The sequence below is a fragment of the Pteropus medius genome, unplaced genomic scaffold, assembly GCF_902729225.1.
Source record: "Pteropus medius unplaced genomic scaffold, Ma_sr-lr_union100, whole genome shotgun sequence".
Classification (NCBI taxonomy): domain Eukaryota; kingdom Metazoa; phylum Chordata; class Mammalia; order Chiroptera; family Pteropodidae; genus Pteropus; species Pteropus medius.
Window position 1 is genome coordinate 1 of NW_024341895.1, and position 121,701 is coordinate 121,701.

General features: G+C 41.9%; 3 protein-coding genes and 1 pseudogene across 6 annotated transcripts in view; 1 reads left to right on the forward strand and 3 right to left on the reverse strand.

Moving 5' to 3' along the window:
• Positions 1-11,959: 11,959 nt before the first annotated feature.
• On the reverse strand, positions 11,960-49,108 carry MUC16 (mucin 16, cell surface associated; the record flags this gene model as incomplete). Its single annotated transcript, XM_039857365.1, has 23 exons — positions 46,296-49,108; positions 44,898-45,022; positions 44,736-44,803; positions 41,524-41,696; positions 39,651-39,686; positions 39,352-39,414; positions 38,514-38,638; positions 38,359-38,426; positions 36,416-36,588; positions 33,620-33,655; positions 33,309-33,374; positions 29,206-29,330; positions 29,044-29,111; positions 26,704-26,876; positions 26,061-26,096; positions 25,780-25,842; positions 16,549-16,670; positions 16,137-16,204; positions 14,583-14,755; positions 14,169-14,204; positions 13,882-13,947; positions 12,205-12,329; positions 11,960-12,027 (listed from the first exon to the last, which is right to left on the reverse strand). Coding segments are annotated over exons 1-23 (4,850 nt in total), but the record flags the coding sequence as incomplete, so codon positions are not given.
• On the forward strand, positions 34,304-34,422 carry LOC120599442 (uncharacterized; annotated as a pseudogene).
• Positions 49,109-49,147: 39 nt separating the features above from the next.
• On the reverse strand, positions 49,148-77,451 carry LOC120598532 (mucin-16-like). Of its 4 annotated transcripts, XM_039857404.1 has the most exons (6): positions 76,945-77,336; positions 72,263-72,376; positions 66,804-68,411; positions 62,895-65,507; positions 61,199-61,303; positions 49,148-50,278 (listed from the first exon to the last, which is right to left on the reverse strand). In XM_039857404.1, the coding sequence occupies exons 1-6, from the start codon at positions 77,033-77,035 to the stop codon at positions 49,179-49,181; spliced, it is 5,631 nt and encodes a 1,876-aa protein (XP_039713338.1). In that variant the 5' UTR covers positions 77,036-77,336; the 3' UTR covers positions 49,148-49,178. The 4 variants fall into 4 exon arrangements, with proteins under 4 accessions (XP_039713338.1, XP_039713323.1, XP_039713333.1 ...); XM_039857389.1 differs by lacking the exon at positions 76,945-77,336 and adding an exon at positions 77,345-77,451 and having other exon boundaries at positions 62,895-68,411; XM_039857399.1 differs by having other exon boundaries at positions 62,895-68,237.
• Positions 77,452-119,421: 41,970 nt separating this feature from the next.
• Positions 119,422-121,701, reverse strand: part of LOC120598553 (endogenous retrovirus group K member 5 Gag polyprotein-like) — an 18,805-nt gene continuing 16,525 nt past the window's right edge. The window contains exon 2 of the mRNA XM_039857414.1: positions 119,422-120,008. Within this exon, the coding sequence (XP_039713348.1) occupies positions 119,965-120,008 (44 nt within the window). The 3' untranslated portion in view covers positions 119,422-119,964. The remainder of the gene's footprint in view (positions 120,009-121,701) is intronic.

The following is a 121,701-nucleotide window of genomic DNA, read 5'->3' on the forward strand; positions in this document are numbered from 1 at the left end:
CAGGCCCAATGCTGCTTAGCTTCTGAGATCAGACAAGATCGGGCTTGTTCAGGGTGGCATGGCCATAGACTCCTTTTGTTTATTTTTGCTTTTATTTCCCTTATCTCTGAGGTCAAATTCACAAAATCCTCTTTAAGTCCAAGGTCCTTGAGTTTAGTTCCTATGTTTCTTCTATGCATTTTATTGTTTCAGGTCGTATATTCAAATTCTTAATCCATTTTGATTTAATTTTGATGTGTGGTGATAAAAATGTAGTTTTATTCTTTTGCAAGTGGCTTTCCACTTTACTCAGCACTATTTATTGAAGAGAATTTCCTTTCTCCACTGCATATTTTTGGCTACTTTCTCGAAAATTATTTCCCATATAAATATGGGTTTACTTCTGGATTCTTGATTCTGTTCCACTGGTCCACTTGTCTGTTTTTCTGTCAATACCATGTTGTTTTGATTATTGTCACTTTGTAGTATAATTTGAAGTCAGACAGAGTGATGCCTCCAGCCTCATTCTTTTTTCTCAGGATGGCTTTGGAGATTCGGGTCTTTTGTGCTTCCATACAAATCTGATGATTTTTTGGTTCTATTTCTTTAAAAAATGCCGATGTGATTTTCATGGGGATTGCATTAAATCTGTATAACGCTTTAGGTAATAAGGTCATTTTAACTATATTGATTCTTCTAATACAAGAACACAAAATATCTTTCCATTTCTTTGTACCTTTTTTATTTCTTTTGATAGAGTCTTGTAGTTTTCATTATATAGGTCCTTTATATGTTTCGTTAGATTTATTCCTAGGTATTTTATTCTTTTTGTTGCAATTAAAAAAGGAATTATTTTTTCCACTTCTTTTTCTGACACTTTATTATTAGAGTATAGGAACGCTATGGATTTTTGAACATTAATTTTGTATCCAGAGACTTTACTGTATTTGCTTATTGTTTCTAGTAGTGTTCTTGTGGAGTCTTTAGGGTTTTCTATGTAGAGAATCATGTCACTCGCAAATAATGACAGTCTGACTTCTTCATTTACTATTTGGATGCCTTTTACACCATTCTCTTGCCTGATTGCACTCTCCAGGACCTCCAAGGTTATATTGAATAACAGTGGCGACAGTGGAAAGCCTTGCCTTGTTCCTGACCTTAGAGGGAAGGTTTTAGTTTTTCACCATTAAAATAATGTTGGTTGAAGGTTTGTTATATATGGCCTTGATTATGTTAAGATACTTTTCTTCTATACCGACTTTAAGTATTTTGATTATAAATGGATGCTGTGTCTTGTTGAAGGCTTTTTCTGCATCTATTGATATGATTATATGATTCTTATTTGTTTATTTGTTTCTGTGGTGTATTACAATAATCGATTTGCATATGCTGAACCATCCCTGTGCCCCTGGGATGAAGCCCACTTGATCATGGTGTATAATCTTTTCAATATGTTGCTGTACTTGGTCCGCTAGTATCTTATTTAGGATTTTTGTATCTGTGTTCATGAGAGATATTAGTCTGTAGTTTTCTTTTTTGTGTGTTACCTTTACCAGGTTTTGGTTTCAGGGTCATATTGGCCTCATTAAATGAGTTAGGAAGTATTGCCTCCTCTTCGATTTTTTGGAAGAGTTTGAGAAGAATAGGTGTTAAATCTTCTCTGAATGTTTGGTAGAATTCACTGGTGAAGCCTTCTGGTCTTGGACTTTTACTTTTTGGTAGGTTTTTGATGATTGTTTCAATTTCCATACTGTTGATTGGTCTATTTAGATTTTCCAGTTCTTCTTGATTCAGTCTAGGAAGGTTGTAGCTTTCTAAGTATTGTTCCATTTCTTCTAGGTTATTAAATTTGGGGTTATATACTTTTTCATAGTATTCTTGTGATCCTCCTTATTTCTGCAGTGTCTATTATAATTTCCCCTCTTTTGTCCCTGATTTTGTTTATGTCTTTTCTCTTTTTTCTTTAGTAGCTAGAGCAATTTTAATAACCTTCTTAAAGTACCAGCTCTTCGTTGCATTTATTTTTTCTATTTTTTTTGTTTGTTTTCAATTTCATTTATTTCTGCTCTAATTTTGATGATTTCTTTCCTTCTGCTGACTTTAGGCTTCATTTGTTCTTCCTTTTCTAGTTTTTGAAGATGGAGCATTAGGTTGTTTATTTGGGCTCATTCTTGTTTTTGGAGATAGGCCTGTAACGATATGAACGTTCCTCTTATGACCACTTTTGCCATGTCCCAAAGTTTTGATATGTAGTGCTATCATTATTGTTCATTTCTATGTATCTCTTGATCTCTCTTTTTATTTCTTTTCTGACCCAGTTATTCTTCAGTAGCATGTTGTTTAATCTCCATGTATTTGTGGTTCTTCCTGATTTCTTTCTGCAGTTGATCTCTAGTTTCAAAGCATTATGATCAGAGAATATGGTGGGTATGATTTCAACCCTCTTATATTTATTGAGGCTATCTCTGTGCCCCAGTATGTTGTCGATTCTTGAGAATGTTCCATGTGCACTAGAGAAGAATGTATAAGCAGCTGTTTGGGGATGGAAGGCTCTGTAAATGTCAATTATGTACAGTTGGTCTAAAGCGTCATTTAAGGATGTTATTTCCTTATTGATTTTCTATTTGGATGATCTGTCCATATTCGACAGTGGGGTATTTAGGTCCCCTGCTACCATAGTGTTTTGGTCTGTTTCTCCCTTGAGTTCTGCAAGAAATTGCCTTACATATTTCAAGGCTCCCTGATTGGGAACATAAATATTAATAAGTGTTATGTCTTCTTGGTTCATGATTCCCTTTATCATTATGAAGTGTCCCTCAGTATCTTTCTTTACCTTTTTTATTTTGAAGTCTATTTCGTCTGATATTAGTACTGCTACTCCCACTTTTTTCTGAATTCCATTTGCTCGAAATACCATTTTCCACCCTTTCACTGAGTCTATATTTGTCTTTGGAGCTGACATGTGTCTCCTAGAGGCAGCATATGGTTGGGTTTTGTTTTTTGATCCATTCTGCAACTCTGTGCCCTTTTATTGGTGAGTTCAGTCCATTAACATTTAGGGTGATTATTGAAATATGAGGTCTTCTCATAGCCATTTTATCTGTTGCCTTCTGGTAGCTTGGTGTTTCCACTGCTTCCTCGTCCTTGTGTTTCTGTTTCTTTATTTTAGTTGGCTTTTGTGGGTTTTCCCTCTGGTCCTTCTTGTTTTATGTTACATATTTTAGTTCTGAATTTTGGCATGTGGTTATCATTACGAATATGTAAAGGATAGTTATTTATACACGGTAGTCCATTTTCTTCTATGTGTGCCTTACATCCGTTCCCTTTTTGAGAATTTAGATCTTTGAATCCTCTCCTTTTCAGTCATTGTTGCCTCAATTTTTCCCTATGTATGCTGAACATTCATTACTATCTTGCTATAGCAAATCTTTTCTTACTGTTTAAGCTTATAATGCCCTGTTCTTAGTAAGGGTTGTACTCCTCTGCTTCTATTTGCCTGCTAGTCACCTTACTCCTAACTTTGTTTTTTTGGTTTTTTTTTTTTGTCTATTTTGTTTTAGTGTTTGATCCCTTTCTCAAGAGTTTCCAGTGTGTAGGGTCTCTTGTAGTGGAGAATTCCGTCAATTTTTGTATGTCTGGAAAAATCTTAATTTCTCCTTGATATCTAAAGGAGAGCTCAGCTGGATATATTATTCTTCACTTAGTAGTTTGAAATTTTGATTCCATTCCTTTCTGGCTTGTAAGGTTTGTGTTGAGAAGTCTGATGATAACTTAATGGGTTTTCTTTTATAGCTTACCATCTTCTTTTCCCTGGCTACCCTGAGAATTCTGTCTTTGTCATTGATTTTTTATCATTTTAATACAATGTGTCTTAATGAAGGTCTTTTGGGATTGAGATAATTGGGTGTTCTGTTGGCTTCTTGAATTCCAAGCTCCAGCTCATTCCCTAGGTTTGGGAAATTCTTGTCTACATTTGTCTGAAAATGCTTTCTAATCCCTGCTCCTTTTCCTCACCTTCGATAATGCCCATTATTCTTATGTTTCCTCGCCTGATGGTATCTGCTAATTCTTGTATTTCTCTTTCATTATTTTTCATTCTTCAGTTTCTCTCTTCTTCCTTCTGATTTATTTCTAGATTTCTGTCTTTGATATCACTGGCCCTTTACTCCATTTGGTCGACTCTATTTCCCAAGCTTGCTATTTCATTTTTCAACTCTTGCAGTGTTTTGTTTTGTTTTGTTTTTTTATCTCCAGAAGATCTATTCTGTTCTCTTTGAGGGTTTCAATATCATTGCTAAAGAACTCATTCTGCTCATCTAGTTGTTATTTCAATTCCTGAAATTGCTGATATGACTCATTTCAGATCTCATTTTTCAAAAGTACCATCCTAAATTCTCTGTCACTTAAGTTGCATATTTCTATGTCTGTAAGCTTATTTTCTAGTGATTACTATCTTTCTTTCTGAAATGTCTTGACACTTGGCTGTTCATGGTGTATAATGGACTATTTCTCCACCTGGGCATTAATGGAAATGTATTCTGCTTTTTTTTCCAGAAAGATTTATTATAGAAATGTCTCTCTTTAGATCATTTCTTTTGGTTTCCAGTAGGTGGCCTCTAAGCCTCTTGGATCCCTACTTTATATAATGCCTTAGAAATCCCTTTATTTTTCTTATAGGTGTTCAATCACGCTCACTACCTTCAGTTTCAGTACCTGTCAGTGTTAGCAACAGTTTCAGTAGCGTTTGCTCAGATTCCCCTGGGGCGCCGCAGTGTTCAGTCTCAGAGGATATGGGGAGAGCAGCCCTCCGCATTGGTGGATGGGGGCTGCTGCTCAGCCTCGAGTTTTGTCTCCATACCTGATAAAAATCAACTGTTCTTTCTTTGCTGTCCCCACTTCTCTGCTTTCTGCCCTGACGACTAGGCCCTGCAGCCAACTGCGGGGAGCTCATAGCTCTCCTAGTCAGGGCTGTTCAGGGAACTCACCACAATATCTCCCCTCCCCGCTACTCCTACAGGGAGCTTTTGCTCGAGAAGCAGCTTCTTTACATCTTCCCAGTCCGCCACCCAACACGCAGGGTTCTGATCTGTGGTAGCTCTTATGCGTAGATCCCATGCTCAGGCGTGCTGGTGTGCAGTTTGGGTGCTTTTCGTTGAGTTTTAGATGTTTAGCTTATTGTTGTTTTAAGGTGAGAGATCTGGGGATGACTCTCACTCCGCCATAATGTCACTCCACTAAACACTTTTTTAAAAGGCAAATTTCATTCCCATAATGTACCAGTCCAAGGAATAATCCATCAAATATTATAAACATTCAAGATGACAAGACATTTCAAAAAGAAAATTTTAAATTTCTACAATATAAACTTAAAGACATGGAAATATGTGATTTAAATGACAAAGAATTCAGGATTGCAGTTCTAAAAATTTCATGGTGATACTAGAAAACTCAGGTAGCATTTTAATGAACTCAGAAATAAAATTAACAAATTAATGACGTACTTTACCAAAGGGATTGAACTCATTAAAAATAACCAAACAGAAATTCTGGAGCTGAAGAACTCAGTCCAAGAGATGAACAATAAATTAGCAAGCTTAGGAAATAGAGCTGACAAGATGGAAGAAATAATGAGTGATATCTAAGATCGAATCTAGAATTGACACAGATGAAGAAAGAGAGACTTGAGAGTAAAAAAAAAAAGAAAAGAACTTCACAAAAACCATCTGACTTCATTAGAAAGAGCAAGATAAGGGAGAGAAAACAATGGAGTAGATAATAGAGGCTCTGTTCATCCCTCTGGTGACCAAATCAAAGTTGTAACAGAAACAAGGAGCAAATAGTAAGGAAAATTGCCTGGGATCTAGGTGAAAAAGCCATATAACTAGGAAGAGAATTAAGAAATCACCCTGCAATGGTAGAAGGTAGGATAGGGCAAGGATGCGAAGCTGCCCATTCTCAAGTGACTGAGTGAGACAGAGGCCTTGGCGGCAGCAGCCAGCAGCTTCAGATGCCTCTTAAAAAGGCCGTGTCCAAGAGTGGACTTTTGCGGTGACAGACCTGCTCGCTCTGAGCACCACTGCCAGTTCGGCTGTGAAAGGGGTACCAGTGTCTTACAGGGGAACACTGAGTAGTCGGGGTGAGGGCTAAGGCAAGACTTGTTCTATACAGAAGTGCTGGCGACATCTGTTGTTCCTCTATTGAGCCCTTCCCCCTCCAAGTGCGTGGTCTCAGCATCATCATCTCTGATGACAGAGATGTCATCAAACTGGATAACAGAGGTTGCTCCACCCAGAGGATTCCCTGAAACTCTGCCTCTCCCAACTGTAGCCCCACCCAAGCCACATCCAGGTGTGTCCTCATTTAGTCAGGTGCCCCTCGGTTAGCAGCACCTAGATTCACACTGGTAGCAGCTGGCCTCAGTTTCTGGTGTGGCCTTTTGAGGCAACTATAAGCACAGCATCTGTGGACTGCTTTCTGAATCTTAAGAGGTGGCCCCAGAGGGGCACAGGCTGGTGCTACATTTGGCCTGTAGCTGAACCTCTCTCAGGACTGTGTCACTGGACACCTATCACACAAAGCCACACTAATAAGACCGGAAGGCTTAAGAGCTTTTCTTAGTACATAGAAACAGACACAGAAAGGTAGCCAAAATGGGAAGACAAAGAAGCAGAAATAATATGAGAGAACAAAACAGAGATCCAGAAATAATGGAGTCAAACAATCTAACAGATGCAGAGTATAAAAATGCTCAATGAATTTATGGGAAGCGTAGATAAATTAAGTGGGAACTTTAACAAAGAGATAAAGAAAAACATAAAAATGGAAACGGAAATTATAAAAGGGAACCAGTCGGAAATGAAGGACATATTATATGAGAGGAAGAGTATATTAGATGAAATAAACAGAGTGGATAAAGAAGAGGATCGAACCACTGATATAGAGGTTGGGAAAGCCCAGGACACTCAGTCAGAATGGAAGGAAAAAACAAGCCAAGACTATAATAATAATTTAAGAAGCCTATGGGACACTGTTAAATGTAAAAACATCCGGTCATAGGGGTACTGGAGAAAAAAAAACAAGACATTGAAGAGCTATTTGAACAAATAATGATGGAAAACTTTCCTAACTTGGCGAAGGAAATAGACATAAAACCCCAGGAAGCTCAGAGAGTCCCAAACCAGGAACCCAAAGAGGCCTACACCAAGACACATCATAATTAAAATGCCAGAGGTTAAATACAAAGAGAGAATCTTAAAAGCAGCAAGAGAAGAGCAGTTAGTTACCTACAAGGGAGCACCCATACAAGTGGCGATAGTGGACATCCTTGCCTTGTTCCTGATCTTAGAGGTAGGTTTTTAGTTTTTCACCATTAAGTATAATGTCAGCTGAGGGTTTGGCATAGATGGCCTTGATTATATTAAGGTACTTCCCTTCTATACTAATTTTGTGAAGTGTTTTGATCATAAATGGATGCTGTATCTTGTCGAAGGCTTTTTCTACATCTTCAATAAAACAGTATGGAGGTTCCTCAAAGGACTAAGAATTGATCTACCATATGATCCAGCAATCCCTCTACTGGGTATTGACCCAAAAGACTTGAAAACTCTTATCTATAAAGATATTTGCATACCAACGTTCATAGCATTATTTACAGTGGCCAGGACATGGAAACAACCGAAGTGCCCTATGATAGATGATTGGCTAAAGAAGCTGTGGTACATATATACAGTGGAATATTACTCAGCCATAAGAAGAGATGAAATACTGCCATTTGTGACAACATGAATGGACCTCAAGATAATCATGCTAAGCAAAATAAGCCAGACAGAAAAAGTTGAACATCACATGATATTACTTATATGTGGGATACAAACCTAAAAGCAACAAACGAGCAGGACAAACAAACAGAGACTCACAGACATGGACTATAGACTAGTGGTTACCAGAGGACTATCGAATAGTGGTTACTGGGGCAGGGAGGAGGGAGGAGGTAGAAGGGGCAAAGGAGGTCAAATAGGGGAATAGCGGGAGGGTGAAGTGGGTAAAGGGGATCAAATATATGGCAGCTAAAGGAAACTGGACTTTGGTTGGTGAACATACAATAGAATATACAGATGTTAAATGATAATGTACACCTGAAAATTATATGATTGTATTAACTAATGTTACCCCAATAAACTTAATTTTTAAAAAAACTATTGAATTGTACAATATAAATACAAGCAACTAATTGTCTATTATATTTCAATAAAGAGAGAAAAAAAGACAAAGAAATACAAAACTATGAGTGAGTAGGATGACTAACAGACAGACAGAAGCAGAAAATGGCAACCCTTACTCAGAATAGGGTATTATATACTTAAATATAACATAAAGATTAAAAAAGGTAAAACACTGTTTAAAAGAAGACGATAGTTACTGTGATTTGGAAAAGAAATTACAGCATAAAAAGCAATGATTTGTGACAATAAAACCAAACAAGGGAGAGGTAAAGATCTGAATTTGCAGAGGAATGGAGATAAGATGCTATGAAGAAAAATGACTACTGCATATGTAAAATTTTGTTTTTCATAAACCTAATGATCACCACAAAACAAAATCTAGACCTTAGACACAGAACATTTAAAAAAGGAAAGAAGGGTAAAAATTATTGAATACCACCAAATTAAAATAACAGACTGAAACACAAGGGGATAGAACCAACAGAGACACAAAGCTACCAGAAAACACACACACACACACACACACTTTAAATGGCTATAGGAAATTCTCATATATCAATAATCACCTTAATTGTAAATGAACCAAACTCATCAATTAAAAGTTACAGAGTAATGGGATGAATTAAGAAACAAAACCCAACCATACGTTACCTTTAGGAGACATATCTTGGCTGCAAGGACAAAGATAGACTCAAAGTGAAAGGATAAAAAATTATACTTTAAGAAAATGGCCTCCACAGAAAAGCAGTATAGCCATACTTATATCTGACAAGAGATTTCAAGATTTAAAAAAAGGTAACAAGAAACAAAGATGAAGATTTTATAATGATAAAGGGACTTACAATAAGAGGACATAACAACCCCACCCCATCCAATTTCTAGGCTCAACCAAGCTGCTTCCAGTAGCTTCTACATACAAGTACCTTGTCTTAATTCATGTTGTGAACTTTCCTAAAATCTCTTAAAGGTTCACAAACCCCAAACAAGCAACATCAGGCCTCAGCATGCCCCATAACTCTTGCTGAGCAGCCCCAAGCCTGGCATTAGCAGCAGATAGCCTGAGTTCACAGCTTAGACTCTCCCAGGCACCTCCAATGCCCAGCACAAGTAGAAACCATCTGCAGATCACTTTGTAGCTTACATCAAATGGCCCTGGGATGGGTACAGGCAGTGGCTGAACTTGGCCTGCACCAGAGCCCCTCTCGAGAGGCCCCAGAACCAAAACACCTGGTGGCAGCTTCAGACCACACAAAAGCGCTACCCAATCATGTCCACAAATGACATATCCAAAGGGCAAACTAGGAAGACACCAGAGTCCTGCTAAAGTAAAACTTGCTCCATAGGGCCAGCCCCTGCACAACAGCTCCTCCACTGTAGTCATGGCCAGTCCTCACAGTCAATCAGCCTCATGGTCAGTCTCTCCCACTGATGTGCAAACAGCAACCAAGTCTCAGCTACAACAGGAGGGCACACACAACTCACATAAGGAACAGATCTGGAGCACCTGATTCAGTGACCAGGGAAGATGTCCCCACAGGACATCTACTATATAAGGCCACTCTACTGAAACTGTAAAGTGCTCTACCTATTACATAGAAATAAAAACAGAATGACAGCCAAAGGGGGAAAACAAAGAAACATGTCCTAAATGAAAGAAAAAAAGTAAACTTCAGAAAAAGAACTAAACAAAATGGAGATAACAATCTACCAGATGCAAAGTTTAAAACACTGATTATAAAGATGCTCAATGATTTCACTGAGAACTTCAACAACGAGATAGACAACATAAAAGTGGAGATAGAAAACATAAAAAGAACCAGTCAGAAATGAACAATACAATAACTGAAATAAAGAATACATTAGAGGGAATCAACAGTAAATTAGATGAAGCAGAAGATCAAATTTATGATTTAAAAAATAAAACAGGAGAGAATACCCAATCAGAATTGTAAAATAAAAAAGAAATTTTAAAAAATGAGGATAATTTAAGGGCCCTCTGGAACAACATCAAGCATACCAATATTCACATCATAGGGATACCAGAAGGCAAAGTGAGAGATCAATGAATTGAAAATCTATTTCAAGAAATAATAACTGAAAATTTACTAAGCTGGTGAAAGAAATAGATATAAAAGCCCAGGAAGATCAGAGAGTCCCAGACAAAATGAACCCAAAGAGGCCACAGCAAGACACATCTTAATTAAAATGCTGAAGGTTAAAAACAAAGAGAGAATCTTAAAAACCACAAGAAAAAAAGTTAATTACTTACAAGGGAGATCCCATAAGACTGTCAGCAGATTTCTCAACAGGAACTTTGTAGGCCAGAAGGGGTTGGCAAGAAACATATTCAAAGTGACGAAAAGCAAGGACTACAACCAAGGTTACTCTACCCAGCAAAGCTACCATTTAGAATCAAAGGACAGATAAAGAGCTCCCAAGATAAGAAAAAGCTAAAGGAATTTATCACCACGAAACCAGTATTACAAGAAATGTTAAAGGAACTTCTTTAAGAAGAAAAAAATGACCAAAAATATAACTAATAAAATGGAGATAACTACATATTACTTTAAGTGTAAATGGATTAAGTGCTCAATGAAAAGACACAGGGTGGCTGAATGGATAAGAAAAGGAGGCCTTTTTATATGTTGCCTAGAAGAGACTCACTTAAGATTGAAAGACACAGACTGAGAGTAAAGGGATGGAAAAAGATATTTCATGAAAATGGAAACAAATAAACAAAAAGTAATAACAAGTGTTGGAGAGGATGCGGAGAAAAAGGAACCTGCATACACTGCTGGTGGGAATGTAAATTGGTGCAACCACTGTACCAGGTGTAAAACAGTATAGAGATCCATCAAAATTTTGAGAAAAGAGCTACTATATAACTCAGAAATCTCTTTTTTTGGTATCTACCCCCCAAAATTGAACACATTTATTTGTAAATATACATGTACTCCTATGTTCATTGCAGCATTATTTATGGTAGCCATGACATGAAAACAACTAAAGTTCACTTCAATGGGTGATTGGATAAAGAAGATATGGTACATATATACAATAGAATATGACTCAACAATAAAATGAAATACTGCCATTTGCGACAACATGAGTGGATCGTGAGAGTATCATGCCAAGCAAAATAAGTCAGATTGAAAAGGAGAACCACATGATTTCACTTATATGTGGGATATGAAACAGAAAGCAACAAACAACAAACTCATAGACAAAGACAACAGTATAGTGGTTACCAAAGAAGAAGGGGGAAGGAGAGGTTGAAGAGGGTAAAGAGGGTCAAATATATGGTGACAGAAGGAGACTAGACTTTGGGTGGTGAGCACACAATGCAACATACAAATGATGTACTACAGAATTGTACACTTGAAACATATAATGTTATTAACCGATGTCACCCCAATAAATAAAAAATATTATATGAAGTTTGGGCTTGGGGGCATGGCAGGCCGTGGGTGTATTCTTTGTGAAGGATTAGGGATGCATCATTTATAAAGGAATTTGGTACATACTTTCAGGTTGTTATGTTTTATTATTTTGTTTCTATTAAATATTGCATGTGAAACTTGAGCCTCAGGAGCATGGGAAGGTCAGGAGCAGAGGCTAGGGACCAGAAACCTCAGGGGCAGTAGCTGTTTCATGTGGGGATCTGGAAAGGGCTGAGGCCAAAGGAAGGACCCAGCCCTAGAGGAATGTGGGTAAAACATCTCCACTGTGCCTCACTGGAGCATGTCTGGTAGTCTTACCTGAGTGAAGTCAGTCTGCAGCTGGAGTAGAGGGAGCTGACACTGGTGTTCTTAAACAAGGGTCTAAGCTGTAGAAGGAGAGAAAGATAGTAAATGGACTTATAGAGAAGGACAGGGACTGGGCTGAGATAAGATGGATAGAGCTGGCATTGGTTGGAGGCTAGAAGAGATGAATGGGGCTTGAAAGAGGTAGGCAAGGCTGCCATCAGTGAGCAATGCTGGAATGAGGTGGGCAGGAGTCTCACCAGGCGCTGAAGAATCTTCTCTATTTTGTTGAACTTTACTGAGCCCAGAGGTTGCATGTCCTTCGTGTAGTTCAGGTTCGTGATGATGAAGTTAAGGGTGAATGTCAGCAGGGCAGGGCCAGTGACTTCAGTGAAATAGAGAGAGAAGATGTCATGTCCCAAGTTACTTCCTGAGCTAGATTTAGGGGTCAGAGGTGGTAGAGTGGGGTGAGAGTCTGATATTCACATGGTGCAAAGCTAAGAATGTCTCATCTCAGAATAGAAAACTTTATTTTGAAAGATATTAATAATAATAATAATAATACCGCAGTAACAACAGCTGATGTTTGGTAAGAGCTTACTCTATGCTACACTCCGTGCTAAGCACTTTCCATCCATTATCTCGTGTAATCCTCACACAACCCTTGAAGCTACATCTTGTTACTTACTTTCAACTGACAGAAGATTAAAATGATTTCAGAGATGTTAAGGCAATTCCCCAAGGCCATACAAATATTTTAGGGCAGAAGCTCAAGCCCTAGGGTTTGAATAATTTAGGGTTGGGTCCTACACATCTGATAGCTGTGTGACCTCAGACACTCAATTCCCAAGAACCAGTCTATGCCTCTCTTAAATGAAGAAATACCAGTGTCTACCTGCAGAGTTTGAAGACCATGCACGTAAAGTAGGGTTCCTGTTATGTGGCAAACAATCAGTGGATGCTGCTGTCATGGCTTTGTTGCCATTGTTATTACTCATGTCTGTTCTCTCTGATCCCTTTAGTTTCTGCCCTTTGGTAATTAGTCCTGGATTTGCACTTGACTATTTCAATTTCATTCTAGCAGAAAGTGAAACTTTGAGAATTGTTCCAGAACGTACCATTAAATGTGATCTCACAAAATGACTCCCACACATCAGGTCCCCTAAAGCCGACACAGTTGCAGGTTGGTTCCTAGCTTGTCACTGGAGTAGATTATAAAAATGGCCAACAGTTCTTCGCCTCCCTGCATTGACACCCTTGCAATGTGGTGCTCCAGCCACTTCCACCAAGAGATAAAAGCCTGTTTTTCCAGCTCTTTACTCTGGCTTGGCCATGACTTGCTTTGGTCAATGGGACAAGAGAAACATGATGCTAGCAGAAGCTTGAAAATCATTTTTACATTGAGTCTTGCCTTCGCTGGCTGCTAAGAACTCTAGGACAACTGTAGAAATGAGTGGAGCTAGTCTCTTGGATGTTCAGAGGCCAGATGAAGGAGAACTATCCCACCTATCAGCATCCTCCAGAAGCAGAGTCACTGAGCTAACCCGCAAGCAGCTGCAGACACATAAGGAAGTCTCATGCAGACCAGAAAAACTGCGCTGTTGACCTATATACTCATGAGCAATAGTAAATGATTATTTTAATATAGTAAATTTGGGAGTCATTTGTTATATATCAAAGTTAACTGATGTAAAACTTTAAAAGAAGTAGGTAGATTAAAAGGAGTCACTCTATCAGTCTGGGATTTAAAACAGTCACAGAGTTCTTCAAACCCAGGGATGGAGCTGAACTTCTCTGTGACAAGGACGTGGCCCCCAAAATTTATCCTCCCAATATTGTCCTCTTGTCTTGACCTACCTGTGCATACTCTTGCCTTCTCATTGTGAAGCAGAAGTGTGTAGGTCAGAAGGAAGGGGACATGAAGAAAAGGCTCTTACCTGCAGAGCTGGAGAAGGAGATTGGAGCCAATGTGGTCCCCAAGGAGAGTGTGGAAGTCACAGAAACTGGGGAGGAAGCATCAGAAATGAGAATGATGCAGCTTCACCTCGGAGATGCCAGAGACAGGAAGTCTCAATGCCCAACTTGAGTCACAGATGTTGGGGGAATATAACTAAAGCCGTATGGCTTCCTTCCCACCCAAGAGACCCTGGACATAGGGAGGAGGGACCAGCTGCACCCAGAATATATGGTGGGACCATGGAGCCACTAGGGTTTGGACACTTACCACTGGGGATGGAGGTCAAGGCTGGTCTGGTGTAACCTGCAGAGAATGGGTAAAAGTGAGGTGGGATCATTCAAACATTAAGAAAGGAATGAAGGGGTTAGACCACTGACGAAAGAGCAGGTGCTATCAAGAAGTCGTTCCCCTTCCAGACAGTGGGTTGTGCCTCTTAGAACCTTTCTCTTTCTGTGCGTGCGCGCGCGCGTGTGTGTGTGTGAGAGAGAGACAGACAGACAGAGAGAGAGAGAGATACGCACATTACACACATCGTGGGAGAGGGGGACCTCACAAAGAAAGGAAAAGGCAAGAGAAATATGGAAGCAGATATGGAGGTATTATTGGGCTAAAGCTCAGAGAATCAACAGAAGAATTCACCTGGAGTGCAGAAGAAGATGACTGTCACCACCAGATGCTCACCATTGACGTAGAGATGATCCCTGTCCAGGATGTAGGGACCAAGCTGGGTGACACTGTGATTCTGTTGGCTCAGCTCCCAGTAGAGCCGCTCCCTGCTCAACCCAAAGCCAGCAGCGTCAGGACGGTGGGTGCAGGAGACATCAACTCCAGTGGCTGCTCCGCCCTTTTCAGGCCTAGGGAGAGAAGGAATGGACACGGGGACAGGACAGAGACATTCCCGTAGGACGTCCTTTCTCATCTCACTTGTATGTGGATGCCCGCTTTTCTGCTCTCCTGGTTTAAGCATGAGCCGCTCACAAGAGAAGGGGCATCTTTGAGCCACAAAAGACCAGAGTAGATGATTTAGAGTCAGAAGGCCAAGGTTCAACCTCAGCTCAGTCACTTGTAGAAGAATCCACATAAGCTTCTCTGACTTGGTTCTCCCATCTTTGCACCCTGGAGAATGCTGTAACCACGTTGCTGGAATGTCATGGCATTCAGTGTCTGATATAAAATACACAGTCCTTCTGCCAAGTACCTAATTAAGTGTCTAGTAATTGTGAAATAAATGTTTACACAACACTCACAGAGTCCCCAGTGAGACTGGATGGCAGCTCTGAACAGAGACTCATCAGCCCTCGGGAAGCAGATCCAATCCAAGTTTCGGACCTGAGCATCTGAACACAAGACACTGCAGAGCAGAGATGTCCACCCTCTGCCCACTTGCCTCTTTCATTACCGCCTCCCTAGGACAACTAGGCCTGAAGGGATAACCTGGGAGACCCAGCAGGCAGCACTGTCAGAGAGCATCACTGGGGAGAAACAGTGTCCCTGGCACCTCAGCATCATGGAAGTGGCCTGGAGCTAAGCTGCTAGCTCTGGTCTCTAGAAACTTGATCAAGGTACAATGTCAGTTGCGTTGCCTGGCAATGCTGCTTGTGATGAAAATTACCCCTAGTTAATGATCTGCATCTTCTCTGGGAGGACCTTAAATCAATATCCAGCAGGAAGCTAGAGCTTTGGTGTGGGGTGACCCTGTTAACGGGGCAGGACTGTTATAAGAGATTGGTTCCCCTTTGGGACATGGGACATATAAGTCAGGGTGGCTCTGGCACCTATCCATTGCAGTTTCATTTCTTGGCACATGGACTGTCACCTGGAACACCAAAAGAATAGCTCTTGGACTGCCAAGAGGGTTCTTGCAAAAATTGAATGCCCCCTGCTGCCCTGCTGTCATATTGTGTCCTGTCTACATCCTTCCAAGTGAAACTGAAGTCATGTGTGGCCCATTTAGAGCTTGCAATACTGACTCTGCTTGGATTCAGGATGATCTGGAGAGGGCAGTGCACAGCACTAGCACCAGGCTTGGGGACAGGGCAAGACACCCAGATACAACATTTGAGCACAAGCTCACTCTCAAGTTGTACAAACATTGGTTAGCACCCAAGGGTTAGTATCTCCTTTAATTTTGTGTCCTAGGCACCTCACTGCCCTCACCCAAGTCCAGGCCCTAGCCAGCTCAACCAGTCCACACCTTACTACAACTCTGAAGGCAAGACAAAGAGGGGGTCTCACCTTAGTGCGGTCAGTCTGCAGCCAGTGTAGAGAGAACCAATGCTGCTGTTGGTGATTAAGGGCCTGAGCTGAGGAGGAAGGAGCAGGTGGATGGAAATTAATGTAAAGGTAATCATCATTTAAAACACAGTATTTAAAACAACAGCTCCCTAATCATGTCATATCACATTTCATTCTCAAAAGGATCCTTCAGGATAAGTGCTTTTACTGTCTCAGTATTACGGATGATGAAATTGTACCAAAAGGCAAGATCATTACTCCAAATTCACATCACTTGTCAATGGCAATTCCAAGTTTTGAACCTGGAACTGTCTACCTCCTCGGCCCTCTATATCCTCCAAAAAATTGTACAAGGAGACTCAAAGAGGGTGGGGAGGAAGCTGGAAAAGAGAAGTAGCAGGGGGGATCTCACCAGGTGTTGTATAACTGACTCTGTAGAGTTGAACTTTGCAGAGCCAGGATGCATGTCCTCCGTGAAGCGCAGGTTGATGATGGTGAAGTTGAGGGTAAAGGGCACCAGGGCAAAGCCAGCAACTGTAGTGGGGAGAGGGAGGAAAGGCCATGCCTCAAGTCAGTGTTAGACCAGACGTGGGGCCAAGGGTGACTGGGACACAACCCCAGCCTGCTTAGAGATACCTTATCATCTTAGAGATACAAGGGAGGAGGTCCTCATGCCTGAGGCTTCTTATGAGTATCATTTCCTGTTCATCTGAGGCTGGAGATGGAGTTGGGGGTTTGGGGGGCGGAACAGTGGTATGTTCTATTTTACATGGTTTCCAATTTGGGCCACATACAGAAACTAAAGACGATGGTACCAGGGCATTACATTAATGATCCAAAGATGATCTCTATAAATTAGTCCTTAGGTTATTCATTTCTTCACAGCAGACTCAAAAGTTTCCAAGGACTAAACAAATTTTTACACAACCAATTATTTTAAGCACAGCACAAACACCATAGTTAAGCCATTACAAGCCTGCCTGCTTTGCATACCCTGTAAAACTGCACCTGACATCTGATAGCCATAAAAAAATAAGCTTTGTGGCTACAAACATTCTACCCATTACTGCCCTTCAGAGCATCTAACCCAGAGACCCCCACCCTTCAATGGGCTTCTTAGTGACATAAGTCCTCTCTCTGATCCCCTCCTCCCCGGAGAGGTCCCTGGATTTTCTCTCCTGAGTAGTGATCCCCATGCTATCACCACCTTTTTTTTTATAAGAAAGCAACTTTATTTTTTATTTTATTAAATTTATTGGGAGAACATTATTAATTAAAACATAAATTATTAAATTATTAAATAACAAACAAAATAATGCAGGTTTTGAGTGTCCAGTTCAATAATACATCATATGTATATTGCATTGCATGTACAGCACCCAAAGTTAAATTTCCTTCTGTCACTATATATTTGACCCCCTTTACCCTTATCTACCTCCCCGCTCTCCCCTTTCACCTAGTCACCACTAAACTGTTGTCTGTGTCTATGAGTTTTTGTTTATTTGTTCTTTTCATTTGTTGCTTTCAGTTTTATAACCCACATTTGAGTGAAATCATATGGTTCTCAATTTTTTCTGTCTGGCTTATTTTGCTTAGCATGATAATCTCAAGATCCATTTATGTTGTCACAAATGACAATATTTCATCTTTTCTTATGGCTAAGTCATTCCATTGTATATACGTAGCACATCTTTTTTATCCAATCATCTATCAAAGGGCACTTTGGTTGTTTCCAAATCTTGGCCACAATGAATAATGCTGCAATGAACATCAAGGCACATATATCTTTACAAATAAATGTTTTCAAATTTTTTGGATAGATACCCAGCAGAGGTATTGCTGGATCATATGATAATTCTATTCTTAAGTTTTTGAAGAAACTTCATACTGTTTTCCATAGCGGCTGTACAATTTACATTCCCACCAGCAATACATGAGGGTTCTTTTTCCCCCAAAACCTCTCCAACACTTGTAATTACTTGTCCTGTTGATGATAGCCATTCCGACAGATGCGAGGTGGTATCTCATTGTACTTTTGATTTGCATTTCCCTAATAGCTAGTGAAGTTGAGCATCTTCTTATATGTCTGTTATCCACTTGCATGCCTTCTTGGAGGGAATGTCTCTTCAGGTTCTCTGTTCATTTTTTAATTGGATTCTTTGTTTTGATTTTGTTGAGTTGTATAAGTTCTTTGTATATTTTGGATATTAGCCCCTTATTTAGAGTGTTGTTCCTAAGAATATTCTTCCATTCAGTTGGGTACCTCTTTGTCTTCTTATTTTTTCTTATTTTTAAAATTTTTTTATTAGGGTAACATTAGTTAACGAAATCCAGTAAGTTTCAGGTGTAGAATTTAGCAATAAGGCATACATATATTGCGTTGTGTGTTCACCACCCATAGTTACATATCTTTCTGTCACCACATATTTGACCCCTTTTACTTCATCTACTTCTCCCCTCCCCACCTACCCTCTGGTAAACTCTAGTCTGTTTTCCATATCCATTAGTCTCTGTTTGTTTGTCCAGTTCATTTGTTGCTTTTAGGTTGATATGCCACATATAAGTGACATCATGTGGTTTTAAATATTTTCTGTCTGGTTTATTTTCCTTAGCACAATTACCTCAAGGTCCATCCACGTTGTCGCAAATAGCAGTATTTCATCTCTTCCTATGGCTGAGTAATATTCATTGCATATATGTACCACACCGTCTTTATCCAATCATCTATCGTAGGACACTTCAGTTGCTTCCATGTTCTGGCCATTGTGAAAAATGCTGCTATGAACATCAGTGTGCAAATATCTTTTGGAATATATGTTTTCAAGTCTTTGAGGTAAATATCCTGTAGAGAGATTGCTAAATCATATGGTAGATCAATTCTTAGTCTTTTGAGGAACCTCCATACTGTTTTCTATAGTGGCTGTACTAATTTGCAGTTCCACCAACAGTGTATGAGGGTTCCTTTTTTTCCGCATCCTCTTCAACACTTGTTATTACTTAATTGCCCTGTTGATAACAGCTATTCTAACAGGTGTGAGATGGTATCTCATTGTGGTTTTAATTTGCATTTCTCTAATAGCTGGCAATGTGGAGCATCTTTTCATAGGTTTGTTGGCCATTCGTATGTCTTCCCGGGAGAAGTGTCTGTTTGATCTTCTGCCCATTTTTAATTGGATTTTTTGTTTTTGTTTTTGTTGCTGTTATTGAGTCATATGAGTTCTTTTCATATTTTGGATATTAGGCCCTTATTGGAGGCATTGCTTGCAAATATATTTTCCACTTCAGATGGTTGTCTCTTTACTTTGTTGATGGATTCTTTTGCTGAGAAGAAGCTTTATAGTTTGATTTAGTCTCTTTCATTTAGTTTTGCTTTTACTTCTCTTGTGTTTGAGGTCAAATTCATAAAATCCTCTTTAAGTCCAAATCCATGAGTTTAGCACCTATGTTTTCCTCTATGCAATTTATTGTTTCATGTCTTATATGCAGGTCCTTAATCCATTTTGAGTTACTTTTGGAGTGTAGTGATAGACAGCAATCTAGTTTCATTCTTTTGTAGGTGGCTTTCCAGTTTTACCAGCATCTTTTTTTGAAGAGGCTTTTCTTCTTCACTGAATGTTTTTAGCTCTTTTGTAGAAAATTATTTGCACACATGAACATAGGTTTACTTCTGGACGCTCAATTCTGTTCCACTGGTCTGTGTATCTGTTTTTCTGCCAATACCATGACATTTTGATTATTGTCACTTTGTAATGTAACATGAAGTTGAGCAGAGTGTGGCCTCCAGTCACATTCTCTTTTCTCGGGATGGCTTTGGCAATTCGGAGTCTTTTGTGCTTCCATACAAATTTGATGAATTTTTGTTCTATTTCTTTAAAAAATGCTAATGGGATTTGATGAAGATTGCATTAAACCTGTGTAATGCTTTAGGTAATACAGTCATTTTAACTATACTGATTTTTCCAATACAAGAATGTGAAGTATCTTTCCATTTCTTTGTATCTTCTTCAATTTCCTTTAATAGGGTCTTATAGTTTTCATTATAAAGGAACTTCACATGTTCCATTAAATTTATTCCTAGGTATTTTATTCTTTTTGTTGCAATTGCAAAAGGAATTACTTTTTTCCACTACCTTTTCTGACAATTCATTACTATAGTATAAAAACACTATGGATTTTTTAACGTTGATTTTCTATCCAGAAATTTTCTGTATTTGTGTTCATAAGAGATATCAGTCTGTAGTTTTCTCTTTGTGTGTTGTCTTTACCAGGTTTTGGTATCAGGGTCCTATTGGCCTCATAAAATGAGTTAGGAAGTATTGCCTCCTTTTCAATCTTTTGGAAAATCTGAGGACAATAGGTATTAAATCTTCTTTGAATGTTTGGTAGAATTCACCTGGTCCTGGACTTTTACTTTTTGATAAATTTTTCATGATTGTTTCAATTTTCATCCTGCTGATCACTTTATTTAGATTTTCTAGTTCTTCCTGATCTAGTCTAGGATGGTTGTATCTTTCTACATACTTGTCTATTTCTTCTATATTATTAAATTTGGTGTTATACGCTTTCTCATAGTATTCTTGTATGATCCTTTGTATTTCTGTAGTGTCTGTCATAATTTCTCCTTTTTCACCCTTGATTTTGTTTATTTGTTTCCTTTCTCTTTTTTCTTTAGTGATCCTAGCCAGGGGGTTGTTAATATTATTAAACTTCTCAAAGACCCCAAATCACCAAAGCCATCCTGAGAAAAAAGAATGATGCTGGAGGCATTACTCTGTCCAACTGCAAATTATACTACAAAGTGAGAATGTATGATATTGTCAAAATGGCATGGTATTGGCAGCAAAACAGACATACAAACCAATGGAACAGAATTGACAGTCCAGAAGTAAACCCATGTTCATATGGGCAAATAATTTTCAACAAAAAATCCAAAAACATACAGTGGAGAAAGGAAAGCCTCTTCAATATATGGTGCTGGGAAAACTGGAAAGCCACCTGCAAAAAAATGAAACTAGACTGTTGTCTATCACCATGCACCAAAATTAACAACATGGATTAAGGACCTGAATATAAGACTTGAAACAATAAATCGCGTTGAAGAAAACATAGGAACTAAACTCAGGGACATTGGACTTAAAGAGGATTTTATGAATTTGACCTCAAAAGCAAGGCAAGTAAAAGCAAAAATAAATGAAAGGAACTACATCAAACTAAAAAGCTTCTGCACATCAAAAGAAACCATCAACAAGGTAAAGAGACAACCATCTGAAGTGGAAAATATATTTGCAAGCAATGCCTCCAATAAGGGCCTAATATCCAAAATATAAAAAGAATTAATAGAACACAATAACAACAACAACAACAAAATCCAATTAAAAATGGGCAGAAGATCAAACAGACACTTCTCCCGGGAAGACATACAAATGGCCAACAAACCTATGAAAAGATGCTCCACATTGCCAGCTATTAGAGAAATACAAATCAAAACCACAATGAGATACCATCTCACACCTGTTAGAATATCTATAATCAACAGGACAAGTAATAACAAGTGTTAGAGAAGATGTGGAAAAAAAGGAACCCTCATACACTGTTGGTGGAACTGCAAATTGGCACAGCCACTATGGAAAACAGTTTCCTCAAACAACTAAGAATTGACCGACCTACCATGTGATCTAGCAATCCCTCTATCGGGTATTTACCACAAAGACTTGAAAACCCATATCCGAAAAGATATCTGCATACCGATGTTCATAGCAGAATTACTCACGGTGGCCAGGACATGAAAGCCACTGAAGAGTCTTACAATAGAGTATTAGATAAAGAAGGTGTGGTACATATATATAATGGAATATTACTCAGCCATAAGAAGAGATGAAATACTGCCACGTGGCAATGTGGATGGACCTTAACATATAACTATGCTAAGTGAAATAAGCCAGATAGGAAATATTGAAGACCACATGACATCACTTATATGTGAGATTTAAATTAAAAGCAACAAGCAAACAGGACAAACAAATACTCATGGACATGGTCAATAGACTAGTGGTTATCATTGGGGAGAAGGGACGGGGAAGGAAGTTGGGGTCAAATAGGTGGTGACAGAAAGAAATCGAACTATGGGCAGTGAACACACTGCCCATATATACGCCTTACTGTTGAATTGTACACCTGAAACTTACTGGATTTCATTAACCAAAGTCACCATAATAATTTTTTTTTAAAAGCCTATAACAAAAGACAAGGAAGGACCCAGTAATTCCACTTCTAGGTATTTATCCAAAGAAACCCAAAATATTACTTCAAAGGGACATATGCACCCCTATGTTTTGTAGCATTATTTGCAATAGCAAAAATATGGAGATAACTTGGGTGTATATCAATGGATGAATGGATAAAGAAGAGGTGGTACTTATATACTATGAGATGTTATTCAGACATAAAAGAATGAAATCTTCACATCTACAACAACATGGATTGACTAGAAGGTATTGTGCCAAGTGGAGTAAGTCAGACAGAGACAAACCAATGTCATAGGTGGAATCTAGAGAATAGATTCCACAAACAAACAACAGAAAAAAGCTTATAGATACAGAGAGCATTTTGATGGTTGTTAGATTGGGGTTTTGGGGATGGGTGGAGGGGATTAAGAGGTACAAATTCCTAGTTACAGAATAGTCATGGGTATGTAGAGTATAGCATGGGGAAAATAGTAGTATTGTAATAACTATGTATGGTGTCAAATGAGTACTGGATTTTTTGAGATGATCCCTTCATAAGTTATGTAAATGTCTAATCACTGTGTTGTATACCTGAAATTAATATATTATATGTCAACTATAATTGAACAAAATATAATATAAAAAAGAGTAGTATGAAGATCTTTGTGGTGATAGAACAATAGAACAGTTCTTTATCTTGATTGTGATGATGGTTACAAAAATCTGTGTGATAAAATGGCAGAGAACTACACACACACACACACACACACACACACACACACACACACACACAGGAGTACATGTAAAATAGTGAGATCTGAATAGTGAAATTCATCACTTTGAATATTTCCTCCCAAGCCCTTCTGGCCTGCAAAGTTTCTGTTGAGAAATTCTTTTGAGGAATTCACTTGTAGGTAACTAACTGCTTTTCTTTTGCTGTTTTTAAGATTCTCTCTTTGTTTTTAACCTTTGGCATTTTAATTATGATGTGTCTTGCTGTGGGCCTCTTTGGGTTCATCTTGTTCAGGACTGTCTGCCTTTCTTGAGCTTGTATGTCTATTTCCTTTGCCACATTTGGGAAGTTTTCCATCATTATTTCTTGAAATAGGTTTTCAATTCCTTATTCTCTCTCCTCTCCTTCTGGAATCCTTCTGTTGGTACACTTGATGCTGTCCCAGAGGCCCCTTAAACTATCCTAATTTTATAATTCTTTTTTCTTGTTGCTATTTTGAATGGATGTTTTCTGCTACCTTATCTTCTAAATCACTGATTAGATCCTCTACTTCATCTAATCTACTGTTAATTCCTCCTAAGATATTCTTCATTTCACTTATTATATTCTTCATTTCTGACTGGTTCTTTTTTATGTTTTCTATCTCTGTTAAAGTTCTCACTGAGTTTCTCCACTCTTCTCCTAAGTTCATTGAGCATCCTTATAACCTGTGTTTGAACTCTGCATCAAGTAGATTGCTTGTCTCCATTTTGTTTAGTTCCTTTTCAGGGTTTTGTTCTATTTTTTTGTTTGGGACATGTTTCTTTGTTTTCCCATTTTTGCTGCCTACTTGTGTTTGTTTCTATATATTAGGTAGGGTGCTATGTCTCTCAGTCTTAGTAGAATGATCTCGTGTAGTAGGTGTGCTGTGGGGCCCAGTGTCACAGTCTTTCCAGGTGACCTGAATTGGGTGCCTCAGGTGTGTCCCTTGTATGTGGCATGTATGCCATCCTGTTGTAGTTGAGCCTTGGTTGCTGCTTGCACATCAATGGAAGGTATTGACTCTTGAGTTGATTGGTTGTGAAGACTGGCTGGTAACTACAGTGGAGGAGGAATTGTGCAGGGGCTGACTATATGCATTTGCTTTAGCAGGGCTCTAATGCCTGCCTAGTCTGCCCTTTGGGTGTGTCATCTTCAGATGCAGCCCCAGGTGGTGCTCTTGCTCAGACTGAAGCTGACCAACAGGTGTGCTGGCCCCTGGGCCTCCTCGGAGAGGCCCTGCTGCAGAACAAATTCAGCCACAGCCTGTGCCTTGCCCAGAACCACCTGGCATGGGCCCCCAAGCAATATGCAGATGGCCTCCACCCATGCTGGGCTTGGATATACCTCAAGAGGCCAAGCCATGAACTGAGGCTGGCTGCCACTAGTTCCAGGCCTGAGGCTGCTCAACAAGAGGTATGAGGTTTGCTGAGGCCAGATGCTACTCGTTTGGGTTTTGTGAACCTTTGAAAGATTTTAGGAAAGTTCACAGCATGAGACAATACAGGTTGTTTGTATGGAAAATCCCTGGAAGTGGATTGAGTAGGCCCGCAAGTTGGGAGGAGCAGTGTCTCAGAATCATCCAGGGGGATGACCAGAATTATCCAGGTTGATAGAGACTCAGATATGGCAGCCAACTATATCTGCATGATGGGAAGGGGGAGGGTTCAACATAGGAACAGTGGCCTTCACCTGCATTTCTGTTTGGGAGAAAGCTGCCCATCTAGCTTTTGCCCTGAAGCCAAATAATTCATTTCCTCCCTGTATGTCCCTGGTGCCTTTTGAGCTGCTGTAGGTAAGTCCGTGCACTGGCACTTTAAGAGGAATGCCCTGGATCTCCACAGCTCCACTCAGTCACAATTTCTTTTATTTTCACATCTAGATTTTGTGGGGCCTTCTCTTCTCACCACTGGAACCTGGGCTGGGGAGCCCAGTGTGGGATGGGGACCTTTCACTCCTCTGGGGGCACCTCCACAGCCAAGACATCTTTCTCAATTTTGAAGTGGGTGTGGGACCAGCCCAATCTGCATCTCCACCCTTCCTACCAGTCTCAAGGTGGCTTCTTCTATATGTCTTTAGTTGTAGGACTTCTGTTCAGCTAGACTTCAGTGAGGATTGTTTTGTAGTTTAGTTGCCATTTTGATGTGGTCATAAGAGGTGGCAAGCACAGCATCTACCTAGTCCTCCATCTTGACTGGAATCTCCTCTTTTATAACTATTATCAATTATAACTGCACATTCGATTTTGGTCTTTCTCAATACACTGAAAACTGGGTGAGGGAAGGGACCACACCTGACTTAACATCTTGTTCTTTCTGCCTAGCACAGAATATGTGCCTAATAAATATTTGTTGAACTCAATTCCTTGGTAGTCCCAGTGCTAAGTTTATTTACATACGTTTTTATTTAACCTTCTCGACAACCTTATGATGTATCATTATTCCCATTTGGAAGGTGAAGAAACTGAGGCACCAAGAGGGTAAGTAAATTGTCCAAGGTAAACACAGCTGGGAAATGAGTAGGTCAAATTCTCTGCTCTTGAGGAGTACAGAACAAGCCGAGGGTGCCCATGGCAGCTTTAGGTTCCTGAAACAGCAGCTTTTCTTTACAATTCTCAGGTTCTAGCTTTGAGGCTTCCTAGAAACAACTAGAAAGAGAAATCACCTACCTGAACTGGAGAAATGGGCTGGTACCACCGAGGTCCCTGGGAAGAGCATGGAGGTCACAGTAGCTGAAGAGAAATGGTCTGGAGTAAGAATGGGAACTCTGAGTGTAGCATGAATAACTCTGTGTGCATCTTTCCTGTCCGGCCCAAACCATTAATGTGGAAGAGGTGAGTGAGACTACCAGGTGTTCTGGCTTCCTCCACTGCCAAGGCCCTGGGTAGGGAATCAGTTGCTATCCACAAGGAGATCAGAGCATGTGGTCATCAGAGCCCTAAGTACTCACCACTGGGGTTGGTAACTGGGGTCTGATGTGTATAACCTGCAATGAGAAAAGTAGACAGTACTAGGATGCAAGCAGGGAAAGGATGTCCAAGATACAAGGTGAGGAACACAAGCCCCCTACCACAAACTGAGACTTCATATCTATACAGTTCAACAGTTATGATTCAGGAGCAACTATATGTTGTTCCTAAAGGGCTGAGAAATCTATGACTCAGTCCCTGTCTTCATGGGCTTACAATTTATTTGGAAAGTTAACTCTGTCAACATTTCTAGAACATGGGTTTGATAACTGTGCCTCTTAAGGTCTAGAGGGGATTTTGAGATATTGGTAGGGAAATAGATGAATAGCTAGACTCTTGAATCTTCATTACCTTTATTTTAGCCAGAGGGCTATTGTCATTCATCTGTCTGGAGGAAGGCTTTTGTGCCTCAGACAAGTGAAAAATCACTTCCCTGGAATGCTGAGATGTGAAAGAGAATGATTTGCAAACTGGAGAGTCTATGGGCATCTTTGAGTAACAAAGGGAGATTGTTCAGGCAGAATACCACATATAGGATGGGTCCCGTGACAAAGTAGAAAGCATACATTCCCTCTGGAAGGCAGAATCTCAGCTTCAACTTGTGGTTACAAAAAGGATGCTCACCATTAACATAGAGGCTGTCCTTATCCAGGGTGAAGAAGCCCAGCTGAGTGACACCATGGGTATGATGGCTCAACTCCCAGTACAGCTGCTCTCTGTCTAGCCTAGGACCCATGTGGTCAGGACGGTATCTGCACACAGTATCAATTCCAGTGGTTGTTCCATTTTTCTCAGGCCTGGGCAGAAGGGAGACAGGGATGAAGAGGTGAGGACTCCAGGTTGGGGGCCAGAGAAGCAGGAGGACTTATGGGCAGGCTGCAAGGGCCTTGACGCTCAGGAAAGGTTAGAAATGAATAGAATAGCCAAGGTCCCTGAACGCAGAGGATATAGCATCTCAAAATGTTGATATTTGTGCTAAACTTTAAAATGACAATCATATCAAGGCAACACACATCCTAACAAGAAAGCATTATAGAGGGGATGGAAGAAAAGCATCTGGGAATTGGACAAGGTTAAAAAAAAAAAATCAATGTTAGACTGCTTAAATCCCAGCTCTGCTATTTAATTGCCAGGTGACTCTGGGTAAGTCTCTCAAACTCTCTGTGGCTCATTGTTTTTAGCACTTAGTACTAGTAAGTGCTCAATAAAAGGAAGCCATTTTTGTTAGGTATTAAGAGGGCTAACATTCTTGATATGAATAGACTTTTCAATGACTGAGCTTTTTAAAGGCAACACTGAGGGCAAGCAGCCAGCCTAGGCTGGGGGTAGGAATGGGGCTGTGTGGTATCCCAGAGCCAGAAAAATCTCAGGGCCAGTGGAAAGGGTAAGACAATAGCATCATAATGGAAAGAAAATTATGAGAGTATCTTTGGAGATGTGGGCATTCCATCCTTAGACAAAAGGTCAGTAATTGGGAAATATCACACAAGAGGTAAGGTAACCCAAGTGCACATATGGGGGTTCCCACATGCTGGAGTTATTCTCAGTACCTGGGTCTAGGAAAGATAGTGAACAATTTACTGCATGTTCTGCAGGTGTTAAGTTCTTTCATTTTAATCCTTACTGTGCTCACACAAGTAGGCACAAAATATTCCCTTTAATCAGAAGTGGAGTCCATTTCCCCATCTCTTGAATATGGGCATGGCCACATGACTGGCTAATGGACATTAGCAAGTGAGATGCAAGCAGAGGCTTAGAAAACATGTGTGCATTCGAGTATGTCATTTCTTGCTACTCTTAGAACTCTGAGCATGTGAATTAGTCCAAGCTAGCCTGCTGGAGAATGAAAGGATGTGAAGGAGAACTTAGATGTTCCAGCCAGCAGCTGACTGCAGACATGAATGAGCCTAATTTGAAATCAGCTGAACCAACCCAGGCAGGAGAATCTCCCAGCAGAATTCAGCCTAAATCATCATCCAGCAGAATTATGGGCTAAATTTGTTAGAAAAGCAAATTTAGACACTCTAATTGATAGATAAGACAGCTGAAGCACAGAGATGTTAAGTGACTTATCAGAGTCACACAGGCTTGAAATAAGGAAACTAGGATTTGAACATAGGCATGTCAGACTTCAAATAAATCTGTATAACAACTGTGCTTTATTGCTCAATAATTTTTCTGGGGATGGGCAGACAGCTCAAGTCCACCTCTGATTGGTCAGGATTTGGTTATTGCTGGGAGATAGTAGGAAAAGTGAGAGCTTGCTAGGTATTGTAATAGCAATTATTAGCCAAAATATGACAAAAGCAAAAGAGAGAATTAGGTATCCTCTAGAGCAAAGTTTCTCAACCTTGGAACAATGGACATTGTGGGTCAAATAATTCTTGGCCCTGGGAAACTGTCTCGTGCCTTGTAGGACATTTGACAGCATCTCTGACCTCATTGACTATAGGCCAGTAGCAACCTCCACCCTTGAGTCGTGGCAGCACCGGGATGGGGAGCATGGCATAGGGAATGCAGTCAACATTAATGTAATGGCTAAGCGGAGAGCCAGAGGAGAGAAAGAGCAATTGGGGGGTCATTTTATGAACTATATAAATGTCTAGCCAATGTACTATATACCTGAAACTAATAATAAAATTTTTTAAAATGTCTCCAGACATTGTGAAATATCCCCTGGGAGTGGAATCACTCCTAATTGAAAACTACTGCTTTATCGTAATAAAGCCGACATGATTGACAAATTGGCTTCTTGATGAGTTCTAAAGAAAGATCTTTCGGAAAAGTTTGACCTTATCTCCTGGGAAGGAAAGACTAAGAGAATTCTCTATTTTTGATCAGGGAAACAATGAGAGACAGAATGGAAGCTAGTTGTCAGTTGTGTTTGGGATAGTGGGCTCAGCATGTTAGGGTCCAGCTCATTGTCAGCCCCCATCCCCACATTACCTACTCTGATGTTCTCACCTGAGCAAGGTCAATCTGCAGCCAAAATAGAGGGGCCCAATACTGCTGTTCTGGAACAAAGGTGTGAGCTGGGAATGAAAGAGAGGAAGGTAAGCAGATGGGCCAAGGAACTAGGCAGAACAAAAGTAGGCATTGGAGGGTGAACATTGGAGGGGTTCTCACCAATCGATTCAAGATTTTCTCTGTGGTATTGAATATCTCAGAACCCAGATTCCCCATGCCCTCTGTGTAGCGCAGGCTGGTGATGGTAAAGTTGAGGGTAAAGGGCACCAGAGAAGGGCTCATTCCTGTAATGGGAAAGGAAAAGAGGGGGTCAATTATGATCTACAGCTGGGATGACTGTAGGTGGCAGGTCCACTTAAGGTTGTCACTTTAGCCTTATTGTCTGACAAAGCAGGCCGAATATGCCCCCACTTGTGTCGCTTTTGCATCCAGCCAGACTTAGAAAGGCAGGGGACCTCCATACTAGCTGGATGATTTTAGCTTGAAAAAAAACCCTCAATTCTTTTCAGGCTAATATATCTAAAGATAAGCAATTTGTAGACATTTTGGTGGAAGAGAAGCAAAGTCACTCTGCTGCCCGCCAGGGCAGAGATTTCCCATAATCTTCTGACTTTACCACGAGAGATTGGGTAACTGCTGAGTGGTCAAGGCTGTCCTCCTATGAAAATGACCCCTGCCTCAGCTTTATTAACCATTTTGCAGAGTGGACTTTAGATGGAGGGACCACATCTCCTGGTTTTCCCTGGACAGTCATATGGCCGTCATATAAATAACAATTTAATGGCCCCTTTCTTTCTCAAAAGTGCTCCACTACAGGAAAGAAAAAAAAAACTGTATGGTAACCTAGGGCCTAGAGTATGAAGAATCAAAAGGCCAGAGGCTTGAGCTGGGCAATTTACCCTTTACAAATCTCATCTGTGGAGCGGCAGCAGTGTGCTCACTTTTGTACTGAGTACTTTACCTGCAACATCTCATCTCACCCTCACCACAATCCTGAGAGATAACTATTACCAGTTCTATTTTACATATGAGGAAACTGAGGCTTAGAAAAAGTAAATTTTACCCAAATCCCACAGAGAAATAGCACAGCTATGATGCCTTTCGGCTCAAAAATAGATATATTTTTATTTGTATGTCCATGTTCACAGCAGCATTGTTTACAATAGCCAAAAGGTGGAAGCAAACCAAGTGTCCATTGACAGATGAGTGGAAAAACAAAGAACATATTCATACAATGGAACATTATTTATCCCTAAAAAGGAAGGAAATTCTGACACATGCTAAAACATGGATGAAATTTGAGACACACAAAAAAACAAATACTGTATGATTCCACATACAGTATTATATGAGGTCCCTAGAAGCATCGAATTTATAGAGACAGGAAGTAGACTGGTGGTTGTCAGGGGCTGGAGGGAGGAGAAATGGAGATTATTTTTTAATGGGCATAGAGTTTTAGTTTAACAAGATTAAAAGATTCTGGGGATTGGTTGCACAATATGGATATACTTAATACTATTGAACTGTACACTTAAAAATGGTAAACTTTATGTTATATATATTTTACCACTATTTTTAAATTTTTTTTAATTTATATTTTAAACTAATGATATACATAAAAAATAGAGTTTTACTCTTTTTTTCATTCTTTTTAAAATAAATTTATTGAAGGCAAGTCCTAGTTATAGAGTTGTGTGTGAGGGAATGAGGATATATAGATAGATAAATTTATAATAGAAATCTCATACTTCTGAAAAAATAAAACTAAAAAATGGGCTCCTGTGGGTCATAAAGGAGAGAGCTTACTATCTGCTAAAACAAACAAAAGTAAAAAGAGCATTCCCAAGAGGATAACAGGACCCAGGATATATAATAATATAACTCACAATGTCAGGATACTATCCAAAATTATTCAACTTACAAAGAACTGGGGTGGAGGAGACATAAACCCAACTGTCAAGGGAAATACAATTAACAGATGCAAACTCCAAGACAAACCAGATGTTAGAATTAGCAGGCACAGATTTTAAAGCAGCTATTATAACTATGTTCCATGAGGTAAAAGAAAATACACTTGAAATCAATGTGAAGATAGATGTTCACAACAGAAACAGTAAAATCATTTTTAAAAAATCAAAGGAAAGTTGTAAAACTGAAACATACACTATATCAGATAAAAATTCACTTGATAGGCAGAACAGAGACAACAGAGAAAATGTTTGGTGATTTTAAAGATACATTAATAGGAATTATTAAATCTGAAGAATAAAGAGAAAAAAAGATTGATTTAAAAAATAAACAGATGGAGAGGATGCGGAGAAAAAAGAACCCTCATACACTGCTGGTGGGACTGCAAATTGGTACAGCCACTGTGGAAAACAGTATGGAGTTTCCTCAAAAAACTAAGAGTTGATCTACCATATGATCCAGCAATCCCTCTACTGATTATTTACCCCAACGACTTGAAAACCCATATCCGAAAAGATATTTGCACACTGATGTTCATAGCAGCATTATTCACAGTGGCCAGAACATGGAAGCAACCGAAGTGCCCTATGATAGATGATTGGCTAAAGAAGCTGTGGTACATACATACAATGGAATATTACTCAGCCATAAGAAGAGATGAAATACTGCCATTTGTGACAACATGGATGGACCTCGAGATAATCATGCTAAGCAGAATAAGCCAGACAGAAAAAGTTGAAAATCACATGATATCACTTATATGGGAGATATAAACCTAAAAACAACAAATGAGGAGGACAATCAAACAGAGGCTCATGGACATGGACCATAGACTAGTGGGAGCTACCAGAGGGTAGGGTGGGTGAGGAGGGGAAGGTGGGGTAAAGGGAATCAAATATAGGGAAGGGGAGGGTGAAATGGGTAAAGGGGATCAAATATATGGTAGCCAAAGGAAACTGGACTTTGGGTGGTAAATACACAATAGAATATGCAGATGTCAAACTATAATGTACACTTGAAAATTATATAATTGTATTAACCAATGTTACCCCAATAAACTTAATTTTAAAAAATGAACAGAGCTCAGGGACTCATAGGACACTATCATTTCATTGGAAGACAAGAATGAGAGAGACTAATGCAGAAAAGAAGTTGAAGAAATAGTGGCTGAAACTTCCTTAAATTTCTTAAAAACCTACATCTTTCAGATTCAGAAGCTTAGAAAATCCCTAACAGAAAACTCAAAGAAAACTGTGCTTTGACACATCATAATCAAACTTCTGAAAAACAAAGTTTAAGAACAAATCTTGAATGCATCCAGAGAAAAAATGATATCAATCATTGAATGGCTTGGTCTATAGCACATATCACATACTTAAAAGCCTACAAGGGCTAGGCATGTTGCATAAATGGTTGAGCTGATCAAAAGGGTAGAGCAATGAGGATATGGAGAATGCGTATGCTGTTTAAAGCATGCCATGATGTATAAAATATAGAAGGCCCGAAGGCAGAATTCACATTATAGGACACCAGTTTGTATTCCATAACTTCAGACACACAGTAGGATTAAGGGTCAGGGATGCCCAGTCTAGGTTCTGACATAAGCATGAAAAATACCCATCCATACACTCAATTTTTAAAATAAATCTTAGGGGCTGAGGTAAGACAGTTTTCATGGCATAAATCAAGGCCCTGTACCAGGTTCCTGGAAACTCAGATACCCTCAGACCCACCTATGGGCAAGACAAGAAGACAGGGCAAGAATCAAATTCATGACTAAGATCCTGAATGATTTTCTCAATGTTCAAAGAGAATCCACAAACGTGGATGTATAGATAGATCGCTACATTCATCCATTCATTCAATCTATAAATATAAATTGCTGACTAGATGCTCAGCTTCAAGCTGACAAATACATAAAAGACTAAATAACCAGATGGTAGAAAATTCTATAAAAGAAATAAATGGTCATGGTATTATGATAGAGAAATGAGGTATGTATTCAGAAGTGCCACTTTATATAAGGTGGTCTGGGAAAGCCTTTCAGAGAAGGTGATGATTGAGCTGAGATTCAAAAGGCAATAAGGTGCCAGGAGTAGCTAGTCTTCAGGAAAGGCTATTATAAAAGCCAGAAAGAGGTCAGGACACTGCAAGAACAGCCAAATGTCTGATGTGGCCAAAGTTTACCAAGTGATAGACAGAGTGAGGGGACAGGCTGAGGCTGGGTGATTAATAAGGACCAGACCATAAAGAGGTAAAGTATTGTAGGTCCCAGAGAGCAGGTTACTTCCTACCTGTAGAGCTGATGTTGGGGGACAGAGACATAGAAGATTCTGGAGAGAATGTAGAAGTCACTGGAGCTGAGAAAAAAATAAAAACATTGGAAAAATAATTGAGTCCCATCTTGAAGGAACATGGTGCAGAAACCATCCATTGGAATTTGGGCTTCTGTCTTGACTCAGAGTAAGACCTTGGGAGGATTGGAAGTTGCAGTGAGGCTGAAGCTGGACATTTTGGAGGGGACATTAACAGCTTCTCTCCTGAAGAATGCACTCTGGGGAATAAGGGTCCACTGGGCATTGAAGTTTCAGTTGTGAATACTCACCGCTGGTGGTGGGGGTCCAGTACTGATGGTTATAACCTGCAAGTAGGGAGAAAATAGTAAAGAAGTACTGTTAGGATGGGTAAGATTTAAGGATCGGAAGATCTAGAAAGGAAATTCATTAACAAACTTTCTGAGATTCATAAGCGAACAATAATGGCTACATTTTATTCAGCGCCCTTTATGCCTTATCTGAAAATAATGAACATCATCACCATTATTATAGCCGAAATAAAAATACAATAATAGCTGCCCTTATTTATTGGGAATGTACCGTGTACCAGAAATAATGTTGAACACATTACGAGTAAATGTAAGAAAATTATGAACGAGTATGTGTTCCAAGTTTTACCCATGTTCTCTCAATCCATAGAGATAATTTTATCTTTGTTCTCTCAGCTTTCCTCTCTTCGCAAAATTTTATGATAGTATGATTTTATTTTTCTAGCTTAGTTTCCATTTCCTGTGATGTATAATATACAAAATCGTGGCAGGTTAAGAGTGGTATGTGGAGGTAAAAGTGTAATGAGATGGAGAAAAAGTAATGTACATGTGTAAGTTGGAATATTAGGAAGAAACTTAGAGATGGGGTGTGGGATGAGAGAGAGAGAGAGAGGAGAGAGAAGAGAGGGGGAGTAATGCGTGTGTGTGTGTGTGTGCCTTGTGTGTGTGTGTGTGTGTGTGTGTGTCTGCGGCCATGCCACCCTGAACAAGCCCCATACCATCTGATCTTGGAAGCTAAGCAGGGTCAGGCCTGGTTAGTGCTTGGATGGGAGACCACCTAAGAAGATCAGGTGTGGTAGGCGTAAAAAATAAAATATAAGGGATTGTAAGCTGACAAGGTCCTTGCAATCTGTGAGGTCAACCAAGGGTTGCCTCGCCTAAAAAACAATAAATAAAAAGTAAATAAATAATAAAAATAAATAAATAAGAGAGACTTGGAGGTCAGGTGGATGGTATAAAACTTGGAGCCTAAAAGAAATTGGGGAAAAGAGAATTTTTCATGAGTGTTTCTCTGGATCATGGATTGCATCTCCTTCAATGCCCTGTGAGAAATGCAAGTAAAGACTGGACCCAGAAGAGCCCTGAGATTTACTTGGGTCAGTGCTGAATGGTCTAATTTGATTTTCAGGACAATCTTTCCTGATACGTATGTTTATTCCATTCTATAAAGGACACAGAGAGGTTGCATGTCTTGTCTATCATTACACAAAACAGATATCTGTCACTCACCAATTCACATACTATTAATCACTGCTGTAAGTTAGCCCCAATCCTGGAGTTAAATCCCCTATGGACACAGAGTATGATGTGCTATTGTTAATGCAAATACATATTTCGAACCATATATAAAGGGGATATTCAAGCTAACATAGAGGGTAAATAATCAAGCACTAGTTTAGATTGTCAGGCTAGAGGTCATTAATGCCTCTTCCTGTCCTAAGATTTGAGGCTTTCTCTGGGTGGTGTGCAGTGTTGCCTTGCAGTTAGGAACTTGGAGTTTAGATTCGATCTTGGGTTTGAGTCATGATTGCGATAATGCATTATGGCTGGATTATCTCAGGCAAATGACTTCCTGTCTGAATGTGTGTGACGGCTCTCTAAAAATGAGTGTTATAACTCACAAGATTTGGAGTAAGATTAATAGGAGATAATATAAATAAAGACGTCATCACAATTCCTGGCACATAATAACCTTTTTTAAAAATTTTATTTTATTATTAGTTTCAAGTACACAGTACATTGGTTAGACATTTATGTAGTTTATAAAACAATCCCCCTAATTGTTCTTTTTTTCCTCTGGCTCTCCACCTAGCCATTACATTAATGTTAACTGTATTCCCTATGCCGTACTCCCCATCCCCATGACCATCTATCAACTACTAATTCAGATAAAGAAAGATAAATACCATATGATTTCACTTATATGTGGAATCCAAGAAACAAAGAGAACAAACTAATCAAAAACAGACTCACAAACATAGAGGACAATCTGGTAATGGCCAGAGGTGAGGGGGGTTGGGGGACTGAAAGAATGGGGTAAAGGGTTAAAGAAGTACATAACCTTTTGATAAGAATTAGCCACTACATTGTTATTATTCTCAGTGTGAGCACTGCTGTTAGAGACATTGCTGCCAGAGGCATTGCTGCCGACAGTGTTGTGTAAACAGTTATTATTCATGGTGTATTTGCTAAATGTGGTGTTGTTTCATGAACAATTTCATGAGCGTCATTCTGGCTAGCCCATGGAAACAGAAAAATGCCTTAAGTTGTCATGATGGAGAGAATGAAGTAGAGTGAAGGCTGAACTGGGCACCTGCTGCCCACTGGTGAAGATTTAACCGTAGGGCTCTGCTTCACTCACTTCTTTCTCTAGAGTCTGCATTCTCCAGTTGGGCTCCAATAGGAGTAGGAAACATTTCATTAAGGGGGTGAAAAAGAAAGAAAATTGGCCTCCTATGATGTGTTAAGCATTAAAAAATGAGCCTCCAAGGAAATGCTAGGTTTGTACCAGAACTACGAATCTATGTACAGAAACTTCTCAACCTCAACATCATTGACATTTTGGTCTAGATCATTCTTCATGGTGAGGAGCTGCCTTGTGCATTGTGGGACCTTTAGCAGCATTCCTGGCCTCTATCCATTAGATGTCATTGTCACCCCATCCAGTCATGACATGAAAATGTCTCTGGACATTGCCAAATGTCCCCTTGGGAGCAGAATCACCCCCAATTGAGAACTACTGGTACAGAGATATAGGGGGCTGTAGGGGATGCCAGCTGCAGCACAGGCACTTACCATTGACATAGAGACTACCTCTCTCCAAGGTGTAGGTGCCCAGCAGGGTGACACCATGAGTCAGATGACTCAGCTCCTGGTACAACTTTTCTCTGTCCATCCTAGAGCCCATGGTGTCAGGATGGTAGGTGCAGATGATGTCCACTCCAGTGGTTGCCCCATCCTTCTCAGTCCTAGAGTGGTAGGGCCAGGGAAATAGAGACGCTCAGAGATACCAGGGAGTTATATACTTTCTTCAGTGCTTCCTTCGAATTGACCCATTCTCCCACATTTTATAACATGCCTCTTCATTGGGTCTTAACTGGTCTCTCAAGCACATTCTTTTCTAGATCCTCTTCTAGGCCTTCTTACTCCATGAAGTGGCTGATCTCCAGGGCTTTATCCTCAGTCAACTTCTATTCTTTTGCCTCTCATTCTTCTGGGATCAGTTAGGTCATACTCGTTTCCGCTACCAGTTTTATTATCATGAGGTCTAATCTCCATCTATCTGACCAAGATCTCTCCTGAGCTCAGTGACATGTAACCAACAGCCTCAGGGATGTCCTACAGACATCTTAATTTCCAAATATCCCAAATTAAGCCTATCATCTTCCTTCCTGAAAACACAGAAACTGTTCCTCCTCCAATGTTTTCATATCTGTGCCAGAGCTAGAAATGTAAGAGAGTTTCTGAACCTTCTCTCACTCTTTCTCCCCCCATCCAAGTAATACCCAGGTCCAGTCCAACATCTCACAGGCCTCCCTACCTCCTGTCCCATCATTACTCCAGATTTTCCATCCCTGTATATATGAGTGTCTTACTTAAAATAAATGACATCGTGTCAGGGCTCTGCTTACAAGTCTATGGTTTCCCATGGCTTGGAATAAGTATAACTAATATTTATGAAACACCTATTGTTCTACATTTGCTGTTTATTTTTATCTTTTCAGCTACTTTGTGAAATTGATGATAATATAATTCCCACTCTACAGTTGAGCAAACAAAGTCATATAGATGTTAAAGAACTTCTGAAACATCACATGGCTAATGGCAAAAACAGATTGTGACTTCATGCCTTTGGACATGAAAACCATTAATGCTCAGCCTTTTGCTGTGCAAAATACTCTGAAAACTTCTTAGTATGCCTTGGACTACTTAGCCAGTCCCCCAGTTAATGAACTTTCCTATCTCCCTTTCTTCCTTTCTCCCTCTCTCTCCCTCATCCCTCCTTTTCTTTCTTTTTTCTTTTCTTTCTTTTTTCTCTTCTTTCTTTTTCTTTCTTTTATTCAATTGCTATTTTCTCCCACACTCTACTCTCCAATTTCATAGAACCTCTCTTATGCACCAGGATATTTCTCATATCTGCTTCATTACTTAAGCTGTGTCATCCATTGAAATAGCTTTGCCAATGTTTCCTCTAGCTAATGCACACTTGACTGTCAAAACTTAGCTCAGGCATTACCTTTCCAGACAGGTTCCACTCAACTCCCCCAGGCTGAGTTAAAAGTTTATTTTCTGGGACCCTATGGCCCCCATGTAGTGCTTTATCATTGTACTAACCCCATTTATATGATAATTTTAAGTCTGTGTGGCTGCTGTCCCCTCTATACTGTGGGCACTCTGAGGAAAGGACTTATGACTGACTTTCTCAGTGCCCTTAGCACCTGTCACAGGGTGTGACTGTAGGTATCTCATTTCATGTTTGCTTAATGAGTTAATGCTGCAATTTCTGACAAATGAGCCTCCGTGGATCTGCTTATCCAGATCTTTGAAGATGACAGCCACCTCTTTCACGGAGCCCTCTTTGATCCACTCAGCCAAAGAGGATGACTGCCAAGTCTGAAGCCCTGGAGGGTCCCAATTATTTATGATTCTTGCTTTCTAGTTGTCATGTTCAGGTCCTCACCTCCGGGTGAGCTTGCCTGTGACAATGCCTTTCATATTGTTAGAAAGGAAAATTTTACCTAAGCAGGGTCAGTCTGCAGCCAGAGTACAGTGGGCCAATGCTGGTGTTCTTGAACAAGAGACCAAGCTGAGGAGGAAGGAGAGACAGTTAAGCTGGGTGGACTGGATGGAACAAGGACAAGACAGGCCAGGGTAGGCATTGATGGGCTCTTACCAAGTGATTCAGGGCCTTCTCAGTGGAGTTGAACTTTGCAGAGCCTGGATGCCTCATGTCTGGTGTATAGAGCATGTTTGTGATGGTGAAATTGAGGGTAAAGGGCACTGGGCCTGGACCCACATCTGCAGTTGGAGGGAGGGAAAGAGAGGAGATCCATCATAATCTTAGGCCTGAGATATATGTTGGGGGAAGGGACTAATGTTATCTCTCTGTTCAGAGTGTCCAGTTGTTGAGGCCTGAGATATCCCATCTGGGACACCGTGCCTCTTCAGCCAGACAAAGGAGGAGAAGGAACCTCCATGCTAGATGTGTGACATCAGCTCAAAAGGGAGACTAACCTTTTCATCCCAGACTGTCTAAAGGCTGAGAAGTTGTGGACATTATTACGGTGGAAAGAAGAGAGACTGAAATGTTTTTGCACTCAGACTTGCGCCATAAATACTTGATCAATCAAGAAATTCAGATCATATAATTGCCACAAAGGAAATGCCCATGGAAATAGAAAAAAGACTAGCTATATATAGGAGATGAAAAAATGCGACTTCATAAGTGGAGGTCTGAGCAAGAGCATGTTTAGCTGAGATATGGAGGACAAGGAGGAACCAGACACAGCTGAGTTCCAAGAACAGTAAGAACATGCAAAAGCCCTGAGGATGAGAGAATGTTTAGACCCTGGAAGAAAAGAAGTGAGGCCGGTGTGGCCAGAGATTAGAGAGCAAAGGAGAGAGTGGAAAAGGCTGTGGCTAGGTAGGCACCATGGCCCAGGCCATGCAGAAATTCATCAGTCACTGAACAGGAGTCGAAGTGTAATGGGACTCAGACATTAGATTTCTACCTGTAGAGCTGTGGGTGGGGGCCAGAGATGCTGGGGATCCTGGAGAGAATGTGGTTACCAGAGCTGAAAGAAAATACAATATAAATAAAAATTACTGAGCCCAATCATGAAGCAATGAGAGGATAGAACTGTTCGTGAGAACTTGCATCTCTAGCTTGGCTTAATCTGGGGCTTCTGGTGGACTGTAACTCTTCTGGAGCTGACAACCTGGGAGATGGGGGATACTTTTCTTCTGCTGGAATAGGCTTAGGGAAGAAGGGTCCCAGGGACATAAGGGCATCCAGGCACTCATTACTCACTGCTAGTGGTGGGAATCCAGTACTGATGGTTGTAACCTGCAGAGAGAGGCAGAGAGGAAGAGTGGGATGGTGGGAGAAGGCTAAGAACAGGATGAGGGGCAGAACTAAAGACTAGTGCACTAACCTCCCTGAGTGCTTTCTCTGAAACTCATCAATAAATAACAGTTGCTCTTTGTGAGTTAACTGCCTGATATTCTGATGTTCATAATTTCATCCTCATGGCCCAAGTTTAGGCCTGCTTGGGCCATTCTCATTAACCAGAAAGACAATAATGATAAAAGTGCTCTCAATCTTGTGGGAGCAATAATAGGTGCAATAATTTTATATGTGTGTTTCTAGCTTTATTTGTGTTTTCTTTATCTACTAACTATAATTTTGTCCTTACTCTCTGAGTTTCTCCCACTACCCAACTCTCCAAACACAGGTTGATGTGCGACAGTGTAGTCCTTAGACTCCTGTAATGTCGAATTGAAATAATGAAGAAAAGAGATGGAGAGGGCGAGAGAGGTGAGATTGTGAGTAGAAGAGAGACTTGAGTGTCAACCAGAGAGTATAAAGTTGAAAAATAGAGAAAATAGAAAAGAGAATTTGAATAAGTTGGTTCTGGATCATGGATTGGATCCTCTTTGATGTTCTGTAAGTAATGCAAGTAAAACTTGAACTTATTTTATATTTGATGCTCAAGTGGGTTTTTTAAATGAAATTCCTCTCTGAGACTGGGTCAAGTGGAGCCCTGTGATTAACTTGAGTTATTCAGGCTTTATCTCATTTGACCCTCACAATACTCTTAGTTGACTTTTCTTTTTGAAATTTCATTCTGAAAATGGACACTGAAGCCTAGAGAGTTTTCATGGCTTGTCCAGGGCCACATAGTAAGCAAAAAAGCAGGGTCAGGGCTTAATTAAAGCAAGATCTATAACTCACCAAAACTCACACTGATAACTACTGCTTTTAAATAATCTCCAGGTTCTAAGGACTATTGAAATCTAATACAGGTTTTAATCCAGGTAAAAAGAAAATGTTCATAGTGATATAACTGTGACACAATTAATCAAGCTTTAGTTTAAATTGTTATTTATTAGAGACCCCTTTATATTCCTTCCCATGCTGAGATTTGAAGCTTGTTCTTGGATAAGTCTGCAGTATAGCCTGGTAGTTAGGGAGCCTATATTTTAGAGTCAATTTAGGGTTTGATCCCTGATATTATCATTTATGTTAATTATCTGACATTGGGAAAATGGATTTCTCTCCTTGAGCCTTGTTTTCTCTTCTGTAAGATATACATAATACTTTAGAGAGTGTTGGGTAGGATTAGTAATACATAATATATATAATGCTCTGGCTCTTGGGAATTCCTCAATAAATATTAGCCTTTAGTGTAGGTGTTACTGTGGTTGCTGTTGCTAAGAGCATTGTTGCAAAGGAATTTATGGCTAAAACATTACTAACAGTTTTGTTGTTTGTTTCTCAGGTGGGGTATAGTTCCAGCTGGCCTTTGGAGGATGAGAAAAGAGCCACAGGCTGCCATAAGGAAGCGAAAAAAGTATATTTGTCACTGCATTGGGAACCTGTTGCCTCTTGGGGAAGAGCCGACCCCAATGGCTGCCATAGGCTTGCTCTACCCTCCTCCTTCCCTGATGTCTGTGTGCTCCATTTGGGTTTCTGTGAAGAGTCATTGGAAAGAAGAAGACTGAAAGAAACCTTTATTTTCAGAGCTTGAAAGGTGCTTTTTAGATGATATGAAGGGAGAGAACTGAGACTCCATAGAAATTCTAGGTTGGCCCATTACTATGAACATGAATACGGAGAAATCACACTGCAAGGGAACCCTAGCTGGGGAGCAGGAGATTCCAACTGTCACAAAGATACTCACCATTGATGGAGAGACTGTTCCTGTCCAGAATGTAGGGGCCTAGCTGAGTGACACCATGAGTCTGCTGGCTTAGCTCCCAGAACAGCCGTTCTGTGTCCAGCTTGAAGCCTGTGGGATCTGGGTGATGGGTGCAGATTATATTCACTGTGGTACTTGTTTCCTCCTTTTCAGCCCTGGAGAAGGGGGACATGGGAATCAGGACATATAAAAGGTGAATACTCTTGACCACTCCTTCCTTCAGTTGCACCCCTTAGTTTTCATATCAGCACTCTTCCCTAGATTTCATCTGCTTTCTCAAACACATCTTTTTTGTCTCATGTTGGGATCCAGATCCTCCACATCCTTAAATGCAGTGTTCTACAGGTTACTATAGCCATTCCTTAGGTAATGTTCTTCTTGACCCCATTATCTTTTTATTAATTGGTTGAAGCCCCCCAGGATACTCCCTGTTCATTCATGACAGCAGGTACAGATGGTGTCACTCCAGTAATAGTTTAGGCCTGCTTGGGCCATAGGTTGGGGGTGTGGGGCTCTCAGGGAAAAAATACTGAGGATCCTAGGGCCAGGTAGCACACGGAAGGAAAAAGCAAGAGGATTGGAGCCCCTGGGAAATGTGAGTGACTCACCCAAGCGGCTGGTTGTGACACTGAGCAACAATCATCACAGTGCCTGAAAGAGGGGATTTTATTCCAAGATGGTAAATCCCAAGGCTGAGGTCAACACTTTGGGAACACGTTTTGGTCAGACAACCAAGTTTGAGGAAAACCAGAGAAAATAAGTTAAAAAGTAATCAGGGAAAATTGGTTTAAAAGTATTTTTGTTCTGAATTTAAGCTGAGCCTACACTCAAAGCAGAAGCTTTACAGGTAGAAAGATCTCCTTCCTCCCTTGCCTGTGAATTATGCTTGCTCTGATCCATACTATTCAAAGCATTCCCATTTTATACCCACATAGTGTCAGGTAGTGGTTCTCAAAGTCTGGCCCATGGACCCCTGGTGTTCCTAAAACTATTACAGGGAGTCCACCAAGTAAAGAATATTTTCTGGTACAGCCACTATGGAAAACAGTCTGGAGATTTCTCAAAAAATTTTTTAAAAAAATTATTTTTATACCTTTTATTTATATACCTTTTGGCCCAGCAATTGCACTTCTGGATATTTATCCAAAGAAAACCAAAATTTATAAAGATCTATGCACCCCTATGTTCATGGCAGCACAATTTACAATAGCCAAGATATGGAAGTAACCTAAATGCCCATCAACAGATGATTAGATAAAGAATTTATGGTTAATATATACAATGGAATATTACTCGGCCATTTAAAAAAGTGAAATCCTACCATTTGCAGTACATGGTTGGACCTAGAGGTTATTACATTGAATGAAATAAGTCAGAGAGAGAAAGATAAATACCATATGATTTCACTTATATGAGGAATCTAAGAAATAAAAAGAACAAAGTATCAAAAACACACTCACAAACATAGAGGACAATCTGGTGACAGCCAGAAAGGAGGGGATTTGGGGAATTGGGAGAATGGGGTGAAGGGTTAAAGAAGTACAAATTGTAATTGATAGAGGTCACGGGGATGGGAAGCGCGGCATAGGGAATGCAGTTAGCATTATTGTAATGGCTCGGTGGAGAGCCAGAGGAGAGAAAGAGCAGTTAGGGGGATCATTTTATAAACTACATAAATGTCTAACCAATGTACTATATACTTGAAACTAATAATAAAATTAAAAAATACATATAATTTTAAAAAGAATATTTTTATATCATCCTAAGACATTATTCTCATGTTCATTATGTGAGAATTATACAGTGACATTCTTTCCGGAGGAAATAGTGTAAAAAAAATTGAATGCAGAAGCAAATACCTTGGTATTATCTACTAAGCCAGATATAGAAAGGACTTGCAAAAATGTAAACAATGACCCTCTTCTCATTGTGCTTTTTTTGGAGGGAGAAGAGAAATATGGCTATTGTTTATAAAAATATGTCATTTATGTTAACATGTAATAGATTTATTATTTTAATGAATGAATGAATATAAAATTTGTTTTAATTCCTAGTATAGTAAATATGGGCAGATTTTACCCCAAGTCCAAAGGCTTTTTGAAGTTCTGAGTACTTTTTAAGAATGAAAATGTTGACCCCAGCAAGTTTGAATACTGCTGACATCGTGGTTAAAAGGAGGGACTCTAGAACTAGAACACCAGTTCAAACCCTACTTCCTCTCCAGCAAGCAAATTTCCTGCTCTGAGCTTCTGTGTTCTCATATGCAAGGTGGGATAATAATTATGTTGTTGCAAGGATGAAGTTAATGAAAATATGTAAATCACTTAGATTATTGGATGGCATGTACTATGAGCAATATTATCATTATATTATTGATATCCCCATATTATGAAAAGATGGGGGTGGGTGTGGTGAGCTAAGCTCATTGGAAGACACATAATGTATGATACTCCAGGAATCTCTCCTCATGGAGCGACATGAGTCAAGGACCCACCTCTCAGGCAGGATAACTTGAGCTGGCTGTATGCAGAAACCCACAGAGAAGCCATAGAGTCATCAAGTATAAGGAAAAGGTCCTGAGCCCAATGACCTCAGAGGATACTTTGTGAATGTAGGCAAAGAAAAGAAGACGGGCTATTTCTGCAGAGTTCAGGTCCATCTGAGAGTATTAAAATTGCAACATATCCTGCTGGTACTCAACGTTTAGTTTGTTTTTCCTTTCAGTTTAGTAAGACTTCTTTGGGAAAGTCCCTACCTCTTTTCAGGGAATAAACTGCAGAACTTTAATGCTCAGAGTTTGTCTCCAATAGGGTAGATATGAACTGGTACAGGGAGAGTATTAAGGGCTGCGGGAAGATAGTTGGTAAAGATGCTATGCTAGCTGGAACTATGAGATCCCATTAATTGAACATTCATAATGGAGCAGGCATTGCAAGGAGGATTAACAATCCCAAGAGTAAGGTACTGTTATTATCGCCTTTTTATAGATAGTGTGATTGAAGAACAGGAAGGTTGTTACTTGCCCAAAGTCACACAGCTAGCAGATGGAAGAACAGAGGTTCAAACTCAGGCACCTTAAATCCACTGTTATACTGTCTCTCAGTAAAGGTACAAATAGCTGTGGTTGACCAGGGTGGGAGAGGCAAGAAAGGAGAGAAGTAGGGTTCCTGTAGGTGCTTTGGAGGAGGTCTCACCTGAGCAAGGCCAGTCTGCAGCCAGCATAGAGGGAACCAATGCTGCTGTTCTTGAACAAGGGCCCCAGCTGGGAAGGAATGAAAGGGACATGAGCAGGAGGGGCCGAGACAGCAGCCTGTGGCATGATGGGGGAAAAGTGAGAAGTGGTAGGGGGCTCTCACCAGCTGCTGCAGGTGTCTCTCAGTGGCATTGAATATCTCAGAACCCAAATTTCCCATGTCCTCCATGTAGTGCAGATTGGTAATGGTGAAGTTGACAATAAAATGCACCAAGAAAGGAATTACAGCTGCAATGAGAGAGAGTAAAATGAAGCCAAGTCTTCAGTTGGGCCTGGGGCTGAGGATGGAGGGTAGGGTTCTGATGTACACCTTAACTCCAGTGCTAAATCAGGGCCTTGCCCAGGCTGTTCTCCTTAAGACACTTCATGTAGAAGTCGCTGTCCAAGACCTTCACACACAGGGTGATGAACCATCCCAGTTTCCCTGAAACCATGTGGAGTCCTGGAATGCAGACTTTCAGTTTTAGAAATGTGACTGTCCCAGGCAAACTAAGAAGAGGTGGTCAACCTACTCCCACTTCCCCTTGACTCTTACCATTTCAGCACCTGCCAGCACTTGCATCTCTTTGTCTTAGGGAAATTAACAGGCCCAGGGAGTATCCCTCTAGTAAAATTGTTGAGAGTTTGTGGATAAATACCCCAGCTTCCTCACCCTATATCGGATGACTCTAAGGTGCATATTGTATGCATTCGCTCCTCCAGGATCCATAACTGTGAGACAAGTTTCTGTTGTTGAAGCCTGCCAGTTTTCGGTACTTTGTTATGGCTGTTCTGGCAAACTAATACACGAAATGACCCAACAATTCCTTTTCTGGTGAAGTAAGTCCTCACTTAATATTGTCAATAGGTTCTGTGACTTTAAGTGAAACAATGTATAAAGAAATCAATTTTACCATAGGCTACCTGATATACACAAGAGTGAAGTTCCTATGGCATCTCACCAATGTTATAACAAAACGATATTGAACAAATTGATGTTGTTTGAGGATCTGCTGGTACTTGTACATCCATGTTCATAGCAGCATGATTGACAAGTCAAAAGGTAGAAACACCCTGAGTATCCATTCAATAGGTGAATGGACAGATAAAATGTGGTCTACTTGCAGAATGGAAAATTGTTCACCCATAAACAGGAATAAAGTCTTGACACATACTACAACATGGAAGAAACTTGAAAACATTATGCTAAAATAACTGAAATAAGCCAGTCACAGAACAAAAAGCATATTGTATAATTCCTCTTACATGGGATATCTATAATAGGCAAATTCATGGAGACAGTTAGTAAATTAGCAGTTACCAGGGACTAAGTGGAGTAAGGAAAGGGGAGTTATTGTCTAATGGGTACACAGATCCTGTTTGAGGTGATAAAAAAAAAGTTTTAGAAATAGATACAGGTGATAGATACACAACAGTTTGGATGTAATTAATACCACTGAATTGTATATTTAAAATGGTAAAAATCTATATTAAAGAGAGAAAATTAAAAAGTTATTCTTACTTTTTCCTGAAGTCACACTCACAGAGGCCAAGGTAGATATCTCAGGTGTGGTCACAGAGACAAAAGAACTTCCAGATAGTATACTCGAAGTGGTTGTAATCTCAGCCATGGTAGAGCCTGAATGTGTGGCAGCTGAGTTAGTGGTCTCAGGAGTTGTAGTTTTCAGGATAGTAGTTGGACTTGATCCATCTCCATAACTGGTTTTAGGTGCAATCAAGGTCACAGTGCCCCCAGTTACAGTCTTGGAAAATTCTGGGAGTCCAACTGAGGCTGCAGGTGATGAGGCTTGTGTGCTCCAGGAAGTTATGGTATAAGATTCATCTGTGGTTGCAGGGGTACTGGCAGGCCCAAGAACACCAGAGAAATCAGTCAGAGTTGTAGTATCTGTACTGGTTTCTGATGCTGGGCTGGTGGCCAGTAAGCCTGTGGTCTCTGATAAACCATGGAAAAGAGTTGAAGTTGAAATAGTTGTGCTGAGGTCTGTCCCAGGGGTAAAAAGTGAGGCTGTTTCTACAGGAACATGTAGTGAGACAGTTGGACTCAGATCAGATCTGCTGGTCTCATTCACAAGTGCGGTGAAGACAGAGGATGATGCTTTTGGTGGACCAAGAGAAACAGTCCGAGTTGGAAGAGCTGCACTAATCTCCGAACCAGGTTGGATGGATAGTGAGGTTGTGATATCTGGTAAATGAGGGAAAACAGCTGAAGCAGAAAAATTTACACTTGTCTCTGAACTGGGGTGGGTAACCAATAAGGCTACAGTTGCTGGTTCGCCAGAAGAAAGAGTCAGAGTTGGAATAGCCATGCTGGCATCCATCTCAGAAATTGTGACTTGTGAGGTCACCTTATCTGGTACACCGGGAGAAATGATTAGAGTTGGAACAGTTGAACTGGCTTCTGCCTTAAGCTTAGTGTCCATTGAAGATGTAGATTCTGATTCACTATGGGAAACATCGGGGGTTGTTTGGGGAATAATTAGGCTGGTCTCTGCAGAATGGGTGTTCAAGGAAACTGTTGTATCTGCCTCACCAGCAGAAACGGTCAGGGTTAAAACAGCTGAATTTGCTTCTATCTCAGAATGTGTGGCCCATGAGGCTGTGGTCTCTTGTTCATGTGGGAAATCAGTCAGAGTTGGAAAAGTTGTACTTGTCTCTGCTCTAGAACTAGTAAGCAGTGAGGTCACCACTCCTGATACATCAGGGGAAACAGCTGTAGTTGGAACATCTAAGCTAGCTTCTGCCCCAGGACTGGTGGCTGTTGAGAATGAGTTATCTGATTCATCGTGGGAAAAATTTGTAGTTGTTCTTGAAACAGGTGTGCTGGTCCCTGCAGAATGTACCCTTAAGGCTGTTGAATCTGTCTCACCAGGGGAGATAGTCAAAGTTGGAACAATGGAACTGGCTTCTGTCCCAAGGAAGGTGATCCATGAGTCTGTAGCCTCTGGTTTGTGTGGGGAATCAGTCAGAGTTGGAAAAGATGTATTGATCTCTGCCCCAGAACTGGTGCCCAGTGAGGCCACCAGCCCTGGCACAATAGAAGAGACAGTTGGAGGTGAAATGGCTGAGCTGATCTGCACCCCAGGATGAGTGGCCAATGAAGCTGTGATTGCTGGTTCACCAGGAGAAAGAGTCAGATGTAGAATAGCTGTACTGGCATCTGTCTCAGAGCTAATGACCTGTGAGGTATCTGGTACACCAAGAGAGACAGTCAGAGTTGGAACAACTGAACTAGCTTCTGTCCCAGCGTTGGTGGCTGATGAAGGTGTGCTGTTTAATACACTATGGGGAAAACTAGGCATTGTCTTGGAAACAATGCCCTCTGCAGGATGGTTGACCAATGAAACTGTTGTATCTGGTTCACCAGAGAAATCAGTCAGAGTTGGAATAGCTGCACTGGCTTCTGTTTCAAATTGGATGACCCAGGAGGCAGTGGTCTTCAGATGACCTTGAGAATCAGTCAGAGTTGAAAAAGTTGCATTGGTCTCTGCCCCAGAACTAGTGGCCTGTGAGGTCACCACCTCTGACACCAAAGGTGGGATAGTCCTAGCTGGAACAGTTGAACTGGCTTCTGTTCCAGGACTGGTGGCCCTTGAGGATGTGCTGTCTGATTCACTATGGGAAGCATAGGGAGTTGTCTGGGGGGGAAATGGGCTGGTATTTGGAGGATGGGTGACCAAAGGGACTCCTGTATCTCGTTCACCAGGGGAAAGAGTCACAGTTGGAAGAGCTAAACTGGCTCCTGTCTCAAAACGGGTGACCCATGAGGCTGTGTTCTCTGGTTTGTGTGGGAAATCAGTAAGAGTTGGAAAAGTTGTACTTATCTCTGCCCCAGAACTGGTGACCAGTGAGGTCACAACCCCAGAGGAACCAGTCATAGTTGGTATAACTGAACTAGTCTGTGCTCCAGAATGAATGACCCATGAGGCTGCGGTTGCTGGTTCACGAGGAGAAAGAGTCAGAGGTGGAATAACTGTACTGGATTCTGTCTCAGAACTAGCGGCCTGTGAGGTCACCATATCTGCTACACCAGGGGAGATGGGTATATTTGGAATAGCTGAACTGGTATCTGTCTCAATACTGGTGGCCACTGAGGGAGTGTTGTCTGAATCATCATGGGAAACAGGGGTTATCCTGAGAACGGTTGAGCTGGACTCTGCAGGATGGGTTACCAAGGAGACCTTTGTACTTGATTCATGCAGGGACTCGGTCAGATTTGAAAAATTTGTACTGGTGCCTGTTCCAGAATTAGTGATGAGGGAAGTCACCATAGCAAGCACACCAAGTGAGACAGTCATTGTTGGAATGGCTGTACTGGATCCTGCCCCAAGACTGGTGGTTGTTGAAGATGTGATATCTAATTCGCTATGAGAAAAAGATGTGATATCTAATTCACTATAGGAGTTTTTCTGGAAACAGGGGTGCTTGTCTCTGCTGAATGGACCAAAGAGGTTGTTGTATCTGGCTCATAAGGAGAAACAGTTATAGTTGGAACAATGGAATTGGCTTCTACCTCAGGATGAGTGACCCATATGTCTGCTGTCTCTGGTTCATTCAGGGAATCAGTCAGAGTTGGAAAAGTTGTACTAGTCTCTGCCCGAGAACTGGTGACCTGTGATATTTCCACCTCTGATACACAAGAGGAAAGAGTCAGAGTTGAAATGGCTGAATTGGTCTTTGCCCCAGGATGGGAAACCAATGAGACTGTTGTATCCGGCTTATCAGGGGAATCAGTCAGGATCTGAACAACTGGGCTAGTCTCTGCTCCAGAACTAGTATCCGGCGATGTCACTAGCCCTGGCAAACTAGGGGAGACAGTTGAAGTTGCGGTAGATGAACTGCTCTGTACCCCAGGATGGGTGATCCATGAATCTGTGGTCTCTGATTCATCTGTAGAACTAGTCAGAGTTGGAATAAACATACTTGTCTCTGCCCCAGGACTAATAACCAGTGAGGTCACCATCCCCGGTATACTAGGGGAGACAATCAGAGTTGGAAGAGTTAAACTGACTTTCTCCCCAGAACTGGTAGCTGTTGGAAGTGTGCTGTCTGATTTGCTATGGGAAACATTCAGGGTTGCCCTGGAAACAGTTGGTCTGACCTGCACAGGATGGGTAACCCTTGAGGTTGTGGCCTCTGGCTCACCAAAGGAAACAGCCAGAGTTGGAACAGCTGAACTGGTTTCTGCCCAAGAACTAAGGACCAGTGTGGGTGTGGTCTCTGATTCTCTATTGAACATAGATGGGGTTGTCCTGGAAAATGCTGTGCTGGTCTCTGCTCCAGGTCTGGTGGCCAAGGCAGCTGTCATCTCCAGAACATCAGGGGAAACATCTGGGGTTGTAACGATCATTCCTGTTGTGCTTGTGCTGGATGTTTTACTTGATGTCCTGAGGAGAGTCGGCATTCCCAAAGTAGGAGTAGAGACTCTGGTGGTCAAAATCGCTGTGGTGGTGGTCTCTGCTCTCTCTATTCCTCCTGTTGGTAGTCCTGTGAATTGCAGGTTGGACACACAGTTTGGACACAACAATTACCATTTACTAGACTAGCAAGAGCTTATTTTTTCTCCATATGAGAAAACGGAGAAAAATGTCTCCGTCTGAAATGTATCTGAAATGCTTCTGCAATAGGAAAATGAATTTGATTGACATTCCCCTAACTTCCCTGTCTCATCTCGGGCTATAACTCTTCCATGAATTCTTGACCACACCCTGTTTCCAAATGTTTCTGTACTCTGCAACCTGTGAGTCTTTGTTCAAGCTATTTTCTCTGCTTGCCATGCCCACTTCTCATAAGATTCCTTACTTTCTGTCCTACTTCAAATCCCAGCTCAAATCTACCTTTACAAATCCATATCAGAATTCACCTCTCCCTGCTCATTATCACTTTATCATACTGTCTAAACCTGTACTACCATGCCTCAGTGTCCTTGGTAATAGCTATTAAGTCTGCTTGCTTGGCATATAGTAGGTACTCAATAAATATTTGTTAAATTAATGAATTAATTAATAAATGAATACATAGATGGATAGATACACATAGGCATGTCTCCTCTTACTTGAGAGAGATCATGTATCATTGTGCTTAACAGCTTGGGCTCTGGAATTAGGTAGTCCTTCACTAAGATTCTGGCTCCTCCACTAAACAGATGTATTACCAAATCTTGCTAAATCTCCATTTTCTTATCTGTAAAGTAAGGATAAGTATAGTGGCCATCTCAGAGTATTGATAAAAATGCATCAAGAACAGTGCCTCCTAGCTCACAATAAGACATTATTACTACTACCACTATTGTTATCTACCATTACTACTGTTATTACTACTGTTATTATCGCTGTTACCTATTGTTACTGCTGTTAGTATTACTGTTACTACTACTGTTGCTAGTACTATTACTCTCACTGCTGCTAACTACCATTACTGCTGTTACTATTACTGTTGCTAATATTGTCATTATTATCAACAGTAATGTTACTACCTACCATTATGTTGTTATTACTACTGTTACTACTGCTATTAATACTACCACTTCTACTATCTGCCATTACTACTGTCACTCTTACTATTGCTATTACTACCGTTACTATGACTACTAGAGTTGTTACTACTGTTGCTACTACTATTACTACAGTTATTACTATTGTTACTGCTATTATTGCTATTATTACTACTACTTCTACTTTTTGTACTTCTACCACAAAATGAATGTTTACTAAATTGAATTTACCAGAAAACACACTGGCTTGCCAAGGTGCCTGAAATTTAGCCTCTGAGGAAGAGTAAAGTGGCATTGGCTGAGACAGCAACTACTGACAAGGGCTTCAAAAAAATGATTCTCAGGAAGGAAGAAGAACCACCTGGAGGCTCCTCTATAGAAATCACAAAGCCTACTGGAGATTGGTGCAGGAAAGGAAACAAAATTAAGGGGATTTTGACTCCGATAGTGAAGTCATGCCCTTCTGTTGCTGAGAGTACCCTGAAAAATATAGTTCTGAGAGGAGACATTATAAAGTCCTTAATATATATTTGATGATGATGATGATGATGATGATGATGATGATAGCAATGATGAGCAATTACAAAGCACCTGGCATGATTTCTCTTCTCTCTTTGATCATCAACAAAACATTGAATGTACACTCTATTATTGTCATTTTACAGAAAAGAAAAACAGAAACAAAGATCATAATTTGCCAAGGCCACACAGCTACTAACTGATAGTGTGGAAATTTGAACATAGTTTTATCTGCATCCTAAACCTATGTTCATAACCACTGTATGTATTAGTTCTCTAATTGAATTTAAGGATCTTGTGGAGTCCAGGATGGAAAGACAAGGATGTGAGGGGAAAATGTACATTTGGGGAGAGTAACAAGAATTGTCTAGTTCATTGATTCTCAGCTTGGGGCAGTTTTGCTCCCAAGGGACACTGACTATGTCGGGAGACATCTTTGGTTATCGCAACTGTGTGTATATGGAGGTTACTACAGGCATCCAGTGAGTATAGACCAGGGATACTGCTAAATATACTATAATGCATGAACAACCCCCTACAATAAATAATTATCTGCCCAAAATATCAATGGTGCTGAGGATAAGAAACCTTACTTTATATTGAAAGGAGTCAATGGATATTATTGGCTATAACTCATAAAATTTGCTATATAAATGTTAGTTTTCACCTGAAGCCTGATGAGCCATTCATTAGTGACCTGATGTAGCCAGCTCTGTCAATACCCACTCACATTTCATAAGCACTCACTGTTGCATTGTTGCACTTAGTGACCCCAATGGGATCCTATGGCAGCCCCTTAGACTTCACTCGGTCTGTAAGTGGGGCAGGCCAGAAATGCTGAGGGATATCACCTCAAAAAGCAAACAGCCTACAGTCAATGATAAAAGGAAGTCGGATGATAAATACCTCAGCCATTTCGCTCCTTGTATAGGACAATGCTGAGGTGTTCTATGCTATCTCTCTGAGGTCCTCAGTGGTATTGACACTCTGAAGCCCACGCCTGTGACCTGCTCATGATTGCACCTTGAATCAACTTTCTTCTTGCATCAACTTGTTTTCTCCAGTACTTCCTAGGATCATACTCCACTTGAAATAAACTACTCACCCCTCATCCTTAATTCAATTCTGCTTCTTGAGACCCAACCGAAAATACCTGGGTTACAGGATAAAACTAATAACCTGAATGGGGGTGATTCTGTCCAAAGCCTGGATCTTGCAAAAAGTCTCCATAATGTACTATTAAAATAGTCTGGTCTCTTAAAAACTTGGGAGTAGCTTAACAGGTATGGGGAACTTTAACTTTTAGCCATGTAGTGAGGAGAACCTCTTGCTATATAAACCTGTACCTCTTAAACTCTCAAGCAGAACAATAATACTGTGAAATGTTAGTAGGTGCCTTTCATACAAAAAGATTATGCAGTCAAATAATTGCATAAACCCTGTATTGAATAAAGCTAAACAAGTTTCTTTACAGTAGGATTTCTCAGAGCCTTTACTATTCTTATGCATGTTATAACTTTCCAGGAAAGAAGAACATATATACCAAAATTTTTGGCCAAACTTCTTTGTCTTTTTGTTAAAGGCTATCCAAGCATTACCAAGGTTTAGAGGCTTTTTGAATACTGTTTTTTGCCCATGCCTTTGGTCTTATCTCCCACCATTTCATCCTCATATTTCATACTTTAGCAAAAGTGAATTTTTTGTAACAACCAGATATTTCCAGGTTTTATTCCTCTCTGTGCATTTGCATATGGATTTTTCCGCTATTCAGAATTACTTCATAAACTTCCTTTGTCTTCCTGATAAACCCCTATTTATCCTTTCAAATGCAATTCAAATATTATCTGCTCCATGAAGCCTTCCCTCTACAGATGTGTATACACACACACACACACACACACACACACACACATATTCACATCACACTTTTAAAGCTGTATCATAATTACTTTGTTCTTTTGCTGTCTTTTGTCCCCTTCTGAACTAGAGCAACATGGGTGCAATGCCAAAGTATTTTCATCTGCGCATCTTTAGTTTATAGCATAGTCTCTAACACACAATAAGCTATTAATAAACATTTTCAGAATTAAACTGAGTTGAATTTGGGAAGTTGACATATTCAACCTTGAACTGAACTCACTTGGCATGTTATGAGGGAAGGGAAAATGGTAACATCCTGTCATCATTAGACAAAGATCCAGCTAAGACAAAACCATGGAAATCCACATAATTTTTTTTCTAAGAAAACATTTAGGATTTTCCAGTCAAGATGGTAGAGTAGGTAAGTGCTATGCTTAATCTTTCTCATAACCACATCAGAATTACAACTAAACTATTTAACAGCCATTATTGGGAGTCACCTGAAATCTAGCTAATCAGAAGTCTTACAACTGAGGACATAACCTCAAGACTGGGTGGAGACCCGAATGGGCTGGGCCCACTTCTCCATGTGTTGGTTGAGAATCAGGAGTAATATTTCAGCTGTGGAGGTCCCCCGCAGAGAGGTTCTGGCCCCGCACCAGGCTCACCAGCCCAGGGTTCCAGTGCTCAGAAGAGAAGTCCCCACAATTCTGGCTGTGAAAACCAGTGGAGATTGTGTCTGAGTGAGACGGAGGATGGCTGGAGTTGCAGACTTTCTTCTTCAGGGGTCCACACATGGACTTACTCACTGATTGACTCACCCACTCTGAGCTTCAGCACTGGGACAGCATTTCAAAAATCACCAGGGACATACAGGGAGGAACTGAATTGTCTAGTTTCAGGGCAAGGTCTAGGTGGGCAGCTTTCTTCCAGACAGAAGTACTGGCAGAATACATTGTTTCTTTGTTGAGCTCTGCCCCCTTTCAGCAGGTAGATGCAAGTGACAAGATATGTGAGTCTCCATCAGTATGACTAACACTGGTTGTCCTTCCCTAGTGATTCCCTGAGACACTGCCCGCCCAATTCGTAGGCCCACCCAAGCCAATCCCAGTAGACTTTCCATACAAATGGCCTATCTTGGCTCATGCTGCAGACTTTCCTAAAATCTCTCCAAGCTTCACAAAACTCAAACAAGCATCATTTGGCCTCTGCATGCCCTGTACCTCTTCTAAGCACCCTCAAGCCTGGTACTAGCAGCAACTGGCCTTGGATAACAGCTTGGCCTCTCAATGCACCTCCAAGCCCAGCGTGGGTGACATCTATTGACAGATTGCTGGGTGACTCTTGCCAGGGCACAGGCTGCAGCTGAACTTGACCTGCAGTGGGGCCCCTCCTAGGAAGTTCCAGATCTAGCACACCTGGTGGCCAGCTTCAGTCTGAAGCCGAGCACCACGTGGAGCTGCATCCAAGGATGCCACATCCAAAGGGTAGACTTGGCAGGCATCAGAGCCCTGCTAAAGTGAATGCTCTTCCATAGAGTTAGTCCTTGCACAATAGCTCCTCCCCTGTAGTCACCGACCAGTATTCACAACCAATCAGCCCGAGGGTCAATCCTTCCCATTGACATGCAAACAGCAACCAAGATTCAACTATAACAGAAGGCATACATGACACATACAAGGGATACACCTGGGGCACTAAGCTCAGAGGACAAGAGAGGACTATGCCACTGGGTCCCACAGGACACCTACTACATAAGGCCACTCTACTAAGACTGGGAGATATAGCAGCTCTACCTAATATATAGAAAGAAACAATAGGAGGCAGCGAAAATGGTAAGGCAAAGAAATATGTCCAAACAAAAGAACAGAATAAAGCTCCAGAAAAAAACTCCACAAGATGGAGACGAACAATCTACCAGATGTAGAGCTACAAACACTGGTTATATGGATGCTCAATGAACTTAGGGGAAGAATAGATTAACTCAGTAAAAATTTTAACAAAAAGATAAAAAACAAAAATGGATTCTGGGGGAAAAATGGCATAGATTATAGAGGCTTTGTTCATCCCTCTTGTGACCAAATCAAAGTTGTGACAGAAACACGAAGCAAACAGCAAGCAAAGTTGCTGGAGATCTAGACAAACAGAAGCACTACAACTACGGGGAGAAAAAATTAATCAACCTGCAATGGCAGAAGGTAGAAGGGAGCAAGGATGCGAGACTGCCCATTCCCCAGCAGCTGAGTGGGACAGAGGCTAAAGCAGCTGCAACTGGCAGCTACAGATACCTCTTAAAGGGGCCGTGTCCACGAACAGAATTTTGCAGTGACAGATGTGCTCATTCTAAGTACCAACACTGGGTCAGCTCCACGCAGGACACCAGGGAATTACAGGGGGACACTGAGTTGTCAGAGTGAGGGCCAGAGGCAAGGATCTCTCCTGGGCAGAAGTGCAGGCGCTATCCATTGTTCTTCTGTTGAGCCCTCCCCCACTCCCAGTGTGCGGACATAGCACCGCCATAGCTGAGACATCATCAAACTGGATAACAGAGATCACTCTACCCAGAGGACTCCCTGAAACTTCACCTCCCCCAACTCACAGCCCCACCAAAGCCACATCCAGTTGTGTCCTTAGCGAGTCAGGTGCCCTTTGCAGAGCAGCATCTAGACTCACACTGGAGACAGTTGGCCTCAGTTTCTGGCATGGCCTTTTGAGGCAACTATAAGCACAGCATCTGTGATTTGCTTGCTGAATCTTAACAAGTGGCCCTGGTGGGTGAAGTTTGGCCTGCAAATCCCTCTCAGGACTGTGCCACTGGACACCTACTTCACAAATCCACATTAATAAGCCTGGGAGACTTAGGAGCTTTGCTTAGTACATAGAAACAGACATGGAAAGGCAGCCAAAATGGGAAGACGAAGAAGCAGAAACCATATGAGAGAACAGAACAGAGATCCGGCTATAATAGAGTCAAGTAATCTAACTGATGTAGAGTTCAAAACATGGATTATAAAGATGCTCAATGAACTTTTGGGAAGTGTAGCTAAATTCAGTGAGAACTTTAACAAAGAGATAAAAAACATAACAATGGAAATGGAAATTATAAAAAGGAACCAGTCAGAAGTGAAGAACACATTATCTGAGATGAAGAGTATATTAGAGAGAATCAACAGAGTGGATAAAGAAGAGGATCAAACCACCAATATAGAGGAAGAGGAAGCCAAGGACACTCAATCAAAATGGCAAGAAAAAAGAAGCCAAGGCTATAATAATAATGTAAAGAGCCTATGGGACACAATTAAATGTAAAAACATCTGGGTCATAGGGGTATCTGAAGAGGAACAAGAAATTGAAGAGTTTTTTGAAGTTATAATGATGGAAAAGTTCAATAACCTGGTGAAGGAAATGAACATACAACCCCAGGAAGCTCAGAGAGTCCCTAAAAAGATGAACCCAAAAGAGGCTCACACCAAGACACATCATAATTAAAATGCCAATGGTTAAATACAAAGAGAGACTCTTAAAAGCAGCAAGAGAAAAGCAGTTACTTATCTACAAAGGAGCACCCATAAGACTGGCAGCTGATTTCTCAAAAGAAACTATGCAGGACAAAAGGGCTTAGCACAAAATATTCAACGTAATGAAAACCCAGGATCTACAACCAAGAATACTTTATCCAGCAAAGCTATCATTGAGAGTCAAAGAACAGATAAAGAGATTCTCAGACAAAAATAAGCTAAAAGAATTTATCAACACCAGCCAGTATTACAGGAAATGTTGGAGGGACTTCTTTAAGAAGAAAAAATGTGTATCAAAAACATGAATAAAGAATGATAATAACTACATTCCTATCAACAAGTACCTTAAATGGAAAAGAATTAAGTGCTCCAGCTAAAAGATAGAGTGGCTAAATGAATAAGAAAACAAGACTTCTATATATGCTGCCTCCAAGAGACTTGCTTCAGATTAAAAGACAGACAGACTAAAAGGAAGGGATAGAAAAAGATATTGTCTTGATGGACCTAGAGGGTATTGCACACACAGAATGAAATAAGTCAGACAGAGAAAGACAAATACCACGATTTCGTGTACATGGGGAATTTAAAGAACAAAATCAACAACAACAACAACAATGGAAATAAACTCATAGATACAAAGAATATTTTGAGGGCTACTATTTGGGGAGGTTGGGAGAATGGCAAAAAAGGGAAAAGGGATTAAAAAGTACAAATGGATAGTTATAAAATAGATATGGAGGTATAAAGTGTAGCATAAAGAAAATAGTTAATAATGTTGTAATAAACATGTAAGGGGGAAGAGAGGTACTAGATTTAATGGGGTGATCATTATGTGAGTTCTATAGATCTCTAATCACTATGCTATATAACCGAAACAAATATATTATTATATGCCAACTGTAATTGAAGAAAAAACTCATTGACTTGTACAATGTAAATATGAGCAACTAAATGTCTATTATAATTCGACAAAGCCAGGGGAGTGGGGAGAGGAAAAAAGAAGAAATGCACTCTCCTTAGGACATACCTTTGAATTGCTGTATCAGAAAGTAATAAGAAAGGGTTTGGGTTTTTTTAGAAAGTATATTCAATGACATATACCTTCAATAAAATAAGATTTAAAAAAACATAAAAATGGAGAGAAAAAAATATAAAAATGAATCAGTCAGAAATGAAGAACGCAATAACTGAAATGAAGAATATATTAGAAGGGAGTGACATCAGAAGCATGTCACCATATGCTTCAACAGCTACAATTCAGTAAAAAACACCTATCCTAACACACAAACGTGTCTGAGAGATATGTGTTTCAGAGCATATAAAGGTGGGTGACTCAGGCAAGCAAAGGAGGAGGAAAGAAAGAGAAGAGATTGGTGCTGCGGACAAAGTTCAGAGCTCCCTGTGAGACTTGGAGAGAGAAGAGGAATCAGGTGGAGGTGCGTACTCTCTGTGGCCTGGAGCATTTCTGTCTGAGTGATCAGCATATACTACATTGAACCCAGTGATCAGAGCAGAAGCAGAATACAAAAATGCAACTACTGTATTCTAGCAATCGTCATTGCCAGGCAGAAATTGGTCACAGAATCTGGCTGCATCTCCCCTGTCCACTCTCCCAGAACTCATCTCCCAGCACTCTCCCAGAGCTACAGCAGGACCCACGGTAACTGCAGCAGTGAGTGTCAAGCTGCAGAGCAGAAAGTCTGCAACCCCAGGAACTGAGACACACACTATAACTGGTTTCAGTAACAGGGCAGAGATACAGAGGCCAGGCAGCTGAAGCTTGGCGGTCAGCATTACTGGAAGGAAAATAGCCACAGGTGTACTAGTGACCTCTACCACCCCACTCCCACCCATCCAGGCTGATCGGGGGGAGGCACTGGGGTACCTCAGACAGCATAACATTTCATCTGGCTACTGGGGCAGCATCGGGATGCCAGGGGCTCTTCGAATGTTAAGAACTCCATTACCCATCACGTTCTCACACAAGGATAGAATTCTGAGGCCAACGGGACCTGGTCGCACCTCCGCAGATAATAAAGGACATTTTATTGGCACACAGCAGAAATCCAAGAGGCCTAAGCAGTGTAGGAGGCTTATATGCCAGCTGCTAGGGGGGAAAAAAAAAACTCTTCTTAACCTGCTTAAAGAGAGATCACTCTTAATAATAATTTTTTTTTTAAAAAGCAAAGTGCATTTCCATAAATGCCTGACAGAAATAATCCATCAAATACCATGAACAACCAATGTGACAAGAAAGCTGAAATAGAAAATAAAAATTTCCACAAAATAAACTTAAAGAAATATGTTAAGTGACAGAGAATTCAAGATTGCAATTCTGAAAAGAACTCAACAAGGTGCAAGAAAAATCAGGCAGTTCAATAAACTAGGAAATAAAATCAATGAATAATATAGCAACAAAATCAATACGAATAATTTACTGAAGAGACTGGAACTCCAAAAAAAATAAATAAAACATCTGAAGCTGAAGAACTCAATAAAAAAGATGAAGAATGAAATAGCTAGCTTAGGAAATAGAGCTGAGCAGATGGAAGAAAGAATTAATGATATCAAAGACAGAAATCTGGAAATGATGCAGATGAAAGAAGAGAGAAACTTGAGAGTAAAAAAAAATGAAGGAGCTCTACGAGAACTAACTGATACCATCAGAAAGGTATTTCATAATAATAGTAATAATGGGTATATCAGAAGAAGAAGAAAGGGAGAAGGGAACAGAATGCCTATTCAAACAGTTGACAAGAACTTCCCAAACCTATGGAAAGAAGAGGATCCTCGAACCCAAGAAGCAAACAGGACAGCTAATTGTCTCAACCCAAAAAAGCCTTCTTCAAGATACATTATATTAAAATTATCAAAATTAATGACAAAGAAAGGATTCTCAAGGCAGCCAGGGAAAAGAAGATGGTAACCTATAAAGGAAAACTCATTAGATTATCATTGGAGTTTTCAGCAAAAACACTAAAAGCTAAGAGAAATGGGAATTGAATATTCAAATTCTTAAAAGAGAAATTGCCAGCCTTGGGTAGTGGATATATCAGTGGTCTTTGTCATCTTTTGGATGCTGTTGTTCAGGTCTGTCTGTGACAGGATCATCTGGCTGTTTGGAAAATATGAAACAGTGGAACTGGAGTTCCTGCTTGTCTATGAATGAAGAGGACAATTCCTGCTTTTTCTGAGGAAATCTAATCTGCAATGGTACTTCCACCCAACCCTCCGTATTCTAAAAAATGTACCCATGATTTTAGGAAGTATTAATGGTTACAGTGAGGTTTCTATGCTTATCAAATTGATCTCTGAGTTTGTTCGAAGAGAATATTTAACAAATCTCAATTTGACAAAAATGGGAAGAGATTCTGTCCCTCCTTGTCTATGTCCACTGTTCCTTCTTTATACTTGGCCTTAACACCAAATATCTATGATACACCTTCCCCATCTAAAAACCTTGACCACTGAATATTATTTTTAAGGGATTAGAATATAGTTTAATTTCTTTCCTATCTTATTTTTTTCCATCTTAGAGACTCGTGTTTGGACTTTAAAAAGAAGTTAAGTGCAGGGAAATTAGGTTATAAAAATATTGGTCAGTCTCTAGGCCTCCATCACTTCTTCCTGAAAAGAGAAAACAGCTTTCCTTTGGGAAAAGCTCCAGGACACAGAATTAACTTTCTAATGGCATCACATTCTCCAATATGGTGGCTCCTTCTCATATAGGATAATTTCAGGAACCAAAGACCATTCCTAATCAATTTTTATTATGTTAGTTTCAGATCTCTTTCAGCAAGAATCATCTACTAATAAAAATCCCCTGAACCCAAAATGGTCTCTTGTGGTCTTAGAAACACTTAAGTCCATAGTGAAGAAACAGAACAGAGAAACCAACGTTTTTAGAAGAAAGCCAAATGGTATCAACTTCCAGACTATTTCTAGCGAAAGGCAAATTTATCAGAGAATAAACAACAAGGTTCTTAGAGAGACAAATTTAAGCTGCAGCCATCATACCTGCAGAGTAAACTGCTGTCATAGGTGTTGAACGGTCACTTCTCAGCCATGAGAAACTTTCATGTATGGGGACATTAGTAGTGGATTCCACAGTCCCAGCAGTGCCTGTAGGAGAGACAGATGGATTAGATGGATACTGATCAGTTTAGAAAGAAAACACAGAGGAAAAATTAACACGTGGACACTTTGGAAACAAAGACACTTATTTACAAGAAAGTGTTATTTAATGACTAGAGTCAGGAAGACATGTGTTTCTGGGTGATTTGAACTCAAAGTTTGCACAGGGATTGTGCCATAAGCAAGAATGGCAGAATAAAGTATTAAAAGACAGTAATTGATCCTTTTATCTCATTAGTCTCAGCATCAAAAGAAGCCACATAAAGTCATGGACATCAATGTGCTGGTCTATTCCATAGAGAATAGGCTAGTCAAAGAAGTATATGAGTAAACCAGAGAGCTGCTCAGGTGACTTCATCTCAGATATTTTAATAGGACATGGTGAAGGGCAAATCCTGGATACTATCATGAAAGACTTTTAGATGATGATGGGAAGCTGTTCATTTTATAAATGAGATAACTAAGGTGATGTGGTCAGTCATTTCAGGGAAAAGAGACAGACACAGAAGCCACATATTTCTGTTTTCACCATTCTTATTGAGAAGGGTCTTTAATCATGGATACCTAGGGAGGTTTAGGGTCTCATATTCATGATGGATTGATTCCTATCTAGGTGAGAATAGGTGACTCTGAGAAAAGTTTCAACACCTAAACATAAAAACAATGATATTCTGCCATATCATGTAGCAATTCCACTTCTAGGAATATACCCAAAAAAATTGAAAGTAAGGACTCAAACAGATATTTGTACACTAATGTTCATAACAGCATTATTCACAACAGATAAAAGAGAAAACTCAAATGTCTATCTATGTATGAATAAATAAAATGTGGTATATACCTAAAATGTGATATTATTCAGCCTTAAAAAAATAAAATTCTGACATCATGACAACATAGATGAACCTTGAAAAAATTATGCAAAGTAAAATAAGCTAGACAAAAAAGGGCAAGTATTGTGTGATTCTACTTATAGGAGGTACCCAGAATAGTCAAATTCATAGAGACAGAAAGAATGGTGACTCTAGGTGCTAGAGGAGGAAAAAATGAGAAGTTGTTGTTTAATGGATACAAAGTTTTGGTTTGGGATGATGAAAAAATTCTTATAGTGGTTATGATTGTGCAACAATGTGAATTTACTTAATGCCACTGAATTATATATTTAAATATGGTTTAAATGGCAAATTTTATGTTGGCTATAATTTACCACAATGCAAAAGTTATTTTAATGTGATATTTATCAGGAAAGGCTACAAAGCATGATATGGATGGGCAATCGTATAACTATGAATACATGCAGGTGACTTCTACAATGAAATAGGAAACCATACACAGGGGACCGTAATGGCTGCCATGGCCAATTGGATTTCCCCTGCATGAAGAATCCTGAACCAAAACAAGAAAGAAACCTTGTGGGGGAAGAAGAAAAAAAGATTTCTCACCATCTTCCATGACCAACTAAAACAAACAGACAAACAAATCTATTTCCAAGATGGCAGAAGCAGCAGGTTCTTACTCATGAATGGGGGTAAGCTGTCAAGATCAGGGACATAAATATTCCCTGACAAAGAATTCTCACCTCTGTTGATTGGGGCCTCTGACAGTGAAGAGGTGGATGTCCAGGGGGGCTCTCTCTTGGACTCAGAAGAGGTCAGTTCTCCTGATAGGGTTTTGGCCAGTCCAGTCTCCACTCTCAGGATGGTGTGCTCTGTCCCTGGACTTCCCAAGAAGGAAATAGCCTCAGGAGATTTGTAACTTGTCTGTGCCTGAATGTTGCTAAATGCTTCTGAAGATATCCAAGTTGAGGTTGTGGGGTCTAAGGAAGAGGCCCTGGGCACTGCTCGGGTGGACAGATCAAAAGGATCAGGACTGTTGTTAACAGTAGAGGATAAGTGAATAGAGGAATTTATTTCTCCTTCAGAAGATGAACTAGACAATGAGGTGGCTGAGCTTGTCCCTGCATCTTCCCAAATACCCATGGACGATGTGGTCCCTGGGAGAGATGGAAGAGATCTTATGCCTAGCAGTCCAGAGGCCAAAGAGAAAGTTGACACTTTCTCAGTTGACATTTCCCGAACATTAGGGAAGAATGAGGTAGAGCCTATGGTTTCCCCCATTTTGAGGGAAGTCAATGATGGAATAGTCATCTCAGAGGACAGAGAGGAGGCTGAAGAAGAGGAAACTTGTCCAACCTTCCTCACAGTCACTGATGATTCTGAACTGAGTCCATTTTGCCCTCCAGGAGTGGTTGCCTCAGAGGAAGCTGGGGCAACCATTTGTGAAGTCAGAGGTTGGCTTACAGAAAATGTAATCTCTCCAGTGGTCAAATGATATGGGGAATCAGAAAATGTGCCAACCAATTGGCTTTCCCCCCCTGGAGTGCTTGAGCTAGGAGCACCCATGGACTGAGATGAAGATATTGAGACTGGGATACTTTCCTTGGCCAAAGTTAAATCTGTAGATGTCTCAGATGAAGTTGTGGTTCCAGTGGGCATCTGCGTGGTTCTCAACCTTCTTTCATTGTCATAGCCCATCGTGCTTGCTATATTGGTGGAAACAGTAGAAAAACCACTGGCTAGGTCACTTATGGTTTCTGTCATGAACGTCGCTATTGTTGGTTCCCTGAAAGAAGTTCCTTCCATGGATCTGGTTGTTGGGGAAGTGGATCTGGTGATGCCCATAGTAGCAGAGAGAGAGGAGGCAGAGGCTGACACAGTGGTTGGTGCTGTCTCAGCTTTGGTACTATTCTCTGACCCAGTTGAATTTCTAGGTGCAGTGGAATAATTAAATGACCCTATGTTGGCTTGTGATGTCATTGCTGTAGAAGCAAAAGCCAAAATCTTTAAGAGGTGAGATGTTTTCGGAAGAGCTCTGTTGATTGAGTCTGTAACTGAGTCATTGCTTGAGGCTCTGAGCTCACTCACTAGGTGAGATGAGAATGAGAGAGGCGTAAGGGAAGTCTGTGTGTCCATGGTGGAAAAGTCTTGGGTGGGGGCAGCAGTGAAAGCCAAGGTGGACTTCATTCTAGAAGCAGAGGACTCAGGAGAAACAGATGAATTCAAATTTCCCTTTGATACATCTGCAGGAGTAAAAGCACGAATATTGGTCCCCAACAAGGTGGAGTGAATAGATGGAGAAAATGTAGTATACATTCCAAAATCACTGGCAAGGCTGAGAGTTCTAGGATCACTGGGCCATTCAGAAGCTGAAGTCCCGGCTGTGGGGATGGTGAGCGTGCCTGTGGCTTCGGAGGAAGCGCTGAGGGTGTGGATACTGCCTGCTGTCCCTGGCGCTGATGGAGACGAAACGGCCAGAGAGGAACGGGTACTTCTGACTCTATCAGCACTTGTCGCTGCAGGGCTTAGTGTCGTGGACAGAGAGACAGCCGAGTTGGGCTCCGTTCTTTCTGTGGCCTTATGGGTCTCCGTGGTCATGGAGGAGGTGACTGTCCGGACTGAGAACGTGCTGAACCCTGACACTTTGTCACCAAGGGTTGAGGCCGATGGCAACGGAGGGACACTGGTGATTTCCATGATGTCTCCTGCAGAGGCGGGCTCATGAGAGGAGAAGTGATGTCCGGTGTGTGGTGTAGTCAGTCCCCAGCTGGTTCCTGCTCTAGAATCTGGATTCCCCGTAGATAACGTCTCAGGCATTTCAGAAGAAACCGTCATTAATGATGGACTTGTCCCTCCTGGACCGCTGGAGCTGGAAGCCACCACGGTCTCCGCTGTAGACGTGAACACTGAGGCACTTTTCATAGCCGAAGTCAAATCTGTTGCTGTCTCTGAGGAAGCCGTGCCTCCAGTGAGGAGGTGGGTTGGACCCCGATTTCTCCTTGTGCTGCTTCCACTGGTTGCTGAGATCCCAGTGGGCGGAATAAACTGATCAGTGGTTGGGCCAGTTGTGGTTGCTACGGTGAGTGCATCTGAAGATGTTTCCCTGGGGGATGCTGCTTCAGTGGAGCTGGTCCTTGGGGTGGTGGCTCCAGAAACCACCAAGGAAACGAGAGAAGTGGTAACGGGAGCTGCCACACGGATGGATGTTTTCATTCCAGGACTTGTGTCTGCCGACCATGTGTGCCTCGGATCACTAACGTCTTGAGCTGTGTCTGCACTGGTCCATGACACTGTTGTTGGGGTGAGGGACATGGGCATTCTGGAGAGTTCGGAGTCTTCTGGGGCAGCTGTGCTGCGTGTGGTTCTGAGCATCCACAACGGGTGGGTTGAGGGCACCTGCGTCGCACTGGTCAGCCTGCTTTCAGCACTGGTAAAGCGTGGGGTAGGGTCCAAAGTGGTAGCCGAATTGTTCTCTTTTCCAGGAAATGTCTCAGGCGCGGACACTGAGGCATTCAAATTTTCCTTGGTCTTGTTTCCAGTCATGGGGAGATGGGTGTGGGTCTCCTGTGAGTCTGAAGGGGATGTGGCTTTCGCTCTTGAAGTGCTGGTGATACTGAGGGTGCCAGGACCACCTGGCCATTCAGAAGCTGAAGTCCCGGCTGTGGGGATGGTGAGCATGCCTGTGGCTTCGGAGGAAGCGCGGAGGGTGTGGATACTGCCTGCTGTCCCTGGCCCTGATGGAGACGAAACGGCCAGAGAGGAACGGGTACTTCTGACTCTATCAGCACTTGTCGCTGCAGGGCTTAGTGCCGTGGACAAGGAGACCGCCGAGTTGGGCTCTGTTCTTTCTGTGGTCTTATGGTGGTTCTCTGTGGTCATGGAGGAGGTGACTGTCCGGACTGAGAATGTGCTGAAGCCTGACTCTTTTTCACCAAGGGTTGAGGCCGATGGCAACGGAGGAACACTGGTGATTTCTATGATGTCTCCTGCAGAGGTGGATTCAGGAGAGGAGATGTCATGTCCCGCATGCCTTGTTATCAGTCTTGAGCCTTTCTGTTCCCTGGATTTTGCGATCTCTCTAGGTGATGTCACAGGATAGGTCAAAGAATCTACCTCAAATGATGGGTGTCTCCCTCTGAGAGCATTTGGACTAGAAGCCAATCTGGTCTCCACCGGAGAGGTGGTGATTAGGTCAGGTTTCATGGTCAGATGCAAATCAGTGTCTATCTCAGAGGAAACTGTGGTTCCTGTAGGCAAGTGGGCTGTGCTCCAGCCACTCCATCTGCTGCTACTTTTTGTCACTGAGATCCCAGTGGGGAGGGTAAGCTGACCAGATTCTGGGCCAGTTGTGGCTTTTATGTTGAGTGTGTCTGTAGATGTTTCTCTCTGTGAAGTTCCTTTGCTAAACACAGTTTCTGGAGTGTTGAATCCAGGGATCTCTGCGATGTAAGTAGAAAGGGTGGTAAAGGCTGGCACACCGGTCAATGCTGGGATTTTTACTGTCTCCGTTCCAGTACCTGTGACTGTCCACTGTGTTTGCTGGGATTCAGTGTAGTGTTGAACTGTTTCTACACTGCTCCATGACACTGCCATTGGAGTGGTAGAAAGCGGGGTCCTGGGAAGGACAAAGCTCTCGGGGGCAACTGTGTTGGTGCTGTGCCTTGCAGAAGTGCTGTGTGTGTTTCTGAGCTTCTTCAGTAGGTCAGATGAAAAGACTTGAGTTGAACTTGTCACCTTGCTGTCAGCAGTGATAAAACCTGGAGTGAGGACAGAGGTCGTAGCCAAACTGTTCTCTCTTCTAAGACCAGAGGTCTCAGGTAGAGCCATTGGTGCATTCAAGGTTTCCTTGTTCTCCTTACTAGCTGTGGAGAGATGCGTGTGGGTCTCCTGTGAAACTGAGGTAGTAGGAGATGTGGCTTTTACTCCTGTGACGCTGGTGATACTGACAGTCCTAGGGCCACCTGACCACTCAGAAGCCAAATCCCTGGCTGTGGGGATGGTGGGTATGTCTGTGGTTTCAGAAGAAGTGCTGAGGGCATGGACACTGCCTGCTGTCCCTTCCCCTGATGGAGAGGAAGTGGCACTCCTGACTCGTTTAGTACTTGTTGCTACAGTGCTTAGTGTCCTGGACAAAGAGACAACTGAATTGGGCTCAGTTCTTTTTGTGCTTTCAGGGGCTCCTGTGGTCATGGAGGAAGTGACTCTCTGGACTGAGAATGTGCTGGACCCTGACACTTTATCACCAAGAGCTGAGGCCGATGACAATAGAGGCACGCTGACGCTTATCTTCATGTCTCCTGCAAAGCTAGGTTCAGGAGAAGAGAAGGGATGTCTATTGTTCAATTGATTCAATTCCAGGCCAGTGTCACCCCAGGAATGTGAAGTCCCTATAGGTGATGACTCAAATAGGGAAGAAGAAAGCGTCCTTAACAATGGATTTGTGTTTCCTAGAGCGTGTGAGTCAGCAGTTGTGGTCTCAGATGAAATCATGGACATTGGGACAATTTTCTTGGAAACCGTCAAATCTCTGTTTGTCTCTGTTGAAGCTGCAGTTACTGCAGGAAGATGTTTTGTGTCCCAGGTGCTCTCCGTTCTATTGTCTTCCATTGCTGAGATATCAGTGTACTTATAAGCGACTTGGCTATTGGTGGGCTCTGCAATGTGTGTGTCTGTAGATGCTTCTCTGGTAAAAGTACCTTCTATGGAACTGATCCTGAGAGAACCGAATCTTGGAACCATGATTTCAGTAGAGGAGTTCCCCGAAGGAGTTCCGTTAGCCCGGGGGCTTGATGTTGGGCTGGGTGTTTGCTCTGAACTTGCAGTTTCTCTAGCGGTTGACGCAGGGAGGACAGAAAATATCATTTTTAGGGATTGGGTGGCTCTTTCCTGAACCAGAGATGCAGGAGTGGCTCTGGTCTTAGCTGAAGAAGTGAAGGGCAGGACACTTTTTTTCGCCACGGTCATGCCTACAGATGTATCCTGTGGCAAACTGGTCCCTGTGGGTCCAGAATCTATCTCCAGTGTGGTTTCAGTGCTACTGTCTCCTGTTGACAAGGATGGGGTCAGAGCAGTTGATCCAGGGAGGCCTGTGGGTTTAAGCATGGATGGGTCAACATTTGCCTCTTGGGGTGCAGGTCTAAGAACAGTCCTCTGAGTGGAGGTGGCTGCTGCAGAGCTCCTGGGCTCCCTGAAATTTCTTATGGGAAATGCAGCTGGAGTCTTTGTGCTTCTGCTGGAAAAACCTGAGTCCAGAAGAGTTGCTATATAGAGAGGAGATTGGGGAAAATCAGATAACTCTTCTAACTGAGAAGGTACAAATTTGGGCGAGGGAAAGGGAAGGATGTCACAACCACAGAACGTTCCCTAAAGTGAAAATCTGACCATCCAGTTCCCTTCTTAAATGGAACCTCACTGCCTATAGGATAAAATTAGTCTATATAGTTTTTTATGATCTCTCTCCATATATGTAATATATTATGTATTATATTATTTATAATGGTGAGTCTCAATCAGGGATGACTTCCCCCCAGGGAATATTTGATGTCTATAGTTTTAGTTGTCACAACTAGTGGTGTTCTACTGCCATCTAGTGGTCAGAGGTCAGGGATGCTGCTAACCACCCACATAGAACAACCCCCATGGCAAAGAATTACCCGGCCCCAAATGTTAATAGTGCTGATGTTGAAAAACCCTGTTCTGTCCTATCCTTACCTCCCACAACATCCTCTCCCTTGCCTTCTGTAAGGCACAGCTACATTCTTGCAGTTCCCCAGCCAAACAAATCATAATTCTTCACTCATCTTTCCATTCTGTCTGCAATTATCACTATACCCTTTTCACAAATTAACATCTATTCAACATTTAACATTCAGTTTAAGTTATCGCATTCATTCTTTTGTCCTTGTTGAATTTTTCACCTCTTCTACAATGAGCATACATTACTTTCAATGTCTTTTTTTTCCTTCTGAAGATGAAATTAATACCAACTCATTTTAGAACACTGGAATTTTCAGGAAAGTCTGAGAAGGAACATAAATATCACTGCTCGTTTCTTCTATAAAGTTAATTTTTAAAATATTCAGCTCAAGCGTCTTCTCCACTGAGAAGTTTTCTTTGAAGCAGTGATATTGTGCTTGATAATAAGAAATATATATTGGGTCTTGGTCCCATTTTAGGCTCAGAGCTCCTAAAATCCCTGGAATTTCCAAAGAGAACAATAAAGGCGTCTTTTGTTATGCTAATGAGGTAAGTTCTACAAAGCCCCTAGGATACCTAAGGATGGGGCTGGTGGTCTGGAGAACCAACCACGTGATTAGAGGGTTAGGACTTTGAGTCTCCTGAGGGGAGGTGGGGCTGGAGGTTGAATCGTTTGCCAATGGCCAATGATTTAATCAGTCATAACTACATAATGAGGCCTCTATGTAAAAAACAAAAGGACAGCTTCCAGGGTGGTGAACACATGGAAATACTGGAAGAGTGGCTTGCCTGGTGAGGGCATGGAAGATCTATGCCCCTTCCCCATACCTGGCCCTATGCATCTCTTCTATCTGGCTGTTCCTGAGTTACACTCTTTATAATAAACAGGTGATCTAGTAAGTAAACTAAATCTAGTAAGTAAACTAGATCCTCTTCTCTTGGTACAGGGTTTGGTCTTCCCGTCACTTGGAGAGATTTGCCCTGTCCTGCGTCAGTGCCAGAACTGAGCTGAATTCTCTGACACCCCCTTGGTGTCCCAGAATTGCTGGGTGCTGTGTGAGAAGCGCCCCCAACACACACACATTGGAAATTAGATCCAGGAACATAAAAGAGAAGCCCCTTTTGAGTGGGATGATCCTCTTGTCTGCTCTCTGAGCACCAGTGTTCATCTCTTTAACCATACTTCTCACCCTGTACCCCAATTATTTGGTAACCAGAAGCTTCTAAATTTAGGACCAAAAAAAATGGCAACTGCAGCTCACCCACACATCACAGTGCCTTGTGTCCATTTGTTGCATGAATAAATCGATGCATAAATGAATTCAACTCATCAATAGCACAGCTTCAGTACGAGTATCCTATTAATGAGGTGAAAGTAAAATTTGTTGATTCATTCATAAGTGTTGAGTTTCTACTGCTCACCACTGTGCTGTACTTCTGTGCTAAGGGTAATGTCAACTTCCTCAAATATCTGCAGATAATCTGTCCTGCCACCTCCAGAGGGTAGGGAATGATAGAGATGATGGAGGAATAAAAAATATTGTTCAGGATCTCTGCGACAGGACCTCCGTTTACTTGCCTTACTTCATTGACTCTCCATAACAACCCATGAGGTTCTTACTATTCAATGAATATAAGTAAATAGTGTTTGACACATCTTAACGCACCCCAGCCCAAGCTCTCCACCATCATGTCATTAAACCTTCTCAGAACACTAAAGGTAGAGGTAATAAGAAAGAGAGATTTTTTTTTTTCTACATATCCATGGTACAGACATCTCTCTCCAGTACCTGAGTGTCACCAGCTACCCCTAAACTACCTCTTTCCATTGTGTTTTCTGAGCTTTGCATGATGGTCTCTGTAGGAGGCAATGAAAAATACAGAATTGGCCATCTCGAGGCAGAGGGCACTATCATACATCAGCTTATTCTTTCTCTGAACTGAGAATTCTTTCTGAGAAAGTCCTGGTAATAAATAAAAGTTCAAAGCTGGAATTACATGCTGGCTTTCTGCCCTTCAACTGGTAAGAAGTGAAATCTCAAAACAGAGTAAAGATCAGAATGGTGAAAGCTTGCTAGATCTAGAAGGCAGGAACCTTTAGGGCTGAGAGACGGATGCAGTCTTGGAGAATGGAGTACAGAAGAGGTCTCAATGGTTTGTTTCAGAAACTAATGTAAATGCTCCCAGAGGCCCTGACAGAGATGGAAAGCTGGAAGGAGAACACTGAAACCAATACCCCCAAGGAGAGACAGCCCCCAATGCCAAGAAACCCAGCACAGAGGACAGTGGGGGCTGAGCACTCTACCTGCCAAAAGGGTGGGCTGGCAGAAACAAGGACAGGATGTTTAGCAGCGTCCCTGGCCTCTATCTACCAGATGTCAGGAGCCTCTGTTCTCCCAGAAGTGACAACCAAAAATATCTCCAGACATTGCCAAATGTCCCTGGAGAGCAAAACTCACACCTAGTTGAGAACCACTGTTTAGAAGGCATCATCTAATTTAATTTAGAGTTTACCACTATTCAATCACACACTTATTCTCACATTATAGATACAAAACTGGAGGCTCAAACAGGTTACCTTACTTGTCCAGGAAGCAGCAGAGGTGGAATTTGAACCTGGGCTGACTGGCACCAAATGTCTGTGCTGCTCACTGCTGTGTTATGCTACATATAAAGTCTCTGCTATCCAAATATAGAAGACTCCTGGGAGAGAGAAGGCCCATCACCCAGGAGCAAGGAGTGGAAGGCAGCGTAAAGAAGCCAGATAGGGTTCAGGCCTCAAACTCCCTCTTTTTGCCTGTGCTAGTTCCTACCAGGGAGATGTCTGGGCAGTTGTGTCAAACGACAGAAAACTTGCCTGTGTATGTGACAGAGTTGATGGCTAGGTCCAGACTGAGGCCCATTGACACCAATTGCATACAGGAAGCCGTGCAGATGTGGAGAGAGAAGGTGGGTGGGAAGCCAGGAGAGTCAGAGGGAAATAGATAAGAGCCAGGCTATCTCTCTCCTGCCCGCTCTCAAGGAAGCCAATATCCATGAGTAAGGCAGAGGAAACAGAGTCCACACAAAGACCTCAGGTCCAATTCACTTCCTGGACACCAATTATCTCCCCTCCCTAAAATCAAGCCAATTGCAACCTCGGCAGGTCAGGAAATAAAATGCACAGTGGGAGAAATCTGAAAGAAATGGACTCAGTGGGTTTTGAATCCCAGCTCTGTCACCTACTTGCTGTGTGACTTGAGGCAAGTCATTAACGTCTCTGAGCCTTGTCTCCTCACGTGTCCAATGGGGATAACAGCATAGGGCTGTCGTGAATATGCGATGAAATGATGCCTATGAAGCAGTTGGCACCATGCAAAGCAGGAGTAGAAGACTTAATAAATCCCAGTTGTTAATAATCTTTATCATTACCTACCGACAGAGCTGTTGGGTGACGCTGGAAATGATGAATTGTGTGTTGACTGTCTGGTGGCTCCAGATGTCACTTGGTCTGAGGTTTGGGCAAAGACCACTACATTCCATGGCACCCCTGTGGAGGAAGGACCCAGGCTGGTTATCTCAGCAGGAAGCAACATGAAGGAAGACTTTTCTCTTCCAGACTTCTTCCATAGGCATCTCTACATAAAGACTCATTCGTTGACCATTTCATTCATTTACTCACTCCAGACCCTCCATCCCACATTCATCCAATCAGCCAATATTTCTTGAGCACCTCTCATGGGCCAGCCACTATTCTAAGTCGTAGAGACAGAGTGGTGAAAAAGACAGATCCTTGCTCCCTCAGGATTAATCAAGATCGATTAATTATTGACCTTACAACCCAACCTTCTCTCCCCAGCTTCAGGAACAGCACCTTTCTGGTTGCGTGGCTGCTCTGGACATCTGTCCCCCAAGGTCAGACTTCCTCGCCCCCACCTCCCTGGCTATTTGCCAAAAGGCCGTCTAAGAGACTGGACGTCAGCCCTGTGCCCCAGGCCCAGGAGTAGTTTTCCTGCTTCAGAATTCCACACACTCCTTAACTGACTTTCCCATTCCTGGAGCTCGGCAATTGCCATTCAGATTTGGGCTTTGGTTCCTAAGAGTTGGTAGAGGAGTGCCAACACCTCTTTAACAAGGGCTAAAAACAGTGACTTAAGACTCAAACGTGTTCAGGGCTCAAACCCCATTTTCCCACTTGTTATTTTGTGACCTCAGGAAGTCACCTGATCTTCAGTTTCAGGTTTCTCATGTGGAGATAATAAAAGCACCTGAATATAAATATAAACGTACTATATATAATAAAACAAAAGTAGAGATAACAAAAGCATCTCATAGTATTTTTAGGGAAATTAAAGAAACAATGCACTTTAAACTCTTCACCCTTAATAAATGATAGATGATCATCACTATTTTTATTATGAATACAATTCTTCTGTCTCTACTTCTTTGGGGGAGGGGGTGCTCCTCCTGCCTTGAAAGCCACCCAGCCCCCCTCACATGGCCTAATTGGTGGGCCAGCAGCAGTGTGAAGGGTGTGCAGTGACAGGATGAGCCGTATTTCTCAGAGATAGAGCTGTGGAGAGAGTAGGGACTCAAAAAATAAGCTGGACATTGTCCCAGAGATGTTTCCAAGACAGAGAAGCTGAACCCATGATGAGATCAGGGGCAGAGCCCTGGTTAAGGAGGAAGTGCCTGTGGCTACCTCGTGATGCAACCCCATGGGCTCCTCCAGAGGGCCATGTGGGGATGGAGAGGGTTGCAGAGATAGAGGTGGCAATGCTGGATGCTTCTATAGGAGTTCAGGGTAGCTGAGGGCTGGGTTTGTCCTAGGGCCCTCAGAAGAGTCTTCAGCAGTCAAAGAAGATGTCCACTTGCTTTCATGCCAGTGCTGGCAGCTTGAGAAGTTTGGGTTTTTGCTTTGGACAGTGCAGATACACTGGCATCCCTGGAGGCTCTCGGGGCATCTGTTGTGCCTTTGGGGAAGGAGGTGTTAGACCAGTAGTTCTGACCAAGTGAGACTTGGCCTCTCTCATTCGTGCACCAAATATTTCCTGCACACCTGCTGTGTTCCGGGTAATAGGCCAGGCCGCAGAAGAAGTGACAGGAGTAAAGTAAGGGCAGGAGGGGGATGTGGGCTTTTGCAGTTTTAGCACTCGAAGTGTCACATCCCAGGAACTCCCTCGGTCTCAAGGAAACCAGGACCATTGGTTGGTGACCATCCTGAGATAAGTCCTTTTGACCTGACATCAGCCCCACACAGCTCAGATCCTATGATGAGTTAAGGCCCCTGGGGACATCTCTGGGCTCAGAGCAGGAAGCAGGAAGACGAGGAAGCAGGCTGGTACCTGCACTTGGAAGCCAGACCTGGCCAGTGGCAGAGACATGCAAAGTGTCACGTTTGGGGCCAGACAACCTGGGTGTGAAGCCTAGCTCTGCCCTGGCCAGATGAGGAGGGACCTTCCTCTTTAAGCTTCTGTCCCCTCAACTGTGAAATGGGAACAGTCATCTGGACCACTAAGCCTACCATTGGGAATGGGTAAGTCACTATGTGAGCCAAGGTGTTGGGCCCTAGGTCCCCCAGAAGGCGCCCACCTGGAGGCGGTCCTGGGAGCGTGGAGTGACCAGAAGGACAAGTTGGGTGTAAAAAAGCCCAGGCTGTCCCACCCACCTGGACCCATCACCTCCTTTTGAAGGTCACCCAGTCACTGGGAAGAAAGGTGACTCTGTTTCTTGAGGTTCAGGGGAAGTATAAACAAATCTCTTTTCTAGGAGATGAGTCGTAAGCGGTGGAAGACAAACTGAAATTCTGGCCAGAGCAGGTTAGACTCGGGGGCCCGTCTCCTAGCTCCAAACACCCTTGATGCACACATGGGCTTCCAGCCACTCCCCCTCCCCTGATAATCTCCCTCTCTGGACCTCAAACATCTCTAGCCAGGCCTTGGCTGGGGTAAGGACTGCTGTGGAGGGACCCAGCAAGGCCCTTAGCAGAGCAAGGTGAGACTTTTATATGCATTATGACGTCATACCCCTGGGGGAAACCTGCTGGGAGGGGTGGTAGCAGAGAACCTCTCATCTCCCCTGGGGGAGTTACTGATGTTGAGGAATCTTCATCAACACTCAGTCTCTTTCCAGAAAGAGAGGGCGAAGGTTGGGACTTAGGAATTATCCAGAAGCTGGGATTCAGATCCTTGCTACGTGACTTTAAACAAAACGCTTAACCTCTTTGAGGCTCTGTCCTCTTCCATAAACAAACAATCAATCAAAAACCCATCAATGGTACCTCATTCTTACCCACTGCAGGCTCAGTCGAGATAATACAGGTAAAGCTCTGGCATATGGTAGGTGTGCAATGCAAACTAATGGTCCTTTGGGATCTAAGAGTATCTCAGCCCCAGTGGCAAGGAGAGAAAAAAGACAGGACGCAGGTGTGAAAGAGGACAGACAGGGTCCAGGGTAGAGTGAGAAGTGAGTGAGAAATGGATTCCCTCCAGCTCCAGAAATTTTGTAATTACTCTTTGGAGAGATGGAAACTCAGAGACCTTCAGTGTCTGGCCCAAAGACGTACACCCTGTCAGTGCTTGATTTAGATTTCTTTTATCTCTGCCCAGGGATTAAAGTATTTTCCAGTGTTTAAGTCAAACATCTTGGAATGTGTCTAGATTGATTCCAGGGAATTCCCTGCCCTGAGAGGCTATCCAACGTGCTGCAGAAACGGGGTGGTAAGGAGGGTGCCAACCCAGTCCAGGCCACCAGTACTCTCTGGGGTAAGGGCAGGACTCTGACCAGTTCCAACAGCCCCCAGCATCAGACCCTGAGTGAGCCTTGGGGACAAAAGCAGTTAAACAACCTCTGTAGTAGCTTGCTTTGGGGACAATTCAACAGGACACACCCCATCAGAGGTGGTGGGATTGGGCCATTCATGTCATTGTATGGAAACCTCACAATGGGTCCAACCGCAAAGCTCTTCCCAGGGCCAAAGCCTGGCCCCAGCTACCAGGGGTTGGGGGGCTGGGGGGCTGGGGAACCCTCCCCACATGCTCCAGAGCTGCAGCCCTGCGTGAGTTGGGGAAGGACAAGGTGACAGCCTGCTCACCCCAGGCGGCCCCCAGGCTGCTAGTGTCCAAGGCGTCGCACCCTCTTAGGATACAGAAGCCCCTCTCCCCTACCCTTCAGACCCTGATGGCCTCCATTTCCCAGCTAAGCACAGAGGACAGTCCTTTCTCCTGAGAAGAGAAACAGAACAGATATTCAAGCACCTGGCACATTACAGATGTCCCTTCTACAGGCCTCCAGTTATCTTAGACACCCTGACTTCCTGCCCAAGGAGGCAGCTGGAGTAAAACAGTGTGGGGATCTGGGCAGCCAAAATGACCAACAGGCCTTCAAGGTCTCGCTTGGGGAGAAGACCAGAGGTCCCTAACCCTCACAGGCTGCCTTCCTGCTTGTACCTCTCCTTTCAGCTTACCCCGTCATGCAGCCCCAACGCACTCACATCACGCCAATCTACTCAAACACACCTACCTGGCAGCTTCCTGCATCCTGTCCTTTGCCCATTCAGTGTGCCTATCAGGAGTGCCTTTCCCTTAACTAATGAGGGTGCCTATAGAAATCCTGCCAACCTAACACCACCCAGCCATTTAGGAAAACTCCCCCTTCTCAGTCGCCCCAAAAGGGCAAAGCTCCTTCTCAGCCTTGTACCCCAAGTGGTTGGGCACCTGCCTGCCTCACCCACCAGCCCGCAGCTTGTGGAAGTCTAAGACTGTCACTTGCTCATTTCCCAACTGACAGCTGGGCACAGGTGGGAGCAGCGAGCAGAGATGTCAACTAAGAAAAAACACCTTGGGAATGAGTGTGTGTGCGCCAGGGGATGAAGGAATGCCAAGGCGTCTCCACATTGATCTCAGCAGATATTTAATTCATAAAGCAGTTTTGTGAACTTGCTCAAGTCAGTCCAGAAAATGCAGCCTCACCTGGTTGGCTATGATGTAAGCCTGTGCCAAAAATCAAAAGCCCTCTGGGGTGTAGGGGTTTGGGAAGCCCAAGGTACCTGTCACCTGTGCCGCTCTCCTCCAGGAATCTATCAGGCTCCTCTACTGGCCCCAGCCCAGCCCTGCTTACCTGGCTCACAGGTGAGGAGGAGACTCACAGCCAAAGCCATCAGGTGCCCGAGCCACGGGGGCCGGGGGTGTGCAGGGCCTTCCCAGCCCATACCTCGCCTGCCCACCTGGCTTTGCTCCGCACCTCTGAACGCGTCCCTGAGACTGAACCCTGCTCGGCCCAGCCCCGGCTCCTGGGAGGGCAGCGAGGACTGGGTAGTGAGGACACGCCTTGCCAAGCCTCCCAGGAGGGGCAGGGACGCCTTTAGGGGAGCGGTGGTGCCACTACTACTGTCAAAAGTCAGCCTGAATTATTCAGAGCCTGTGGAGCCCAACACCTGCGGATCAGCACCCTCTGTAAACGGGCCACAGGAAGAGTCCCACCCACAAGACAAAGCCTGGCTCCCAAGTCTATGGCCTACCCGAGAGATTCCCGTGGGTCTGCCTGGGATTGAGGAAGGACAGGGACCTAGGCATCAACCTGTCTCATTCTTTGAACCCCCTGGGTTTCACCTCTGACAGCTTCCCAGGCACCACCAGACTGGAGCTGGGCGGACCCTCCCTGGGGGAGGCATGACTGGCTCTGAGGGTTTTGGAATGTGTGGGAGTGAAGAAGAGACTGCATTCCCACGTGTGAACTCCCCGGCTGCCAAGGGAGCTGAGGGCCAGGTCTGCAGGTACCTTTCAGGAGCCCTCCAGAGCCACCCTTTATGCCCCCACAGCCACTCCAGGAGCTGCGGTCTCTCACTCCCCAGCCAAGCCCTTCAGCTGCCCCTTGCCAGGGGTGGAGAGGGGCATGAGGTGTTGGGTTGGGATGCCAGGAGGGGACTTAGGGTTCTGCCTCTTCCTCTACAACTATGCAGCCCCCTGGACCTGGGCTGTTATGACAGCCGCCCCCAAAACAGCCTCTCCCTTGCCACCTGCCCAGCAGAGATCCTCCTTAGGTATCATGCACCTCAGTGGCCCCCACTCTCCTCCCTCGTCCAGGCACGCAGGAGACCCCCATCCTTCCCTCCCTCCTGCCCCATCCTTAAAGCCTCTAGCGGCCCAAAAGGTAAGAGGGAAGGTGCTCCAGGTGCCCAGTGCACAGGTGGCAAGCAGTGGACCTCGCACTGGGCCTCACATCTCCCCTGGATTTTGTACCCAGAGCCAAACTCCAAGGACACACTTATCAGAAACCCTCAGGTGCTTCCATGTCCTATGAAACCTGTTCTCTCCTCTCTGCTTGCCCTGCTCTGATTCATTCACTCTCAGGACAGACGGACCCTGAGCCCCGACTCTGCTCTGGGCATGCATCCCAACAAAGAAGTACAAATGAATAAGTACAAGGGATCAAGCTGGGGTGGCAGGAGCATAGAGGTTGGTGGGAGACGCCAGACCCACACTGGAAAGGGGACGGGAATCAGGGAACTCTTCCTGGAGGAGGTGCCATGCGCATCAAGACTTGAAGGATAAGCTAGAGTCAGCTAGGCCAGGGGAGGTGGGGAGAGGAGAACTGAGGGTTCTGGGGAAAAGACAGAGTGGTAGCAAAGGCTGAAGACTGCAGGGAGGCGAAAGATGAACCTGGCCTTTGTCCAAACCCCCACCCCAGTTCTCTACCAAGGCATGACTTCCCTCCCTTAAGAAAACAATCACAGAGATACAGAGGCCAAGCTGGTGCGTCTTGTGGAAAGCAGGGTTCCCACTTCACAGAGGGGAAAATCAGGATCTGCGAAAGTGGTGACAGAGCTCGAATCAGACCCCAGACCCCTGGACTCCCCAAATCCTTCCCATTTAAGCAATTCAAACCCTTTTTTCTCTAAAACACAACAACAAGTACCATAAGTCTGCGAGGCCTTGGGGCCCAGGAGCAGCCCTGCTCTTATGAAGGGCACAAAGGGGTGAATGGGTTTAGGTTCATGATGGGTAATCACAGCTACTGTTTACTGAACATCTACTATGTGCTGGGCATGGCTTCCAGTCATCGCCATGATGCTGAAGCTAGGTCTTACCCTCACAGCAACTGGCTGCTCCGCATTGCGCATTGCCCATTGCCACGGCTTAGAGATTTGCTCAAAGTCACTCAACTAGCACACAGCACAGCTAGGATATGAACTCAGTTTGGATCTAGAACAGTGCTCTCGCCAGGGTGGTTCTCCCCTCCCTAGAGGTGATTTGGCAATGTCTGGAGTAATTTTTGGTTGTCATAAGGGGAAGGAGGTTGCTATTTGCACTGAGTCGGTAGAGGATAGTGAATATCCTACAGTACACAGGACAGCCCCCCACCCCCAACAGTGAATTATCTGGCCCCAAATATCAATAGTTTACTGATAAGAAATCTTAGTCTAAAGCTGCGCTATTGTCCAGTGGAAATTTCTGTGATAATAATGTAGGGAGGAGACAAGAGAACTAAAGTATTAAATCAAGCTATATTCAGAGACTGCAATGTGCTTGCTGATCAGCCCTGCAGCCAGGTCAAGAGGGCACCTGCAGAACAAAGGAAGATTTCTGCTGGGACTGCTGACAGCCCATTCCCCAAATCATGAAGAGAAAGAGGAAAATCAGAGGTGTTAAGTGGTGCCCTCCACAGAATAAAATCATTCATTCTCTATGGCTAAAACCATGGGGAACCTGTGGATTAAAGGCTAGAAACTGCCAGCAGGCCTTTCACCTACTTACTCCTGTCCTTCCTCACTGTACGTCCATATCAAAGGAAATGGGTAAACGAAGTCTTTAAACTGTAACTCACAGGAACTGAAGAATGATATGTAAATATACCGAATTCCCCAAACATTAAGGGTCCCTTTCAGTGCCTTTAATCTGTCCTTCTCAGTGTCTTTGTCTCTCACTGTCCTTGTCTCTCTACTGTCTGTCCCTCTGAGTCTCTCTCAGGCTCTCTCACTCTCTGGCTCTGAGAGGAGCCCACGCTCTGTCTTTGGAATGTCACCCCGTCTCTAATAAACTCTCCTTTTGACTCTAGCTTTGGCGTGTGTTTGGATGCTTTCTTACTTTCCGCCAAGAACCCTCTTCTCTCTCAGTGCAGGGCTTGAGTCTCTCCCAACTCAGGGAAGTTTGCCCCGTCCTGCATCAGTAATGTTCATGTTCTATACCTGCACCATCCAGTGATCCCCATGTGGCTACTGAGCACTTGAAATGTGACAGGTGTGACTGAGAAACTGAATTTTTAATTTTGTCTAATCTTAGTTTAAAAACCAATATAAGGTAGAGGGTGAAGTGGGTAAAGGAGATCAAATATATGGTAGCTGAAGGAAACTGGACTTTGGATGGTAAACACACAATAGAATATACAGATGTCAAATGATAATGTACACTTGAAAATTATATCATTGTATTAACCAATGTTATCTCAATAAAGTTAATTTAAAAAAAACAAAACAATATATCACCCCATGTTTATTGCAGCATTATTTACAATAGCCAAGAAATGGAAACAACCTGAGGTTATATCGATGGATGAATAAAGAAATTAATGACATATTATTCAGCCATAAAAAATAAGGAAATTTTTCCAAATGCAACAACATGAACAGACCTTGAGGGCATTATGGTAAGTGAAATAAGTCACATGGAGAAAGACAAATACTGTATGATCTCACTTAGATGTGGAATCTAAAACAAAACAAAATTTTTTAAAAACCTAAGCTCATAGATACAGAGAACAGACTGGTAATTGGTAGAGGCAGGGGTGGAGGTGGGAGAAATGGGTGAAGGGGTCAAAAGATACAAACTTCCAGTTAAAAGTCAATGAGTCAAGAGGATGCAATGTACAGCGTGATGGAAAAAACTGATGCTCAGTTCAGTTATCAGAAGCCTTATGAGTAAGCTTGGAACAGCGTGGGCATGTGAATGTACTTTTTGACTGGAATTTTATGAAATCTAAATACAGATCAAGTAGTTCAGATTAAAAATCTAGCTGTGCTATAGAGTTTAAAATGCATATTGGATTTAGAATGTATGAGGAAAAAGAATGTAAACCATCTCCTTAGTAATTTTTGTACTGGTTACTTATTGAAATGATAAATATTTGGATATATTAGATTTTTAAAAATCATATGATTACAATTAACTGCACCCATATCTTTTCACTCTTTTAATGTGGCTACTGGAAAATCTACAATTACATATGTAACTGGTTCTCATTCTATTGGACAATGCTGGTCTGAGATCTGAGTGTTCTCGCCATAAATAATCTAATTATTTAAGATTATGTTATTACAATTTAATTATTTAATTTTAATCATCTTAACTCTAAATACTTAGCCTCTGTTCTGTCTACTCCAGCTTGGCAATGACAAGGATGGGGTGAGATCCATACTCTTCTCTTGGCCCTTGATGGTGTTTAGCTACACCAGCAGGGTCATTGAGGAACTGGAGAAGACTGGGGCAAGCCTCTGGGTGCTAGTGCTTAAGAAGAATGGCCATATTGAAGAAGGAGCAAAAAAACCTCTGGCTCTTGCTGTGCCCAGATTGACGGGGGCCTCAGCCAGCCCTCCCTATCAGATGGCATTGATTGGGAACAAAAGGGAAAGGGGAAGGGCTGGCTGAGGAAGACAGAGGGCTAAGGACACTGCCTGGGCATAGTCAAAAAATGGAGGAAAAACCCACTGAATCAGCAGAATTGGGTTTCAGGGACAAGGGAGAGCACTCATGCAAACTTCCTGTAACTGCAGGACAAATGAGTCTAGGGCGCGTGCTGCCTGCACACTCCGCCAATAGACTGACACGAGAGTTGGGCTACATAGAATAAGCACTTATTAGAGATTTGCGAGTTCCAGAAACACAGGCAAGCTCTCACTCAAAGGCCTGGCTCCCCCAGTATCTCCGGAGTACCGATTATATATGGAGAAATCAGCCATCATGAAAACTAAGGGAGCTGGGGGTGTGGGTGCCTCTGATTGGATGATAAAGGAAAATGAGGTAACTGATTATTGTTTCCATTTCTGGAATAAGCTACGGCTTTGCCGTGACTTGGTGGGGTTGCTATTCAGCCTGGAACCACCTGGGGCTGTTAAAGTCCAACCGAAACCTATTGTCCTCATGACTATAGACCTGAGGCTCAGTCAATCTTATGTCCTGAGGCTTAAGGATTAAAGGAGCAGATGAGTCACAAAGCCATTGATCTGGGCAAAACCAGCTTGAATCAGGGAAAAAAACATATTAAAGAAATGAAGATTGTGTGCAGTTACAAACTATAGGGTAAGAATCAATGAGTCCCGGGACGCTGTGAGACCTCTAATGTGAGGATCCTCTTTCAATCCTACAAAAGGCAGAGGAAACTCAAGAGAAGCTGTCAGTGATCCTTGAGAAGGGAGCTTCCATGCAGGAGAATGGACAAGGCCAGATTGTCAGGATCAGAAGTCCAGAGGGAATGAGATGGGCACTGGAGGTAGCCTGGGTTCAAATCCCCACCATCCCACAGCAGCCGCAACAACACCAATAATAATAACGTTCACTGATCCCCTGCTGTATGCCAGGTGCCAGGGCAAAGGGTGCTGCTGACATTAACAGCTGGAGCGTGAGGCGTTTATTTACTGTCTTCTCTGAGCTCCGCCTTTCACAGACATAATGGCCCATTTAGTTTTTGTGGTACCTCCATGAGGTGGTGCATTCATCAATCCATTTCAGAGAGGAATAAACTGAGACACAAAGAATTTATGTCATTCACACAAGACTATGCAGCAAAGTATTGTATGTGTTTCCATTTGTAATATGTTGAAGAACCGGCAAGACTAATGGATGGAGACGGAAGTCAGAATGATGTTCTGGAAATGGGGACATTGTCTGGAAAGGGGCATGAGGGAAACTGTTAGAGCAGCAGTTCTCAGCGTGGGGGTGGGACAACCATGCCCCCCAGGGGACATTTGGCAATGTCTGGAGACATTTTTGGCCGTCAAAACTAATAAGTACTCTCAAAGACATACAAATTGCCAACGAGCATATGAAAAGATGCTCAACATTACTAATATTCAAGGAAATGCAAATCAAAACCACAATGAGGTATCATCTCACACCTGTTAGAACAACTATTATCAAAAAGACTAGAGATAGCAAGGGTTGAAGAGGAGGTAGGGAAAAGGGAACACGGCTTTTTTGACTTATTTTGACGTCGGGAATGGAAATTGGCGCAGCCACTGTGGAAAACAGTATGAAAATTCCTCAAAAGATTTAAAATAGAACTATCATATAGTTCAGTAATCCCACTTCTGAGTATTTATTTAAAAAAAAAACAAAATCACTATCTCAAAGAGATATCTGCACCTCCATATTCATTGCAGCATTATTTACAATAGCAAAGATGGGGAAACAACCTAAATGCCCATCAACAGAGGCATGGATAAAGTATGAGGTGTGCGTGTATATATATGTGTATGTATATACAATAAAACATGTAATGAAATAATGAAATATATAATGATATATACAATGAAATGTTATTCAGCCATAAAAAAGGAAGGAATTCCTGCCATCGGTGATGACCAGGATGGCCCTGAAGGAATTGCGTTAAGCAAAATAAGTCAAAGAAAATCAAATACTATACGATCTCACTTATTATATATGGAATCTAAAAAAGAAAAAGAAAAAACATACTCAGTAATGCAAAGAACAGATTGGTGTTTGCCAGAAGTGGTTAGTGGGGGTGAGGAAAATGAGTAAATGTGGTCAAAAGTTTAAAATTTCCAGAAAAAAAACAAAAACCTGAGAGGTGTGGGAGTGATTGGCAACTAGTGGCTGGTGGCCAGCGTCTATGATCAGCACCCTACACTGCACAGACGGCCCCTCACAACAAAGAATTGTGCCAAACCAACATCGATCCTGCAGAGGCTGAGAAACCCTGCCCAAGAGGAAAAGAATGTTTTACGCTCTGAGCTGCGGGAAGGTTACACGTATGCAAAAATTCACTACACTTACAATGAGGACATTTTGTCCACTTTACTGGGTGAACGCTACACCTCGACAAAAGTTTTTAAGAATTAAAATTTTTTAAATGCAATTGGCAGAGGGTGGTGTTGAACCGTGGCCTGTCCGAATGATATTTTTTTACCTGAACAACACCCTGCTCACGGGGCTCCCTGCATGGGTTTTCGCTCTGATCACCCATTCAAAGCCTCCAATGCTGCACTTGGAATAAAATCTAAATTCCTCACCATGACCTTCACAGCCCTTGAGTCTGGCTCCAGCCACCTCTTGGTCTTCTCTCCCTCTGCTCTCCCCTTTCTCTGCACTGGTCCCTTGCGAGAAGCTCACATGAAGACTTCACCAACCTCAGGGCCTTTGCACATGTTCTTCCCTCTGCCTGGAATTCTACACAACTGGCCCCTTCCCAGTCCTCAAACTTGCAATCAAATGTCACCTTCTCAAGAGGTCTGCCCTCACCACCACCCCCAAATTGTCCTGCCACCTCCACGGCTTGCCACCTCATTATCCACTTTATTTCTTTCCTAGCACATGCCAATTTTCTATATTTCTAATTATTTTAGGATCCATATGTTCACTTGTCTATTGTCTCCATCTCCCCTGGTGAGCAGGGGCTGGGCAAAATCCCCAATGAATGGCGCACAATAAGCCCTCACATATTTGTTAAACAAAAATAAATAAATTCCTAGGATTTCCTCAGCGAGGTTAAGAAGGAAAATCTATTTTACTTAATTTAGCCATATAAGGGTACAGCAGCTTTAAGAATCAGCTTTCCAGCTTTCTCTGAAACGCTCTCCTGAACCTCCTTTCCATCCTTGGATACCTCTATATAATTCTTAATTCTCTGCCACACTCACTACCTTAGTTCAGGTCCTCATCTTCTCTGACTTTCCAAACAGCCTCTTTACTCATCATCTGCCTCCAGCTCCACCCTGAGTTCCCCTCCACCCAGCCAACAGAGTGACCTTTCAAAAATGCAGAACCAGCCATGCCCCACCCCTGGTCAGAATTCTTTAGTGCCTTCTCATCGCCCTCAGGATCAAGTTCAAATTCTCCAGCCTGGCCCTTAAGACCCACCTTGATCTGGGACCTGCTTCCTTCATTCACCTAATCATCATTTCCCCAAAAACAAGTGCTTCAGCCATGTCGAAGTACCCACCCTTCTCCACAATGTTAGACATGGCCTCTCCTTTCAAGTGGTTGCCTGGGCTGCTCCCTCTGCCAGGACTGCCTTCCCTCTCTTCATGCATTCCTTCAAAGGCTTTGCTGATGTGTCCAGTGATTCATAAAGCCCCACTGCCTCACACAAACAGAATGCTTAACTCCCCTCCCTGTTTCCAGAGCATCCTGTAACTTTCCGTGTGAAAGAATTTGACCAGATGCTCACATATCTGTGTTTTTATTTTTTGCATAACCTAGATCCATGAGTACTGCATAGGATACCTGACACACAGCAGGTGTGCAAAAAAATAGTTGGCTAACTGATTCACTCATTTATTTTTTAATTAATTTATTTATTTTAATTAGTTTCAAGTATATAGTACATTGGTTAGACATCTATATAGTTCATAAAATGATCTCCCTAATTGCTCCCTCCCTCCCCTGGCCCTCCACTTAGCCAACATATTAATGCTAACTGCACTCCCTATGCCGTGCTCCCCATCCTCATGATCATCTATCAACTACTAATTTGTACTTCTCTAACCCTTCACCCCAAACCCCCTCACCTCTGTCCATCACCAAACCATCCACTATATTTGTGAGTAATTCACTCATTTATTGACCAATCACCAGGCACTAAGCACTGGGGACAAATAGATGAATGAGAACAATGTGGCTGAAAAAGCAAATAGGTTTTTACCCTCTGTGTCTTCTATACCCCTCTGGTGCTTCATCCTCCTTCTGACCCCAGTAGTTCTTTGTGTATGATATACAGGACCCCCTTATGGAGCCTAAGTTGACTCAATTTCAAATTTAGACACATCTGGGTAATTCTAGAGGATGGAAGGATTGGAGGATTTAAGGTCTGCTGGGGATAGATAGTCCTCAGATGTGGGAGCCCTCCCGTGCACTAAAGGGTGCTTAGCAGCATCCTTAACCTGTACCCACAAGATGCCAGTAGCACTTCCATCTCCCTCCCCCCAACACCCTGTAGTGCCAACCAAAATGTCTCCAGATATTGCCAACTGTCCTCTGGGGGCAAAATCATTCCTGAGAACCACTGAATTATATCAATACCAAAGAATTTGGCCCAAAGACAAAAGCCAGTTATTAAGAAGAGAAATGATTGCTCTCATACAAAATCATTGACCTATACATATTTACAGACTTAACTGGGTCTAAATTATGTTTGCGTATAAAAGAAAAAAAGGCATAGAAACGGAGATCAAACTGATGGTTGCCAGAGGGGAGGAGAGGAGGGAATGGGTAAAAAAGGTAAAGGGAATGTAGTCAATAACATTGCGAAAAAAATAATATCGTGATAAGTTTGCATGGTGACAGATAATTACTAAACTTAATGTGGTGATCACATTGTAAGGTATGTAAATGTTGAAACTAATATAATACTGTATACCAACCATAATTAAACAAAACATTATAAAAAGAAAAGAAAAATGGGCAATATTCTATACTTCTCTAGGATGATGTTGATGTTCTGTATCTCGATAGGAGTTTGGGTTACACTAATGTATGCATCTGTCCAAAATTAGCAAATTACACTTGATATCTGTGCATTTCATGGAATGTAAACTTCATCTCAAAAGATAAACATCTACATACTCTGGTTAATACTCTGCATGGTGAACTATTTGGGAGGGGCATGGTTCTGATAATGTAACTTCTTTGGAATGCATAAAAAAATAAGATAATTAGATATGGTGGATAAAAAGATGGAGGGATGGATGAATGGAAGGATGGATGGATTGTTGGACAGATGAAGGAAGGAAGGGAAGGAGGGAGGAGGAGAAGAAGGAATGATGGTTGATAGAAGGATGGATGGGTAGATGGATGATGGTTGATGCATAGATAAATGGATAGATGGATAGATGGATGATGATGATGATGGATGGATGGATGGATGGATGGATGGATGGGCGGGCTGGCTGGATGATAGACGATAGATGGATGATGGACAAGATGGACAGTTGTGTGATAAAGCAAGTATGGCAAAATGTGAACGTAGACTGGGTGTTGGATATATGAGAGCTCACTGCAACATTCTTCCAACATTTCTGTGTGTTTAAAAGTTTTCATAATAAGCTGTATAGACCAATGCTTTGGGCTATACACTTAAATTTGTGCATGTTATTGTGCATAAATTCTAGTTCCTTAAAAAAAAAGGAAAATAATATAATTTATATAGCTTTGGGGTCAGAGTCACCACTGACCCAGCTGTGTCCTCTTTTCCTCTGAATCTGCTTTCTCTTCCATCAACTTGGGGTGGTGATTTATCAAGCTGGGGTTACAGGTACAAGCTCTAGAGTCATCAGACACACAGGGTTCAAATCGAAGTTCCACCACTTCACAGGTGTGTAGTTGTGGACAATAACCTTACTTTCTTTGCATCTCAAATGGGGCAATGATAGTACCTACTTCGCAAGGTTGCTATTGTGGCTGAAATGAGAATCTGATTACCCATAGCAAAGACGGTGAAGATGAAAGATGGCACTAAGCATGCTTACCTGGGAGAGCGAAGGAGATGGGACACCTTCTGCAGTCACCCTGGGGGAGACTTTGAGAGACGTCAGGAAAGCAGAAGAGAGGCAGGGCCAAAGAAATAGATTCTTATGTTTATTTGTAAGTGCCAAATCTATTCATTTTCATTCTCGCAGATGATGCAGCCTGAGAAACAGGCACATTCCAAAGGCACATCTGCTTTTCCTCACTAGCAGATCTTGAAAGCATGATTAAGATGTCTTCTAGGACTCATCATAAGGTCTCCAGCCCTCAGCTCAATGGCCTAGTGTATGTTTTCCATATTTTCTGAATTATGTAAAGGTGGAGGCAAAGATGATTGAAGTGTCAAGTGTGGATGACTCTAAGGGCAGAAGCCTCATGTTACGGATTGAATTGTGTCCCACAAAAGATGTTTAAAGCCTAATCCCCAGTACCTTGCATGGGGCCTTATTTGGAAATAGGATCTTTACAGACGATCAAGTGGGCTCTAATCCAATATGACTGTGTCCTTATGAAAGGGGGAAATTTGGACACAGATGCAGACATGCCCAGGAACACCTTGTGAAGATGAAGGCAGAGATCGAGACAGTACATCTACAAGCCAAGGAATGCCAAAGATTGCCAGCAAACCACCGTAAATTAGGAGAGAGGCATGGAATGGGTACTTTCTCCCCGACAGTTCTTGGAAGGAACCAACCCCCTCAGCACATTAATAGTGGGCTTCTAGCCTCCAGAACTGTGAGATAGCACATTTCTGTTGTTGAAGCCACCGGTCTATGGTATTTTATTACAGCAGCCCTAGGAATACATATGCAAATAACAATAAGGAAGCCAGTAGTGGGGCAGTAAGGGATGGGGCAGCTACTCAATTCAAACGGACAGGTTTTTGCCAGGAGCTGCCAACTGACAGGTACTGCGCCAGGTATGAGGATGTAGCAGTAAAAAAAGTCACAACCCCTGTCCTTAGGGGGTTTGGAGTGACAAAGGAGGCAGGCAATAAATAAAGAATAGCATACATGCCACCGTGATGGCAAGTAATTTACGAGGTGAGGATTTAATCTAATCTGGGGACTTGATGAAACCTGGGGGTGGAATGGAGACCTGAAGGGAGGGCAGAAGAACATTTGAGGCAGAAGTTTCCTTCAAGGAGATAGAGTCCCATAGAGAATCTGGAGAGACTGATAGCAGGGTCTGGAAGGCGGTGGACCCGCAAAACCTGTGATTGTGGCTTTAAGTGGCTTTAAGAGACTTTTTTCTAACGCCTACAGCACCTGGTCTTCCTAGGTGGTCTCCCATCCAAGTACTAACCAGACCTGACTCTGCTTAGCTTCTGAGATCAGGACTGTTCAGGGTGTTATGGCCGTAGACAAGCAAAAGAGACTTTGCAGGGCAGATAGGAGGTTCAGAGTCTGAGGAGATATGTTGAAGGAAGCAGAGGTCAGATATCAGAGAGAAATCTGAAGATGCTACACTGCTGATTTTGAAGACAGAGCTAAAGCCAGGAGCTAAGATCTTCCCTAGCGCTAAATTTCTGATGATTTGTTACAGCAGTCATAAGAAACTCCTACACCAGGGGACCAGTCAGGAGGAACTTTACAGAGGGTGCTCCACTCCACAAAGACACCCAGCCAGAGGGCAGCATGGAGGGATGTGAACGCCCAGGCTCCAAGAAATGTTTGCTGAACAACAATGCGAATAGATAAATCAACATTCAAGTGAACAATCCTCATCGCCATCGTCACCACTTACTCTTTTTTGAGCCCTTAGAGCATGCTAAGGCATTGACTGGCAGGGTCTTGTTTTATTTCTTTAAGCCTCACAACAAACTTGAGTTACACACTATTTTCCAATTTTCACAGATATGAACACCACAGCTCACAGAAATGGTCCAGCGTGCTCATTCAATGAAGGAGAGGCAAAGGCAAAGGATTTGAACCCAGGCAGGTCCGAGTTCGGGTTTTTTTGTTTGTTTTTTTTTTTTGTTTTGTTTTTTTTCCCAAGGAGGAACTTCCAAAGAGTGCTCTTTTCAATTGTACTATGGGGCAGGTTTTAATTACATGAAAATGCTTGGGTCTTGCCTAACCTGTGAGGTCCTGCTACATCATTCCTCATGTGGAGACTTTCAGGCTCTACTTGCGTGCCTCCAGTGACAGGGAGTTCTCTACCTCACTCATTTCTTATAGTTCTATTGATTCAAATTCTGACCCCTGCAGCTACAAAGTCTTCTTCCCTCTTCCAATGTGAGATCTCTCGGCTTTCTTTTCTGCTGGAAGCAGATCGGCAAAATAATGCATGTAAGCACCTACTCAGTTCATTACACTCAGGTTAAGATTCAAACACCACACTCTGGCTGAGGAAGCTGAGGTCCTCAGTGATCGCACCCTTGGGAAATGCCTCCCCCCTGGTATAGGCTGGACTTAATAAATCAGTTAAAATAAATAGAATATGGATAGAGTAGTGGTGTGTCACTTTCATGATTAGAGTACAAAGGCTGTGGCTTCCATCTTGTGGGACTCTCTCTATTGCCTTCCAGGCTCAAATTCTTTGGTGAAATAATCATCCGGGGAGAGGAACTGAGGTGGTCTCCTGTCCAAAGCCAGCAAGAAACTAAAGATCTTTAATCCAACAGCCACTAGGAACTAAATCCTGCCAACACTTAACTTGGAAGCAAATCCTTTCCCCGTTGAGCCTTGAGATGACTGCAGCCACAACTGACACCTTGACCACAACCTGAGAGACCTTGAGGCAGAGGACCCAGCTAAGTTGCACTCAGAGTCCTGACCACAGAAACCATGAGACAACAAATGTTGTGTTAAGCCTTGAAGCTTCGGATTAATTTGTTAGGCAGCAAGAGATGAGTGACACAAATGCCCCACACGAGCTGGTTCCTGCCCACCTTGTTGACCTCATCTCATGTGGACTTTCTCCTTCTTGTTCACAACACCCTAGCTGCTCCGATCTTCTTAAAGCTCCCAGACACACCACACACTCTCTCTCCTTAGAGCTTCTCATCCGTCTGAAATGCACTCTCTCTCCTTAGAGCTTCTCATCTGCCTGAAATGCATTTCCCCCTGCAGGATCCCTTTCACCATTTCGGTGCTGGCTCACATGTTACCTCCTCAAATTGGCCTTCCCTGACTACCATGTCTGAAGATGCCTCAGCCCTGCACTCACCCAGATCTACGTTCACATTTTTACAACCTTCTACATTTTCTGCCTCTATAAGAGCAGAGGCCTTGATCGTATTGTGTGCTGTGCATTCTTCATGCTCAGCACAAGCATGGCCACAAAACAGTTGCTCAATAAATATTTGGAAAACAAGTAAGTAAATGAAGCTGGTACCTATAAGACACATCTGGCTTGATGTTTTGAACTGGAAAACAAAGCCAGGAGCTGATGTCACTTCCATTTCCAAAAGCCCAGCACCACACCCTGCCCAACTCTTGCTGGCAGGCTAGGCAGGGCCAGCCTTCTCTTTTTCGATCCCGGGCTGTGTGGCATTTCCTGGCTTCCAGGAGGACTCTCTCCTGTTGCACAGTTGGTCTAGTAACCATCACACCTTCCTGGTCTTCATGGTCTCCTGGCCATATCTGTGGGTGTCAGCCAGCTCAGGTAACACCACGATGGGCTCCTGATCCCAAGTGTCCATGGAAGCAGCTGGGAAGGGCTGCCAGGAAGTGTTCAGGTGGGGTCAGACCATGAGACCCCAGGCCAAGGCACACATTTGGTTCTAGGGAGGTGTGACTTGGAGGGTCCCCAGCCAATGGCTTTAAGGAGCCATCCTCCTCCCAATGATTTCCATGAGCCAGGCACTGCGCTAAGTGTTTGCTATGTGTTATCTCATTAAATGTTCCTAGAAATGCAGAGGCGAGGTATGGCTCCTTAAGTAGTATTCTAAGACCCACTTCCAACATGGGGAGAAGACAAGACACACAAACACGCGTACGCATGCATGCGCGCACACACACAGTCAGTAAATGGGCTCAGCTAGTAATCATATATCATGTAGTTTATTTAGTGTCTCTCTTCTCACTGGCGTGAAAACTTTGAAGAAGACAGGGACTGTCACCATTTTGCTCACTGCTTGTCCCCAGAGACCAAGACAGTGCCTGACAAAGGACAGGCAGACAGTAAATACTTGTTCAATAAACACTATGCCCAGTATGTAGAAATTAAAACCATGCTTCTTGCTCAAGAGAGCCCAAGATTTGTCTGGTGCTGACCTCTGAAAGAAATTTCTCAAATGGCTCATCACAATAGGTCTAAATAGGGAGATGAGCAATGCCCAACAGATCATGTGCACAAATCGGACTATAAATGTAATGCTGGCTTTCCAACCATTAGTTTTCATAATGCCCCTGGCTGCAAGCCATGGCTGAGATTTCAAAAGACAATTTAGTTAAAGCTGAGTTTCCCAACCTGCACCGTTGATATTTTGAACTGACTGAATAATTTCTCATGGTGGGGGGCTGTCCTGTGCATTGTAAGATGTTTAGCAGTATCCTTGGCCTCTTTACAATAGACACCACAGCATCCTTCCCTCCCCCAAGTGTGACAACCAGACATTGTTAAATGTTCCCTAGGGGTCAAAATCACTCCAGTTTGGACCTTCTAGATTAAAGCCTGCTGACAGTAGGCCATGCCAAGTGAGAGACATAGCTACTTTCTGATGGTCTGACTTGGTCCAGGAATTACTTTCATACTATAGAGATCAGTGCATAGTATTTAGGGGGTCATGGATCTATTTGAGAATCTAATAAAAATCTATTAATTTTCTGGAGATAAGGAGGGAATGCACAGATACCCAAACCCACTTCCTAAATATTTAGGAGGGTCACTGACCATCTGAAATCCATTTATGCCCCTCCCAGGAGTTTATGGACTTCAGGCAAAAAGTCCCTAATCCATCAAAATTGGTGAACTGTGTATCTTTCAGGCATTTTTTCATTAATATAGAATTTATGCGTGTATACTCCTCCTCACTCAAAATAAAAAGGAATATAAAGCAAAAAATTAAATGAGGGAATTTCAGCAGGGGAAAGTTCAATTTTGCTATTTTATTTTTAAGTTGAAAGAAGTACTTTACATCTCTGATGAAAAATTTAAATAGTTATGTCATCAATGTAAATTTTTTTAAAATGCAATTAGGAGGATCATTTTATAAACTATATAAATTCTAACTAATGTATTGTATACTTAAAACTAATAATAAAATTTAAAGAAGAAAAAGAAACAATGCAAAATGACTTCTATAGCATTAGTGCAAATATCTAAAAGCTTTTATTTAAAAAAATTACAAACTATGTAAAATATAAGACAACCAAAAATGCCTAAAAGATTTAAGTACCCACAAAAGAACAATATCAAAAGGTAACAGCAGTTGATTGCCTTTGGATGGTATAATTATGATTTTTCTCTCTCTCCCTCTCTTTGCTTTTAGAGTTTTAGTTCCATAAACTCCTTGAAAGCAAGGGGATCCCAAGTGTTTCTCAATGCCTGGTCTAATTTTGGTACTCAGTACCTGTTTGCCTAGTGAATAAAAAGATGCTTTTAGTGCTATATATTTGAACTGAGACCTCCATTCTATAAATGAAAAAAAAAAAAAACCAGTCAAAATGAGCCTGCATAATTGAGCCAGAAAACTTTTTCTTCCTTCTCTGAACTATGACCATTCACAAGAAATGCACAAGCTCCTCATCTGAGATTCTTGGGTCTCCAAAACTGTGTAACTTTAAAAGAGTGAAAGTCATAAAATAATTTTTAAATGATGAATTTTTGAGTATTTATTACTTTCATTTTTAATATAACTTAATTTTAACTTTATGTTATGACTGTGTTTATCAACCTGTGCACAGAGTTCCTGAAAATTTCACAACCATCTGTGAGATGGTACAAATGATGCAAGAATTTTAATCTCATTCCTTTTGATCATGTGACACCAAACACTCTCCATGGTCATGGCATGGCTTCAATTATCTCTCATACACCCAGCATACTTGGACCTCTAATGCCAGCCCACTTATTTCTTTTCCTGAGGTCCAGAACCAAATACGCAGCCATCCCTATTGAGACACTTCATCAACATCAAGTTCTATATGAGTAAAATAGAGCTGATCACCCTATTGTGCCAACAATACTGCTCTTCCTTTCTCTCACTTAATGATTTCAACATCCACTCATATCTCACAAAGACCCACCCATGTTTCTCCTCATACCTTGAGCTCTGTGAAAAAAGGGGATTGAGTTTTTTATTTTTAACCTTTGCATCTTTAGTGCCTACCAACACACCAGACTTGAATCTGTTCCTCTTTGAACTCAATCCACCTAGAAGTCTTTATTGAGCACCTGCTGTTTTTCAGGCACTATGCACCAGATGATAAGCCAGAAAAGACGACTTTTCTTCTTGAGAAGTTTGCAACTCAGCGAGCTCTCAGATGTAAGGGTCAGTGTATGGAGAGTGCTTCATGCTCCCACTCCCACATCTATTCAGCAGCTTCCCCCAGGGTCACAAAGCTTGTGAGCAGTCTAGGTCCAGAGCTGTGCCCAGAGCCCTGAAATCTGCGTACCTTGGTTTCTTGGTGGGGGTGAAATAATTGGGTGGGAAAAGTCACTCATGTTTCTTTAGAGAAGTCAATTTGTAAAACCTCCATGGAATACTCCTGAAGAAGCTAGAGGAAGTCTGGTCTGCTGGTGATTGGTGGAGGTTGGACAGGTAGAGCATGAGAACCTAAGATGGGAAGAGGGATTCCCTCTAGGTGATGAGGCAAGCTGTGATCCCATGAGTGAAGAAGACACAGGAATTCAGACTGCAAAGAAATGAAAAATGTCCCCCATTGGAACCCATGAACCTGAGTTACCTTTCACTCGGGTTCTGCAGCCCAAGAGCTATGGGGCTTGGTTAAGTTTACCTTTTTGAGTCTTGGCTTCTGACTTGGAAGACACTTGGGGAGCAAGGAAGGGACACACTGAGAAGTCACAGTGTTGGGGATGATTGAAGATCCCAAGAGGTCCTGCAGAAGTGGGTGAGGGAGCTGGACCATCCTTGCTGCAGTGATCACATCCAGCACTTTTGAGCACCTCTGACATACTAGGTCCTTCCCTCTGAGGCTCAAAGAGATTCAATGACTAGCCCAAGGTCTCAGAGCCAAAACCAGGATTTGAACCTGTGACCCTTACAAATTAGACCATACACTTTCTTCAGTTTCTAAGGCCTTATAAGGGTTGACTGTAGTTTCACATCATGTCCCTCTCTTCACTTCAGACCACTTCTCTCTATATAAGTCAAATCTCTTCTGGCTCATGGACTACACCTTCGGTTTTCACTGAAGACTGTGTTTCCCCGACTAAAGTTGCACCACTAGAGCTGTCTGGGTGGGCTGGAGCAGAGCAGCTGGGCAGAGCAGAGAAGAGCTGTCTTGCAGGAGAGAGGCTAAGCTACACCACAGAGCTATAACACTGAAGCCACCTCGCCCCAGGCCCAAGGCACAGTTTTGCTGTTCACAGCTATGCTGCTTCATTATTGAGTTATAACACTATTGAGCTTTCTCACAGCCATGCTATTCTACAACTGAGCTGTATTACAATTGAGCTGTTCCACAACCATACTGTATCATAATTGAGCTGTTTGCACTCAATAAAGTCTCCCCTTTCACTGCAAGCCCCAAATTGGGGACTCCTATTGGCATTGAATTATCTCCAATAACCATCAGTTAACACATTTAAATTTTACAAACATCTTCAGTGAAGTTATTTAAAAACTTTTAAGTTTGTTTAGGACAACTTGGGTATGTAATTTCTTTCAACTGTGAGATCAAGTATTTCCAACAAACAGGTAGCTAGTCCAAACTGAGATGTACTTAAGTGTAAAATACACATCTCATTTTGAAGATTTGGTACAGAAAAAAGAAATGTAAAGTATCTCATTAACCTATTTATTAATGAGGTTTTATCAAGTTAAAATAATATTTATCAAGTTCAATGATAATATCAAGACAATATTCAATAGCAATATCAAGATAATATTTACCAAGTTGAAATATAATATTTTGGATAAATTGAATTAAATAAAATATATTATTAAAGTTAATTTCACAGTCTGCTCAGGCTAGTATGACAAAATATCACAGACAGTGTGTCTTATAAACAGCAGAAATTTTTTTCTCACATTTCTGGGGGATGTAAGTGTGAGGGCCCTCTCAGAGCCCCCACAATATCATATTGTGGGAGAAAGGGCAAGGGAGCTCTGAGACCTCTTTTATGAGAGCATTAATCTCATAAGGGCTGAGTCTTCATGACCTAATCACCTTCCAAAGGCCCCATCTCCTAATACTATCACATTGGACATTAGAATTTCAACATATGAAATTAGGGATTTGGCGGACACAGACATTAAAACCATAGCAACTATTTAATTTTATTTCTTATAAATATGGCTATTAGAAAAAATTAAAGGTATACATGTGGATCATATTATATTTTTATTAAGAAGCACTCTACTATAGTTACCCTCATTTTACAGAGGAGCAAACTGAGGCACAGAGAGGTAAAGTAACATGCCCCATGTACCACAGCTGGTGAGTAGCAGAGTCAGAATTTGAATCCAGAACATATGGTTCCAAAGCCAGTGAACTTAGCCACTGTAATGGCCCCAATATCCCTCATACATCAGTGGGGGAAGTCTTTGGCAGGGAGATATCTGAAGATCAACAACCTCCGCCCCCACCCCAGGAGGGAGCCCTTGCACCAAGATTTTCTGCACTTGGCAGAGAAAGCCAGGAGATGAGCAACACATTTAGACTTGTCTGTCTCTCCCTTATAGATTCTCATCCAGGGAAGACTTCGATCTTCCTCCATGGAGCCATGTCACACAGGAAGAGGGAAATATTTGCAAGCATCAAGTGGAAAAAAAAGTGAGGCATGGAACAAAACACAGTTTTGTTTCTGGATGGTTGGGTTTAAAGTAAACAAAATTCTCTCCATCTCTCTCTTTGAGTGTGGCTGGCACTAGAGACAAAGCCGAGGCCACCGCCCAGCTTCCAGAGATACCCATCCCACACAGAAGGGTCCTACCTGGTCAGAGTCTCTGGGACTCAAGACCTTTCCTAGGACTTCAGCCTCTAAGGAAAAAGAAGAGGAAAGTCAACTCTTTTTCTTTGCCTCTATTAAATAGATTTCCTATTTAAAGCCACACTCACCTTCGGTCAAAGATATTCACACCCGGACTAACCCCAAACTTGCACTACACACCCAGATGCGGCCATTCACAGGTCCTTATCCCCCAGGGGTACACTCCCTCGGGGACACGTAAACATAGAAATGTACATCAACAGGATCCTCACACACACCCACAGCCCACTTAGAGACATGCCACCACTGTCATTTGCCTCACCAATCGCATCCTTTTCAAAAAAACACACAACCAGAAAAAGACCTGCAGGCCTCCTCTGAAATTATAAAGACCACAAGTCACCCCATGTCTGTTACAGAATAACAGACTCAAAAAGGGATGGGTGAGAAAGGTGAAGAAGAATAAAAGGTACAAACTTACAGTTATAAAATAACTGTAAAGAACAGCACAGGGAATACAGTCAATAATATAACTTTGTACAGTTGTACAGTTGAAGATAGTTACTGGACTTACCATGGTGGTCACATTACAAGATATATAAATGAGGACTTACTATGTTGTACACCTGAAACTAATATAATATTTCATGTCAACTATAATTTTATATTTCAGAAATATAACACATTTAAAAGCCTCCAAAAAAATCTCATTCCCATAGACAATCATTAATGCAAATATTGACAGACATAAAGGGAGAGATTGACACTAATACAGTCATAGTAAGCTATTTTAACACCCCGTTGACATCAATGGTTAGGTATTCTAGACAGAAAATCAACAAGAAAACAACAGCCTTAAATGACATATTATACCAGATGAATTTAATTGATATTTTTAGAGTATTTTACCCCAAAACAGCAGAATATACATTCTCTTTGAGTGCACGTGGAACATGTTCCAAGACAGACTACATATTAGGCCACAAAACAAGTCTCAGTAAATTTAAGAAGATTGAATCTTATTCAATCTCCTACCACCATAATGGTATGTAACTAAAAATCAATTACAAAAAAAAAAACCTGAAAAACACATGGAGGCTAAATAACATGCTACTAAACAATGAATGGGTTAACAGTGAGATCAAGGAAGACTTCAAAAGATATCTTGAGACAAATGAAAATGGAAAAAAAAAAACAACTTACAAAATCAATGGGAAACAGACAAAGCAGTCCAAAGAGGGAAATTCAAAACAATACAGGCCTACCTCAAAAAGCAAGAAAAATTTCAAGAAAAATTTGATAAACAATCAAACTGCACACCTAAAGGAACTAGGAGACAACAACACAGACCAAATAGAAGGAATGAAATAATAAAGATCAGAGTGGAAATAAACAAAATAGTATTTAAAAATACTAGAGCTCAATAAAGTCAATGCCTATTCTTTGAAAAGATAAACAAAATTGATATACCTTTAACCAGATTCACCAAGGGAAAAAAAAAAAAAGAGGACCCAAATAAATAAAATAGAAATGAAAGAGAAGTGACAACTGACACCACAAAAATACAAGGATTACAAGAAAATACTATGAATAATTACATGCCAACAAATTGGAGAATCTGGAAGAAATGGATAAATTTCTAGAAATGTACAATTTTCCAAGACTGAATCAAAAAGAATCAGAAATCTGAACAGATTGATTACTACTAATGAAATTGAATCAGTAATGGGAAAAACAAACAAACAAACAAACAAAAAACCTCCTGGACTGGATGGCTTTACAGGTGAATTTTACCAAATAGTCAAAGAATAATAATACGTATCCTTCTCAAATTATTCCAAAAAATTCAAGAGGAATGAAGGCTTTCACGCACTTTTTAAGGAGCCACCATTACCCTAATTCCAAAACCAGACAAAGACATTACTAGAAAAGAAAATTAGAGGCTAATATCCCTGATGAATATAAACACAAAAATTCTCAACAAAATATTAGTGAATCAAATTCAGCAATACATTTTTAAAAATCATACACTATAATCACGTGGGGTTTATTTCTGGGATGCAAAGTTCATTTACTATCTGAAAATCAATTAACATGATACACCACATAAACAAAATGAGGAATAAAACTCATATGATCATATCAATAGATACAGAAAAGCATATAACAAAATCTTTCATCCATTTATGATAAAAACTCTCAGCAAAGTGGGAATAGAGGGAACATACTTCAACATAACAAAGGCCATATATTACAAACTCACAGCTAACATACTCAATGGTGAAAAGCTAAAAGTATTTTTCCTTAAGATCAGAAACAACACAAGGATGTCTACTTTCACCACTTTCATTCAACATACTGTTGGAAGCCCTAGCCACAGCAATCAGACAAGAAAAAAAAAATAAAAGGCATTGAAGAAGTAAAACTGTCATTATTTGCAGATGACATAATACTGTATAGCAAGAACCCTAAAGACTGCACACAAAAAAAATTATTAGAACTGATAAATGAATTCAGTAAAGTATGAAACAAAATTAATATTCATATATTGGTTGCATTTCTATTACCAATAACAAAATTATCAGAAAGAGAAATTAAGAAAATAATCTCTATTATAACTGCATTGAAAAAATAAAATACGAACAACAACAAAACAGAAACAAACTCATAGATAGATACAGAGAATATTTTGAGAGCTACTAGATAAGAGGCGGGTTGGGAGGAAAGGTGAAAAAGGGAAAAGGGATTAAGTACAAATGGATAGATCCAAAATAGTCATGGAGGTATAAAGTGTAGCATAAGGAAAATAGTCAACAATGTTGTAAAAATATGTAAGGGGGAAGAGCAGTACCTGATTTAATGGGGTGACCACCTCATGAGTTATGTAGATCTGCAATCACTACGCTGTACAATTGAAATTAATATATTATTGTATGCCAACTATAATTGAAAAATTATATTTTGAATTGAATTGTATGATGTAAATATGAGCAATATAATTTTCTATTATACTTCAATAAAGTTGGGGAAAAAAAGAATGAGGGGGAAATCAGAAAAAAAATAATTTACTTTTCTAAAAAGAATGTTGGTTATAACCAAAATATCAAAACTTCTATAAGCATATAAAGAGATGAATAAATTATTTTGAGTCAAATATCTTTCCATGATGAATAAGATTGACAAAGAAATTTCTTGTCACAATATCTGAGTTTGATTGTAGCGAGATTAAAATAAAATGACTTTTGTGAAAATAAAATAATACCTAAGAATAAATTAAACCAAGGAGGTAAAAGACCTGCACTTGGAAAATTATAAGACATTGGAGAAAGATATTAAGAAGATACGAATGAATGGAAACATATACCATGCTCATGGATAGGAAGAATCAACATCATTAAAATGTCCACACTACCAAAGCAATCTATAGATTCAATGCAATCCCTACCAAAAAACCAATGGCATTTTTCACTAGAGCTAGAACAAATAATCCTAAAATTTATATGGAACCAGAAAATAACACAAATACCTACAGCAATCTTGAAAAAGAACAAAGTTGGAGGTACCATGTTACCTAATATTAAACTATACTACAAGGCTATAGTAATCAAAACAGCATGGCACTGGCATAAAAACAGACACATGGATCTATGGAACAGAATAGAGAGCCTAGAAATAAACCCACACCTAGATGGTCAATTAATCTCTGACGAAAGAGGCAAGAATATACAATGGGATAAAGAAAGTCTATTCACTAAATGGTGTGGGAAAAACTGGACAGATATATGCAAAAAAAAAAATGAAACTAGAGTGCCTTCTTATACCATATACAGAAATAAACTTAAAATGGACTAAAGACTTAAATGTAAGATGCAAAAACCATGATACTCCTAGAAAAAAACATAGGTAATAAACTCACTTAGTAATATTTTTCTGATATATCTCCTCACACAAGGGCAACAACAACAAAATAAACAAATGGGACTACATCAAACTAAAATCTTTTTGCACAGCAGAAGAAACATCAACAAAATGAAAAGACAGCCTACTGAGGAGGAGAAGATATTTGCCAATGATACGTCTAATAGGGGTTAATATCCAAAATTTATAAAGAACTTATATAACTTAACACCAAAAAATACAAACAATGCAATTTAAAAATGGGCAGAAGACCTGAATAAAGATTTCTTCAAAGAGGAAATACAGATAACCAACAGACATATGAAAAGATGCTCAATATCATTAATCATTAGAGAAATGCAAATTAAAACCACAATGAGGTATCATCTCATACTTGTCAGAATGGCCATCATTAATAAATCATTAAACAAGGATGTGGAGAAAGACGGAACCTCGTGCACTGTTGGTGGAATTGCAAACAGTATGAAGGTTCTTCAAAAAATTAAAGATAGAACTACCTTATAACCCAGCAATTTTGTTTCTGGGTATTTATCCATAGAAATCCAAAACACTAATTTGAAAAGACATATGCACCCCTACATTTATTGCAGCATTATTTGCAATAGCAAAGATATGAAGACAACCTGGGTGTTCATCAATGGATGAATGGATAAATAAGAGGTGGTACATATAATATGATGAAATATTACTCAGCCATTTAAAAAAAGAAATGAAATCTTGCCATCTGCAACACCATGGATGGACCTAAAGGGTATCGTGCCAAGCAGAGTAAGTTAGAAAGAGACAAATGTCATATGACTTCACTTACATGTGGAATCTAAGAAATAAAAATAACAGACAGATAAAACAGAAACAAAATCATAGATACACAGAACATTTTAATGATCGCCAGACGGGAGGAGAGTGGGAGTGGGTGAAAAAGGGGAAGAGATTAAGAAGTACAAATTGGTAGTTACAAAATAGTCATGTGGATATAAAGCATAGCATAAGAAATATAGTCAATAAGATTGTAATAACTATGTATGGAGTCAGATGAGTACTAGGCTCATCAGGGTGATCACTTTGTAAGTTATATAAATGTCTAATCAAGTAACATCAAGTAAATGGTGTTGCAATAATCATTCTTATCTAAATATGACTAATAATTACAATGTTTTACGTAATTATTATTAATAATAATATCGCCTCTTATATTGACCTCTGGGTCACTCCTTACCACACTATAGATAATTAGTAGATGTTGAATGAATGAATGAATGAATGGTTATTCAAGTTTTGTGTGGGGAGATCATGGACTCCTGTGAGAACTATAAAAACTATGGCCCCTCTCCCTGAAAAAATGCAGGCACGCACAGGGCATTACACACAAGTCAGAAGCTTTAAGGTTTGTTTCATAATTCCTCTACCCACAACATTTTGCCATGTTTTTTCCCACCACAGAAAGTTGCTTCTATTTTCTCAAGTGTCACAAGGATTCCATAGACAGCAGAATCCATACCTATCTCAAAAGTTTTATGTCACAGCTTCTTCATAACCTAAAGTACCTTTTAGTGCTTTTTTCACCTAGTCTTCTGAAATTAGGGTTGGTCTCGTTACTCTGTGAGGACAGTGGCGATGATAATCACAATGCTATACTACCATCTGAAACAGCTTTAATGAGCACATACTATGTGATAGCCCCTATTCTAAGCACTTCTACACTTAGTAACATAGTTAATCCTAAAACAACTCCCTCAGGATTTCTCTAAGTGAATGTTTAGGAGGAGAAGCAGAAAAAAGAGGAGGAGGGAGGCAGAGGGAAGCAGGACGAGACCTCCCTGGGGAGAGGGACCAGTCCACCTATGGTCAGGGTCTGACTTTATCATACACCTTTGGGAGCTCTCAGAGGCCAAAGATTTCTCAACATTCTTGATATGTAAATTATTCTAGAGAAAGTTCTGCATTGTCAGCACCAGAGTTTGCCACCCACCACGTGGCTGTCTTTTCAAGATAGCAGAATAAGCAGTTCCTTGACTCAGCAGTGACAGCCGGGCCAGGAAGGAGGCATTGAGGGGCAACCCTGATTCCACCGTTGGTCAGCTGTGTGGGCTTCTCTGAGCCTCAGTGCTCTTATCTATAAAATGAGAATGACAACAATAAAACCTTCCTCAAAAGCCTCTAGCAAGGACTTCCTGAGAAAGACCATGACAATGGTCCCGGCAAATCATTTGTATTCAGTGCACGTCAGCTGCTATTTTCACTGGCATGAGCTTAGGGGCAGCCTGTCTCGGATCACATGCATTTTAGAGGCCCTCCCTAAACGAGGCCCCAAATGCTCAGGCTGTTGCTCAATGTCTCATTGGCCTCCACCCACCCTTCTAGCTTTATTTTTACCCTTCCTTTCTGCACCCCTCCCTTCCACATACTCTGCATTCCAGCAAAACTGGCCATGCATCACAGGCCAGACACACCTGGTGATGTCTACCCCAGGACCTTTGTGGGTGCTTCCACCTCAAAAGTGCTTGTGGTGGAGTAAACAGGCATGGGCATCAGAATCTAAAACCTTGAACCCTAATCCAGTTTTACTTCTTGAATGCCGTTGACTTTTAGCAAATGACAAAACCTCTCTGAGCTTCAGTTTCTCCATGTGTAGTATGGAGTGGGTAATGTGTATCTTATAGATAATGGATGAGGACGAAAAGGAAATGGGAAACTCATCCAGACCAGGGAGATATGGTAATAATATCAATTACTATAACAGGAAGTTATGAATATCAATGTTAATAATAGCTGTCAATTAATGCTATTATATTATGCATAATATATTATAAATATAATTATCATCACAGAAAATAAATCATATTAATATTAATAATAGATGTTAATGTAATTATAATTGTAGTATAATTATGCAACTATATAAAATAATGTGTATGTGATAATTATATAGAATATGTAATACATTATTAAACATATTTACTACATATGTATTATATATTTAATTAAATAGCATATATAATTATATCATAGAATTATAAATATACAAGATATATTAATTATATAATTGTGCATAACATAATTATACTTAATATATATTATAATATATATAATAGTATTAACAACACAATATATAAAATTTGTATTATATTACATTATGAATATATAATGGTATTAATAATGTCAATATTAAATGCTAATTACGTTAATAAGCATTTAGCATTTGCCAGGCATGATGTTCCCAAAGCTCTACATCTATTAAGCCATGAAATTCTCACATTTCTGCAAAAATGGATATGTTTTGTCCCATCCAATATGGTACCAACTAACCCTGCACAGCTATTGAATTCTCAAAATGTGGCTACTATGGCTGAAGAACTTAAATTTTATTTTAATTTAACTTATATTAATTTAAATTTAAATGTTCACATGTGACTAGAGGCTATTTTAGTAAAAAGCTTTGTGGCCCTTTCTCTTAACCACCACACTTCGACTCCTGACATGTAATGTCTGTGATTGAATAGCCTGACTGTAGGAAAAGCATTCTTGGTATAAAAGATGCAGAGGAATAAACTTGACTTCCATAAAAAAAAAAAAAAAAAAAAAATACTTCTTCCTTGGATTTATTCTTGGCATGCAAAGTTGGTACAATATCCACAAATCAATTAATATGATATACCACATTAATAAATCGAAAGATAAAAACCATATGATCATATCAATAGATGCAGAAAAAGCGTTCAACAAAATCTAGCATCCATTTATGGTAAAAACTCTCAGCAAAGTGGGAATAGAGGGAACATACCTCAACAGAATAAAGGCCATATATGATAAACCTACAGCTAGCATCATACTCAATGGAGAAAGGCTAAAACTATTTTCCTTAACATCAGAAACAAGACAAGGATGCCCACTTTTACCACTCCTGTTCAGCACTGTATTGGAAGTCTTTGCCACAACAATAAGACAAGAAAGAGAAATAAAAGGTATCTAAATTAGAAAGGAAGAAGTAAAACTCTCTTTATTTGCAAATGACATGATAGTATATATAGAGAGAACCCTAAAGAGTCCACCAAAAAATTGTTAGAGCTGATCAATGAATTCAGTAAAGTAGCAGGTTACAAAATAAATATTCAGATGTCAGTGGCATTTTTATACACCAGTGATGAATTTTCAGAAAGAGAAATTAAGAAAACAATCCCATTTACAATTGCATTGAAAACTATAAAATACTAAGGAGATAAAAGACCTGTTCTCAGAAAATTATGTCATTAAAAAAAGAAATTGATGAAGATACAAATAAATGGAAGCATATACCATGTTCATGGGTAGGAAGAATCAATATCATTAAAATGGTCATACTACCCTAAGCAATCTATAGAGTGATAGCAATTCCTATCAAAATACCAATGTCATTTTTCAGAGAGCTAGAACAAATAATCCTAAAATTTATTTGGAACCATAAAAGACCCAAATAGCCACAGCAATTTGAGAAAGAAGAAAAAAGTTAGAGGTATCACACTATCTGATATCAAACTATATTACAAGGCTACAGTAATCAAAAAAGCATTGTATTGGCATAAAAACAGATACATTGATCAATGGAACAGAATAGAGAGCCCAGAAATAAATCCACACCTATACGTTAACTTTATATATGACAAAGGAGGCAAAAAATATACAATGGGGTCAGAACAGTCTCTTCAATAAATGGTGTTGGGAAAATTGGACAAATACATGCAAAAAAATGAAACTGGACCACCTTCTTACACCATATACAAGAATAGACTCAAAATGTATTAAAGACTTAAATGTAAGACCTAAAACCATAAAACTTCTAGAAGAATACATAGGCAGTAAACTCTCCAATATTACTAACAGTAATTTCTTTTCAGATATATCTCCTTAGACGAGGGAAACAAACAAACAAAAAGAAACAAATGGGACTTCATAAAACGAAAAAGGTTTTGTACAGCAAAGGAAACCATAATCAAAACAAAAAGATAATCGACTGATTGGGAGAAGATATTTGCTAATGATACATCTGATGAGAGGTTCATATCCAAAATATATATAGAACTCATACAACTCAACAACAAAAAAAGAAACAATCCGATTAAAAAATGGGCAGAAGACCTGAACAGATACTTCTCCAAAGAGGAAATACAGATAACCAATAGACACATGAAAAGATGCTCAAGGTCACTAATCATCAGAGAAATGCAAATTAAAACCACAATGAGATATCACCGCACACCTGTCAGAATGGCTATCATCAATAAATCAATAAATCAAAAAACAACAAGTGTTGGTGAGGATGCAGAGAAAAGGGAACCCTCATACATTGTTGGTGGGACTGCAGATTGGTACAGCTGCTATGGAAAATAGTCTGGCTTGGAAGCATGGAGTGAGAGACGTCCCCAGATCTCTCCCCTTGAAACAACAATAAGCTGAACATCTAAAACTCAAGAAAAAACACCCAAACTGCACACCAGCATGTCTGAGCGTGGAATCTGCGCATAAGAGCTACCACAGGTCAGAACCCCAGATGCCGGGTGGTGAAGTGGGAGAAATAAAGAAGCTGCCTCTTGCAGCCTCCGGAGCTAACTATAGGAGGAAGTGAAGGGGAGAAGGAGCAGCAAGTTCCCTGAACAGTCCTGCCTGAGAAAGCTGTGAGCTACCCGCGGCCAGCAGCACAGCTGGGTATTTATCCAAAGAAAACCAAACAATAATTCGTAGCAGAACAATTTACAATAGCCAAGATATGGTTCATATACATAATATTACTCAGAATATTACTCGGCCATTAAAAAAAATAAAATCCTACCATTCTCAACATCACAATGGATGGATCTAGAGTTTATTATGCTGAGTGAAATAAGTCAGACAGAGAAACATAAATACCATGTGATTTCACTTATATGTGGAATCTAAGGAACAAAAAGAACAAACTAATCAAAAACAGACTCACAAATATAGAGGACAATCAGGTGATAGCCAGAGGGGAGGGGATTTGGGGGACTGGGAGAAAGGGGTGAAAGGTTAAAGAAGTACAAATTGTAGCTGATAGATGGTCATGGGGATGGGGAGCACGGCGTAGGGAACACATTTGGCATTAATGTAATGGCTAGGTGGAGAGCCAGAGGAGAGAAAGAGTAACTAGGGGGATCGCTTTATAAACTACATGAATGTCTAACTAATGGACTGTATGCTTGAAATTAATAATAAAATTTTTAAAAATACTTCTTCCTGTGTTCCTGGGGATATGGGGCCCCCATTGTCCACTGACTTGGAGGTGCTAACTCTAGGTGAATATTTCACCTTCCTCTAAACTTTATGCAAGAAGAAACAGCAGCACAACTGTGAAAAGGAGAGGAATGGGATGCTCTGATTCAGCATCTGGGAGGCAATTGGGACTAGTGGGGACTGTGGCAAATTGAAGAGCTTCTCTAGCTCCCTCAAAAGGGACAGCTGCTGCTCTGTGTCTGCTGGGAGGTGTACCTACAGTGGCCAAAACTTCAAACTTTATAAAAGAATTTGGAAACTGTATGCACTAAAAGTTTTTAAATAGTGATAAGAAATGCAAATATTGTTTCAGACCCTGTGGAGCAAAACAAACACATCCTGGGGCCTGAATCAAGCCCTAGGCCATTATTTGAAAACTTTTTATTTAAATCAGTGTTTCTCAATCCTGGCTGTGCATTAAAATCTCCAGGAGAAGCGTTTTTTTTGTTTCTTTGTTTTAAGAAAAATACCAATTTTCAGTGGAGCATTGTTTTCAAAGCTTGCAGGGCATTCAGATATGCGGTCAAGCATGAGAGCCAATGATTTAAATATTGGGCCCTTCACCCAATAAACATCTGTTGCATGTCCATGTGCCATATTTTGTGACAGTGTACTTGATGAATAGGATAGAAATGCAGGCGAATAGGCACTTCACTTCATCTCTCTCCCCATCTTCCCTCTCTCTCTCTCCTTCCCATCACCCCCTTTCTTTTTTCTCTTTCTCTTTCTCCATCCTCTCTCCCCCTTTTCCTTCTTTCTCCTCCCCTGTCTGCTCTTCCTGACTTTCTCTTCTTCTCTCCCAACCTCTCATTAACTCTCTCTCTGTTCTCTGTCTCTGTTCTATTCTTCTTGTCTCTCTCATCTCTTGTTCTCTGTTCTCTGTCTCTGTCTCTCTCTCTCTCTCTCTCTCTCTCTCTCTCTCTCACAGTCTCTTTCTCTGTCTTTCTCCATCTAGCTCCTTGTAAATCTTGTACTCCTCACTCCTGTCACCCTAAAGAGTGAAGATGCAAGAGGAAAAAGACAAGCCCTTATTTACTCCCATCTCTTCTCTTCCTTTTCACTGATATTTGAGCCCTGAAGTGTGGGGCGGGGTTGGGGGGCGGGGGAGGCTGAAGTATATAAATGACTTCTTGGCAGGCTTTACAAAGGCTTGAGCTGAGCAGTTCTGACACTCTTTAATCCTGACCAAACAGGATTGGTCAGGAGGCTTACAGCGCTGGAGGAAGCCTCCAGATGATTTCCTGCTACAGGACTACAAAAGCAACCCTGGGGAAAAACAATAAAACTATGTTCACAGGGGTGAGGAATGGGAAGGAGGGCGGCTGCATTGCTGGGAGCATTTTTTCCCTTCAGAAAATCGAGGGGAGCACAAATGTGGGTTGGAACAAATAAAAGCTTTAAGATAGTTATTCTCTGGCTTTGAGCCAAGGGCTGTGCTCTCCCTGGGCAGCTGAGAGCCCAGTCAGCTGACACGCCTTTAAAATGAAACTCGGTTTTCGAGATTCCAACTCCTCAAAGACAGACAGGACCACATTTACTTACTTAATTTCTCTCTCATTTGTTTTTTCTGACATCTGAACTCTAAAGTGGGGAGCGTGGAGCCTGGGAGTATAAACTGGGAAGGCCTGGACAGAACAGTCCCTCTGGACCTTGTCCCCTAGCTGGGCTCTCTGGTTTTGATATTAGGCATGTCCAGAGGTCAAAAAGGGCTTGGCATTGCCCTTCTCAAAATCCTATCATTTATCTGTCCATCCAGCCAATAAATATATACTGAGCGTCTAATATAGGTTACATTCTATGGTAGAAGCTAAGGATTATATTATCACCATCATAACAAAAATAGCAAGCACTTATAGATTGTCTATTCTGTGTCTTCTACGTGTTCTAGGAGTTATTTAATCTTACTTGAAACCCTTCTATTACCCGCTTCTTATACAGGAAGACACAGATGCTTGGAGGGTCCCAAGTCACACAGCTGAGCTGGATTTTGTGCCTGGACTGCACGGCCCCAGACCAGAGCTCTTTATTGCTTTGCATTTTGCCACCCTCACTCAACAGTCTAGCGGGAGAAACATAATCATTAAAGAAATCTTGAAATAGTTTGAAAATTATAAAACAGGGTATTTCCTGTATTATTTTTCGGAGAGGTCACAGCAGCCTTGGGGAGAGCTACAGAGAGAACACTAGAGCAAATAGCAAGTGCAAAGGCCCTGTGGCCCAAACCTCTCCAGAAACAGCAGAGGCAAGTGTAACTGGAGGAAAGGGCCAAGAAGCAGGAGAGCAGAATGCAGCAGTTTTAGGTCATGTGAGGAATTAGGGCAGGAGCCCGGGAGCATAAGCAGGGGAGTGGGAGGCAGTTTTACAAGCATCCTTGGTCGCCATTCGTGCTCCAGTTGCCCTTACCGTAGACCCCAATACTCTTGCTTCTGTAAGACTCAATTCCTGTGAATACTTTGCAGTCCCGTAAAGGACAAAAACAAGGCAAACCACCTTCAACCCTCCTCTCTCTGCTCGCATATTTACCTCTCTTTGATTTTATATCCTGGATTTGTCTGCGTCGGGACAAATAAAAATTTAAAATAAGGGGCTTAAATTTCCCAGTTTCCCAGTTTCGGTGGGAGGGTAGTAGCTTAACTTTAGTGGAAGCCTTGTTCCGAATTGTAAAACCACTTCCTGTTACAAAGCTGCGAAAATTAGGTTTCCCTGTGGGTGAAGCTCATTAGCTAACACAGATGGTCACTCCAATTACTAGAGTGAATCTCTGATGACCTGTGTGCAACAAATGGTGTTTTCGAGTCCTCTGACTTAAGGATCAATTATCGCGTATCTTGAAAACACCTATGTACAGTAGTCCCCCTTTATCCGTGAGGGTTATGTTCCAAGACCCCTGTAGATGCCTAAAACTGTGGATAGCACTGAATTCTATATATATATATACTGTTTTTTCCTATACATGCATACCTATGAAAAAGTTTAATTTATAAATTAGGCACAGTAAGAGCTTAACAACAGTAACTAATAACATACAACAATTATAATAATATACTGTAATAAAAGTTATATGAATATAATCTCTCCAAATATCTTATTGTACTGTACTTAACCCTTCTTCTTGTGATGATATGAGATGATAAAACGCCTATGTGATAAGATGAAGTTGTGTGAATGATGTAGGTAGGCATTGTGACATAGTGTTGGCTACTATTGACCAGACTATATGTAACAAGCACTTTACAGCTTCTCTTTGGCATATCCTAATTGCCAGCCTCACACTCTTGTACTTTGGGGCCATTACTAAGCAAAATAAAGGTTACTTGAACACAAGCACTGTGATCCCACCACAGGCCATCGATCTAGTCGCCAAGACAGCTACTAAGCTACCAACAGAAAGGGAGTGTCTATAGTGTAAAGACACCAGACTAAGGGATAATTCACGTCCCAGGAAAACAGAATGGAACATCATGAGATTGCATCACGCTACTCAGAACAGCATCATTTAAAACTTGAATTGACAATTCTGGAATTTTCTATTAAATATTTTTAGACCTTGGTTGACTGCAGGTAACCGAAACCACAGAAAGTGAGACCATGAATTAGGGGGTACTATTGTAATGGGTTGCATCTGCTTGACTTTGTAAAAGGGTGAGATTTATTTCTGTCTCACAATCTCTTATCAGATTGCTAGTGAAGTTCATCACACTCTGGTTTAATTCTTATGGCTTAACGGTTTTTCGTTATATTTCCCCAATACCTGCATGTCATTTCCTACTTTTTTCTAGTCTGCACAATCAGCCTAAGAGCCCCAGGAAGCCAGAGACAGTCCAGTTTGTCCTTATATAATTTTATAGCAACATAGTAGGCTCCATTATCAATTCTGGGTTCAAATGCTATACGGTTCTGGACAAGGCATTCAACCTCTTTATGCCTGAGTGTCCCCTTTAGCAAATTAGGGTTATGTATGACAGCATCTATTTCAGAGTCATTGCCAGAATAAATGGGGTAAAGGGCTTAGCACAAATCTCAGCACAAAACAAACAATTTCATTTAATAATAACCACCATGCTTTTAAAATCACTCAGACTCACTGGATTAGCACCATTTCAAACCCCAATATTAATAACAATGAAATGATGTTCACATTCCCAATAAAAGCTAAGATTTAGTTTTGACCGTATGGCAGGCACTGGGCTAATTCATTTTTATTTTATTTTTAATTGTGATAAAATACAACAAACACAAAATTTGCTATCTTGACCATTTTTAACTGCACAGCTCAATGGCATTAATTACATTCACATTGTTGTGAAACCATCTCAACCATCCATCCGCAGAACGTTTTTGTCGTCCCAAACAGAAACCCTGTCCCCATGAACACTAACTCCTCTCCCCCTTCCCCTTCCCCAGCCCCTGGCTCCCAGCATCTGCTTTCTGTCTCTATGAAAGAACTCCTCTGAGGACCTCCCATAAGTGGAATCACACAGTATTTGTCCTTTTGTGTCTGGCCTGTTTTCACTGAGCTTAAAGTCCTCAAGGTTCATCTATGTTATAGCAGGTGCCAGAATTTCCTACCTTTTTAAGGCTGAATACTATTCCACTGTTTATGTTATATTACATACACATATATATATTATATACATCCATTCATCTAATCTATCGATGGACATTTGGGTCACTTCCACCTTTTGGCTATTACAAATAATGCTCCTATGAACATGGGTATACAAATATCTGTTCATGACCCTGTTTTTAATTCTTTTAGGTATGTACCCAGAAGTGAAATCGCAGGATTGTATGGTAACTTGCTCGATATGCAGATTCCTGGGTCCCACCCTAGTCTTACTGTCCCAGAAACTGTTGTAATAAGTCCTATAGGCGATGCTGACGTGCTCTCAAGTCTGAGATCCACTGGAGCAAAGGTTCTTTGGTTCTCTCACTTCACATCCCTCTGCAAATGGGAGGCATGAGTCCCTGGACTTAAACCTCATAACCTGGGGCTGAGACCTCCAGCCCCTGCCTCATGCCTCAGCCTGGACCAGTGCAAGACCTTTGATGACAGTGGGGCCTCTCCTTCAGGGCTCACCTGTAACCTCCTTGGGGAAGGTTCCCTGACCCCACCCCCCAGATGTCTTTACTTCCTAACTCCTCTGTTATGAGTTGAACTGTCTCCCCAAAAAATTCATATATTGAAGTCCTAAACCCCCAGTACCTCTCAGAATGCAACCTTATTTGGAATTAGAGTTGGTGCGGATGTAATTAGTTAAGCCACAATGAAGTCATACTGGAATAAGATGTGCTTCTAATCCAATATGACTGGTGTCTTATAAAAAGAAGAAATTTGGACACAGACATGTACATACAACACACCATGTGAAGATGAGGCAGGGATTGGAGTGAGGCTGCCAAAAGCCAGGAAACACCAGAGACTGCCAGCAAACTGCCAGAACCTGGGAGAGAGACCTGGGACAAATTCTCCCCCAGTCTCTGAAGGAACCAACCCCGCCAACACCTTTAATGTAGGGAGGAGGCAAGAGAACTAAATGTTAAATCAAGCTGTATTCAGAGACTGTAATATGCTGACCAGCCCGGCAGCCAGACCACGAGGACCCCTGCAGAACGAAGGAAGATGTCTACAGGGACTGCTGACAACCCATTTCCCCGCACCCTGAAGGGAAACCAGGAAAAACAGAGTCTTTAAGTGACGCCCTACACAGAATAAAATCATTCATTCTCTATGGCTAAAACCATGGGGAACCTGTGGATCACAGACTGAGAACTGCCAGCAGGCCTTTCATGCTACATACTCTTAAACTATAATTTACAGAACTAAGAATGATATATAAGCTGAATTCCCCAAACACTCGGTCGGGTCCCTCTCAGCACCTTTACTTTCCTTCTCTCTCTGTCAACTCTATCGTCTCTGTCCCCGAGTCTCTCAGGCTCTGTCCCTCTGCTCTATCTACGGAGCGCTGCCCCTTGTCTAATAAACTTGGCATGCGTTTGCATTTTTTCTTGCGCTCAGCCAAGAACTCTTTTCCCTCCCAGTGCAAGGCTTGAGCTCCCCCTCAACTCTGGGACCGTGCCCCATCCTGCATCACCTTCATCTCAGATTTCTGGCTTCCCGAGCTGTGAAATGATACATTTTGTTGTTGTTGTTGTTGTTGTTGTTGTTTAATCCCCCCAGTCTGTGGAACTTGGTCATGGCAGCCCCGGGAAATTAATGCAACTTCCAAACCCCTCCTCTGTCCCTACCGTGCTTCTACTTCCCCACCTGCCCTCCCTGTGAGTGTCATGGGCCTGCTGGGTGCTCAGAGTCTGTCAGAGTGCATGGCAGAACCTCGACAAAGAAATGCCCCAGTGACTAAACTAAGGGACCCTCCTGGGGAGGCAGAAGGAGTGTAGGACTGAGCTAGAGAGAGGAGCCTGGGACCTGGGCACACCTCTCAGGTTGTGTGGTCCTGGGTAAATCCTGATCCTCTCTGAGCCTCACTTTTCTCCTCAGTAAAATGGGACCATTACTAGCTGATACTTGTAATCTCCCTGTTATCATGAATCCTATATGCCACCTTCTTCCAAGCCCGCATGGAAAATGCAGTTTCTTCTGGGCACTGCACACACAGAGAAGGTCCACCCATGCCCCTCACCCCACCCGTACGTGCTCTTCCCCCTTCCTAACAATAATGGTCACTGCGAATTGGCCTTTCATGCCAGGCACTATTTCCATGATGCCCTGCAAGCTAAGTGCTCTTATCGTCATCATGTCCACTTTGCAGATGGGAAAGACTAGTATTAGAAAGACAGGTCGAGTGGCCTCAGGAGTCATAGCTGGTGAGTGCTGAAGGGGAGATTCAAACCTTCAGCCACCATACTTCCTAACCCCACCCAGATTGGACCTGGGTTATAAGATAAATATTTACAGAAGGCCTACTGTGTGTCAGGCACCATTCCAGGCAATGGGGACACATCAGTGAACAAAACAGTGTCGCCGCCCTCATAGGGCTCACAGGCCAGTAGGGAGATAGACAAACAAGTAAATAACAACTGAGTAAGGCAGAAAAGGGAGAAGGGGAGGGAGGTAGTCTCTTTGGGTGACATTTGGAAACATGGAAGAGGGCATAGCTGGGTGGAGACCAAGCTAGAAAGGGAGACCCAGTGTGGTTGACACTCTAGGCCACCCTAAAATGAGCCGAGGCCCTTGTGCACCTGTGTCCCCTCTACCCCAAGGGTCCAGGACCAGAAGAAAGTGCTTACCTGTGGGCAGCAGGTATCTCAGTGCCAGCAGCACCAGGAGCCACTGCTGGCCTCCGGGGGGGCCCTGCCATGAACCGGCCATTCAAGGCATCAGAAAGATGTAAGAGCCACTCCTTGCCCTTGGTGCAGTCCCCCCACGGAGCCCACAGACATGTCCAGCACACCCTCCCCAGGGCCAGGCAGCCAGGTGGTTGGGATCCAGCAAGTATCAAATGTGCCCTGGCAGCCTAATCCCTCCAAGGCTGGGTGGGGCAGGGAAGGGCCCCCTTGCTGGTTCCCAGGCTCTGATTGGCTCCCAAGGCCCTTGCTTAGTTCAGCCACAGTCCCACAGCCAGTTGGAACACAGGCCCATCAGGTGCTCCAGAACACGCACTTCATCACCATCCTGTGCCACTAATTCGCTAAAGGAACAGAGCAGAAGTGTGTGGGGTCCTGTGGGATCTCAGGCAGCTCTAACTTTTTAAACATCACCAATAAAATGGGGATAATAATAATACTTACCTCCTAGAGCTGCAATGAGGCTCTTTCTAAAACTTTTAGAATAACTCACGCTGCTAATAATAAGCACTCTAGAGAAGAAGTTGGTAAACACTGAGAAGAATAGTTCAAAAATATGCGTTAAGAATTGTGACCAAAGTGGACCCTGGAACAACACCAACCCCCCACACAAAGATCCGTGTATAACATTTGACTCCCCCAAAGTTAACTACTTAACAGCCTACTGTTAACCAGAACATACCAATAGCATAAGTAGTCGATTAACACGTACTTTGTATGTTTCCTGTGTTAAATACTATATTCTTACAACAAAGTAAACAAGAGAAAAAGAAAATATTATTAAGAAGTTCATAAGAGAAAATGCAGTTACAGTACTGTACGTATTTATCCAAAAAAAAAAAAATCCACACATAAGCGAACCCGGGCAGTTCAACTGCAGTTCCGTTTATCCAAGAGGATGGAGAAGAACTGAGCGAGGGACTAACGTTACAGGCATCCCTTTTTATTTTAGTCCAAATTATTGCGCTTCATGGATGGTGGGGTTTTTTTTATAATCCAAAGGTAAGACCCTCCATCAGCAAAAAGATTATGACTTGTTTTATTGCAATGTTTGCTTTATTATGGCATCCCGGAAGGGAACCTGCAATATCTCTGGGGTCTGCCTGTACTGACTGAGTGTTGGCTGTGTGCCAGGCTCAAGGCATAGTCTTTAGTAGGGTGTTCTTCTTTCAATCTCATCAGATCTTAGGGTGTAGATCAGTGTTTCTCAAATCTTACGTGCACATGAGTCACTGAATCTCAGAATCTGCATCTCCGACAAGCTCCTGGATGATAATGCTGGTCCAAGGACTGCACTTGGAGCAGCCATAGGTATCCCCATTTTTCCGAGGAGGCAAACTGAAGCCCAGGGAGATGAAGTGGCTTGCCCCAGCTCACGCAGCCAGTGAGAGTCAGCGCTGAAATGGACCCAGAATCTGACTGCAGAGTCTCTTGACAGCTGGGCTCTGCGGAATTCCCATCTAGAGTCTGATCAGGAAGGGCTTGTGCAGCAAGCAAAACGGCATCTTATTCCAAAGGCCCTGGACAGGTGCTGAGGTGTTTTAAATGGAGCCATAGCAGAGTGAGGTTAGAATTCTGGCCCTAGGAAGAAAGATTTGGAAGCAAAGATCCCGGAAGCAGTGAGTGGGGGGAAATCAAGGAGGACCACCCAGAGGAGGTGCTTGATTCCTCTGGGTTACAAATTATCCACTAGGCTCCTCTTTTCAAATGCAGCAGCCCAGGGCAGGAGTGACAGGTGTCCGTTAACATGGGTGAGTTTTTTAGCCACACCAGATCCAGAACCTAGAGGATCCAAGCAGAGGTTTTGGACTCTGGGTCCTCCAGCTTCCTTGAACCCACTGGGAAGCTGTAGCTCCCTCTCCTTTGGGGAATGCAGGAACTGTGCCCAGAAGTGGCATTAGTAACTGAGATGTCCCATTGTCTTTAAACTGCAGCTCCATGGTCTCCTCCCACATGACCAAGGGAAATGTCTAGGGGTGGGGGAGGGGGCCTGACCCTGCTCAGCTCCTTGTGAAGTAAATGCCAGTCTGGGTCCAACAGAGCCAGAACCCCAGGGTCAGGCTAAGGAAGAAGGCGTTCCCAGGGTTTGGGTCTGTCTCTCCAAAATCTGATGTATTTGCTACACCCATCAGCCCCCAAGTAAGTGCAGTGGTTAAGAGCACATGCTCTGGAGCCTGATGCCAAAGTTCCAATCCTGACCTTGCACTGTGCTGTGTGACCTTAGACAACTTACTCAACCTCTCTGAACCTCAATCTCCTCATCTGCCAATGAGGGTAAGAAAGAAACCGCCTCATAGGAGAGCTGTATAAAGCAGTTAGGACACAGTAGGCCTGCTCCGTGAGTGTGCTTTAACAAATACAGGAATAATGAGAAACGTTGAACCCCACCTTTCCTGCCCTTATTCCTGGGAATACAATTAGCTTCTCATCACACCTGGGGCAAGGCAGGGACTGGTGCAAGCTCATTCTGCACATAAGGAAACTGAGGCTCATGGCTCAGGGGCACATGGCCAGTGAGTGCTGGAGCCTCAGAGGGCCAGGTCCGGTGCCCAGAGAACTTGGTGTATGATGCTCACCCTGAAGAGCTGCTCTAGCCAAAGCCCAATGGCAGACAGTACCCAGGGCAGTGGACCAGGAGCAGCTGTGTGACCTTGGGCAAGTCACTTAACCTCTCTGGGACTCAGTTTCTTGTCTGTGAGGTAGAGATAATTCCTATCACAGAAGTCAAGTGATCAATGAGATAAGGAACCCTGTTTCTGGTTGTCCCAACTGGAAGAGAGGGTATCACTGGCATCCATCTAGAGGGCGGAGGCTAGGGATGCCGCTCGACATCCTGCAATGCACAGGATGCCCCACAACGGAGAACTGTCCAGCCTCAAAAGTCAAGAGTGTGAGGTAGAGAAGCCCTCACACTCTTGGGTTAGAACGTGCACCTACTCAATGCACTCATTACTATTATTAGTAAATAAAAGTATTTATCCTGCTGTGTGATACATTTTATATGCCCATGACAAACTAACATCTGTCCTGCCAGAACACACTCCTCTTCACAAAGCAGACAGACACATCTAACCCAGTGCTGTCCACTAGAAATATAACGTGAGCCCCATGTGCAACTTCAAATTTGCCAGGAGCCATACGTTGCAAAGTAAAAAGAAATAGGTAAACTTAATATTAATAATGCATGTTTTTGAACTCATCATATTGAAAATATTGTTTCAACCTATAACCAACATAACAAATTAATAAAGTGTTTCTAATTCTTTTTGCATGCTAAGTTCTTCAAAAATACACATGTATATCTTCCTCCCTGACCCTAAAAGAAGACATAAACAAGACCACGTACCCCTAGAAAGCTGACAGAGTGGCCATCAATAATAATGATAATTGAGTGCTTGCTGTTTGCCACACGCTGCCTTAAGCCCGCCACACGCCTTATCGTGCTTAATCATCTAACAATCTAATGAGGAGGATATGATTATTGTTACTCTTGTCCACATTTTACAGAGAGAAAACTGAGGCTCAGAGGAGGTTAAGGACTTTGTCCAAGGTGACGCAGACAAGATTTCAGTCCAGGCATCCTAATCTGAGTCTGGGCTCTGAGCCACTGTAACCACTGGTTATGGGGCATCTGTGCATTTCTCCAGGGAGGAGGCTCCCAGGGCCTGTCTGAGTCTCAGGAGGGTCTGGGAACTGCCTGGAGTGTATGGGCAGCTGCTTTAAGGTGTCTTCTTTCTCCAGAGGACTTTCCACCATCTTTCTGTCTCTGAGACTGAGGAGGGGGCCACACATCGTACTGCTCAACAGCTGGCCGGAGCCTTCCACACTGCGCCCTAGGGAACCCCCACTCTGTTCTGAAGGACTGCTTCCCTTTCCTCTCCCCCTGTTTTGGGGATTCCTTGGAGCATCTTCCTTAGATTTGCTGAAACCTGACTCCAGATTGTTCATCCTTTTTGATGGACCTGGGGAAACTGGGCTCTTCCCTGGTCCCAAGGCCCTGAGAGAGAAGGTGTGTCCACAGTAAACATTGACCCTTCTCTAGGTTTTATGGGCACTGGAGACAGAGAAATGAGCAGGACGGATCATGAGGTCCCTCTCTCAAGGAGAGCCGGCCTAGCAGGGAAATCTGATATCATTCAACAAACTCTTCCCTGGTTCCTTAATGACACCTGAGACCAGCATTCTGCCAGGAAGGTGGGTGTGGCTCTCAGCGGAACTGGCCTTTGCAGCTCAGGCCTAAGCTGCTACGAAGATTTTGAGAGGAGGGTGAGGGGGATTTCAACTCCCCACGGAGAGTCCCAGGCCATTGCAGCACCGATTCCACTTTCTAAAGCCCAGCACTGTCCCTGTCCCTGGTGACACCATCCCCGCCTGGCTGGATCTGACCCCAGGGAAACAGCTCACTCTGCCGCTCACACTCCCATCGCTGATGACTCGGCCTCCCCTGCTTTCATTGTTCTTCACCCCTCTGCTCCCCCTCCCTCCCATGGCTTCACAGTTCTCTGCACAGGCCTTCGTCATCTCCGGGAACTGCTCCAAGTGTCTTACAACGATAAGAACACTGCTCATCTTTTAGCTCTGCTAAATATCGTCCAGACTCAGTTCTCAGAGAGATTTCTTGAACATGCCGGCCTGCTCTCACCTCAGGGCCTTTGGCCTGTGCCCGTTTAATGTAAGAAGGAGGCAAGGGAATTAAACATATTAATCAAGCCTCATTCAGAGACTGCAATATGCTGATCAGCCCTGCAGCCAGGCCAGGGGACACCTGCAGAACAAAGGAAGGTGTCTACTGGGATGGCTAACAACCCATTTCCCCACACCTGTGGAAGGAGAAACAGGAACAACAGAGATCTTACTTGGCATCCTACAAAAATAAAAGTGTTCATTCCCTATGGCTAAAACCATGGGGAACCTTGTCGGAAGCCAGCCGACCAAGTCAAACCGGGTACCTGAATGGGGGAGCGGGGACTGAGAAAAAAGAGAAGACAGACAGGGTGCAGGAGGGAGAGCAGATCTCACAACTGTCTCTCCGAGTTTATTTCTTATCCTTCTTTTTATACATAATCTGTTCCTTTTGGTATCCCAAGATAACATGATCCTGAAGATCAAGGTACAATCGGCACTCCCTTTGACACTCCCTTATCTATACTTAATCTTCTTCTTCCTGGAATTCCACAGAACCAGCCTTTTCTTTTTTATGCAAGCAGGTCTCCCGAGATAAACCATGCACTCTTTTGAATTTGGGGAGCATTATCTCCCTACAATTCCCCCTTTTTTACTTTATAGTAGACTGTGCCTGTCTTAGGTGGCTTCCTGCGAAACATGGAGCTTACCCGTCATTGGAACATGTATTCCATCATACATGCCCTGTCTTAGGTTGTCCAGTTTCCAAGAAGTCCTTACCCGTCTTTGACTACCAGCCACTATACTGGGGTATTTTTATTTCTTAATTTTATTGCATGTATCTCGGAACCAACATCTCGCACTGCTCGTATTGCGCATTTCAACAGATATGGCAATAAACACAAGATGACTAACATGAAACAGGCTAGAATGATAACAAATCCTAATAAATGAGTAAATGGTCCCCAAGTAGGGACTAAACCTTTTAAACCCTTTATAAATTCTTGCACTGTTTCATCAGTATTTATTTGTAGTTCGGGAGCTTCTTTTAAGGCTAAAATGTCTCGATGTAATTGAACTAAATCTAATGACATATTAGCACTATGCCAGATCCCTTGTAAAAGATTTTTTATCTTATCCCAAGGATGGGTGGTATTATTATACCTTTTTGGAGTTACACAAATCCATCGATATTGTACATGGCAACGTAAGCGGGAGGACAATTTTAAGGCTTGAACTTCTTCTCCCAAAAAGTTTACTGTTTCATATAGTGCATCTAATTTTTGTTCAATTTTTTCATCAATACTTTCTTAAGATCCCATAGCTAATGAAACATTTTTTGTCAGATCATTAACAAATGTTGCAGTTTGCACAGAGTTAGACAAGGATATGGCAGCAGTGGTGGCTGTAACCACCAAGGCGACAACTGCAAGAATACCTGCCACAACAACAGCCACAGCCCTTTTAGATCTTCCTAAGGCCATGTTAATTTCTTGTAAAACCTGTAACCCATATTCATCAAACCAAGGGCCTGTAAGGTTAACAGGAACCATTATAAATGGCAGTTGTCTAAGCACGAGAACAGAAGTGTTAACAGGAGTAACACAATTAGACAGCTGACAATTATTACAAGATACATTAAATTGATTAGTATTATTATCTACGGTAATATTGAAATTTCCTAACAATAATATGTATGGGACATTAACACAAGTTCTAAGGGCATATGAGAATCTTTCTCCTGAAATACTACTGTGTGAATTGGTCAGAGATTCATTAGTTATGCTAATATTCATTGTCACAAGTCCGGCAGCCAGTTTCCAAATATGAGTCTGCCAAGCGCCAGAGCTTGTTTTCCAGAGTCCAGCAGATAAAGCAGTCCCAGTGTCATAAGGCCGAGAGAAGTCCCAAACAGTTTCATTAAATCCTGTTACTGGGTACAAAGTGACATTCTCTTGATGACAACGATGCCACCATACTGAATCTTTTTGCACACGCCTCTTCGAGTGACAAAGTTCAAACGGGATCGTATCATTGTTGCTTACAGCTTCGCCATCAGGAGCCCCAAGCATAACAGCTCCTCCTTTCCTAGGCCAAGGCTGCTCCGTGATATTCAAACACCCAGGTTGGGAAGTAGAATTGAATAGAAAACAAATAGGTAGTCCTATTGCTGATCCAGAAAAATTAAAATTATCATATACATATTGCTGTTCCATGGCTGATGGCAATCCTAGAAGTCTAGAGTTATTAGAAAAAACCTGGATCTGTGGCCCAGACCAAACAGTTGGATGTAGTACCGGAGGATCCGGGATGTAAGCCCAATGCACTGCAGCATAAGCTGTTGGATTAATCAGTATTCCCATCAGAAGAATAATCTCGATGTTCATTTTCGGCATGCTGCACTAGTCGTTCAGGCAACCAGCGTGCTCCGTCAGCTCCCTGCAGAAAAATACAAACATGCCCTCGTCCCCATATTAGTACAGGATCTGGTCCATTCCATTGTCCAGTTAATGGATCTTTCCATCTTACAGTGGCATAATTAGAAGTAGTAGTGGGATGCCATAAGCGCTCAGCTGCAGAGTGCCCTTTGGCATCCAAATTTAAAAAATTTAAAATGAATAAGGCATGATTTAAATAATTTTGTGGAGAATAGGGGTATAACTCCCCTTTTTTTATTTTCTCAAGTTGAGTCTTTAGAAAGCCATGGGCACGTTCCACAATGCCTTGACCTTGTGGGTTGTAAGGAATACCAGTTTTATGTTCAATATGTAACTGAGAGCAAAATGTTTTAAAAGCAGCACTAATATAACCAGAGCCATTGTCTGTCTTAAGAATTTGAGGACATCCAAAAGCTGCAAAGCAGTGTAAGCAGTGATTAATAACATGTTTAGTGGCTTCACCAGTCAAAGCAGAAGCGAAAATGAATCCAGAAAATGTATCTACAGTAACATGTACATATTTTAATCTACCAAATTCAGGAATGTGGGTTACATCCATCTGCCAAATTTGATTC

What these genes read in the sequence shown, in the direction of transcription:
- LOC120598532 (XM_039857380.1), bottom strand. Translation starts at nt 77,035, where the DNA reads ATGGGCTGGGAAGGCCCTGCACACCCCCGGCCCCCGTGGCTCGGGCAC. An exon ending in CCTCCTCACCTGTGAGCCAG is followed by an intron (nt 72,377 to 76,944) that starts GTAAGCAGGGCT and finishes CTTCCTCCACAG; the next exon opens with GGGTGCCATGGAATGTAGTG. An exon ending in GACAGCAGTTTACTCTGCAG is followed by an intron (nt 50,279 to 61,198) that starts GTATGATGGCTG and finishes TGCAATTCACAG; the next exon opens with GACTACCAACAGGAGGAATA.